This window comes from Eulemur rufifrons, chromosome 5 (genome assembly GCF_041146395.1).
Source record: "Eulemur rufifrons isolate Redbay chromosome 5, OSU_ERuf_1, whole genome shotgun sequence".
Taxonomy (NCBI): domain Eukaryota; kingdom Metazoa; phylum Chordata; class Mammalia; order Primates; family Lemuridae; genus Eulemur; species Eulemur rufifrons.
Genome location: NC_090987.1, coordinates 54,229,093 through 54,373,271, shown reverse-complemented (window position 1 = coordinate 54,373,271; position 144,179 = coordinate 54,229,093). Strand labels below are relative to the sequence as shown.

At 44.6% G+C, this 144,179-nt stretch overlaps 2 protein-coding genes and 1 pseudogene across 11 annotated transcripts; 1 reads left to right on the top strand and 2 right to left on the bottom strand.

The window, feature by feature from the left end:
* The first annotated feature begins 16,845 nt into the window (after positions 1-16,845).
* On the top strand, positions 16,846-26,063 carry HNRNPH1 (heterogeneous nuclear ribonucleoprotein H1). 10 transcript variants are annotated; one of them, XM_069468577.1, is made up of 14 exons: positions 16,846-16,893; positions 17,382-17,510; positions 18,835-18,990; positions 19,198-19,341; positions 20,814-20,952; positions 21,903-22,081; positions 22,170-22,241; positions 22,299-22,432; positions 22,579-22,714; positions 23,098-23,157; positions 23,249-23,308; positions 24,019-24,111; positions 24,566-24,615; positions 25,193-26,061. In XM_069468577.1, exons 2-13 carry the CDS (start codon positions 17,414-17,416, stop codon positions 24,613-24,615), a joined length of 1,320 nt encoding a protein of 439 aa, XP_069324678.1. In that variant the 5' UTR covers positions 16,846-16,893; positions 17,382-17,413; the 3' UTR covers positions 25,193-26,061. The 10 variants fall into 10 exon arrangements, with proteins under 10 accessions (XP_069324678.1, XP_069324679.1, XP_069324676.1 ...); XM_069468578.1 differs by lacking the exon at positions 23,249-23,308 and having other exon boundaries at positions 23,098-23,187; XM_069468575.1 differs by lacking the exon at positions 16,846-16,893 and having other exon boundaries at positions 16,914-17,510; positions 23,249-23,338; positions 25,193-26,060.
* A 4,515-nt stretch (positions 26,064-30,578) lies between these two features.
* On the bottom strand, positions 30,579-84,033 carry RUFY1 (RUN and FYVE domain containing 1). The gene is made up of 18 exons (XM_069468574.1): positions 83,727-84,033; positions 75,013-75,186; positions 73,189-73,306; positions 68,954-69,055; positions 67,836-67,959; positions 60,922-60,983; positions 56,968-57,033; positions 54,403-54,472; positions 51,145-51,246; positions 50,082-50,198; positions 48,813-48,980; positions 42,250-42,347; positions 40,167-40,286; positions 39,086-39,215; positions 37,022-37,116; positions 34,235-34,283; positions 32,455-32,532; positions 30,579-31,129 (listed from the first exon to the last, which is right to left on the bottom strand). Exons 1-18 carry the CDS (start codon positions 84,016-84,018, stop codon positions 30,986-30,988), a joined length of 2,109 nt encoding a protein of 702 aa, XP_069324675.1. The 5' UTR covers positions 84,019-84,033; the 3' UTR covers positions 30,579-30,985.
* On the bottom strand, positions 59,231-60,590 carry LOC138383520 (deubiquitinase DESI2 pseudogene; annotated as a pseudogene).
* Positions 84,034-144,179: the final 60,146 nt, after the last annotated feature.

Genomic DNA, 144,179 nt, shown 5'->3' with positions numbered 1-144,179 from the left:
GGAGAAGCCAGGCCGAGCCCCTTGCGGAACGGGCACTTGGTCGGGGGACGCAAGCGTGTAAGCGCGTCGGAAGGTCCCCTCAGCGTTCGAAGCGCGGAGCGGAACCCGGGCGGGGGCGCCCCCTGCTGGTCGCCAGGCTCTGCGCTCCGGAAGGGGTGACGCCTTCCTGGCCCGGCAGAGCTGGGCCTGGGTTCCCCGCCCCGCTGCTGAGGCTGCGCCGAGGTTCCGGGCGGCCCCGCTCCCCCAGGTGCCTCGCCTCCATCTGCAGCGCTGGAACGGGGCTCCCGCCTTCTATGCTGGCTTGCGACAACCCCAGTGCTCCTTCCAGCCAGAAGCCGTCGGCTCTCAGACGGGCTGGAGCGGTGGAAGGGGCAGTGGCCTGAAGTCCGCTTCTGCCCTCCCCTCTCGCCGGACCTGTGACTGTGCACATCTCTGAGCCTGTTTTCTTGGAGATTTGGGATTGCTGGGAGGCCCCATGAGACAGAGGTGGCGAAGCACCCAGCAATGGGGTCTGGCTCTGAAATAGCCCTTGACCCCAACTTGCACGACTGAACTCCCCCCACCCTCTGCTGCCACCAGCTGCGGCTGTCGGGAGGTACCCAGCCTACTCCCTCTCACACCACTCTGTGTGTCTTTGTCCAGCCCTTTATTTTTATACTTGCCCAGGGTCAAAGAGAAGTCTTACGTTACTCAAACTCATTTGCCTCAGTAAAACCCCACTCTAAAATAATTATTTGTCAAACACCAGGACAAAAAAGACTAGGTCTTGTCAGTTGACAGACTCAGCCCTGAATGGGGAAGAAGGTGAGGAACGCAAGGGCTTTGCGGTATTTGGGTGTCAGGGACCAGGCCCCGCTCTCACAGCACCGCCATCATCTCCTGACTGATTGATCCGGTGAGTATTGACTAAGGTGAACAGTTCAAAGGCTAAATGAAATTTAATTGTGCTACCAAGCAGGTGCCCTATTTTTATAGCAAGGGGCATTTTCTCTTCAATGTGTATATAGCAGAAACACAGACCTAGGGTGGTCGTTCCTACTATGCACTAATACTTCCTGCTCTCCTTCTAGATCCATGGGAAGGTTTCATTTCCTGACCTCTTAAGGAATAGTTTGGCCATGCAACTTATTTGATTAATGAACCTTTGGCAGAAGTAATGTGTGCCACTTCTGGGCAAAAGCCTTTAAGAGCCATATAGAAGCAGTGAGAAATAAACTTTGTCATATTAAGCCACTGAGATTTTGGTTTGTTATTGCAGCAAACTTAGCCCATCCTGACTAATGCATCCTAAATCCTTTCTGGAACAATCAAACTAGCAAACAAGCAGGCAAGCAGACAGATTATTTGCCTTGAGACTGTGAGCCCCAAGAATCCAGAGTTCATTTCTTAGATGATGGGTGGCAGGTGAAAGTATCCTCAACTCACGGCTGGCACGTCTCATGTTCCTACTGAGCTGAAGATTGTGCAGGTTCAGCCACTCCGGCCTGGAGGGCGGTGGTCACAGCACTTCAGTTAGGGCTGGCCTGATGCTGCTTACTATGCTCATCTGTGTGACAGCCCTGTGAGGCCACAGGATGGAATGAACTCTTTTTAGGGCTTTGGGCCATTCCACACTGCTCTAATAAGAGTCTCTTCATCCCTCCTGGAGGGCTCCTTGGCTCCAGCCCTGTAAGTCCAGCCTCTTTCTGATCTGTTTTGTTTTTTGTGTCATATATTCATGAATGGATTGTCATGATTGATTACAGCCTTTAGTGAATGTTATAATCTGTGCCATGTTAAATTAAATAAGCAGGCGGCCATTAGCGTGAGGCCGTCTATGTACTTTGAGTTCCTACCCAACAAATTACAACCTAACTCAGTACTTAAATAAATGGAAACCTAATATAGGAGTATATTTTTCAACAAACAGCCAAATTTCAGCCAATCGCAAGCAGCCAACTCATCAAACCGTGCCCAAGTAAGACCAATGCCTCGCTATAGCCAATCAGGCGATTTCTCTACTTTGCTTGTGTTCACCCTACAAAAGCTCACTGCCCACACTGCTGGGTAGAGCTCTCTGAAACTCTTCTGGTTCTGAGTTGTCCAATTCATGAGTCATGCTTTTAAATCTAGTTGCTCAAATAAACTCTGTTAAATCTAATCTGTCTAAAGTTTTTCCTTTAACAACCACTATGTGTGTGAGGGAAGGAGGTGGGCTGGAGTGGGGTATACACTACGGCTCAAATGGGAAAGAAGTAATTTTATTTTCTACTTGTGAGCATGTCTTGCACTGAGCCCTCATTCTTGATGAAGGTGGAAAAAGAGCAAACTGGCTCTTCAATGGTGACGATCCCACTGGATTTAATTTAGTCTCTTTTGGGTAATTCCTCAGTCTTCCGGATGTTCTTTCTTTCCCCCCTTTTCTCATGCTGTAGCAGCCACTGGGTCGCCAACATGATCCCTGTTACCCGCTTCTTTGCCAACAGAACTGTTACTTTGTTTGGGTTCCACTCTTGGTGAAGTTGTCCCTTGTTGTCCAAGGATAAACCCTGACTTATCTAAGCCAATCATTGTAAAGCCATTTCCCTCACCTTAGTTGGCTAGAGGTGAGCATGAGACCAAGTTCCAACCATGAAGACATAGGGATATACACTTTGGGGCTTGTTAAAAAGAAACTGGATTTGTTATCCAAACCTTCACAAGAAGAAAAATTCAGACCCAGATGGTTTCATTGGTTAATTTTTTAATCAAATATTCAATGCAAAATAAACACCAATCTTATACAAACCCTTTCAGAGAACAGAGGAAGAGCTCAGTTCTTTTTATGAGGCCAGCTTAACCTAAGACAAAGACATTACAAAAAGAAAATTACAGACCAATAGCCTTCATGAATATGGACTTAAATATCCTTAATAAAATGTTAGCAAATCAAGTTCAGATTACATAAAAAATAACACATCATGACCAAGTTGGATTTACCCTAGGAATCCAAAGTTACCTTAATATTTCAACTCAGCCACTGCTTCCTTCACTCTGCATCTTTGCCAGCCCTGCAGATTACAGATCTGTAAGCTCTTACTCAAAATCCTTGCATATGTTTTAGAATGCAGAATTTTCTGAATTTTAGGAAATTATATGACATCTCCAGTGGGCTCTGGGGGAGCACCTCCTATTCAAACACATTAACTAATGGCTCTGCAGCAAAATCTAGGGATATTCTCATCAAGCAAGATGAATTGAGTTTGCAAATAGCTTCGTATTAGTTCAGGTTAAGTCTTGCTGCTAAATGAATTGGCCCCGAACCTACCAAACTAAAACATCTTTCCAGTTTTCAGAACTTCATGAATTTTGAATTAGGGATAAGGGATTGTAAATATGAATCGTTCTTTAATCTTTGCTGTCTTATTGTTGCTTTAATTTGCATTTCTCTGACTACTTGTGAGATTGAATCCCTATTCATAAGCTTTAGGTCACTCACACATCTGCTTATTTTCTTATTGGCTTGTTGGTCTTTTTTGTTTGTTTGTTTGTTTCTTTTTTTTAATTAAAAAAATTTTTTGTTCTCCAACCCTGACCCATAGAGGTCTTTTTCTTGAAAATATATAAGTATCCTTACATATTAGGACTTCTGACTCTTTGTCTTTCACATATTTTATAAGTATTTTCTCAGCCTATCATTTGCTTATTTTTTATTATATCTTTTTCTAGGAAAATTTTTATTTTCTTTGTAGTCAAATACAGCTTTTTCTCCTTGACTTCTTGGTTTCCAAACTTGCTTAGGAAGTTTTTTCTACTCCAAAGTTATATGAATATTCTTCCATTTTTTCTTCTAATATCTCCATTTAAAACAATTATTTTATTTTTTCATATTTATTATGAAATCTTTAATATAGCAGAAAGGTATTTCAGTGTTTTGGGTTAATTTAGAGCAGGGTTTCTCAGACATAGCACTATTGACATTTGGGTCCAGATAATTCTTTGTGGCAAGGGCTGTCCTGTGCATTGCGGGACATTTACCAGCATCCTTCATCTCTGTGTACTAGATGCCAATGCACCCCCCGTTGTGATAACCAAAGATGTCACCAGACCTTATCTGATGTCCCCCACCAGCTGAGAATCGCTAGGTTAGAGTTCAGCTTTTGTTTTTTTCCCCTAAGGTTGACCAATAATGCCAGCACCACCCATCAAATAAATCATCTCAACAAAAATGCCATCTTGGACATATATTAGTTTCCCATACACATCTGTAGCTCTTTCTGAATTCTACTTACCTAGTTTTTGGCCAGCCACTCCCCACCCCCCACTCTTCTATTCACGATATTCTGGGATCTACATCTGTTGCTCCAATTAAACATTTTTGGAGTCTCACTCTGTCACCCAGGCTGGAGTTCAGTGGGCTACGAGAGAAATGAATCCTCATAGCTCTTTTCTCAGAGGGGAGGGTGTCTCACTATGTTGCCCAGGGTAGTCTTGAATTCCTGGCCTCAGCCTTCCAACTCACTGGGATTACAGGTGTGAGCCATTGCACCCAGCCCAACTGAACTTTAAAATCATTGAAACCAGTTCTAATTGCACTGTCTAGCCAGATTCTCCAATACAATGTTTTTGTTTGTTTATTTGTCTTCCATTTTTTTGAGACAGGGTCTTGCTCTGTTGTCCAGACTAGAGTGCAGTGGCATCCTGATAGCTCACTGCAACCTCAAACTCCTGGGCTCAAGCAATCCTCCTGCCTCTGCCTCCCAAGTAGCTGGGACTATAGGCACATGCCACCATGCCCAGCAGATTTTTCTATTTTTAGTAGAGGCGGGGTCTGGCTGTTGCTCAGCCTGGTCTCAAACTCCTGACCTCAAGCAGTCCTCCCACCTCGGCCTCGCAGAGTGCTAGGATTACAGGTACTGTGCCCCACCATCCAATATAATGTTAAACAGTAGTGCACATCCCTGTCTTGTTCTGGACTTTAGTGGAAACGACTTTGATATTTCCTCTTAGCTTTCTTTATACTTTTGGATTTTAGTAAATACTCACTATCACATTTGAAGTATTTTCCTTTTGTTTCGATTTAACTTACAATTTTATTAGGAATAGATATGGAATTCTACCAATTGCCTTTTTGAGTACCCATGGATATAGTCAGATGATTTTTCTTCTTAATTTGTGGGAAAATGAACTTTCCTTTTTATTTCATGGAATAAACCATGCATTAGATTCCTATTACCATAACAAATGACCAAAACAGATTTGTTACAGCACATTCTAGGAACAGTGCAGCAGTACAACATTTGCCCTACCTTAATCTTCCCAGCGCTTCGATCTGGTGGCCTCCACTCCTGCCAGTCCACCTAACCTGCTCTTGCTAAAGGCATCAGGGACCTCCACGTTGCCAAATTCCAGAGCCACAGAGCCTCTTTATCTTCTGAGTCGTCTCACCAGAATTTGATGCTGTTGGCCACACTCTTTGGGCTGAAACTCTGTCGTTTCATCTCCCAGTCACCCTAGTGCATCTTGGGCTTTCCCACCCCTCTGTCCACACCCTCTCAGCCACCTGTGCTGTTTTCTTCTTTTTCTTCCATTCATTTATTCATCCTGTCATTGATGCGAGCTCCCAGTCTGTAATGTGTGTAATGCCCGATGCTGGGATCCCCGAGGCCCTCTTCTCATAAATAAAGGGGCTGAGCCCCTTTAATCATCCCCATTCATCTATATCCAGTGACATCCTGTGAGGTTTACACAGCCAGGCTAGTCTACTGTTTTCAGCTTTAAACTCATAAAACTCCAGCTGCTTATATGATGACATCACCATTTGGGTATCTTGGAGGCATCTCAAATTTAACGTGTCTAGATGGGTCTACTGATACTGTTTCCCACTCGCCTGCCTTGAGGTCTCCCCATCCTAGTGAATGGTGCCTTCATCCAGCCCAGGGCGATGACCTTTACATGCCTTTCTCCCTTCGTCCCCTAATCCTTCTCTCATTCAACACTGGCTTGCTGGTGCCTGCTATGTGGCAGGTGCTCCTTCTGCCACTATTGATAAAGTCTACACTCCAGTGTGGGGAATAGGTAATAAACAAGTAATTGAATAAATAAACAAGATAATCACAGAGCATAGAAACCCTGAGAAGGAGTGAAGAGGGAAGTGTAATAGAGAGAGACCTGAAGAAGGAGCTGGTGGTGAGGACCTCTGGGGCACAGAGCACCAGGCAGAGGAAACATCAAGTGCAAGGGCTGTGGGTAGAAAAGAGCAGGAAGGAGATCAGTGTGGCTAGAGCTAGAGACGGGGGGTGGGGGGGGTGGGGGGCGGCGGGCAAGGAGTAATGAGGGGAGGACAGGCAGGTGCATGGGAGCCATGTCACACAGGATCTTACAGACCATGGCAAAGAAACTGGACTTAATTTGAGGTGCAATGAGAGCCACCGAGGATTTAAAGTAGGGGAGTTACATGATCTGATCTGCAGTTTTGAAAGATCACTCCAGATTGCTCTTTTAGTCCATGTGTGCTTTTGTGACAAAATACCTGAGACCGGGTAATTTATAAAGAACAGAAATTGATTTCTTTTAGTTCTGGAGGCTGGGGGGGGGGGAGTCCAAGATCAAGGCATCTGAACTTGTGTCCAGTGAGGGCTAATCTCTGCTTCCAGATGGTGCCTTGTCGCTGTGTCCTCACCTGGGGAAGGAGGAAGGGCAAGAAGAGTGAACTCTTTCTGAAGGTTCTTTCATAAGGGCATCAATTCATTCTTGTGGGTAGAGCCTTGATGACTTAATCACCTCCTAAAAGGCTCTACCTCTTAGTACCACCACAATGGGGATTAAGTGTCCACATACATTTTGTAGGAAACACCATGTTCAAACCATATCAACTGCTAATGGGTAAGGGGTTTCTTTTTAGGGCAATGAAAATGTTCTAAACTTAGATTGTGGTGATGGTTACACAACTCTGTGAGTATACTAGAAACCACAGAATTGTATACTATGTGAATTGTATCCTCAGGAAAGCTGTTAGCAAACAAACAAACCAAAACAATCACTCTGGCTACAGTGAGGGTAACCAAGCTAAGGACAAGAGTACAGCCAGGTAGATCAGCTGCATTCATCAGATGACCGAGGCCTGGTTCAGAGTGGGGCCTGAGGTGGGATGTGGGGAATATCAGATGGGGCAGGGAGGAGGACAAAGGACTCCTTGTTAAATCATGTTTGACAGCAGCCAGAATAATCTTTTAAGGGTATAAATTGGAACATGTGACTGTGCTGCTTGAGTCTTCAGTGTTGCCCCTCCAAGTGGAATCAACTGCTCCTGCCTGTCCAGCCTGGGTCTGCCGTTCCTGGTCCCTGGCCTCTTGGCCTCAAACCCTGGTTCCCTCTGCCCAACCAGGCCTTATCACCTGCCAAATCCCAGTTTAAGTGCCATTTTCTTAGCAACTTTTCTAAACTCCCAAATTACATAAGGGGCTCTCACTATACTGCACTGCACTTGCTAAAATCCATAGCGATGGACTGGATTGAATAATTACACATTCTTGTTCACTTCCCCTGCTAGAATGTAAGCTCCTCCAGGGCAGGGGTCTTTTCTCCTGTGGTCATCCCAGGGCATGGCACATGATATGCATTTGAACATTCATTGGATAGATGAACACATGCGCTAATAAGCAGTGGGTCAAGCATTCTTCCGAAAGGATAATAAAATTACAAAGACTCAAAAATGCAAGGAACAACCTTCCTAAAAAGAAAAGTCCTGGACCAGATGGTTTCACACCAGAATTTTACCAGACCTACAAAGAAGAACTGGTGCCTATCCTGCAGAAATTATTCCACAACATCAAGAAGGAAGGAATCCTCCCCAACATGTTTTATGAAGCCAACATCATCCTGATACCAAAACCAGCATAGGACACAACAAAAAAAGAAAACTACAGGGCAATATCTGTTATGAATATAGATGAAAAAAATCTCAATAAAATCTTAGCAAACTGAATTCAGGTACTTATCAAAATAAATAATCCATCATGACCAAATTGGCTTCATCCCAGAGATGCATGTATGTTTCAACATACGCAAATCTATAAATGTAATTCACCACATAAATAGAAGTAACAACAAAGTACATATGATCCTCTGAGTAGACGCAGAAAAAGCATTCGACAAAATTCAGCACCCTTTTATGATAAGAACACTTAACAAAATAGGCATAGACGGGACTTACCTAAAAATGATGCAAGCCATATATGACAAACCCACAGCCAATGGGGAAAAATTGAAAGCATTCCCACTTAAAACTGGAACTAGACAAGGTTGCCCTCTATCACCGCTTCTATTCAACATAGTGCTGGAAGTCCTAACCAGATCAATCAGACAAGACAATGGAATCAAGGGCATCCAAATAGGGGCAGAAGAGGTCAAACTATCACTCTGTGCTGATGATATGATCTTATATCTAGAAAACCCCAAAGATTCTGCCATGAGACTACTGGAATTGATAAACAAATTCAGCAAAGTCTCAGGTCACAAAATCAATGTACAGAAATCAGTAGTATTCCTATACTCCAACAACAAACTGAAAACCAAACCAAAGACTCAATACCATTCACAATAGCAACAAAGAAAATAAAACACCTAGGAATATATTTAACTAAGGAGGTAAAAGACCTCTACAGGGAGAACTATGAAACACTGAGGAAGAAACTAGCAGAGGACATAAACAGGTGGAAAACCATACCATGCTCATGGGACAGAAGAATCAACACTGTTAAAATGTCTATACTACCCAAAGTGATCTATAGATTCAATGCAATCCCTATTAAAATGCCAACATCCTTTTTTGCAGATCTAGGAAAAAATAATTCTACACTTTGTATGGAACCAGAGAAGACCCCGTATAGCAAAAGCAATGTTAAGGAAAAAGAACAAATTGGGAGGCATCAATTTACCAGACTTCAAGCTATACTACAAGGCTATAGTAACTAAAATAGCATGGTACTGGCCGAAGAACAGAGACATGGACCAATGGAACAGAACTGAGAACCCAGATATAAAACCATCCTCATATTGCCATCTAATCTTTGACAAAGCAGACAAAAACATACACTGGGGAAAAGAATCCTTATTCAATAAATGGTGCTGGGAAAATTGGAGAGTCACATGTAGAAGACTGAAATAGGATCTGCACCTCTCACCTCTCACAAAAATCAACTCACAGTGGATAACAGACTTAAACCTAAGGCATGAAACTGTAAGAATTCTAGAAGAAAATGTTGGAAAAACTCTTACAGCCATTGGCCTAGGCAAAGAATTTATGAGGAAGACCCCAAAGGCAATCACAACAACAACAAAAATAAATAAATGGGACCTGATCAAATTAAAAAGCTTCTGCACAGCCAAGGAAACTATCACAAGAACAGACAACCTACACAATGGGAGAAAATATTGCATGCTACACATACAGTAAAGGGCTGATAACTAGCATCTATATAGAACTCAGGAAAATCAGCAAGAAAAAAATCAACCCTATCAAAAAGTGCGCAAAGGACATGAACAAAAACTTTTCCAAAAAAGATAGACTAATGGCCAACAAACATAGAATGCTCAACATCTCTAATCATAAGTGAAATGCAAATCAAAACTACAATGGGATATCACTTAACTCCAGTGAGACTGGCTTTTATCAAAATGTCCCAAAACAATACATGTTGGCATGGATGCGGAGAGATAGGAACACTCATACACTGCTGGTGGGACTGAAAACTAGTACAACCTCAGTGGAAAGTAATATGGAGATACCTCAAAGAACTACAAGTAGAACTACCATTTGATCCAGCAATCCCATTACTTGGCATCTACTCAAAGGAAAAAAAGACATTTTATAAAAAAGACATCTGCACTAGACAGTTTATAGCAGCACAATTCACAATTGCAAAGATGTGGAAACAACCCAAGTGTCCATCAATCCATGAGTGGATTAATACAATGTGGTATATGTATACCATGAAGTTCTACTCAGCCACAAAAACAATGGCGATCTAGCACCTCTTGTATTAACCTGGATAGAGCTGGAGCCCATTCTACTAAGTGAAGTATCACAAGAATGGAAAAACAAGCACCACATGTACTCACCATCAAGTTGGTATTAACTGATCAACACTTAAGTGCATATATAGTAGTAATATTCATCAGCTGTCAGCCAGGAGGGAGCGGAGAGGAGGGGATGGGTATATACACACCTAATGGGTGCAGTGTGCACTATCTGGGGGAGGGACACGCTTGAAGCTCTGACTCAGGTGGGGCAAAGGCAATATATGTAACCTAAAAATTTGTAGCCCCGTAATATGCTGAAAAAAAATGCAAGGAACAACCCACAGAATGAGAGAAAATATTTGCCAATCATGTATCTGATAAGGGATTAATATCTAGAATATATAAAGAACTTCTACAACTCAACAACAACAACAAAAGCAAACAACTCAATTCAAAAATGCACAAAGAACTTTCACACACACATTTCTCCAAAGGAGGTATACAAATGGCTAATAACAAGCACATGTAAAGAAGCTCAACATCACTAACCATTAGGGAGATGCAAATCCAAATCACAGTGAGATACCACTTCATATTCAAGACGGCTACTATAAAAAAACACAGCAGCCCAGCATGGTGGCTCACACCTGTAATCCTAGCACTTTGGGAAGCCAGGAGGATCCTGGGAAGGCAGGGAAGGCAGGAAGATCCCTTGAGGTCAGGAGTTCGAGACCAGCCTCAGCAAAGTGAGAACCCCCCCCCCCCAGCTCTACTAAAAATAGAAAGAAATTACCCAGACAACTAACAATAGAAAAAAAAAAAAAAAAAAAGCCGGGCCTGGTGGCATGTGTCTGTAGTCCCAGCTACTAGGGAGACTGAGGGAGGAGGATCAGTTGAGTCCAGAAGTTTGAGGTTGCTGTGAGCAAGGCTGACGCCACGCCACTCTAGCCCAGGCAACAGAGTGAGACTCTGTCAAAAAAACAAAACAAAACAAAACAAAACACACACACAACAGAAAATAACAAGTATTGTCCAGGATGTGGAGAAATTGGAACCCTCGTGCATTGCTGGTGGAAATGTAAAATAGTGCAGCAACTGTGGAAAACAGTTTGGTTATTCCTCAAAAAGTTAAACATAGCTGTTTGGTGGGGCATAGTGGCTCATGCTTATAACCCCAACACTTTGGTAGGCTGAGGTGAGAGGATTGCTCGAGGCTGGGAGTTCGAGACCAGACTGGGCAATATATCAAGACCTCTTCTCTACAAAAAAAGAAGAAAAGTAACTGGACATTGTGGTATATGCCTGTCGTCCCAGCTACTTGGGACACTGAGGCAGGAAGATCGCTTGAGCCCAGGAGTTCCAGGCTGCAGTGAGCTATGGCCACTGGGTTGCAGCCTGGGTGACAGAGTGAGACCCTGTATCTAAAAAAAAAATAATAATAAATTAATTAAATAGAAGCCAGTGGTGCACCTGTAGTCCCAGCTATTCAGGAGGTTGAAGTGGAAGGACCATTTAAACCCATGAGTTTAGAACTCCAGTCTCTTAAAAAAAAAGTTAAATATAGAATTACCATATGATTCAGCAATTCTACTTCTGTGTACCCCAAAGTATGAAAAGCAGGGATTTAAACATACTTCCACATTCAAAGCAGTACTATTTACAACAGCTAAAAGGTGGAAACAACCCAAATGTCCATCAACACATGAATAAACAAAATGTCACATATTCATACAATGGAACATTATTCAGCTTTAAAAAAGAGGGACATTTTGACACATGGTCCAACAACACGGATGAACCTTGAGGCCATTATGCTAAGTGAAATAAGTTAGTCACAGAAGGACAAATATTGTATGATTCCATTTAATGCTGTACCTAGAATAGGCAGATTCATAGAGACAGAAAATAGAACAGTGGCTGGAGAAAGGAAGAATGAGGAGTTACTGTCTCAGGGGTACAGGGTTTCAGCACGAGAACATGAAAAAGTTCTGCAGACGGATGGGGGCGATGTTTCCACAACATTGTGGATGTATTTCATACCACGAAATTGTACACTTAAAAATGGTTAAAATGGTAACTTTTATGTTAAACATATTTTACAATTAAAAATTTTTAAACGTAAGGAACGATATTAGCCACTAATACATTTTGAACATAGGGCTGAAGAATTCAACCCAGTGCGCGACCCGGCTGAAGCCCTGGGAAGACGGGGCTGCTCCCTGGAAGGTTCAGAACGCAGCGGGGCCCGACGCGAGCGGGGACGCCTTTGTTCGCACCGCGCGCGTGTCTGAACTCACGTCGCAATGGCTGCGGAGAGCTGGCGGGGCTACCTTGTTTAACGCCACAGTGGGCACGTGGGGTGGCTGGGAGACGCGGAGACCACCCGCCGCGGGGCAGGGCCGCTGGGGTGCGCGGCGCAGCCCCCGCGCACCGTGCTGCCCGCCGGCTGGTCCCCGCTTCCCGGGTCTCTGCAGCGCTCCGGGGTGCTGCGAGGCAGCTGGTGCTGCGGACCAAGGAGCGCAGGAAAGGAAGCTCGACTGAGCCCTGACGTTCTGATCACCTTTTTCACTCAGAATTTTAAAGTTTTGTATTTACGAGTAATGAATGTTCAGCACTGAAGCAACTGAAAATACTGAGAAGCAAAAAGCTCCACCCATGCTCCCACCACCTGAAGTCTCTCTAAACATGTATCTTTTTCTATGTATGTGTGTACTAATACCTATTTCAGAAAACCGAGATGCGTGGTATAGATATACCACAATTTATTCCATACATACCCAACTTAATTAGACATTAAGTTGTTTTCTAAAACTTCTGTATTTCATACTGCGATGAACATTTTTGTAATTAAATCTGTGCAAAAGTGGAGGTGGAATGTATGGGTCCAAGGGGATATATATTTTTAAGATTTTCAATGTATATGAGACTGTACCAATTTACACTGTAAGCACAATGTGTGCGCATGACATCTCCTTGCATCCTTTCCAGCTCTATGAATTGCTCTTTTAAAGGGTCGTTAATTTGAAAATTAGTGGCTAAAGGCATTGCATTATTTTGTTTAATTTGCATTTGTTTGGTTACCACTCAAGGGGATACCTTTCAAGTGTATTAATCATTTGCATATCTCCTTTTTACAAACGTCAGTTTTCTGTTCCTTGCAGTCTGTACAGTGAGGGGCGATCTAGGGATCCAAGCAGACTGGGAGGGCAATCTCCATACCCTGTTTACCAGCTGTGTGCCTGGAGCAAATTAACTACCCTACTCTCTCTTTAAGCTACAGTTTGCCATTTGTAAATGGGGGCAGCAATAGTACATATCTCCCATTGGGTTGTTTTGGGAATTAGCTGAGATATTGTTTGTATATATTTCACACACCGTACTTGAACACACACACAACCCTTGTGTTTTACATACGTTGTAAAGTTTTTTCCCCCTCAGTTTATTGTTTGCCTTTCAATTCTCTCACTTTATTCCATGCAGAATTTTAAAAATTATTTTTATGTAATTCAAATTTATCAATCTTTTCCTTTGTGGTCATGTCTTTAATTTCATGCTAGAATCACCTTTCTTTTTTTTTTTTTTTTTTTTTTTGAGACAGAGTCTCACTCTGTTGCCCGGGCTAGAGTGAGTGCCGTGGCGTCAGCCTAGCTCACAGCAACCTCAAACTCCTGAGCTCAAGCGATCCTCCTGTCTCTGCCTCCCGAGTAGCTGGGACTACAGGCATGCACCACCATGCCCGGCTAATTTTTTTTTCTATATATATTTTTAGCTGTCCATATAATTTCTTTCTATTTTTTAGTAGAGATGGGGTCTCGCTCTTGCTCAGGCTGGTCTCGAACTCCTGAGCTCAAACGATCCGCCCACCTCGGCCTCCCAGAGTGCTAGGATTACAGGCGTGAGCCACCGCGCCCGGCCCATCCTTTCCATTCTGATATGAAATGTCACCTTAATGAATGCTGAATTCTCAAATACACCTGTTTCTAGATTTTGTTCCACTGAGCAGTCTCTTTCTGTGCTATGGTTGATAATGCCACTTGTTAATATTGTATTCTGCTTTTTCCCCACATACCATTGCATTTGTCTTTAAGCATAATCCTTAACCCTGCCTGTTCCCTCTGTGTTCTCCTCACACGAATGCAGATATATCTCAAAGAAATATATCGTTGGCTTTGACATGAGCAAATTTAAAAAACTCCTGTATGTTTAAACCTTGAAAAGCAATAGAAAAAGAATAGCAAGAATTAAAAGGTAAGCAATCTGAGAAAAATGTCTGGGGCACCTATACCAAAGGTCAATAGCCTTAATAAAGAGTTCTGTTTAAGAAGTACACCAAAACTGAAAGATCACTGAGGAAAGAAGTTGAACTTTTTCTGTAAGAAATTTTAAAAAATATAAGTTGGACAATTTATGTAAGAGGGAATTGGCTATAAAGGTATGTAATTTATCCTGCCTCACTAGTAATCAAACAGATGCAAATGAATTGGCTAGAAAAGCACAAAATTTATTCTACTTCACTAGTAATTAAATAGATGCAAATGAGAAATACAGTTTTTCTCAGTAGTAAACAAAGATTATAGGAAAGGAGATTCTCAGTGCCAGCAAATGGAGGTTATGGAACTCTTGCACGCCACGGAGAGGATTATCAAGTGCTATAACCTTTTAGTATTAGTAGCCCTAAAAATACTCAGATACTTTAATAATTTTGCTTCTAGAAATCTATCCTATGGAAATGATCTAATTTTTCTATGATGATTATATAGTACATTTACTGTTATTGTGGAAGAAAATCCCAGAAAGCTTTAGAAAAGAATGAGGAAAAATAAACATCTTAGGTGTGTGGCCATGTTGTTAAAAGGTAAAAGGAGGCTGGGCGCGGTGGCTCACGCCTGTAATCCTAGCACTCTGGGAGGCCGAGGCGGGAGGATCATTTGAGCTCAGGAGTTCGAGACCAGCCTGAGCAAGACAGAGACCCTGTCTCTACTAAAAAATAGAAAGAAATTAGTTGGACAATTAAAAATATATAGAAAAAATCAGCCTGGTGTGGTGGTGCATGCCTGCAGTCCCAGCTACTTGGGAGGCTGAGGCAGAAGGATCACTTGAGCCCAGGAGCCTGAGGTTGCTGTGAGCTAGGCTGACGCCACGGCACTCTAGCCCAGGCAACAGAGCGAGACTCTGTATCAAAAAAAAAAAAAAAAGTAAAAGGATATATATATATATACAGACACACGTTTTTTTTTTTTTAAGAGAAAAATTTTCACTCTGTCACCCAGCGTTCTTAGGTGATCTAATAAGACCAGAGCTCTCAAATGCTGTAACTTAGTAAGAAGGGGAGGAGGAAGGTGTCTGTGTGATGTCCCGGAAAGAGCATTCAAGAGCACCAAATGTTCCCTTTTGAATTACCCAGATACAGACCTGCTGGCTAGAAGACCTGAGAGTCCCATCTCTTGCCGACCTCAGCCAAAGAGCCTTCCCTTTCCTCCAGCTCTGTTTGCAGTTGAATGCATGCATAATCCTTAACCCTGCCTGTTCACACGCAGCAAGAGAGTTTTCCTTTACTGCAGCCTCTATTGCTCCCCCGCTGAAGAGCTGTTATCAATAATTTCTTCTCCTCTACTGGAGTTAAAACCCTTGCCAAAGGCTACATGGCCTTTCAAATCCTGCCCTGCCTATTCCTGGGCTCCTGTCTTTCTTTTGAGCCTCTCTCCAGTGTTCTCAAACCTATCAAAACCGGATTCAGTCTCCATTGTACTTCGCCGGCATCTTCCCATGGTGGCACTCAGAGAGGACTTCCCTGTGGCATTGTCCAACAGGGCCTTATTTTTATTTATTGCCTGTGTGCACCAAGGCTTGGGGGGTGGGAGCGAAAACAGCCAGATCAGACGTTGGGAGGCCACATGCATCGTCCCACTTTTTGGGCATGTTGCTAGAAATCATGAACATTACTCATCTCACGCCACATGTGCACACGGGATGACGCTGGGGCCTCCTCGAACTGCGTCTGGACGCACTGGTACCTATTCACCCTTCGGAGGATTAAGCGGGAACTCACTCCCGAGCAGTGGCCCGGCACGCACCAGCGGCTCATCCCAGGCTCACGAGAGGCGCGAGAGCCGCAGGGCGTTCAGGGCCGGCACACTCTGGGGCGGGCAGCGCGGAGGCGGGGTGCGAGTTCGTTAGGCAAAAGCGGGGTACGGGACTGAAACACCGGCACGGGGACCGCGCGGTCCGGGGCCCAGGCCCGACGGCGGAAGGTGAGAAGTGGAGGCACACACGCTTTGGGCCGCCCCAGGCGCCGTGGGGGGTGGTTTCAGGCACCAGAGGTCAGCACCCAGGGGAGGCTCGCTGGTCTGGGGCTGACCGCTCCGGCAGGCTCTAGGGATAGAGAGGAGGCAGCCGGCGAGGGACAGGGAGCGCCTGAAGGCCTCGCCTGTCCTTTCCGGTCGGCCAGGACAGCGCTGGGAAAAGACTAGGGGATAGGGGTAGGAAAACGTCTCCCTCACCACAACCCAGAGCTCGGGACTACTATACGGTCCCCACAAGGTGCAGACTACCGCCATTCCCCTCCCCCACTCAGGGCTAGAGAGCCGTTTGAAGGAAGACGCATGCGCATGAAACTAAATTGTAAACCGCTGAGGCTCGTAGTTCACTATTCGAGGGAAGACGCAGGCGCAAAAAGGCCAGGCGGGTTTATAGCTGTGGGGAATTGAGCCCAGGACGCATGCGCGCGATAATCTGATGGCGGGCGGGCGGCCGGTTGGTGAAATTACGCATGCGCTCGGCCTATTTGTGACGCAAAGGGGCGGTACGGGTCTCCGGCCGCGCGTGCGCAGAGCTTGCTCAAAGGGCCTTATTTAGGTTGCGCAGGCGCCTGCTGGCCATTTCTTCTCAGCCGCGCCGGAGCTTTGTGTTTAGGTAAGTTGTCGGCCGTCGTTGTTTGCAGCCCAGAGCCCCTACCCCTGGCCCCCCATAGATGCCGTTTTTTGCGAGGATTGCTGCCTCCGACCTCTCGTAGAGCTTGCGGGGCCTTGGCAAACGGAGGGCTGCCACTAACAGCCGCGAATGGTTCGCTGAATTCTCGCAGCGCCGCCGAGGCCTGCAGGCCGCACCGACTCTATTGTGTGAGATGTCGGAGGAGGCGGAGCGGAAGCGGCCGCCGCCATTTCCTTGCCTCCACGCTGGCTCCAGGCCGGGCTCCACGGTGCGAGCACCGACACCTGGGGTGCCTAGCGCGGCTTCGCGTGGGGTCGCTGGCCAAGGCGGCGCTGGCTGTTGGCGTCCCCGGAATTAAGGCGTCCGCATGGGTTCTGCTCCTGTCGGTGCGCCGTGGGCCGAGGAGCGTCCGGGGCGGAGGGCAGTTCAATTAGCATTTCTTAGGTCTGATCCTCGTCCCCGCCTTGCAGTCCGTTTCGACGACAGGACCCTTTGAGAGACGATGATGTTGGGCACCGAAGGCGGAGAGGGGTTCGTGGTGAAGGTCCGGGGCTTGCCCTGGTCTTGCTCGGCGGATGAAGTGCAGCGTTTTTTTTCTGGTGAGTTAGAAGGAGGCGGCGGGAGTTCGAGACCCGGGCCGCGGGGAGGGAGGGAGGGCGGGCGGCCGGCCGGCCTGGGCGGGGCGGGCCGGGTCCCGGGCGCCCCCTGGCGGGGCACGGGCGGCAGCCGTTCCCGCTGTGTTGCTCGCGCCCGCCCAGACGCTGTTACGCAATGGAAATTGCGAAAGCCCCGCCCGCCCTCTTTGCCCCCTTGGGAGAGTGCGGCTGATTGGAGGACTTTTTTTTCCTGTCTCTTTACCCACGTTTAAACATCAGCCCTTTCACGGGTGTCTTTTTTCCAAAGGATAAATTGGGAAAGACGAGATTGCTCTCTTAATTTTGGGAAAATTGCCGAGTAGTTGGGCAAATAATAGTACTATTTTGCAGTATTTTAAGGTGTAGCTAGTATTACCGATTTTGGTTATTTCCTTGAAAAGGGTCATTCTGCTTCGGAAGGTAAAATGTCACTTCTCAGTTTCAGACAATTTAATCAAGATTTGGTAATTGAAGAGTTCTTGCTTATCTAGTTCTTGACCTGGCTGACTTTACAATTGAGGACACGGAAGCCCAGGGAAGTTTTCTTGCCTATGTAACCCCCACCCCGTCCCCCCAGTATGTAGGTTTCCTGAATAACGTTATCAGAATGTTCTTGTTAACATTATTGACTTAAGATTAGACTCATAAAACCATATTAAGAAATTGAGAGGTTTTGTAAAGACATTTGTAGTATTGACTTACTATCTGAATTTAGCGTTGGTAACGGAAAACGACCTGTAAAACAAGAACCAAGTACACTGGAAGCCACCTTGCAGGGGGCAACACTGGGTTTGGCTTCAGCTGTGCAACTTGGAGCATTTTAGCTTGGTAACACTGACCCCTTTCACAGGTGAGTATTGGGCCTGCAGTTTGGAATTGAGTAAGAAATCTTAATGTGGCTACTGGTAATGTAAAACCAACAAATGCCCCAGACCAAAACTCCAATGCCATAAAATCACAAGGTCCAGACTTGGTAACTCTTTGAAACCCTATAAAAGATGTCTAATGGAGACATGGTTAGCAAGGACTTAGAAGTAACTTCATTAAGAAACTGCTTTGAGTATTGGATTTTCTTGATGGATTGGGAATATGTCACTTTGGGACTGAAATAGTTTGTGAGAGGATGACTGCTTAAATATCGGAGATACTCTAGGAGTTGGCAATCGTGTGATCATTTTAGGCTTCAGAAGTGATGTACTTTGCTGTGGGGACATGAATAGGCATTCCTCTATCACCCAGAGGTGGTTGTATGTTTTAAATTCTATATTAACGGTTGTTTTCTTTCCAGACTGCAAAATTCAAAATGGGGCTCAAGGTATTCGTTTCATCTACACGAGAGAAGGCAGACCGAGTGGCGAGGCTTTTGTTGAACTCGAATCAGAAGATGAAGTCAAATTGGCCCTGAAAAAAGACAGAGAAACTATGGGACACAGATATGTTGAAGGTTTGATATACATTGCCCTAGTAACAGTAAATAAAACATTAAACACATAGAGGTCTTACCCCTTCTGAATTTTAGGTATTTGACCGCATGGAAATGGTCATCTAAGGGAGTTTGTGGCAGCTCTTCCTAGCTTATCTAAAGACTCAGGAAGTCTGAACTTTGTTCTCTAACTTTCCAAAATTGACTAATTCTAAGCACCTCTTTCAGTATTCAAGTCAAACAACGTTGAAATGGATTGGGTGTTGAAGCATACTGGTCCAAATAGTCCTGACACGGCCAATGATGGCTTTGTACGGCTTAGAGGACTCCCCTTTGGATGTAGCAAGGAAGAAATTGTTCAGTTCTTCTCAGGTATGTAGTCCTGTTTGTTGCTGAGCAGTGAGTTTTGGCTAGCTTCTGCAAGGTGATTTAATAGACCTTACAGTTCAATAGCTTAGGTACTTAAATAGGTTGTAAGTATATGCCAATGAATTAATGTTTTCTTCCAAGAGACCTTCAAATAATTTAAGCCCATCTTAAAGGTGGAAATTAAGTACTTGCAAAATGTTAACTTTGCCTATATTTAGTATGATAGTTCAGAGTAGATCTTTTGAGGATTGTTTTCAACAACATTGCTGTTCAGCAAAGTACTTGAACTTAAGGTAAGGATCCCTTAATATTAGATTAGTATGAGTCAGGTTGTTGGTAATTTTTGGCAAGTGTCTGTTTTAAGAGACACTTATTTGGGTAATGGGACCAGAAACATCTCTAATGGTCTAACTTTTTATGCAAAAAACTGTAGAAGCAACTTGGCTTAGCCACCCTTATTATAGAAACTGTTAGTGAAAGTCAAAGGTAGTTTGCTTATAGTCTTAGTATCTGAAATAGAAAAAGCATTTTGAAATTGTTCTGGGCCTAAAGTATTTGAATGTTTTTATGCCAAAGAGCTGATAAGATTGCATGTTTAGCAGAATGTTAGATCGTATATTTTAAATGCTATTAATAGTTGTGATAAACTGGAATTAAGAGCAAGAAATCCTTTCATGGTTTAGTGTAGTATGTATTTAAGATTTTTGACTATTAGATATGTATCAAGTCCTAATATTTTGTCAGAAATTTAGAAATCAAGTCTGTTTTGTTTTTAATCTAAACTGGTGAGAATTGAATGCTGTCTGTCAACGTTAAATATGAACATAATTTCATATCTTCTAGGAAAGTGCTTTAAGTCCTTTTTGTAAGCTTGGGAATGTATCCACGGAAAGGATTTTTCATAGACGGAATTTCCAGAAGTGAATCATACTACTGTTAGAGCATAAGAGTGCATGATTTGTGCTGTGTAGATCAGTTTTGTTGAAAGTTTAGATTGTATGTTTGTCAATTATATGATTTAAGTAATGTTTGAATTTTATTTAAATGTTTAAATGTGTACATTTTAAAACTTGAAGTTCCAATAACTTAAAGCATTGAAATATAAAATGAGGTAAAAGGTGTGTCTTGAATTTAGTAAAATTGTTGCTGTTTAATGCTTAAAACTTACTGTGTAATTCTCAGCATAATTAAGTTGAATAGATAAGAATGTTCTTAAATTGTTGAATTCTTAATGCATCCTGTGCTCAGCAAGTTTTTTAAAATACACTGTACCATGGGGTGTGTTAAGAATTGTTATAATTTGTAATAATGGAACTTCATATTATTGCAATGCATATTTAAAGAGTACTTGTTGAAAGCATACCATTCACCTAAAGTTAAAATTCTGGTTTATTTAAAGCTATAAGAAGAATCATTTCTGGGCTTGTGATGTTAATATTGCCCCCCTACTGGGGTTATTTGTCCTTGGGTTGAAGGGTTGGAAATCGTGCCAAATGGGATAACATTGCCGGTGGACTTCCAGGGGAGGAGTACGGGGGAGGCCTTCGTGCAGTTTGCTTCACAGGAAATAGCTGAAAAGGCTCTAAAGAAACACAAGGAAAGAATAGGGCACAGGTGGGGATGGATGGTTGGTTGGATATGTCACTTTTCTTATGGTAAATAATTAAATCCATATTCTCTCTGCTTAAAAGGATGAAACTAATCTATTTCCTAGTCCTAGTTAATTGATGTTTTGCCACAATTTTCAGAATTTTCCTATGTCAGAGTCCCATGTTGCAATCAAACTAAATTTTAGGTGTTAAAATTGTCCCCAGTTAATTTGGTCTCCTTTACAATTTTGTAAGAGTCTTAATTTATTAACCCCAATCAATGGAGTTGAGAGACTATGGCTTTAAAAAATTAATGCAAACCTGGCTTTAGCTGTAATAACACCCACCTAGTAAATTAATATTACCATAAGAAAATGTGATACTTTCTGATCTTGTTTTTAAAGTTGAAATGCAACAAACTTTTTCTTGCTGTATAAATATTCTGCATATGTATTAATAAGCATAGCTTTCAAGAAATTGTCACAAAAGGTTTTATTCTCTTTGCTTGTGACTATTTTTCATTGAAGCATGCGCTTACCTATGCTGATTCCTACTAAAAGCATAGGCTGGGGTATTGATTGGCGAAAGGAAATGTGTAGTGTGGGCTAGACTGTTGGCGGAGGCTGGCTTTTTAGCCCACTTGCTATACATGCTGCCAATGGATTTACGACTTGAAATGTTGAAAGTTGAGTGGAATTCTTTCCCTCCTGAAACATTCACAGTACTCCTCTCTACCCCTAAGGTTGGGCTCTGCCTCAGAGGAGTAAGTTTTTTCTGTAAAAGTTTACATTAAGTCTTACTATTGAGTGAATTTCTGGTCATTGCCTATGCAAATATAAGAAATCTGGCTTTTAAATATTAGTCAGTTTCATGGCTATGACTAGATTGTTTTCTTGTATAACTAAATACCTGTACAAAATGAACTAATGTTTTCTCTCCCCTCCCCTTCCCCTCCCTTGTGAACAATGCTTATAGGTATATCGAAATCTTTAAGAGCAGTCGGGCTGAAGTTAGAACTCACTATGATCCACCACGAAAGCTTATGGCCATGCAGCGGCCAGGTCCCTATGACAGACCTGGGGCTGGCAGAGGGTATAACAGCATTGGCAGAGGAGCTGGCTTTGAGAGGATGAGGCGTGGCGCTTATGGTGGAGGTATGTGAGGCTCCAGAAGGCTTGGCAAGTCTGTTCCTTCCTTGTCTGGGTACTTGAATTTGATTGGCTGTACTTTTTTATCTTCTAGGCTATGGAGGCTACGATGATTATAATGGCTATAATGATGGCTATGGATTTGGGTCAGATAGATTTGGAAGAGGTAAGGTAAGAATTGAATTTTTCAGCTGCAGGATACTTAACACTCTTGTCCATCTAGACCTCAATTATTGTTTTTCAGGAATGTCTGATCACAGATACGGGGATGGTGGCTCTACTTTCCAGAGCACAACGGGGCACTGTGTACACATGCGTGGATTACCTTACAGAGCTACCGAGAATGACATTTATAATGTAAGTGTAAGGTGCATTCATAAATCATTTCAGTGTGGCTGTAAACACTTGAGCCTTGTTCTGTTTAACATGGACACCATGTTATAAATTTCCATTTTTCCTAATAGTAGAAAGTTCACTCGATTCTCTAAAATGCCTTGTTTTAGTTCTTCTCACCACTCAACCCTGTGCGAGTACACATTGAAATTGGTCCTGATGGCAGAGTAACTGGTGAGGCAGATGTTGAGTTTGCAACTCATGAAGATGCCGTGGCAGCTATGTCAAAAGACAAAGCAAATATGCGTGAGTGTGATTTAAGCATTTGAGGGCTTTTAACGGGTATTTGTATGACATTTGTGATTGAGTAGAGTATTAAAGGATGCATGAGAAATTTCCCCTCTATAAATAGATTAGTTGTTAGATGTGTTAAAAAGTTTGGGTTTTTTAAATTAGTATGCCTGAAAGGGATTTGTGATATATACATAACTTGGGAAGTGTATTCTTAATTGACAGTTGAGGTGAATGTTTAAAGGCTAGTGTAAAATTAGCTCAAGTAAATCACCTTAGAGAAGCTGCTAGAATTTTTTTGCCTAAGTATTTGAAGTTCACAAATCTACTTGTTTAAGTAAACGCTTACCTTTTCTTTCACCAACAAACATTTTCAAACTGTTTTTTTCTCATTTCAGAACACAGATATGTAGAACTCTTCTTGAATTCTACAGCAGGAGCAAGCGGTGGTGCTTACGGTAGCCAAATGCTAGGAGGCATGGGTTTGTGTAAATATCACTTTAGTGTCTTTTTTTAAGCTAACCTTGTATGCCTTTTCTCTCATTTCAGAACACAGATATGTAGAACTCTTCTTGAATTCTACAGCAGGAGCAAGCGGTGGTGCTTATGGTAGCCAAATGATGGGAGGCATGGGCTTGTGTAAATATCGTTAGTTTTTTTAAAAACCAAAACATTTATATCTGTATAAGTCAATTGTAAGTTAAGTTAATCTATTTAGTGAGTTTAGGATATGATAATTTAAGTTAGGCAAAGAAAGCAGTTTCTTGATTTGAATGAATTTTGTGTCTGGCTTTCTATTTAAACCATTGTGTGAGTTACATACAAGTTAAGATAATTTGTTATATTTAAGTGCTTTGGGGGGGAGGGGACTACAGAATGAAACTAGTTAAATTTTCTGAATATAAGCTTAAAATTACTTAGCAAAAACGTAGGATTAAAATTTAAATTTGGGCATGATTAGTTTGGCATAATTAGGTGTTCAGTGATGCCTGTATTGACATACATTGATATATTTAAGGGGAAAACGACACTAAATCCAGTCCAAGCAGTTTTATAAGATCTTCAAAATGCCTCTATTTACGGAGTCGTGGATTTAGTCCTGATGAGTATACTGTTAGCCATTTGGTTTATACATATTTACTAGCTCAAATGATGGGTAGAAGGGGAGTCTGTATCTAGATAACAGGCAGGAGGATACAGAGGGTTATAGTAATATAAGATCAAGTCTGGAAAATCATAGATATAGAATTACAAGCCCGGTACCACCAGGTACCACATTACATGTGGAGCAAGGTTCTAATGTTATCTTAACTTAACAGCAAACCAGTCCAGTTATGGTGGCCCAGCCAGCCAGCAGCTGAGTGGTGGTTATGGAGGCGGCTATGGTGGCCAGAGCAGCATGAGTGGATATGGTAAGTATTTTTTTTTGTATACTTAAAATAAGTTTTAGGCAGGTTTCTCTAGTCGGGAATATGCAGGGTCTTTTGGTGAAATTGGGTTATTAAAATGCTTTCAATCCAAATATAGCTGTTCTTAATAGCTTAATTTTCAGCAACAATCATTGGGAGGGGGAAGTGTTCTATGAATTAAAAACTAGTCATTGCAGCTTTGGAATACTGTCGAGCCAGAAGACATCTGCCTCCGTTTATTAAAACGTTAAATAAAGCAGTTCACTTTTTTGTCTTTTGGTTAGTATTAAATCAATTTTAGATGGAGGGAGAATTTTAAATAGTGGAATGGTGGTTGGGTTCAGGACCGTATTTACTAGTCAGTTAACCTAGGATTGGTTTTATTTATTAACTTTCAATTGGTCTAAAGAATGGTGATTTTGGTATTATAGTCTTACCCTACAAAATCCTTTTGCAGACCAAGTTTTACAGGAAAACTCCAGTGATTTTCAATCAAACATTGCATAGGTAAATATTTTCTCAAAAAATATAATTTAAATTCCCAATAGCAAACACTGATATGTTGTCATAACACGTTCTATAGCAGTCAATGGCTCTGACTGAACTCCATGGAGGCTGCCATTTTGGGCACAGTGAGTTGCCTTTAGTCCAACTCTGTCTCACTTCCTGCCCACCCTGCATAGGAAAAGCACGACTTCCTGTGCTCCCTATTCCTCTGTGCCATTTGAGGGACACATTGTGAATGTTTACATTTTTGAAAATGTCTTGTTTAGCTTAAAACACATGAAGTAATTTTGCAATTTTTGAAAAACACTAGTTTTCCTTTAAACTTAATTTTTCATGTTGATCCTGAAGAATCCATTTAAATGGTAGCACAAGAATCTGGCAAGTTGGTACTGCAGAGAAAAGGGGTTAATTGAGACTTGTTTGGAGTCGGGATTCCCCTTTGCCAAACATGCTTCTCGCCACTTGGACAGCAGCCATTTGTACTCGTATATTTTTTAAACTTTTTCTTGGAATGCTATATTTTATTTGACTGATAATCTGATGCTACTCCTAACTTGTCAAATTGATGTCTTTGCAGGTAGCCAAGGAGCAGTGAACAGCAGCTACTACAGTAGTGGAAGCCGTGCATCTGTGGGCGTGAACGGAATGGGAGGGATGTCTAGCATGTCCAGTATGAGTGGTGGATGGGGAATGTAATTGGTCCTGATCACTGACTCTTGGTCAACTTTTTTTAAGGAAAACAAAACCAGTTTAACAGTTTTTGCAATTCAAGCTTGTGATTGATTTATGCTTACTCTATAAGTGGAAATCAGGATTGTTTTAAAGACTTAAGGTTGGGTGTTTCTGAACACTCATCTAGGATGTAACAGCAAAGTTGAGTAGAGCATAAACTGTTAAACAAGTTCCAGCTTTTCTCAAGTTAGTTATATATTGTAGGATGTACTTAAGCAGTAAGTGTATTTAGGTTAAAGCAGTTGAATTACGTTAAATGTTGCTATTATACCACATGATATTGAACCTTGTTTGGATGCATGTTGAAAGACATGCTTTTTTGTAAAACTCAATATAGGAGCTGTGTCTACAATTAAAGTGAAACATTTTGGCATGTTTGTTAATTCTAGTTTCATTTAATAACCTGTAAGGCACGTAAGTTTAAGCTTTTTTTTTTTTTTAAGTTAATGGGGAAATTTGAGACGCAATACCAATACTTTAGGATTTTGGTCTTGGTGTTTGTACGAAATTCTGAGGCCTTGATTTAAATCTTTCATTGTATTGTGATTTCCTTTTAGGTATATTGCGCTAAGTGAAACTTGTCAAATAAATCTTCCTTTTAAAAACTGCACTTTGTCTTGTCTGTGCTTCAGTGTCATGGGGACTGTTTCTTGGTGCTCTCTTCCCGCCTGAGGCATAGGTCCACGTCTCTGGCTGTGGCAGAAAGGCTCCGCAGTTGCGGCTGTTGTGTAGATGTCTTCAGACTTCTCTTCCATCCACTGCAACTGAAGGTAAACTTGGCCTTGAGGCCCTCGTGGAAGGGCTGCGTGTCGTTTGGCTGCACGGAACCTCGTCTGAACTGCTTGTAGCTTGCCAAGCACTGCACAAAGCAGGGGGAGGCGCGCCGGTGCGTGTGCTGCATGTCCACGAGGCCTTCAGGCTGCGCAGTGCAGAGGCAGGGGGGCTGGAAGCGGTTTGAATTTTGTATATCTAGGGCGTGTTCTAGAAGGAGCTTGCTCATAGGTGGTTTTCAGGCTTTATGTTTTTGCCTTACTCTTAAAAATCCCACTTGGGATCAAAATTCCATTCCATGTAAACCACCTGAGGCAGAATACCAAATAATAGTTGGGAGCAGACATGATTAGCTTAAATCAATTCTTGAAATATGTATTCCTGTTCTGGTAGGTTGGAACTCCAGTGACATGCTAAGAAATAGTCTCTGTACCCAGACTGCCTTAAAGGTGCAGTCCCAGAATGCCTTCTGGTGGATGCTTATGGGCACTGCAGTTTGCAAACAGCCAGTGCTCATTACCCCTTTTAGTCTCAGTGGTATTGAAAGAACATAGAATTTGAGCTGGGATGTAACAGGTTTGTGTCCTTTAAAGCCAAGTGTGTGTAAGTTCTTAACTTCCTATGATGTGCTGAAGGTTCTCCCAGGTTTGTTCTTGGCGAAGAGTATTGCAGACAGACTGAAAATTGCTTGGAACTGGCCATTTCTAACTGCCCATAGCGGTGGTGCCTGCAGGGCTCTGCAGACCACGTGCCCTCCCCAGGGGACTGGGTGCCATCCACACCAGGTCTAGGGATAACCTCTGGGTCCTTTAGTTAACTTTTAAATTGAGATACAAGGAACATCTTTTTTGAAAAATCTTGGCCTATTAGAGGAAGAGAAAGGATTAGAACTAGCACCCTGGAGAACTACTTGGGTTTTTAAAAATGGAGTCTAAAACCATTATGGTTCTTTGGAACCTTGTGCTCTGTGGACCAACATCACCTGAGAGTAATGAGTCAACCTCCAGACCCTATTAAATCAGAATCTGCAGTTTAACCAAGACCCTGACCCCTCACTCCCGGCCCTGTTGGCCTGCACATTGAGAAGCATGTCCTTAGACCTTCTATCCTTTATTTGTCAGGCTGGGGAGGTACCAGACCTGAGGGTTCAAAAAGTTTAGGTGTGGCCAGGTGCACTGGCTCACGCCTGTAATCCTGACACTCCGGGAGGCCGAGGCAGGCGGATGGTTTGAGCTCAGGAGTTCGAGACCAGCCTGAGCAAGATTGAGACCCCGTCTCTACTAAAAATAGAAAGAAATTAGCTGGACAACTATAAAAATATATAGAAAAAATTAGCCAGGCATGGTGGTGCATGCTTGTAAGTCCCAGCAACTCTGGAGGCTGAGGCAGGAGGATCACTTAAGCCCAGGAGTTTGAGGTTGCTGTGAGCTAGGCTGACATCACCGCACTCTAGCCCCGGCCAAAAAAAAAAAAAAAAGTTTAAAAAAGTTTAGGTGTATGTTTGAATTCTCTAGAAGTTAGTGACTACTAAGGCAGCTTTTGGTAGCTTTGGTACGGGCATCTGCTGTGAATAATTCTTGCTTGAACATTTGTTCCTTGGCCATGGAGGTGTGAGATTGGGAGAAGAAAATGGGTGTGAAACTTTTATCTGAACAGATAAAAATGTCAGGCACAGTGGCGGGAACATGTATTTGTTTTTATTAACTATTGGAAAGTGGTCTTGAAGTAGGGAGGTAGTATTCTACTTTATTGTGTGTGCAGATGAGAGCTAAGGCTCAGAAGTGAAGTGAGCTAGTCCAAATTGGAAACAAGGTACAAATAACTAACACTAGAAGAGTTTGGGGGTAGTGAGTGGCATGTAGAGACATCTTTCTGAAAAAAATTTGGCTGTTTATTTTTGAGACAGTCTCCGCTCTGTTGCCTGGACTAGAGTGCCGTGGCGTCAGCCTAGCTCTCAGCAACCTCAGACTCCTGGGCTCAAGCGATCCTTCTGTCTCAGCCTCCCGAGTAGCTGGGACTACAGGCATGCGCCACCATGCCTGGCTAATTTTTTCTGTATATATTTTAGTTGGCCAGATAATTTCTTTCTATTTTTAGTAGAGACGGGGGTCTTGGTCTTGCTCTGGCTGGTCTCAAACTCCTGAGCTCAAATGATCCTCCCGCTTCGGCCTCCCAGAGTGCTAGGATTACAGGCGTGAGCCACCGCGCCCGGCCTCCGTTTATTTTTTATTTCAGAATATTACCAGGTACAAATGTTTAGGTTATGTATATTGCCTTTGCCCCCCCAGCCCCCAGTCTGAGCTTACAAGCATGTCCATCCCCCAGACAGTGCGCATCACACCCATTAGGTGTGAATATACCCCTCCCCTCCTCCCCCTTCCCTGACACCCAATGAATGTTACAACCATATGTGCACATTAGTGTTGATCAATTAATTCCAATTTGATGGTGAGTACATGTGGTGCATATTTTTCCATTCTTTTGATACTTCATTTAGAATGGGTTCCAGCTCCATCCAAGAAAATAAAAGAGGTGTTAGATCACCGTTGTTTTTTGTGGCTGAGTGTTGAGCCTAAGAATACTGAGTTATAGAAATGCCTCCTGTATTTCTGGAGACGGAATTTGATTTCAGAAGTCAAATAAGGCTTTGCCTTAAAGAAAAAATAAATATGTTAGTTTAAAAGCTGCCTTGTCTCAGGAGGGCTTCTCGTTGGTCAGTAAAAGCTGCACCTCAAAGAGACAACTGTAAACTGGGCCTTTGGTTCTCACCTGTTTTGAAAGACAAGGCAGGCCTCCCTTAGAACCAAAGGTTGTGGGAGCTGACAGGCGAAGACCCCGGAGATGAGAGCTGATCAGATAGATATGCTAATGCCCAAGCCGGGCCCAGACGGAACCACGCGGTTGAAGTGATTAACACAAAGCACAGCCCATGTTGACTTCTGGGATCATCTCTGTCTCCAAGAACACAATCACCGGAGCCAAGATGTCTCTGTTTGTTGCTAAAGTAATAGCCTTATCATAAGACTTAGAAGTTTGCCCCAAGACGATTTTATAACTCATCGTTCCCCTAGTTAGAGTTAAAGGATCTGTAGTAGCCTTTTAGGAGACTTTGACCCTAAAGCAAACTGCCTGTTAGTATGAAAATCCCGTTGCCCTTGGCAACCAGAGCCTGTATCTACCCTATATAATACCTGTGTGGAGTTTCAGTCAGGGATCTATTTTATGCGGGTAAAAATATATCCATCTGGATACCTTCCTTTATCTATTTTCATAAACCTTTACTTTATAAACTGTATCTTTGGCTCTGTGTATTATTATTGCCATTATATTATTTTTTATTTCTGTTTCCTACTATTTTTTTCATCTTTTGCGATGACCCCTGCCTGAGAGACCTGATCGGAAGAAAAAACCTCTTTGTGGGGAGCGTAGCTAACTCCCCGCAGCTGAGTAGAACTCCATGGTATACATATACCCCATTTTATTAATCCATGCACGTATTCATGGGCACTTGGGTTGTTTCCACATCTTTACAATTGCGAATTGTGCTGCTATAAACATTTGAGTGCAGACCCTGCTTGAGATTAACTGAACCTCTTTTGCTGCCATGTGCTTCCCTAACAGGCTTTGAAAACCTGCTAGAACATGGCTCTGGGGCTGAGCAGACTTAGTTTTGAAGTCTGGCTGCAGTTTTTAAGCTGTAGGATTCTGGGTAAATTCTGGGAACTAGCCCTGCTGAGCTTTCCATACTTCCCATCCTTAAGACATGCTCAGGGGAGAAACGTGGAATCCGGGCACAACAGCATGAAGCAGCAGTGGGAGAGCCCGAGAAGGCAGGAGAGCCAGGATTCACTCAGGCCGGGGCTCTGAGCAGGGCGTCAGTCTGGAGGGGCGGGGGGGCGAGGAAGGGTGGGGCCCGGAGACTCCTGTGGGGATATTAATATAATGCTGCTTGCTTCTCAGGCCACTGACTCCTCTGGGCGGCAGGGCTGCAAAGGAGGAAGACTTGGAGCCAGTCTCAGCACTGCTTTTGAAATTAGAAATGGCTGCCTGGCAAGTGCTTCTCCACAGGTGTTTCCATCTATAATCCACTAAACTCCCAACACACACAAGTGAACTTTCGAGCTCTGGTGACAGGCTTGAGGTTACTTCCTCTGTGTCCACTAATAGTAGGCTGACCCTTGGCGCATGTGGGTGGGGTACAGTCCAGCAATGCCAACAGCTTCACAGCAAACCTTCCCTGTGGGCCTTCAGTCTTGGGACTCCATGAGGGGTGCTCTGAGGCCCCTAAGAGCAGGCTGGGGGTGAGAGCCTGGCAGGTTCCTGGGAAGTTGACAAAAGCTCATTTTCTGCATGCAGAGTAAAAAATAAACGATTTTTATTGTAGGGCCAACAATAGGTATTCACAAGGACACGAAATGGCAAATCTCTGGACTGAAGCAGAGAAGGCACTGGCAGACCCTGCATGGTACGGAGCACTGCGCACAGACCACAGTTGGCTGGGGTGGGAGTGAGAAACATCACCAACAAGTAGCATTGCAGTAAAATAGGTTACTTCTTTGAAAAGGGAAAGATCAGTAGCAAAATCATGGGTTGCATCTGAACCAAAGCCAGTGACGTGGAAGCGTCTCGATCCCGAGGAGTTAATCCCACAGGAGGAACGGAAAGGCGTCCAGCTTCCAGTTCCTGAATGCTGTCTTCCGGGGCCAGCAGCTCTGGCGAGGACCACATTCCTCTTTTGATTCTCTCAGGAACCCAATTTCCCAAGCTCCTGGTGGTCCCGGGAGACCCAAGGAGCGGGACACCATTCCCGAGGCTGCCTGCTGCCCCAAGGTCAACAGGCTGCCGCCCCTGCAGGCAGCCTCTGCGCTTAGGAGGCCACGGAGGAGCAGCGCTGCAGGAGCAGAGTGTGGCAGCTGTCGCACACACGCACTGGCTTGGGGTAGGAGGGCAGGGCCAGCTCATTGCTGGAGCAGGTGTTGCAGAAGATGTGACCACAGTTGCGGCAGTGGTGCTAGAGGGCAGAAAGGCAGCGGTCACAGGACCCCAGGAAGAGGGATCTGCACAGCCTCCCTGTTCCCCTGACATTTACAAGCTCAGTAAATGCTTTAACAACCCTCCCCCAAAACACAGCACACCACTTACCTGAAGCGCTTTTTTTTAAGACAGTCTGGCTCTGTCCGCCCCAGCTAGAGTGCAGTGGTGTAATCGCTCACTGCAACCTTAAACTCTTGGGCTCAAGTGACCCTCCTGCCTCAGCCTCCCCAAGTAGCTAGGACAGCAGGCATGTGCCACCATGCCCCTTTAATTTTTACATTCTTTGAGAGACCAGGTCTCACTATGTTGCCCAGTCTGGTCTCAAACTCCACACTCCTGGGCTCAAGTGATCCTCCCACCTTGGCCTCCCAAGGTGCTGGGATTATAGGTGTGAGCTGGCAACAATGCAAGTTTTATTGTATTTCCTAACTCAATGAGTGGGTAATTTGAATTACATAAAGAGCCTGGTTCATGGCGGGGGTGAGGGGGGAACGGGGACGATGACGACGATGACAACTCTTTCACTATAATTTATAAACGGGGCTGCCTGGGGCCTTGTGCACTGGGTTCCTGGGCACCTGACCGGGCACCACAGATGAGCACAGGCACAGCCTCTGCTCCTGGCCCTGCAGCCCCGCCCTCAGGCCAGACCACGGGCTGTTCGTGCAGGTCCAGCCCAGCCTCGGAGACAGGTGCGCTCCCAGAGGCAGCCCTAGGAGGGTTTTTTCCTAGCTCTGAACCTATTTATTGCAAGGCACTCACTGACTACAATTTTGGCTTCCTCTTTCCCACAGAGAGGCTGCTCCTGGGAGCAGATGAGACCATGGATCACACGGTAGCAGGTGGGGTGGCACTGGCAGTGTGACAAGCATCCCCCTTCCCTTCAGTAATTCCTTTAGCTCCTGGTTTTGCTTGTGAGCTACACCCAACTCCTCCCTTGCCGGCTGGCTGTCTTGGTGGGATCCAAGGGCGGGCACAGGACCTGAACCGCAGGCCACATGGCCAGAGGCAGGTTCCCCAGGGGCAAATGCCCTGCCCCGGTCACCAGGGAGTTTATGGTGACCTGCTGTCTTATACAGGTTCCCCATAAATTCTCTTTTTGCCCCAGTTGGCCAGTTTTTGGTCCCACTGTGTACAGAGGACTTCCAGTGATACACTCACCTAGCGCAGTCCTGAAAGGGGCCGGCAGGGGCCCGCCAGAGCCAGAGAGCCCCACCCGGCCTGGCCAGGGCTCTGCAGCCGGAGGGGAGCCCGCAGGCAGCAGCCCAGGCGCTGGGGGGGGCAGGGGCGCGGCCTACGTACCTTCCTCCGGGAAATGGAGAACTCCTTTTCACACTGCTTGCAGTGTGTTGCTTCGTCATCTTTCAGCCAAGTATGGCCCTGAAAAGGAAAGAACACTCTAGAAATCCATTTTATTTCTCAGGCCCTGATGTTCGCAGGTGTTCTGGCTACAGCCATTGTCCCCATGGCCCCTGGTTTCCTTCTGACTTCCTTCTCACTAGCTGTGGCCTTGAGGGACAGTAATGAAGGGGCCCTTCCTCCTGGCTTGACCAGAGCTGGAATCCATGTGTTCTGGCTCCACCCTCTTGACTTCCTGGCCTCACACGTACCCACCAGGCGAGGCAGGTTCTCCAGCGTTCTGTTAGCCTGAGACGCACACCTACTCTTTCCATAAATTCCCCATGGTTGAGGTAACTGGAGGCAGGTTCTGGTTCCTGCCACTTCAAGCCCTGGCTGAGACACCATCCAAAGAGACTAGCTGCCCTGGCAGCAGGGAGAAGGCCCAAATCTGAGCACGACTAGAACAGCTGGTGACAAGAGATCCCTGCAGAGAGACAGTCCGTGTGCGGCAGGGCCCGAGGAAGCCCTTCACATGGGCCAAACCCTGAGCCTCACACAGCCCGGGAGGCAGGTGACCTGCATTCATGGAAGAGGCAACCGAGGTCTGGAAGGTGACTTTTGGGAGGCCTCTCTTAGGGGAAACCAAGACATGGGGTTGATTCAGCCTTAGGGACTGAGGCGTCCAGAGAGGTCACAGGCATGAAGTGCTTGTCTGGCTCCTCAGCATCTGCTGGACCTGATTCTCTCGATGACAGACCCTCACGACCGAGCTCCAGGGGCACGCCCTGGGATACTAGCACGTGCCCAGGGTGTCTTCCTCACTTCGAAGAGCTCCAGTGGCTCTGAAGTCCTGTTTTAGGATTCCTATCTTCCCCCTGGTGCTGTCTGCTGTGGTTCTGTGCAGACGCTTCCGTGCAGCGCCAGGGACGGGTGACGGGCAGAAGCTTTCGGTCTATAAGGGAGGATTAAGCCGATGTTGCCTAGAAGTCCAGGCTGTTGTCAGCTGCTGTGACAAATTTGCTGCCTCTACCCACTGTGCACTGGGGAAGACACCCAGAGGTGCCCGGCGTCTGCTCTGGAGCGCGTGGAGGCGCGGTGCGGACGGCTGCTCTCTTGCTCTCGGCGCCGCCGCACCGCAGCGGGGAAGCTCCTGCCAGCAGACAGCCCCGGGGCCAGTGGCCCTGACCACCCACCTCCTCGCCCACCCCCCTGCCTCCGCAGGCCTGCCCACGGGCCACCCGAATGCTCTTCCTCTTGGAGTGGAAGGCATCATTCTGCCCCCCGCCGAATGGTCCAGAGACTTGGCCCAGGACAGGGTTTGGCTGTGCCACAAATGGCACAGGACCCTAGAGTGGGGCTGGCTGCCCTGTGGCCCCTCACTTGGATGGGAGGGTCTGACTCTCACTGTTTTAAAAAGATCCCTAGATCTCGCTCTGCCGCCTCTGCTTCCTCCTTCAGGCTGCCTGTCACCGAGGCCCATGTTCGCACCACAGCCGATGGCAGAGGGACTGCCGGCGGAAGATGCAGGTTCCAGCTCCAGCCCTGCCACGTGTCAGCATCGCCATCCCAGCCCAGGGACGTGTTTCTGACCAGCATTTTGCTTGTCTGTAAACGTGGCGTCACCACACTGTGTCCACCGCCTGCGCCCACCCGGCTGCTGCGCGAGAATTAAGGGCACGCAAGGCATCGGCGCAAGCTGACGGTGATGAGCAATTCTCACGCTCGTGACCACCCCCAGTACCTTCAGTGCCTTGTTCACTTCTTTTATGTCTTCCATCTTCAGCTTGGACCTGAAAAAAGAAAAAAACAAGACCGTTTTATAGCAGCGAGAGAGGCTCTAAAACTCGAACAGCTAGTTCCAGTGGCCGTCTGCCTTTGTGAGAATAGGATTTGGGAGGACAGCCATACTTGAGTTATTCTAAAATGCTCCATCTGTTTACATCCCAGAGTCACCATCACACTGGCTCACGTGTCTGCTGGGCTCTGAGGCTGAGCCTGGGGACTGCATCTGGCCGGAGAACAGACTATTTAGCCCTGCAAAGGTTTAAAAAGATTTTGAAATGGTTGCATTCATTTAAAAATTGAGGCTGATCTCATAGAAGCCCAGGTCTCTGGCTTCTCTGAGCCTCCGCTCCCGCACACAGCAGGCACTCGCAGCGGGCCGCTCTCGCCTGCAGGAACCTGGACCCGCAGCATCCCCGGGCCTGTGCGCCTGCCGCCTGCTCAGTCTCGAGGGCCAGATTCCACACACACGTCATCTGTTCTTGCTCCTTCTCGCTAGTGTAAGAACAATTCCTCAGTTGTCCACATGAGACAGGACTGAACATGGTCTAAACTGGCAAAACTAAATCAAACAAAATGAAATACTATGTATTTGTAATTTAGGGGAACAGTCTGAACCTTTCTTCAAAGCTGAGATTAGTCTAACCTGTGTCATTAGACTAGACAAAGTGTCCAAATGGCATGCCTCTGGGGGACACAGAATAGACTTCTAAGGGACGGATTAGAAAACCGAGTGTCAGGGTGTTTAGGCAAAACCCTGCGGTCCTTACTAAAGATTGCAGGCAGCTCCCTCCCTCCCTGCCGGCTGCAGAACTAGGCTAGCAGGCTGCTAGGATCAGAGGCTGCCAGGGGACAGGCCCTGGGCAAGCAGGTCAAGATGGCAGCCTGAACATCTAAGAACTTCTCTGGGAAACACAACTTGGGAAGCATTCAGATGTTCTCAGGATAAAGAAACTGGAAAACTGTTTCTGTAGATAGTGGCAGGGTCTGAGAATAGACATTTGCCTTCGCCGTCATCACAGCGTGGGCTTGCAAGAGGAGGAGGGGAAGAGGGGACAGCACAACTCCACGGGTGGTCCTGTCTGGGAGCGTGTGCCGGACACTACAACACCCACACTCGACTGGGAGGGTCCCAGTCGGTGGCCAGCAGCTCAAGTTGGGATTCTGAAGCCAGACCAGGCAGCAGCACTGGGAGGCCACGAAGTGCAATGGTGCATTTTAAACGTCAGAGACTATCCACATTTTTGAGGTCTGTCATCCAGTAGGACTCTGCCTCACTGTCTGTCCAATGTGAAGAGGACAGGCAAGAGAGAAATGGTGCTGAACACGACTGCTGCAAACCCAAGAAGCCAGCCCACGGCGGCCTGTGGCTCCATGTCTCCCTGTGCTGAGCGTGGGGACAGACACCTGGCCTCGCCCTGCTCAAGGAGCTCCACCCAGAATGGTGGCGGGGCCAGAGAGTGGCCCAGGGCGGGAGGGGACTGAGCGGCGAGACCGAGCTGGTCTAGAAAGATCCGGGCAGTGGGAGAGGATGGCGCGTGGGCAGCACCTGCAATAGGCAATGGGAAGACCCTGGGCACCGTCTTGTTCCTGTGGGGCCAGACCCAGCTGGCAGGAGATACTGACAGGAGAGCAAAGGTGGCGATACAGGCCGATTCCTGATGGCTGCTTTTGCTTAAGCCAGTCTGAACTGGATTTCTTTCTTTCTTTTTTTTTTTTTTTGAGACAGAGTCTCGCTCTGTTGCCCAGGCTAGAGTGAGTGCTGTGGCATCAGCCTAGCTCACAGCAACCTCAAACTGCTGGGCTCAAGTGATCCTCCTGCCTCAGCCTCCCCAGTAGCTGGGACTACAGGCATGTGCCACCATGCCCGGCTAATTTTTTCTATATATTTTTAGTTGTCCAGCTAATTTCTTTCTATTTTTAGTAGAGATGGCGTCTCGCTCTTGCTTAGGCTGGTCTCGAACTCCTGAGCTCAAGCGATCCTCCCGCCTTGGCCTCCCAGAGTGCTAGGATTACAGGCGTGAGCCACCGTGCCCGGCCTGAACTGGGTTTCTATCACATGCAACCCAGAGCCCTGACTCAGGAGAAAAGCTGCCCGCCCGTGTTTGAAAATGCGGTAGCCACACGGGCGGACGAGTTCCACAGTGTGCAGTGCGACCCACTTCTAGGGCCAGGTATGCCGAGCAACCTGTCTGCACCGGGGCCCTGGGGATGGGAGCTGTCGCATCAAAGGGGAATACAACTACCAGCTCTACACTCCAGCCGCACGGGCTGCAGAGGCAACCTCTGGGGGACACAGGTGTGCCACCCGAGAAGGGAAGCGGCTGTGCTACAGTGGGGCTGGGACTGGGAGAGCGGTTCCTCCGTGGCAGGCCAAGTCCCAAACCACCCCGCCCCCCGGCCCGCTGCAGGCTGACCAAGCAACCCGCTCGCCACTCGTCCCCTTAGGGCCTAGCCAGTCAGTGAGCATGAGTGTTCTGGTCACTAGAAATGAATATGCTCAGTGAATTAACTAGTAGCTGACTGGCATCCTCATTTGGTCGGCAGAAGTCAGTGGGGGCCCGGCTTCCTGGGAGGCTGCCTTGACCAGTGGGCCCCCCCCCCCAATGGCCTGCTCTCCTCCTCCCCACAGGAGACCGGTCTGGGGCCTGAGCGATGAGGTAGGTGTGCAGACCAGCGTGACCTGCTCCGTGGCGGGGAGGCCAGAGCTGCCTGCAGGTGGCAAGCGAGGGCAGTGTGTCCTTACTGGCTGAGGTGCAGTCCCATTTCCTGGAGGGCTTGTTCCTGCTCGTCACAAACCTTCCGTAACTCTGCCTTCTCATCCTGGAGCTCCCGCAGTTCCTACAATGAATAAGCCAGACGCTTGACACAGAACCACAAGTCCTTTTGTTTTTTTTTTTAAGGTTTAGTAACCAGAGCAACGAGCAGATCTGAATGTTTTTCAAGAGCAGAAGGCATTCCAGGCAGGGTTCCTGCATGGATCACTTGTCCTTTGTTTCTCAAGAGCAGGCCGCCAGAAGGCGAGCACCACAGGAGTGGCTCTGCATCTGGGGACAGTAACGTGGGATGGGACAGCTGCATTCGTCAGCCACACTAAAAACACTTACCCTCACAGGGCAAATGAGGCTCTGCCTATTTGAGCTTCTAATAAAAGGTGGATTAAAAAAAAAACCAGATAGCTATCTCAAAAATCTGTAGGTGAACCTTACACAAAATCATAGAAAGTTTGCATCAGCAAAGGCTAGTTTGAAAGGTGGCTTTTTTGTGCAACAATGAAAAGGCTATGTTTTCGGAAAGGGCTGGTCAAGGGTGAGGAAGGCCAAGACTTGGGACCTCATTCACGGCCTGAGAGCGCCGAGAGCCTGTGTGGGCTCGCCAGACCACGTGAGGGGCCGTGCACAACAGCGCCGACCACAGTGCCGGCGGGCGGGGAGCAACAGTGGGGTTAGGCCCGGGTGGTGGGCAGCTCCCCCCCGCCGCCCCAGTGCCTCTGACCAGCCCTGCCAACACCAGGCACAAGGAGGCAGCGCACGCCTTACTGATGATGTCACACACTGTTCGGTTTCTTTTGGCGCGGGGCGGGGGTGTGCGTGTGTTTCACATCTTGGACCGACGCATTGTGAGGCAGAATAAAGGGGGTATGTTCCGTGCAGTGGCAGAACTGACAGCCCTCTGCCCTGTCCCCGCCCCTCCCCGGAACTCCAGGAGCTTTCCACGGAAATCGAGAGCCTTTCTTCAGGAGGGTCCCTGGAACCCAGGGGTTCGAGGCTGCAGTGAGCTACGACTGCGCCACTGCACTCCAGCCTGGGCCACAGAGCGAGACCCTGTCTCTTAAGGAAAAAAAAAAGCCCGAGGGAAGCCTCTTGTGGGCTAGGCAGCTGGAGTCAGCGCTGGGAGCCCGGGCAGAGGGCGCGTCGCCCCCCAGGGAGGAGCCAAGGAGGCCAAGGACACCCCTAACAGCAGACCGGGCGCAGGAGGTCCTGTGGGATTCTCGGAACCCTCCTGCCTTCTGGGAAGACAGCCGACGACTTTATATTAGAGGAGAAGTTTCGGGCTGCGTGAGCTTCCTGGGAGGCCCAGCTGCACAGTCACACGGTGCCAGGCTCACACCCACTTCGCCCCCCGAGCCCATGGCATTCAGGCCGCGCCTTCAAGAGAGATGGGGCCTTCAGAGGACTGAGGAGACGCTCGGGTTCAGTCTGCTTCCAGGGACGGCCTGACATTGGGCAGAGTGCGACCCACCTCCAGGGTGAAGGGGGCCTGGCATTTGGTCAAAAATGTTTACTGGTTACCCCCAATTTCCTCTCTTGCAGGCCTACCACCCGGCTCCACACAGTGCCAGGGACCCCCTGAAAGCGAAAGGATCCTGTCCCCCGACAGCTTCCTGTGGTGCTCAGAATAAATCCACATCCCTTCCCCAGCTTACAGGGCCCCGGAGGCTCCCTGCCCCAGGGCTCCTTCCTCTGCCCATCACAGTCCTGCCCGGCGTCCGCCCGAGAGGCGCTGTGGCCAGAGCCGCTGCACGGCTGTCCCCGGCTCCCCTGCTGCTGTCTCCCCAGGCCCCTGCCCACACTGTGAGGGCGCGCTCCTGTTTCAGTCTCTCGGTAGCACTCACCCTGAGTTCATCTTTTGGCTTATGGTTCATGGTGTGTCTTTGCCTTCTCATCCCAGAGCAGAAGCTCCCTGGGAGTGGACCAGCATGCCGTGCCCTGCACCGGGCTTGGTGCAGGGAGAGGGCCTGCTTGGGTATGGGCAGGGCTTTCTGGAAACTGCTAGATGCTCTTTTTCTCCCAAGGACAGGCCACCTTACCTTTTTTAGTCCTTCTACTTGTTGTAGCTCTGTTCGGAGCAGAGAGGAAGTGTCTTTCTCATGCTGTAATTCTCTCTGAAGAGCTTGTCTTTGCTCTTTTTCTGATTTCAACTCTTTCTCTAGACTTGAGCTGTTTTCCCAAAATGAACTTGTTAGTCTCAAAGGATGATTTTCATAAAAGATCCACAATCCACAACCCAATTCACTGCGCAGGACATGGGGACTCTCTCCATTGCCACCATCTCCCAGGGCCCCCCTCCCCCAGGCCCGCGGCACCGGCAACAGCGGGCGCAGGCGGGAGGGTGGGGTGCCGACGCCGAGGAGGCCAGAGGACCACTCAAGGACAATCCTCTGAGGTGCAGACTTGGGGGGAAAGAAAGTTCAAAATTTATTCTGCCTTTCACAGCCCTCGGCCAGCTGACAATGGAGGATACTGGAGGAAGATCAGGGGGGAGCTCGGCCAGAACCAGCTGCGGAGCCCGGGGATGCCGCGCCGGAACCTGCTCTCTCACAGCCAGACGGCGGGTTAGATAGGGTCTTGCTCTGTCGCCTGGGCTGCAGTGGCGTCACTGTAGCTCACCGCAGCCTTGGGCTCTGGGACTTGAGCGATCCTCCTGCCTCAGCCTCCTGAGTAGCTGGGACAGGCGTCAGCCACTGCACCCAGCTAAAGGTAGCTTTTTTGTTCGACACCGGAAAGGCTCCCCGCTACTCGGGAGGCTGAGGCAGGAGGATCGCTTGAGCCCAGGAGTTGGAGGTTGCTGTGAGCTAGGCTGATGCCACGGCACTCTAGCCCGGGTGACAGAGTGAGAGTCTGCCTCAAAAAACAAAAAAACACTGGGGAAAAAAGCTATTTTTCTGGAAAGGGCTGGTCAAGGATGAGGAAGGTCATGACCTGGGACCTCCTGCATGGCCCGAGAGTGGCAAGAGCCTGTAGGCTCGAGGAGGAAGCTCACTGGGGGATGACATACTGGCCTTGCAGGGTACACGATCTGCCCCCAGTTCTTTCTGGAGATGAGAGGAAAACTCCTTCCCCGCCCCTCCCAGGCCATGTCCCCCGCCAAGGCGCTGGCGGTGGCCGTACCATTGCTCGTGCAGCTGGGCGAGCTGCAGCTGCAGGGCGCCGACCTTCCTGCCCAGCTCCTGCTGCAGCCTGTGGCTCCTCTCCTCCGCCCCCTTCCTGGCGCCCTCCGAGTGCTGCAACCTGCACAGCGACACCAGCACACGCCCGTGAGCCAAGGCTCGGCGAGGAAAGGGTCCCTCCTCACAATTTAAGGAAGGACTTTTGCAAACCTTTGCTGGCGTGAATTTTTTATTTGAAAATTAGCACATAGCGAAATGGACGCTTTTGCGTGTATAGTTCTATGAGTTTGAGCACGTGTAGAGATTCGAATACACTACAATCAGGATGTAGAACAGGTCCATCACCCCAAAACTCTGTACACTGCCCTCTGTAGTCACACCCTCCCCGCTCCCAACCCCTGGCAATCTCTCGTCCGTTGTGTGACACTATGGCTTTGGCTTTTCGAGAAGGTCATATAAATGAAATTATATTTTATACAGCTTTTTGAGACTGACCTCTTTATGAGAATAATGTCTCGGAGAACAATCTCAGTTTTTGTGTGTATCAACGGTTCATTCCTTTTTGTGGCTGGGTTGTATTTCGTTGTACAGATGTGCCACTTGCTTATCCACTCGCCCAGTGAATTGGGGTCGCTTCTTGCTTGGGCAGCTATGAACAGAGCTGCTGCAAACATTTCTGTACTAGTTTTTGTGTGGCCGTAAGTTTAATTTCTCTTTGGGTCATATGGTAAGAGGATGTTTAGCTTTTTAGGCAGTTTTCCAAAGCGGTTGCACTATTCTGCATTCCCACCAGCAGTATCTGAGAGTTCCCACTGCTCTGTATTCTCATCAGCACTTGGTATTGTCATTTTAAAAAAACTTAGCTGTTCTAACAGATGTGCAGTGGAGTTGCATAGTGATTTTGATGTGCGTTTCTCTAATGGCTAATGAGGAACACCTTTTCATGTACTTATTTGCTGTCTGTATGTCCTCTTTGGTGAAGTGTCTGTTCAAATCTTTTGTTCATCTTTTTAAATTAGATTGTTTGTTTACTGTTGAGTTTTAAGAATTCTTTATATATTCAGGATACAAGTTCTTTGTCAGACATATGATTTGCAAACTTTCTACATATTTATAATTTGCCTTTTTATGCTCTTAACTATGACTTTCACAGAACAAAGTTTAAAATGTTGATAAAGCCCAATTTATAAAGTTTTTCTCTTATGGATCATGTTTTTATACTAAATCGAAGATTTCTTTGCCTAACCCAAAGTCATGAAGATTTTTTTCCTATGTTTTCTTCTAAAAGTTTTATAGATTTAAATTTTATATTTAAATTTATGATTTATTTATTTTTTTTAAGAAAGAGGGTCTTGCTGTGTCACCCAGGCTGAGGTGCAGTGGCATTATCACAGCTCGCTATAACCTAAAACTCCTGGGCTCAAGGGATTCTCTTGACTGACTCAGCCTCCTGAGTAGCTGGGACTACAGCAATGCACCACCACGTCCAGATAATTAAAAAAATTTTTTTTGTTAAGACTGGGTCTTGCTATGTTGCCCAGGCTGGTCTCAAACTCCTGACCTCACGTAATCTCCCTGCCTTGGCTTCCCAAAGTGCTGGGATTACAGGCATAAGCCACAGTGCCTGGCCTATGATTCATTTTGAGTTAATTTTTGTATAAGGTGTGAGGTGTAGATTGAGGTTCTTTTTTTTGAATATGGATGTCCAATTGTTGTAATATCATTTATTGAAAAGACCATCCTTTCTCCATTGAACTGCCTTGGCATCTTTGTAAAAAGCAGTTGGTCATACTTAAGTGGGTCTATTTTTGGGCTCTATTCTGATCCACTGCCGACCTGATATTTAAATGTGACAGTGACAAGGAGCTCACTGTGTAGTTCCAACCCCCAGACAGGACAACCCGAGGCAGCAGTCCAAAGGCGGAGTGCATGCTTAGGCAAGGCCGCCGATGCCTGTTCTCACTGGGCAAAACCGTGGACCTGAAGGACAGTCACCCCAACGCATCTGCACTTCTGAGAGGGAGCCTCCAGGCACAGAGAACGCTCAGCACCGTCTAGGGAATATCTGCAGGGGCAGTGATTACCTTTCTTCCATTTGTTTCATGCTGGACATAACTTGATTGGTTTTTCCTTCAAAAGATGTGATGGCTTCATCCTTCTGCTGCAAGCTGCTCTCCGCACTCTACAAAAGCGAGGGAGAAGGTTCACACTCCACCTGTCCCTCACCCCCCGCCTGCTGGATTACAAATGGGGTTTAACTCTTACCTTCGTGCTTTTCTTACTCTTTTCCAAGAGTATTTCATTAATTGCTGCTCTTTACTAGAGCCCTGGAAGACAAACTGGGTCAAGGCTCCTGGCTTTGTCCACAGAAAGAAAGGCAAAGAGGGAGGTACTGGGGTGTCCGCTCCTTTCTGACGAGGAATTCCAGAGGCAGGTCAGACCCGGCGCTCCTGAGCGGGCCCCATGTGCCAGGCACATCTGCTAGCTCACCCGACCTGAAGGGTCGGCGCGACGGAGATGTCGACCCCCCCCTCTCCCATTAAGAGAGGGAGGCCCAGAAAGAGCAAGCGGCCAGCTGAAGGTCAGAGAGCAAGTGGGGGCTGGGGCTGGGCTCACACCCACATCTGCGTGACTGCAGGTGTCCAGGCTTTTGGCCTTGACAGTCCCGGGGGGGGGGGGGGGGCCCGTGTGCTCCTGTGCGTTTACAACAGACTCCCTGAAACTAAAAGGATACAGAAAGGCCGACGAAAGAAGTCCTAATAAATGCCCAAGAAATGACAGACTGCATCCTCTGATCTTCATGTAACAAAATTACACATTAACAATAAAAGAATAGCCAAAAACAGCTCATGTCTGAAAACCAAATAGCTCATTACCACGAACTACTGAGCTAAAAAAACAAACCGGAAGGGAAATTATGAAATACTTAGAGCAAAAAGACAACGCAAATGCTAAGTGACATTTCACTGTATAGAAAACGCCATGAGAGTCGGATGCGCCACAATTCCACGCTCCACCGAAGGCAACGGCACTGCCAGCAACGTGCCACGCCCGACTGCAGGGTGCACCTCCATTTCGGAGATGCTCAAATGATAAAACCCGAGCAAAGCAGAAATTGAAGGGAACTTCTTTATCGTAGTAAAGATTATCCAGCAGACATCTAGTAAGCATTATACTTCAATGGAGGAACTTTTTAGACGCATTCCTTTTAAGATCAGAACTATAAATTTGCTCATTATTTCTACTAGTGTTTAATGTAGTCCTTGAGTCCCTTGTCTATGCTATAAGAAGTGAAAAAGAAATTAAGTACAGAAATTTAGAATGAAGAGATTAAACTTTATTTGTCAATGATCCGATCGATCACATGCAAAACCCACAGGACCAGCAGACAAGCTGTCAGAACAAGGTGCTGAGCAAGGCTGCCAAATACAAGGCGAACCCGCCAGGACGGCAGCGCGGCTTTGCACCAGCCAGACCCAGAGAAGGAAGCAAAAATAAAGCACCAGCCACACTAACAACGAGAACTACAAAGAATCTAGGAATTCACCTAGAGAAAATGCAAGACCGTTACGGGGTATAAAAGGACCAAAAAAAACAAAAACAAAAACAAAAAAAAAGGAGTATCAGAATAAACAGATAGCTAACCCATGCACTTGTATGGAATGACTTTGTAGAATAGAGAGGAAAATTTTTTTCCCAAATTAATCTATAAATTCAATGTAACCTCATTTAAGAAATTCAGTTGGCGCCTGTAATCTAGCACTCTGGGAGGCTGAGTGCGGGAGGATTGCTCGAGGTCAGGAGTTCCGAACAAGCCAGAGCAAGAGCGAGACCCCGTCTCAACTAAAAATAGAAAGAAATTATATGGACAACTAAAAATCTATAGAAAAAATTAGCTGGGCATAGTGGCGCATGCCTGTAGTCCCAGCTACTCGGGAGGCTGAGGCAGGAGGATCGCTTGAGCCCAGGAGTTTGAGGTTGCTGTGAGCTAGGCTGACGCCACGGCACTCACTCTAGCCTGGGCAACAGAGCAAGACTCTGTCTCAAAAAAAAAAAAAAAAAAGTCTACAAATAGGTAAGTCAAGAGGAGGGGGAAAAAAATGAAGAGCAAAGAGGGCAAGCTTGACCTCTGTTATGGGTTGAGCTGTGACCCCTCAAATTCATATGCTTAAGTTCTGACCCCCAGCACCTCACAACATGACCTTTTAGAAACAGGGTTGTTATAATGTAGTGAGTTAAGATGAGGTCACACTGGAATAGGGTAGGCCCTTAATGCAATAGGAGGGGAAATTTAGACACAGACACGCACACAGGCTGAATGCTGTGTGAAGATGATGCCGGCAGAGATGGGGGTGATGTTTCTCCAAGCCAAGGAATGCCAAAGATTGCCAGAACCATCAAAGGCTAGGAGAGAGGGATAGGAGACATTCTTTCTCACAGCTTTCAGAAGAAACCAACTCTGCTGACACCTTAATCTCAGACTTCTGGCCTCCAGAGCCATGAGATAGTACATTTCTATTAAGCCACCTAGTTTGTGGTACTTTGTTACAACAGCCCTAGCAAACTAATACAACCTGCTATCCATTAAAACATACTGTAAAGTTACAGTAATTAAAACATTAGACTAACGAACAGAATAGAGACCTCAGAGACAGTTTCATTTTTATATAGGACCATAAGATACAATGGAGGTGGCAATATACAAAGACAAATGCTAGATACATTCAAAACCGAAATGTGAAAGGTAAAACTAGGGTAGGATACCTTTGACACCCAGGCATGAGAAAGGGCTCTTAGACAACCCCCCCCAACTGCAAACCACAAGGTACATTTGACTACACCAAAAATAAAGACTTAAGGTTGCGAGGTAACAGACTAGGAGGAGATACTTACAATATGAAAACCAATAAGGGACTAAGACTACACAGTCCACGGAATTACTGCTAATCAGCAAGGAAAGACAGGAAATGCAAAAGATGACAAGAAAACATGAGCAGGCAAGCCACACCAAGGGAAACACGGACGGCTAACACACGTAGGAAGGGATGTTCAGACCCACTGGACGGAGAGGTAAATACTGAAACAAACGTACACTCCCACACAGGCGTCGCCAGCGCCAGCGAGAGTGTCCCCACGTGGGCACAGCCCTTCTGGAAAGCAGCGTGGCTGCGCTCGCCCACGCAGAGGGCACACGGGGGTGTCGGGTCCCGCACCCTGGGGAAACGCCCCCAGTTCCCAAAGGGTATGTGTCAATAGCGCCTGTGGGCCGTGTGTGTGGGGAGGGGGGGGACTGAGGGAGCCCGCCGTTGCTGGGTCACGCGCTGGGACGCCGAGCTGCATGTGGGAGCCGTGCTCGAGGGGCAAGGGAAAGGGTGAGATCCCCCGCACGGTACCACTCTGCAAGTCAACACCCGCGTGCTCGGAACGACACCACATGTCTTAGAAGGATAAACATGAATAAAAACAAAACGCTTTAGAATGCTGGCCCTTTAGAATGCTGGCCCTTTAGAATGCTGGCCCGTGGGAAAGAGGACAGGAGAAGGGAAGGAGGGGAAAAGGAAATACGAAAACAAGAGAAGTGTTTTTAGGACAGTGTGCCTCAAGACCAGGAATAAGACTGACCCAACCGGTAGCATCTGAAGCCCAAAGGGGAAAAAGGGGTTTGGAGAGAAAACAAGACGACGCAGCCAATCCTAGCAGTACCAGAGGGTCACCCGGAGGGCGGCACTGCCGCAGGGAGCCGCAGCCGCGTGGGGCTGGTGCTGTGCGGGACTCGACCCGCGGGGGCAGAGCGCCTGGTGCGGCTGGCGCCCAGCTGGGAGAAGCGCATGTGCCAGCCGGGCCAGCGCTCCGGGGGTGCGCCTGCCGTGAGGGAGGGACGGGCACAGCAAAGCTGGCTGGTCTGCACAGACAGGAGCAGGAATAGGGAGAGTCCAAACGTAGGGACCTCACAGGACTAGAAAAGCCAACTACTTCTGGACCCTAAAACAGCGGAGCTAAGACCCGGGACTGACCGGCGAAGGCCCTATCAAACGTCCCCGCGCGAAGAGCAGGTCAAGGGAGCTTGCCTCACACGTCAATCTGTTGTTTCAGGTGAGCGGCCATGCAGACAGCAGACAGAAGGACAGGGACAGACACACAGACACACACAGGAGCGAAGGAGCAAAGCACTGAGGCAGGTGCGAGAACGTGCGCAGTGGGGAAGCCGGTCACCGGCATGCGGAGGCCACCGGGATACACACGGAGCCAGGCCTGAGGCACGGTCGCCAAGGCAGCCGCCAGTCTGGTCTGCACGTGCCAGTGAGCGTCTTCCCCCTCTGACAGCTGCCAGGCTGGCACAGTGACACCAGCAAGAAACTGGTCATAAAAGCCGTGCAGCCTCCTTCAAATGTGGCCATGGACGATGGTGACCCTCTCAAGGCCCGTGGAGGTCAGCTGACCCAGTTCCTTCAAACAGCAGGAGCAGGGTGGCCCGGCAGGAGCAGGGTGGCCCGGCAGGAGCAGGGTGGCGCGCTGTGTGAGACGGAGCCCACCGGCAGGGCAGCATGCTTCGAGACTCCTGCACTGAGGGGGCTCTGGGGGCCAGTGACTGCTGTGTGTTTCCCTTTTCCAGAGGGTCATTGCCACTGTGTCTTGTTTCTGCTCTGCCATCTGATGCTAGTGTGACGGGCTAACGCGGGAGGTGGCGGGTCTCCCAGTTCGAAGGTCACGTGGGCTGCAGGGGCTGCACGTCAGCCAGGACGCCAACTTTGGGAAAGGACGTCCGGGCAGCCACCACGGGGTAGGCTATGGTAGAGACCATTGCCCGTCTACCCGTCTCTCTCTTCTCCGCTCATGTTGCTCGTAGCCCAGGAAAAATGATATTCCCAGGCCCCCTGACGCCAAGCATGGCCATAAAACTGAGGCAACGTGTGCGACTTCTGTCTCGCTGCCTCAGAGGAAGTCCCTGACTCTGGATGATGTTCTCCGCCTTCAGCGGCAGGAATGGTGACAAGCAGCGCAGCTTGGACAGCTGGAGCTGCATGAGCCGGGCCCCGGATAGCTGCGGGCAGCAAAGCTGTGCGTCCGAAACGCTCACCTCGGAACAATTACGTAACAGAAATGCAAATGCCCAGATTTCTCAGCTCCTCTATTTTAGGGTCTGCGAAATTATGACAGCAGTTCAGTTCCCATAACTAACACACACTGTATCTATGTAATACTGACCAAAACCAGAAGAAAATGTAAAAATATTTAAAAGACACAATTTGTGGGGGGGAGGGGGGGGTGAAACTATTTTCCTCCTTTCCTCTTTTGTTTTACTTCAATTTTCATTGTTGTTGTTATAATACTGATTATGTACTAATTAAAAAAGAGACAGGAAAAAATAACACAGTTTATTAGTAGTCTCTACTCTCACATTATCTTTGACAGAGATATTAGCGGAAGTGAGAGTGAAACCATATCCGCGGAAAATGAGGTGTGACTGTTTTGGCAATAAAATAGGAAACAGAAAGTAAAAAAAAGCAAAGTTTTCTTTTCTGGGTAGCTTCCGGGCAAAAAAGCTTCCCAACTTTTAGATGTTATTTTTCAAACTCTGGCATAATTGATTCTTTCTGGGCTAGTTCCCCTGGCACCACTCTGAAATGACATAGGAGAGGCAAGCAGCTATAGCTGTGTGGCCCGGAAGACTCAGCAAGACTTTTTTTTTAAAGACAGTCTCACTCTGTCACCCAGGATAGAGTACAGTGGCCCAATCATAGCTCACTGCAACTTCAACCTCCTGGGCTCAAGCAGTCCTCCCACCTCAGCCTCCCAAGTAGCTAGGACTATAGGCGTAAGCTACCTTGCCAGGCTAATTTTTAAATTTTTTATAAAGATGGGGGTCTCGCTATGTTGCCCAAGCTGATCTCAAACTCTGGGCCTCAAGAGATCCTCCTGCCTTGGCTTCCCAAAGTACTGGGATTACAGGTGTGAGCCACTGCACCTGGCAAGATTAAGTTAAAGGCAAGTTAAAATTAACTTAATGGCAAAGTTTGAAAAAATCATACTAAATGATATCCTTAATTCACTTCTCTGTTTGTTGGTGGAAATAGTTTTTTAGCTCTATTTATTAGCTGTGCCACCAGGGGCATGTGATTTTGCCACTTGGTTCTGCCTTGTCACTTACATTTCTCCCTATTTCTCAGAGATAGACTGCTGTGAGGATGAAATAAAATAAATGCAGGCGGGCAGATGGTTTGAGCTCAGGAGTTCAAGACCAGCCTGAGCAAGAGTGAGACCCCGTCTCTACTAAAAAAATAGAAAGATATTAGCTGAAGAATCTATATAGAAAAAATTAGCTGGGCATGGTGGTGCATGCCTGTAGTCCCAGCTACTCGGGAGGCTGAGGCAGGAGGATCGCTTGAGCCCAGGAGTTTGAGGTTGCTGCGAGCTAGGCTGACGCCACGGCACTCTAGCCCGGGCAACAGAGTAAGACTCTGTCTCAAAAAATATATATAAATAAATAAATAAAATAAAATAAAGACAATAACAAGTAGCAGTGCTAGGACCAGGCCTGACACACACCAGGGCTCACAGGTGTGTGTGCTCACTCTGTGGGACACAGCGTAGGGCTGGCAGGCAGCAGGAAACCAGGCTGTGACACGGACACAAAGGCGACTCCCACCTGAACTTTGTGAAACATCTGTAAATTAATCGCTTTGACTTCTTCCAGCTGCTGGCGGAGGGCAACGAGCGTGTCCTGCTTCTCGTGGGTGTCCTTTTCCAGTAGCTTCATTGCAATTTCCATTTCAGTTTTCATTCCAATTTGTAACTCCAGTTCTTTTTCTAGTTCCTTAAAAGGATATGTACAAGGAAAATGTTATTAAAGTAGATCACAGAAATGTATTTAACTGAGGTTGTATCTTGGGCAATGCCTAAAATGCAAAATCCTAAAGGTCCAAATAGGTTAGGGAGATTGAGCAAGTCGGGAGCAGAACCAGAGGACATTTTCCTCACTGTGCAATTAAAGCTGACTCTATGCCAAGCCAACAGAAGGCCGGGCGCGGTGGCTCACGCCTGTAATCCTAGCACTCTGGGAGGCCGAGGCGGGTGGATCGCTCGAGGTCAGGAGTTCGAGACCAGCCTGAGCAAGAGTGAGACCCCGTCTCTACTAAAAATAGAAAGAAATTATATGGACAACTAAAATACATATAGAAAAAATTAGCCGGGCATGGTGGCGCATGCCTGTAGTCCTAGCTACTCGGGAGGCTGAGGCAGTAGGATCGCTTAAGCCGAGGAGTCTGAGGTTGCTGTGAGCTAGGCTGACGCCACGGCACTCACTCTAGCCCGGGCAACAAAGTGAGACTCTGTCTCAAAAAAAAAAAAAAAAAAAAGAGATGGGCTTAGCTTTCCAGCAACCACGTTCCTCAAACCCACAGATCAGAATGCACAGTCTGAGCGAGCCTCTGTCTCGTATGTGAGCGCTGGAGGGATCTGATGGGGCAACGTTAGAATTTCTGGAATGGTTTGCTAGTTTATAGCAACGAAGGTGAAACCATTTTTAAATAGTTCTGTTCTAGATAAGTCAGTCACATGTTTCCCTGCATCCATGCAAAGAAGCAAAGAAATAAAGCAGGTGCAAGAAAAGTGTTTAATAGAGAACTTTGGTCACTGATACGCAGATTGAGTAGAAATAAACAGGCCAGAGGCCATCACTGAGAGAACTATATGGTCAGAGAAACCATGAGTCTAGTCTCAGAGCAATTCCTGAAAAAGGTTTAGAAAATGGGAAAAAATGTAAGTGACAATGTGGAACTGACTTGTAAACAAGTCACAACTTGTCACAAAACAACTTCTGACTTTCCATGAACATGTATGTGAAAAGCACTGACGGATTTAACTTAGAGGGCCAGCAGGGAGCTCTTCCCAAAGACATTCAGTCCCGCACACTCACCAATCGGACTTTCTTCTCCTCTTTTAGCTGCTTCCACACATCACTGTACATTTCATCCAGACCTTGCCGGGTTTGCTTGTAAGTCTCCAACTCAACTTTGGTATCCTGCTTTGTTATCTATATCAAACAAGAACACCAGAGGAATGGTTTGCTTATGGAAAGCAAGCTAATTACAAAGTATTTAAAAATATACCATAATTTTTTAAAATGTAGGATATTTATTTTTCTCTTTTCTTTTGAGACAGAGTCTCGTTCTGTTGCCCAGACTAGAGTGCCGTGGCGTCAGCCTCGCTCACAGCAACCTCAAACTCCTGGACTCAAGTGATCCTCCCACCTCGGCCTCCCAGAGTGCTAGGATTACAGGTGTGAGCCACCACACCTGGGTCTTTTTTCTTTTTGCCACAGAATGAAGTGTTCCCCAGTTTTTACTTTGTAAGCATGATAGAAAAAGGTTAAAATTTTAAAGGTATCAGAACTTGAAGATAAAGGACTAGAGCAAGCTAATAGATTTTTGAAAAGTTAGGTTCATAAAGCAACTTATATTTAATTTTCTTTAAAACAGACAATAGTGCTTTGCAGGAAAGGCCCTCATTCAATCCATTCAGTACTTATGAGCATGTTTTTAGCACTTAGTAGATTTAGTGGTGAATCAGTCTCTATCCTTAAGTCATTGGGTGAGACACAGCTACAAGCCAGCAAGTCTACAAAATAATAAATGGATTCTATAATGGACGGATGTACAAAAAGCTCCGGAAATACGGGAGGAGGGCCTAGGCCCACCCATGGGCCCCAGCGATGGCATTACAGAGGACTTAGCACGTGAGCAGAAGCTCAAGAAAGAACAGGGACTGTGGTATGCAAAGGCCCAGAGGTGAGGGAGTCCAAGCGGCCCAGTGCCCTGAGAGTGATGTGGGCAGTGACAGTGGCAAGAGGCCCTTTCTGACACCAGACAAGGTGCCTCTGCACATTCTGAGGACTGGGTTGTTCGCCTATGAGCTTGAGACTGACGACGGGTCGGCCAGAGTGGGAAACACGCCGCCCAACCGTAAGGTCAATTTCTCACCTCTACGCTCTTTTCACTTCTTTCTCGAATTAAATCATTTTGTTCTCTTAATTGTTGCTGTTCTTCTTGAAGTGAACAAATCCGGTCTGTTGCAGCTGAAAGCTGATTAAGAAAGATTTTGATATTTCTTAACATCATAATTAATCTTACTGTTCAAATCAAAAGCTAGAACTTATTTGGCATCTTCATAATTTACAATATATTTTCACATGCTTGATATTTTCTTTCCTTGTTTTGAATAGGTAATTCAAGGTTCTAAATTTCAACGACATAAAAATGTATGCAGTAATCTCTCTCCCACTTTGCCCCCAGCCGTCTCTGCCCTCCCTTTGCAAAAAGGGTAGTATAATACTTAATGTGGACAAAGATTTACAGACACAAAAAATTAAAAATAGCCTGAATGTCCACTATTGGAGAAATGGTTAAATAAATTATAGTGGAAACATCAAATAAAATATGTAGTTATTAAAATGTTTACAAAAGTATTTTTTCTTTCTTCTTTTTTTTTTTTTTTGAGACAGAGTCTCACTCTGTTGCCCGGGCTAGAGTGTCGTGGCGTCAGCCTAGCTCACAGCAACCTCAAACTCCTGGGCTCAAGCGATCCTCCTGCCTCAGCCTCCTGAGTAGCTGGGACTACAGGCATGTGCCACCATGCCCGGCTAATTTTTTCTATAGATTTTTAGTTGTCCAGATAATTTCTTTCTATTTTTTCAGTAGAGATGGGGTCTCACTCTTGCTCAGGCTGGTCTCGAACTCCTGACCTTGAGCGATCCTCCTGCCTAGGCCTCCCAGAGTGCTAGGATTACAGGCGTGAGCCACCGCGCCTGGCCTTACAAAAGTTTTTAATGACTTGAGAACATATTTAAGATATAATACTAACGGGAAAAAAAAAAAAAGCAGGCTTTATATGGTATGCTCTCACTTGTAACTAACAAAAAAAAAGAACTAAGTTAAAAATGCTTAAGATGAGGACAATAGATACTAAATGATAAAAACAGCTATCACTTAGCAAAGGGATTACAGACTTTTAATATTTTTTATAATTAAAGAAATTTTTTTATTTCTAAGAGACAGGGTGTCACTCTGTCACCCAGGCTGGAGTGCAGCGGCACGATCATAGCTCACTGGCAGCCTGGAATTCCTGGGCTCAAGTGATCTTTCCACCTCAGCCTCCTGAACAGCTGTAACTATAGGCGTGCGCCACCACATCCACCCAATTTTAAGTTTTTTTGTACAGACAAGGTCTTGCTACATTGCCCAGGCTGGTTTCAAACTCTGGACCTCAAGGGATCCTCCTGCCTCAGCCTCCTGAGTCGCTGAGACTGCAGGTGAGTAACACCACGCCCAGCTCATAGGTTTTTTCTAATTCTTCATTCTTTTAAGTCTTTCTATCGGATGAGCAGAAGTATATTTTATCACTAGAGAGAGAAATAAAGATTTTGGGGGGAGGGATCAAAAACAAATCCTTAAGGAACGTGGCCTAGAGGAGCTCTTCCTCTCTTGGAGGAGTTAGCGTGGGGAGGTTTAGGGAAAAGCTTATCGAAGTAGGATGCTTTCATGGCCCTGCCTAAGGAGAGGCTGTCCCAGGAGCCAAGGCAGATGCGCAAATACACCAACCACCCCTCCACACGCAGTCTCAGGGCCCAGCCGGCAGAGCGGGCGTGAAGCTGGAGGAGGAGAAGGCAGCAAGACCTTTGTCCTTGGCATGTGGCTGTGCTCTCAGCACCATTCACTCACAGAGGGACCCTAAAGCCCGGAACTCCTCACCTCTTCTTTGTCAACAGCATCGACAGTCCCTTAGAATTACTCTCGACTCAGACTCAGACCCCAGGCCTGGGGTTCCTAGACCCAACTGCTGTGCCCAAATCGGAAACTTTGAGGCTCTGAAGGAGGGGTGAGTTGCTAAGGGGAAGGAGCAGGCAAAAACTCTGTGAACTCATTGCCACCCCATGCTCGGAAGATGCAGAGAGCACACCCTGAAAAGAGGTAAACTTTTCTCCAAAGCACATTTTTCTATTACAGTCATTTGCCTTTAAAGAAAATGTAACCCAGTTTTCTGGTCTCAAAAGCTAAATTAGACCTTCATTCAAAGCTTGCCACCTTGCCGAGAGAACCAAGAGTAAATCTGCTTGTTCTAAAATCAAACAACTCCTGAGTGCCTCCCCATGCCAAGTGTTGTGTTAGGCGTATCTATGATATTAATCTTACTTAACCTTTACAACAATATTGTAACTTATGTATTATTACCTAATTTGGAGATGAAAAAGTGAGGCTCAAAGACCTACCTACCCAAATGAGGCTCACAGGCCTACGTACCAAGGTGAATGCAAATCCTCCAATGCTAAGTTCAGTGAAGTTTCTCCCATGATGACCTGTGAACACTACCTTTGAGTTTCCCTCTGCTCACACAAATCTGAGCTCCTCTCCTGATAGTCTTTCCGGGCTGGCCCCTCAGGAGAGAGCAGTCAGTTTAAAGGGAGCCTTAAATGGGGGTCCTTCATTACAGGAGATGTTCTAAGACTCTCCTTTGGCTGGAACCCGCCTCTACGCCATGGAGGTGTTTACTATCAAGCCCCCTCTCAAAGCCCTCTTCCTTCCCAATGAGACTAGGTGGGGAGGCTTGAGCAGCCAGGGACCGCTACCTGTGGAAAGCCTCAGACAGGCTGTGCAACCCCCCTCCTGCTAACAGGAGACAAGATGTGTCCACCAGGGAGACTGCCGGGCAGCTGGCAGCAAGCTCTCTTCCTCGGCCTCAGCCCTCCTTCTTCCTGTCCTTTCATTCTCTCTCTTCCTAGTGAGAAAGCAGAGAAAGACCACACTGTGGGGAGACTGGTTCCATGCTCTTGCGAGGCCGAAGCAGAATGGGTGGGCCAGGGTACTTATACCTCATACAGAGTCTGTGCTTTCTGGGGCAGCAGGGAGACATATGACATCACAGCAAAGGCAGGAAAAGAGGAAGAAATTGCACTTTGACAACAAAAGTTGGGCTTTTCCAATGAGGAATTTTTTTCTATTGGACTACTTTGGGGTGATAAAACCTAAGTCACTTAGAACTGGATTAGGATCAGCTGTGGTATCTCACTGGGAGCCCTAGACAGGGCAGAACACAGACATTCTCCTGTCCCACGCACAGTGCAACTCGAGCTTAGCAATTCCCCTTCCTACCAGCAAGAAGCTCTGGTTAGACAGACCAACTAAACCATTTCTCTTAACCTTAGGTCATTCTGTTTTGTTTAAGAGTTTCAGTAAGTTACAAACCTCTTCTTGAAGCTTTGAATTAGTCTTTTCCAAGGCATCTATCTTGGTTTGAAGATCCCCAACTGTGCAGCTATAGAAAATAAAAGTATTAGGCAAACATGAACTTATATAAGCTGACTGTTCTCCTAACCTCTAAACAATAAGAAAGATTCCTCGATTTCCTGTATTAAATGGAAAGGCAAAGGGTCTCCAATTAACTCAGAGGAGAAGAGAATTCTAAGTGTGTATGTGTGAGTGTATACGTGTATGTATAGACACACATACACTCATTTTTCACTAAGTTTTATCTCTCAAATATGCTATTCATTTTTTAGTTAATTGAAAAGGAAATATTTTTTGCCCCTAACACAACAGATGATGGGAATGAAAACGTGTTGGCAGTCATGTACCTAAAGTAATATTCATGGCCGGGCATAGTGGCTCATGCCTATAATCCCAGCACTCTGGGAGGCCAAGGCAGGAGGATTGCTTGAGGCCAGGAATTCCAGACCAGCCTGGGCAACATAGTGAGACCCTGTCTCCATAAAAAATAAAATTAAAAAAATTAACCAGGCGTGGTGGTGCATGCCTGTAGTCCTAGTTACTTGGGAGGCTGAGGCAGGAGGAATTGCTTGAGCTCAGGAGTTTGAGGCTGCAGTGAGCTATGATCATGCCATTGAACTCCAGCCTGGGTGACAGAGTGAGAACTCGTCTCAAAAAAAAAAAAAAAAAAGTAATATTCATATCAAGGTATTAGTACTTTTGGATAGTAGGATCAAAGGTGATTTTCAAATCTTTTTTATATTTCCCCCCATTTTCAAAATATTCTTTAAGTAATATATACTATTTTTATACTAAAAAATATGTAAAAAGCTAATGTACTGAATCAGCAAATAGGAAAAGAGTAGATTTGATAAACAATAATCATCACCACAATAATGGTAATTTATTTTTTAGAATATGTGCCAGGCCTTGGTTTGTTCTAAGCACTTTAAATGCATCAACTCATTTAATCCTCCCCACAGTTCGAGGAGGTAGATCCTATTATTAACCTACTTTACAGATGAGGCCCTAAAACTTATATTAAGGAACTCAAGTTCACACATCTAAAAAAAGGGGTGCCAGCATCTGAACCTGGGGGATCTGGCTCCAGAGCCTGTACTTTTAGGCAACAGGCCACAGTGCCAAAAATGGGTTCCTTTTGCCAGTGAGAGGGACAAACAAATAAACCTGGTAAGGCCAATGGAATCAAGGTTCAGGAATTGGGCAGGAGAAAAATAAAAATACAAAGATATAAAATGAAAAAGTAAAAAAAAAAAAAAAGACATGGAGCCAATGAAAAGTTTTCATAGTACACAATATTTAATTCTATACCAAATTTATAACTAAAAAATACCCATAAAATTTACATTATTCTTAGAAAATACAAATTACCAAAAAAAGACATATCCTTACCTAGATGAACTAACTACTGAGGAAAAACTGAAAAGCTGGCAAAGTATTGCCTCATAAAGGCGCTGAGCTTCCCATTTTCAAGGAGCAAATACCCACGACCTAGAAGCTGTTCCCAGGCATGGCAATAAGGTAAAGCTTACTAATTCATTTTGTGAGGCTGCATAACCCTGATGTGACACCAGAGAAAGAAAACTATAAAACAATTAAGTCAGCTTACATGTTAAAAGGGTGGCTAAATTATTAAAACTATCACCAAGGAGAGTTTGTCCCTGTAATACAGGAATGGTCTGACATAAAGAAGTCCATTAACAGAATGCATCACACCAGGAGATTAAGGGATAAAAACCATGATTGCTTTAATGAATGCTAAAGGCATCTGATAAAATTCAACATCCATTCTTTATAAAAAGTCTCAACAAACTAGGAATCAATCAAGGATCACTCTCAAAAATAGCCAACATCAGGCAAGGAGAGCCTGAGAGCAGCGTCTCCCCAGCGCGTCTGGAGGGCACGCCAGCTTCCTTGCCTGGCTTTGGGGCCAGCGTGGCTGCCCCTGCGGAGCATGGCAAACGTGCACTGTACTCTCTAGAGGGAGCCCAGAGGGAGATAACGTGTAAACGTGTTTCCAAACACGTCAGGCTGAGAGTCGTCCCTGGACTCACCACCACTACCTCTAAGGACTGGTGTTTCATGAAACACATCAGCAATTTTCCAGCTAAAATAAAAAGTCAAGATAAACATGCCTGCACTCATGATCACATTGCTCTGGAAGCCTAGCCCAGTGGTTTTCAATCCTTTTTTCCTGCCCCAGTGCACCCCAGGGCTGTGTGCTAACTCCCAGCAGCAACTTGCATGGCAGGGATTTCCAACCTAGTGGCCCTGGGCCAAGGAGTGGACAGTGTCTGTTTACCTCTCTACACTGCATACTACATGAGACAAAGAACCAGAGACTTCCCAAGAAGAAATCTTACTTCTCCAGTCTGTACACATGAATGTCACCTGAATGATGACCTTTTTTCTTGGTTTGGAAAAGTTAGTTATAAATATATGGCAACTCAGAAAAGTTCCATGAAACAATGAGAGGATACCAAGTGTTTAACTGTAACACCGAAAAAAAGGAGTGAGTCCTACCTCAAGTGCCGGTTAAGTTCTTCCACATAGTTTTTTTGATCAAGGACATCAGTAATTCTTTCATGCCTTTTAAAAAGAGCATAAAAAGGGAGAAATTTTTTAATTCATGGTTAATACTTTGTAACTGTCTCCAACCTTCCGATCAAGGTTTTAGAAATACCAATGTCTTTAGGAAACCAAGAGACAGAGCTTAGTAACATCTACATGGTCCCAGAGTAAACAGAGAGCATGTCTGGCCTGGGAACAGGCCACAAGGGAGGAGGCTCCCTGCAGACGCCCTCCCCCTTCTGCAGCGGGGTTTCTGGGGTGAGGAGAGAAAGCCACAGGCTCGCAGTGTGGAAATACCACCCGCCACGTGCAAACGGCTCCTGTTGTACTGAAGGAAAGGACTCCACTGAGACTTTGTAAAACACAAAGCTGATCAGTCTAAAGGCCAGGGAAATTTGGGTTTAAAAAATGTCTTTGATATTTTAAAGTCAGGCTCTCCCCTTAATTTCCTTTTTTTTAATGGAAAAGTTAAAAATGTAGTTTACTGAAAGATATTTATCTTCTCACAGAGCAATAGCAAACAATCAAAACTAAAAGTTTAAATAAACATAAATAACTTTAAAACTAACAATATAAACATGAAACTGAAGTCACTGCCTTCCACTACTTTACATGAGACATTCACTCTTAAGGCAGAAAAACTGAATGACATGTGATGACTTGGTTCTCACATCCGAGGGTCAAGCTGAAAGTAGACTAGAGTAGACAGATTCCTTGCCAACGAGGATTCATCTGTGGGGACAACTTCATTCTTAGAGTATGTCATGTAAGAGATACATTTGAGAGAACAAAAAAGGATGAATTTTAAGACAAATACGATTTTTCAACAAGATGTCACTAAGACTAGGCATTCTCTTATGAGGGGAAATGACACCCATAACAAACTGATAAACTCAGACATACTCCTTCTGATGTGGTACATAAAAAGTATGAAAAATCAAAGAATTACCTTTTGGGGGTGTGTTACTTTAGACTTTGGTTTTCAAGGTCTAGTATAAACAGGTAGCCTGAACAGTTAAAAATAGGTAAATGTCAACTCATACTGCTACTCAGAAGGCTACCACTTAGGATATTCCTACACCACCAACAAAGTGCTGTGCGGGGAGGAATCAATGTGTATTATTAATAAAATAAAAATGAAGCCCCTTCCCCAAAACATGTGCAAAAACATTTGGCAGTTACTAACAAGAATTTCTTTTTTTTTTTTTTTTTTTTTTGAGACAGGGTCTCACTCTGTTGCCGGGGCTAGAGTGAGTGCCGTGGCGTCAGCCTAGCTCACAGCAACCTCAAACTCCTGGGCTTAAGCGATCCTACTGCCTCAGCCTCCCGAGTAGCTGGGACTACAGGCATGCGCCACCATGCCCGGCTAATTTTTTCTATAGAGATTTTAGTTGGCCAGATAATTTCTTTCTATTTTTTTTTAGTAGAGATGGGGTCTCTCTCTTGCTCAGGCTGGTCTGGAACTCCTGACCTTGAGCGATCCACCCGCCTCAGCCTCCCAGAGTGCTAGGATTACAGGCGTGAGCCACCGCGCCCGGCCAACAAGAATTTCTTTAACAAAAAACATCGTAATTGTAGAATGAGAGACAGCAAAGCCAGAAAGACATAATATACCACCCTGCCTAGGAGGATGGATATTTGGGGTAAAATTAACTGTTCCCTGGGCTCCTTGGGACATGTACTACTCAGAGTGGGAGGGAGCACAAAGAGGAACTGGACGCAAGGTCCCCAGCCGGAGGGCTGTGTGTCCTCCTTCACCTCAGGCCATTGTGGTTCTCACATCCCAGTGCCAACAACATTAACGAAACAAACACAAATTTACAAGACAATTCTTAAGCAGGTAACGAAGAGTATAACCTGTAAGACCTTTTTGGGTGCATAGCTCTGGCCAGTGTACAAAGGTTATCTCCCTGATTTTTGAAGACATGAAGTTTGCTTCTTTCACAGTGGCAGGAGTCCATGCAAGATTTGTAAACAGCGATACAAAAGGCTGTAACTTAGAGTTCGTATAAAACAGAAGAAGTAAATCCAAATTTACAAGTGGGTAAAAAAAACAGAGGGCGGCTTCATACAAAGTTCTTCCTCCAGTGCCAAGTGATTTTTTTTTATTACAAACATAATCCTGAGCTAAAAAACTTGAGATTTAGGGGAGAGCCATCTTTACATACAAAATATCCAAAGTATGCTTACTCTATTTACTTTTCTCTAGTGATACTCAACTGCCAGAGACAGTTCTGAAAGTTTGACTAGGGAGACGTTTATAGTTCAGCGTGGCCGGTCTGGAGCCGGCTGCAGTGCTCGCCGTGGAAGTGGACGAGGCGCATCCTCTGCTTCCTGCAGCTCATCCCGGAGCTCCCGGCTGACAGCAGCCCGCAGGCTGCGGGAGTGAGCCCTGCTTCGGAAGGCAGCCTGGTGGAAAGGGTTTGCAGGAGCCCAGGCAGGCGCGTCAGTTCGTCCAGCGAGGAGCCTCTTTCCCACTCAGAATCTCTGATAAAGCCGAAGAAAACTGATTGCAGTTTTTAGGCATCAAATGATAGGCACTGCCTTTGCATTCTTTGCCCAGTTCTTCTACAATTTTTTCTATATCATCTTTTAGGAAGTCAGTGCTCGCTAAAGCAGTAGCTTCTTTAAATTTAAATGTTACTCCTAGTTCAGAAGCATCTCCTGGGAAATTTCAAATATTCCAGAAAAGGGATAAGGATGGCCAACATGAGTAAATTCTCTGCCATATACTTCAATTCCTGAATGAAAAACTCCATTTCCAGTGGGTCAGGTGTATTCGTCCATCCAGTACCCGTTGTACGCGTTGAGCACCACTAACTGTTAGCCCCCACGCCCTCCCCATGGCCGCCGCCTGTCCTCAAGCAGCTCTGTCTTTGCGGGCCGGTCGCCGCCCTCACCCACGTGGGTGCTTCAGGGAGCCTGTGCCAGGCAGTAGGCGTATAGCCTGGCGCGCAGCAGCAAAGGCGGAAGCACTGGGCAGCCTGGCAACTCCGGGGCACCACCCACAGAAGCCTCTGTGCAGGCCAGGCTGGAGTGGTGACAGGCTCCCCCAACTTCTTCTTTTTTTTTTGAGACAGAGTCTCGCTCTGTTGCCCTGGCTACAGTGCCGCGGCGTCAGCCTAGCTCACAGCAACCTCAAACTCCCGGGCTCAAGCGATCCTCCTGCCTCAGCCTCCCGAGTAGCTGGGACTTCAGGCATGCGCCACCATGCCCGGCTAATTTTTTCTATATATTTTTAGTTGTCCAGATAGTTTCTTTCTATTTTTAGTAGAGACGGGGTCTCGCTCTTGCTCAGGCTGGTCAAACGATCCACCCGCCTCGGCCTCCCAGAGTGCCGGGATTACAGGCGTGAGCCACCGTGCCCGGCCTAGCCCAGGATTTTGAGATGGCAGTGAGCTGTGATCGTGCCACTGCACTCCAGCCTGGGTGAGAGTCTGTCTCTCTCTCCAAAAAAAAAGAAAGAATGCCCTTGTGAACAAGGGTGAGGTGGTGAGGGAGGGGCATGAAAAGACATCCAAAACACACTATGATCAAAGAACAAGTCCAAGGGAACTTACATAGTACCGTCCCATTTATATTCAAACAAACTATACTGTAAAGCAAAGTACACTACAAACAAACATACACATGCAAGGCATTACACAAAGGCTTGGAAGGAGACCCAAGAGTAGCTTCCTCTTGCGGGGAGGAGTGGGACTGACTGAGGGGAGGGGCGGTGTGAGCAGGGAAATTCCACGGGTCCTCCCTGTTCTTCTGCACAGCTTATTTCCCTAAACACTGAGAATGGCAATGTATTGACTCTGTAATTAAAAATAACTAAAATCTCAAAGCAAAAACAAGAGAAGTGTTCTTTGCCAGAGTTTAGTTAAAAATGTGAAGAACAACATACAACGCAGTACTTACTCCTTGCCACTGTCAATATCCTGCACATCCTTAAGGTAGAGGGAAAAATCAATCACTCCAACCTGATCAAAATAAAACGCACAAGTTTAAATTAAAAAATGACATTCCTTATTTTTCACAAACCTTACAACCTTTGAAATTCAGGGTATTTACATTCTCATCTCTTTCCTATGGACAGTTAGGCTAACCAGTTCTATAAAGTTGCAATCAATTGAACAAACCAAAAGAAAAATAGCCCTAACCCTTCTAGAAGAAAAACTTACAAGATGTCAGATTTAAGAGAATATTCTGAAATTTCATCACCTAGTTAAGATTAGTTTTGTGTTTTTAGTCAATAATCACATTTTTTTTTTGGAGACAGAGTCTCACTGTGTTGCCTGGGCTAGAGTGAGTGCTGTGGCATCAGCCTAGCTCACAGCAACCTCAAACTCCTGGGCTCAAGCGATCCTCCTACCTCAGCCTTCTGAGTAGCTGGGACTACAGACATGTGCCACCATGCTCGGCTAATTTTTTCTATATATACTTTTAGTTGTCCAGATAATTTCTTTCTATTTTTAGTAGAGACGGGGGTCTCACTCTTGCGCAGGCTGGTCTCAAACTCCTGAGCTCAAATAATCCACCTGCCTCGGCCTCCCAGAGTGCCAGGATTACAGGCGTGAGCCACTGCGCCCGGCCAATCACATTGTTTATAAAGATCAACAAAGTTCTTTGGATACAAAGAAGTTCAAAAAAGGAGAGGGAGGGAGAGGGTGAGAGAGGGAGAGGGGGAAGAGAGCGGGGGAAGGGGGGGGAAGAGAGAGAGAGAGAGAGAGAGAGAGCGCGCGCGCTCTTACTCTCTGGATCTCTAGACTAAAGTGGTGACCTTAACTGACACTGAGTCTTCCCTCAAATTTTGGTAAAATAGTCTAGTCAGTTATTTCAGGAAAATTCTCTACCCCTCCTGGGAACTGGGGAGGAGCAAGTATAAGGAGGACCTTACACATCTAAACATCAAGGGCTTTGCTAAGAAATAAAGCACTTGAGAGTGAGTAAGGGGAGCCATTCCTATTTGAAATACAAGAAAACTGGGTGCAACCTAAATGTCCATCAATAGAGCAAAGTTTACATCAATTGTGTTAGAGCCATGTCATGGAACTGCAGTCCTCAACCCCCAGGGACCAGTCTGTGGCCTGGGCCACACAGAAGGAGGTGAGCTGCAGGCAAGCTGAAGCTTCAACTATATTTATAGCTGCTCCCCATTGCTCGCATCACCGCATAAGCTCCGCCTCCTGTCAGATCAGCATGGGTGGCATCAGATTCTCATAGGAGCATGAACCCTACTGCGTATGCAAGGGATCTAGGTTGCGGCTCCTTATCAGAATCTAAGGCCTGATGAGCTGAGGTGGGGCTCAGGCAGTGATGCTAGTGCTGGGAAGTGGCTGCAAATACAGATTATCATTAATTAGCAGAGATAAATAAATATAAATAAATAAAACAATAAATATAATGTGCTTAAATCATCCCCAAACCACCCTCCACCCCTGTCCGTGGAAAAATTGTCTTCTCTGAAACCAGTCCCTGGTGCCAAAAAGGTTAGAGACCACTGTCATAGAATCTCCATGACCATAACAAAGAATGCAACTGATAGATGTGTAATGATATAAAAAAGCTCCAGGATACAATTTTAAGTCAAAGAATAATATGTACAGCATTAACCCCATTATAGTAATTGCACTTGAAGCTTAATGACACTTTAGGTCTGATAATTAAAAAAAGAAAAAAAAGCCCAAAGCTATGTGTGATGGTTTTAAGACATACCTCCAACTTCTCTGATATGCCTCCCACCACGGGGAACCTATATTCCCAATCCTTGAACCTGGGAGGCCTTAGTGGCTGTCTTGATGAGTAAAATGCAGTACAAATGATGCTGTGTGACTTCCGCAGCTAGGTGTAAAGAGGCACTACAGCTTCCACCTGGCTCCTTCTCTCGAGGCACATACCTTTAAAGTTCTGAGCTTCCATGTAAGAAGTCTAGGCTCCCCTGAAGCCACGCTGGTGGGGACCACATGAAGACCACATGCAAAAAGAGATGCCCTAGAGGCCTGCTGTTCCAGCCCCCAGCTCTTTCGGTCTTCTCAGACCAGAAGACAGACACGGGAGAGAGCAGGCCTTCAGGCGATTCCGACCCCAGCCACCATCTGACTGTGATCACATGAGTTCTTGAGCAAGAACCACCTCGCCGAACCCAGTCAACCCCGACTGTGAGAGATACCGTGATTGTTGTCGCTTGACTGTTATTGACTTGTTACACAATAATAGAAAACCAGAAAAGATTTAATTTACAACAAAACCTATGTATACATAAATGCATAGAAAAAGAGAAAAGCGTCTAGAAAGATTTTCCCCAAAATTGTTACCATTACCTGTGGGGAACAGAGAGGAACTCAGGGGGGATGGGAGAAAGGGAGATTGAATTTCTCTTTGAACATTATAGACTTCTGTAATGCCCAATTTTCCCCAACAAGCATGCATTTCTTTTGTAATAAAAAATTAAGTCATAAAAAACATATTCAACTGGAAAAAAACAACAGAATACCCAAAGCAGAAATGATAAATGAGAGTTGGTTTTTCAAAGTCTAACAAAGTAGATAAATCTCTACCATTGATGTGATATATAAATATGATCAATATTTAGCAAATGCGAAGTATTACAAACGAGAACAATGAGATTTTAAAAAGCTGTAAGAGAATACTTTCATATAACTCTGGCTTAATAGATCTGAAGGAAATGATTTCTAGAAAACTATAAATGACTAAAAAATTGTCCTAAAACTTAGGAAACCAACAAACTGATCAAAAACTATGCCAAAATTAAAGTAGTCAAAAAACTAAGACCAAAAAAGGCATAAGAGTGAAGTGGTCATACCAATTAATTCTAGTAAACCTTCAAAGGAAAAATAATTCCTCCTCTGATAAACTGTGTTGGAAAACAAGAAAAACAACATTTTCCAGTTTATTTTATGAGATTACTATAATCTTGACATCAAAAAGTGGCAAAGGTAGTATAGAAAAGAAAATTCAGAACAGTTTCACCTATGCGCAGACACACGAAAATTCCAAATAAACCATAAACATGAAATCCAGGGGTAAACAATGACCAAGCAGGACTAACTTTAGAAATACAGGCATAACCTTACAATGGGAAACCTAAGAATTAATTGAATTATATTTATGGGTTAAAAACAGATAAACATGTCAACACATGCCAAAAATGGTATTTGACAGCATTCAATGGTCATTTCTAATAAAAACACAAAGTAAACTGGTGCAGAACAGTAACACGAGAAATCGGATGTCAAGAGCAAACATTCACACTTCATGGTGACATGCTAGAGGCACTGCCATTCAGGACAGGACTAGACCAGAATGCTCACTAACGTTATCTATTATTTAATAAAAATCTCAAAGGAGTTTTTATTTTGCAATTTACGAAAAAGATGTTGAAGTTCATCTGGCAGAATGGACAGCCCAGAACTATTGAAAACAGAAGTGCGACACAGTAGACAGCAGGCTACTGCCAGAGTGTGGGACACACCACGTGGCGCCAGTGCTTGAAAGCAGGTGCTACTGGCACAGGGATGAAGAGGGCCAGGGACCAAACAGGAGAGTTCAAAAATAAACTAAACATAGTATGGATATTTCACATATGATAAAGCTAGAATTTCAAATTATCAGAAAAAGAATATATTTAATAAGTGATATTGAGAACATTGGCATACTATTTATAAATAAAATCTAGATTCCCATTTCACACCATTGTCAAAACAAATGATAAATTTTTTTTTTTTTTTTTTTTTTGAGACAGAGTCTCAGTCTGTTGCCCAGGCTAGAGTGAGTGCCGTGGCGTCAGTCTAGCTCACAGCAACCTCAAACTCCTGGACTCAAGCGATCCTACTGCCTCAGCCTCCCGAGTAGCTGGGACTACAGGCATGCGCCACCATGCCCGGCTAATTTTTTTTGTATATATATATTTTAGTTGTCCATATAATTTCTTTCTATTTTTAGTAGAGACGGGGTCTCGCTCTTGCTCAGGCTGGTCTTGAACTCCTGACCTCGAGCGATCCACCCGCCCCGGCCTCCCAGAGTGCTAGGATTACAGGCGTGAGCCACCGTGCCTGGCCTAAATTATTGAAATGTAAAAAATAGATATCTGTTTTTAAAAATTAGGTTAATTTTTAGGTGGAAAAGGACTTTCAAAGGACAGTACCTTGGAAGGTATAAACTAAACATCTGCTAAATTTGACTGCAAAATAATAAAAAATTCTATAGGGCAAACCACCCCTAAGAAATCAGAAAAAAAAATTTATCACAAAAAATTCTGATAAAGGGTCAATATCTTTAGTCTGTAACAAAGAAGTGGAAAAAGATAGAAAACTAAGAAAAATGGGCAAAGGATATGAAAAGATAGTCACAAATGCTGAACCACCAATGGCAAATAAAACATGAAGAAAATACTTATAAATTGAAATGAGTTGTTTTATCAGATTGAAAAAAACCAAGAGTGCTCATCATATCCCACGTCAGCAAGAGGAAACGGGTTCTCTCACATGTTGCCAATGGAGTGTACAATGGAAGACTTTTCTGGAGGTCAATTTTACAGGATCTATCAAAATGTAGAATGTGTGTACTTTGACATAGTAATCTAAAATTTATCTTAAGGAAATACATGGACAAGAATAAAAGAGCTTTAAGGATGTTAATATTGCTGTTACAATATGGAAACAACCAAAATTAATAAGGTATTAGGTTAAATTATAGTAATTAAAAAATGGAATACTGGCCAGACTCGGTGGCTCACACCTGTAATCCAAGCACTATGGGAGCCCAAGGAAGGAGGATCACTTGAGGCCTGGAGTTTGAGACCAGCCTGGGCAACATAGTGAGACCCCTGTCTCTACAAAAAATTAAAAAATTAGCTGAGCATGGTGGCAAACACCTGTACTCCAAGCTACTGAGGAGGATGAGGCAGGAGAATCACTTGAGCCCAGGAGTTCGAGGCTGCAGTGAGCTATGATTGCACCATTGCACTCCAGCCTGTGAAACTCTGTCTCAAAAAAAAAAAAAGAATACAGGCCAGCTGTGGTGGCCTGTAATCCTAGCACTCTGAGAGGCCCAGGCAGGAGTAACACTTGATTGAGGTCAGGAGTTTGAGACCAGCCTGAGCAAGAGTGAGACCCCATCTCTACTAAAAATAGAAAAATTAGCCAGGCATGGTGATGTGTGCCTGTAGTCCCAGCTACTTGGGAGGCTGAGGCAGGAGGATCGCTTGAGCCCAGGCATTTGAGGTTGCAGTAAGCTATGAAGACACCACTGCACTCTAGCCCAGGTGATGTAGCAAGACCCTGTTTCAAAAAAAAAAAAGAATATCATTTACAATGGTTTTACATCTCTATTGTCACTGAGAGCTGTGTGGAACGTTTTGTTAAAGTTTTAAAAATTACAAAATGGAGTACTTAGAATAATCATAGTTTGGCTTAGTAAACAAAGAAAATGCCAAAACATCTCACTCTAAAATACACAAATACACACATGGACACCTTTGTTCATGTGCTAGAAGCATATATACCAACATGTAACACTGGATTAACTGTCTCTATGTAATGGGAGTTGTGTGTGATATTTAGTTTCTTGTTTCTTTTCTTTTTTTTTTTTGAGACAGTCTTACTCTGTCACCCTGAGTAGAGTGCAGTGGCAGTGGCGTCATCATAGCTCACTGTGACTTCAAACTCCTGGGCTCAAGCGATCCTCCTGCCTCAGTCTCCTGAGTAGCTGGGGACTACAGGTGCATGCCACGATGCCCAGCTAATTTTTCTATTTTTAGTAGAGACAGTGTCTCGCTCTTGCTCAGGCTGGCCTTGAACTCTTGAGCTCAAGCAATCCTCCCACCTCAGCCTCCCAGAGTGATAGGATTACAGGTGTGAGCCACTGCACCTGGCCGATGTTCAGTTTCTTTTCAAAAACGTATGTTTGAAAAAGTTTCAACATGCAAAAAAAACCCAAAAAACTGTTTTTTAAAAAAAGGAAGGAGAGGCTACAAAAAAAGTTACCTGGGTGTGGAGGGATGAGGGAAGCTTTAGCTTTTTCAGGTCCAAACGAGTGGCAGGAAGAAAGCTGGGCAGTAGCCCAGCCACAGCTACAAGAGGGTGCAGGTGGAGGATGGGTCAGGCAGACATTTGCAGTCCCTGCCACTGGGAGCTCAGGCCTCAGTCCTGGTCCCCAACTCCCATGCAGGAAGAAAGCCCATCCTGAGGGGGCTGTGCCTCCCCACAGGAGCTCCACACCTTACGACTTACTCTCCTTTGGGCCCCATTTATTGACTTGGATTCACAGATCTCTCCTGACTCTATCTTACCACTTTCCATCCAACCTTTTGGAACTTCTAGACTAGTCTTCTCAATGTTTTTGCTGTCTCTATTCTGGGCTACTTCTAACTCATGACCTGAATGGCTGCTAGACTGAGCTTTCTCAAACCCAGGCCTGATCATTTCAGTGTACAGCTTAAAAACTTCCAGCAACTTCCCAAAGCTCAAGGGATACAAGCTAACCCCGTTAGCATGGCACTGATGGCCTAACAACTGGGCCCAGCCCCACCTTCACTGCGCCCACTGAGCATCCTAAGTTCCAGCCACAGAGAACTGCCTGCCGGTTCCCAAACAAGCCGAGCTCTGTGTGTGCCTCTGCCATGCCACTTCCTCAGCCTTCCCTGAGACCTTCCCTAGCCGCTCCCCTCCTCCTCAGCACAGTACCTCACCCAGTCCCCTACCAGAGGGCTGTCTGCCAGCTGCCCCTTTTTTTGGGAGCGCATAGCTGTAGATGCTACGTAACATCCCTGGCCTACTGAAGATATTCTATCTAGAGCCGAAATTCCATTTTACCTGAGAATCCAAGTCCTCTCCTTTTAAGCAGAGATTGGCATCAAGAACATTGAGTCCCACCAGCAGGCCGACAATCACCATCCCTTCTTCCTCCATCATTAATGCCTCAGGCTCATAGAACTCACTGCAAGAGATGGACAAGACAAGGACAAGGCAGAGAAACACCTTTACTCCTCCTTCACCCCCACCAGCCAGAAGCTACCTGGTGTGAATTTTCTTCCTTCCTTTCTATTTCCCTCCGTCACCTTGTCACCTCGAGTGCTGTTTCCTCTCCTCTCTTCCTATGGCTTAGAACGGGCTCTTCCCTCCTCCTGTCTAACTAAGGTTAACTCCTCTGTTTAGGCCCAGGACAGGCCTTCTCATCTCCTCTCGGCCACCGCATTCTTGACGTCACTCTGCCCCTCCTATGTCTCAAGTGGTTCCTCTTCCATGGTGATATGAACTACTTCTACAATTACGCTCACGAAAACAATAACGGGATTCCAAAGATTCCTCACATCCAGGAATAAAACTCTTCCCTCTTCCCTGTGTCCTACAGAGCAACGCTTGCTGCCTTTATGTCCTTAAATGCCAGTCATCTCAGCCGATTGCTGTGGGGCTCCATCCCCTATTACTGCTTTAGTCACCAAGGATTTACTAGGTTACCAAATCCAGTGGCACCCAGGCCACTGCGTGTATGTGTTCATGAGAACTTACTGTCTTAAGAATCAGTTCATTAGCAAAGTGACAGATACGGCAATTACCCTGATTTCATCATTATACAATGTATGCATGCATTGAAACACCACACTGTACCCCATAAATATGTATAATTATGTGTCAATTATAAATAAAACACTAAAAAACTTAGGTTTTAGGCCATGCTATAAAAGTTACTTTATCTCAATTAGACAAGAGATTTAACTCTAGAGAGATTCTTCCCTTGTATTAATAAATTATCAGAGTCTACAGAAAAGTTCTTTTATAATGATTGTTTACTCATATAGTTATAAATATAAAAAATGAACCAGTCATAAATTTTTGTGAACATTATACTCTCATTTTAATTAAAAATTATCTATAGAGCTATGTTCTAATTATTTACAAAGCAAAAGATAAGAAGAGAGGTGACATAATACCTTAAGAGATGTTTATTGTCTATAAGCACTTTCAGATAATCTGCCAGTTTCTTTTGCATGAGTGCAAGATAAAGCCAAGCTCTGCCTCTTCCCATAGCTGTCCTAGAATTCAGAGAGTCAAACTGTTGTGGTATAACAACAACAAGCACAGAACAAACCCTCAATTTAGCCAGACAGATACACATGTTCATACATATTCATGCTTATGAATGCAGAGAATACTCTAAGAATAGCTGCTTTGGGGGGGGTGGGGGCAGAAACGCGCACCATGTGGGCAGGCAGAGAGAACGGCTCACTGCACACCTTTGGCCACCACTTGAATTTTGTACCAGGGCATGTATTTTTTTTTCAACACAAAAGGAAAAAATTTTAAGCCACAAAAATCTGATTTATAGAACAAATACAATTAGACAATGCTTTGCATATATTTATAAAATTTCATAGGGAGCCAGGAAATAATAGGTTAGATTTGTATAATGGATAAACATTCTTTTAAAAGACTAACACAGGCCGGGCGCAGTGGCTCACGCCTGTAATCCTAGCACTCTGGGAGGCCGAGGCGGGTGGATTGCTCGAGGTCAGGAGTTCGAGACCAGCCTGAGCAAGAGCGAGACCCTGTCTCTACTAAAAATAGAAAGAAATTATATGGACAACTAAAAATCTATATGGAAAAAATTAACCGGGCATGGTGGCGCATGCCTGTAGTCCCAGCTACCCGGGAGGCTGAGGCAGCAGGATCGCTTAAGCCCAGGAGTTTGAGGTTGCTGTGAGCTAAGCTGATGCCAAGGCACTCACCCTAGCCAGGGCAACAGAGTGAGACTCTGTTTCAAGGAAAAAAAAAAAAAAAAAAAGACTAACACAGAACATAGTGCTTGTTAAAGTGTTTACGTCTCATAAGATTTCTAAGGCATTAGCTCAAAGGTGCAATTCTATGTTTTATTTTTAATCGTGGTAAATTACACACAACATAAATTTATGATCGTAACCATTTTTAAGCATATAATTCAGTAGTGTTAAGTACACTCACACTGTTGTACAACCAATCTCTACACTCACACTGTTGTACGACCAATCTCAAAGGTACAATTGTGAAAAGGCCTATATTAAACATTAAGAGAAAGAAAAGAGCCGGGTTCAGTGGCACTCGCCTGTAGTCCCAGCTGTCAGGAGACTAAGGCAGGAGGATCACTTGAGCCCAGGTGTGCAAGGCTGTAGTGTGACTGCACCTGTGAACAGCCACTGCACTCCAGCCTGGGCAACATAGTGAGACCCCCACCTCTTAAAAAAAAAAAAGGGGGGGGCCTCCCAATTATAGACTTAAAACTGTTTAATGAAGAAAAAGATTCTGTTCTAAGAGAGTAGCTGCATTTGTAACATCCAAGAAAGTAGCAAGGTAAGGCTGTAATCAATAACCTGCATAAAAGGAGCTCTCAGAGACAAAGACCATGCTACGAGGGTCAGAATCACCCTCGGTAATTTCAGAAGTCAGGCTCAGAAGGGTTAATCTAATTTCATCAATAAAAAAGCCTTTGAAACACACATGCAGACACATAATAAATGTTAAAGCAGAGTAAAAGGGAGAGGAAATAGAATAAAAAAGATATTTACTGTTGGCATGGTGTGAAAAGCAGAGGCTGACGTGTGTAGTCCAGGGGGCAGGGGGAGTGTACAACTTTCTATTGGCAATGTGACAACAGGTTATTAAAATTCTACATCTAGTAATATATCCTCAGGAAATAACTTACGAGGGACACAAAGTGGTACACTTGGGAATGGTCACCCCAGCACTGTTTGTGATAATGAGAATCTGAAGGCAACCACAAAGCACAAAGGGGGATGAACAAATTAGCTATACAACAGAATACTCTTTGGCCATTTAAGAAATGATGCTTATCGGGAGGTCGAGGTGAGAGGATCGCTTGAGCCCAAGAGTTTGAGACCAGCCTGAGCAACAAAGCAAGACCTCGTCTGAAACAAAAAATGATGCTGTGGATGAATATTTGATATAGAAAGGTTTAAACTCTAATATTAAATGTAAAAAAAACTACAAAACAGTATATGCAGTTTAAAACTGAATTTTTTTGGAATAGCAATACCTACACTTAGTTTAGAAACCAGAAAGTATTAAAAAGTATACAGCTGCAGCCCTCTCAGACCTGTCCTCCACTTCCCCATTCCCCTAGTGTTCTTGGTTTAGGTTCATTTCTAAACCATTTTTATGAATCTGAAAACAAGTACAAGTATAAATTCTTTTCTCCACTTTTTACAAAAAAAAATTAACATGTGTCACATACTCTTCTCAACTGGCTTATTTCACTTAACATCATCTTGAAAATCTTTCCATATCAGTACACTAAGGACGGAGTTCATTCTTTCATAGATTTAGTGTTTCATTATTGGACCACACTGTAATTTATCTAGCTGGTTTTCTTTTTTAAATCTAGGCTGGTTCTAACCTTCTGCTGCTACAAATAATGCTGCAATAGAGAATTCTGCACCTGTCACCTTCATGTGTGATATCTGTAGGATAGAACACCTGTAAGTGGCATTGCTGGGTCAAAGGGCAAATGCATTTGTAGTTTTGGTGGATAGTGCTAAGCTGTCCTCTATGAGAATGCGTGCTATACAGTGCCATGGTGTGTGTGTGTCGGGGGCTAGGGGGTAAAATAAAAATAGAATCTTATCTATTTGTCTGACTACACGCTGAAAGGATCTGGAAGAATACTGACAACAATTTTTGTTTTTTTAAAAGACAGGATCTTGCCCAGGCTGCTCTTGAACTCCTGGCCTCAAGTGATACTCCTGCCTTGGCCTCCCCCAAGTGCTGAGAACCATTGTGCCTAGCAGATATCAGCAGTAGTTGTTTTCTGGGTAGCGAAATAATATTAAGTTTGACAATTTCTTTCTTTCTTTTTTTTTTTTTTTTGAGACAGAGTCTCGCTTTGTTGCCCGGGTTAGAGTGAGTGCCGTGGCGTCAGCCTAGCTCACAGCAACCTCAAACTCCTGGGCTTAAACGATCCTACTGCCTCAGCCTCCCGAGTAGCTGGGACTACAGCCATGCGCCACTATGCCCGGCTAATTTTTTCCTATATATATATTTTAGTTGTCCATATAATTTCTTTCTATTTTTAGTAGAGACAGGGTCTCGCTCTTGCTCAGGCTGGTCTCGATCTCCTGACCTTGAGTGATCCACCCGCCTCAGTCTCCCAGAGTGCTAGGATTACAGGCATGAGCCACCACGCCCGGCCAAGTTTGACAATTTCATTGTAAAAAAAAATTACCTTTTTGGCTTGCTTTTGTTTCCTAATTATTTACTCAGAAAAGGTATGGGAAATTGTACCATATACAGAACAACAGGTCTGGGCATGGTGGCTCATGCCTCTGATCCAATCCTGAGAAGAATGCACAGGGCCTGACAGCAATGGAGTTTTGTGGGATTCAGAGGGTTTTAGGGTCAAAAGGACCTGTGTTCTCTTCTGGGCTCCACCACTCACTTGGCAAGGGTCCTTGGACAAATTACTTAAACACTCTAAGTCTCAGTTTCCACTCTTGTAAATAAGGATACCAACACCTATCCTAGAGGGCTGTTGTGGAGAATTAAATGAGATGAAAAGAAATGTCCTCAGCATACGCCTGGCATAGAGCAAACCCCTGTGTGAGACTCTGTAAGAGGGTTCTGTTATATTGGCCCAAGGGTCCATAAGGTGCCTTCTAAATGCCAGGTTCCATGATGATGCCTTATTGGTGTTCTGCTGACTTTGAGCCTATGCATAGAGGTCCCAAGAGCAAATCCAGACATGGCAAGTAATTACTCACAGCCTATTCACACATGCCCCTTGTCATGGAGACTAAAATCTGGCCCAAAATGTATTATTCAGAAAACTGCCCATATGTATCTGAAGCAGTTGATTCCAGGAGTATAATCATTAACTCCTTTTCCCTCTGTGAGTGCTCTTTGGTTGACAACACCTTTTCAATCTATTTAACCTGTGTGGCAAGCAGGAATCACTGTTCCCATTTTAAAGAAAAGGAAAATGAGGCCCAGAGGGGCAAAGCTTGCTCAGGATCATGTGCATAACGAGCAGCAGAGCTGGGACTAAAGTCTAAGTAGAGTGTGGTTCATGCTACAGTTTGTTCCAAATTTAGAAAAGTGTGATCAGCAAAGAATTGAGAAATGGGTAAATGAGAGGGAGTTTTTTAAAAAAATCAAATAAATGTAACTACTTCTCACTCACTTTAATTCTGGCAGATTTCTGACACTAGTAGCTATATCTGATGCTTCTGGACAAAGTTTCTCCACCAGCTCCAAAGGACCAAAGAAAGATTTATTTTGGCCAATAAAACTCTTCTTAACTAAAAGAGAAAACAGAAGTGCTATTTATAATAACAGGTTGCAAAATTTCTTCAGGGACCCACAGTCTCTTTCCCAAAAGCCAAATGAAAGTTGCAAAGCTCCAGTACTTAATTCTTTTCATTTAGCCTTGGAGACTGGGAGAGGCCAAGTAACAAATTAGCTCTCCCTCTGACTACTAATAGAGTTTCTCTGATATACCTACTATGCTCTTTCTCCAAGGAGTTACTGCCCATGCAATAAAATAGGTCCCTCATATGATCATCTGTGAAATTCTTCCCTTTTATTCCTTCTGACGGCAAGATCAATGCTTGATTTTTTTCAAATGATCGCTATCATTTGTCACCTGAACTGCTGTAATAACTTAACTGGTCTCACTGCTCCTAGTATTGTCACCTCCCCACCCTTGCAATCTGCTCTACACATAGCTAGAAGTTCTTTTTTTTTTTGAGACAGAGTCTCGCTTTGTTGCCCGGGCTAGAGTGAGTGCCGTGGCATCAGCCTAGCTCACAGCAACCTCAAACTCCTGGGCTTAAGCGATCCTACTGCCTCAGCCTCCCGAGTAGCTGGGACTACAGGCATGCGCCACCATGCCCGGCTAATTTTTTCTATATATATTTTAGTTGGCCAGATAATTTCTTTCTATTTTTAGTAGAGACGGGGTCTCACTCTTGCTCAGGCTGGTCTCGAACTCCTGACCTTGAGCGATCCACCCGCCTCGGCCTCCCAGAGTGCTAGGATTACAGGCGTGAGCCACCGCGCCCGGCCTAGAAGTTCTTTTAAAAATGCAAGGTAGGTTACATTTCTCTTTTATTTAAAATCCTGCAAATACACTTAACATAAAATCCAACTCCTCATCTTTAAGGGTTTACATAATCCAGCCCCACCTACTCCCCTGACCTCATCTCTTCCCATTCTCTCTCTCAGCACACTTCAGTTACTTGGTCTTCCTCAAGCCAAGGCTGGTCTCACTCAGGGCCTCTGCCTTTTGCATCTGTTTGTTTCTTGCCCCAAAACTCTGCATAGCCGGCTTCTTCTTCTCCTTTGGGTCTTGGCTCACATTTCACCTTCTCAGAAAGATCATCCCCTCCCACCCTGGCTGAAAGTTTCCTTCCTTGATTCTTTGTCATTTAACTCATTTTGCCTCCGTGAATTTGCAGCATTTCGTAATGTTTGTTTCTGCCTTTATTGTCCGTTTTGTCCTCTAGAACTGCACTGTCCAAGGCAGTCACTAGCCACATGTGCTACTGAGCACTTGAACCGTGGCTCGTGCAACTGAGGAACTGAATTGAGATGTGCTGTAAATGTAAAACGCACAGCGGATTTTTAAGCCTTAGATGAAAAAGAATGTAAAATATCTCAATAAGGCTTTTAAATATGGATTATGTGTCAAATGATTATATTTTGGATACACTGAGTTCAATAAAATATATTTAAATTAATCTTTAAATTTTAAAGTAGATTAGTGCTTTTATCCTTTTTTTTTTTTTAACGTGGCTACTAAAAATTAAAAATTGCCTATGTATCTTGCGTGACATTTCTTTTGGACAGCACTGCTCTAGAATGTCGCTTTTTGAGGGCAGGGACCTGTCTGTTCTGTACACTGCTGTTAACCCAGCACCCAGAACAAAGGTTGGCACTGATGTATAAATGCTGAGCCAACACCTAGCCCAAATTCCCACTCTCCCGAACGCCCCCGCAGGCTCACCTTTCAGCCCGTGTTTGAGGCAGTGCTCCATCACTACAAAGAACTGCTGCAAGGGAGCGTGGTCTGCATCCAGGCTGCGGCCCAGGCTCAGGGCCGACTGGAGCAAGACCTTGATGCTGAGTTTCATCATGTGCGTCAGGTTGGTACGCTCCTCCATCATCTGGCACTTGGAAGCTGTGGGGCAAAGTAGGGACAGCTTCGTTAGTGGACTGAGTGCGGTCCGGGGTGGAGAGGTCGGACGTCGGGCGGTGGAGGGAAGACGGGCCAGGCAGGGGACCAAACGGTCCGTTCAGGGCGCGGACGTGCTGGCGGGCGAGTAACTGGGACTCGCAGTCAACCGGTCCTTGATGCCTGGAGGCCACAGTCCCACCTGGATGGCTTGGGCCTTGGGTCAGAAGAGAGCCCCTCGACTCCCTACTCGAGGCATCTCCCAGGCGGCTCCGCGCGTTGCTACGGCGACGGCTCTACCAAGACTCACCACGATTGGTCTCTCCCACAACCCTATTCCACTTTCGACCAATGGAAGGGCGCAAATATCAGGAAGCCCCGCTCCAAGCTGGAAGGCGCGCAGGGAGAGCTTTCCTCCCCCCGAAGATTCCTATTGGACAAGTCCAGCTCAAGGTCACGCCCACGGAGCTGGTGGACGCCATTTTGCGTTCTCTGTCTCCGAGAGGGCGGGCCCTACTGCCAGCTTTCGCTGGTCTGTTCTTTTTGTCCCACGCTGGCAGCCGAGTGCCAGCGGGAAAGCGTCTTCCCCTCGGTTCCAGATTCTAATTCTTGTTGTTGCCGATCTTTCGTCCACGGCTAGTGGGCAATTCCTAGTTTTACACACTTTTTTTGCAGGTGAAACCCTTAGAATCACGTGAACTCAGCTACAACTCCATCAATCTTGTTGCTATGTTTTGAGAATTAAAAAAAGCCTGTCTATAGTCAGTATTGGATATCTGTGATAAGTGCTTGGCAAGTGTTCTCTCAAACTCAGTAAGCTGGCATCCTAGAAATTAAAAAAAAAAAATTTAGACCCCAAACTAAGAGAGTCCTGGCAGGAAAATTAACCCCGGTGCAAAGCCGGGCCTTCCCCGGCGGTGCGCCCCTTTCTCCCGCGCCTACGTTCTGTCTTTCAAAGATATGTCGGTCGGATTGGGGCAGGGAGGTCGTATTGTTTTACTTTGCAGCTCTCTCCTAGTATTTATTCTGTGAAGATGCCTGCTCCATCTTTTGACTTTGATGTTGAATTGCTTGCCTTTGTCTTACTGATCTGTATATTCTGGATATTAAGCCTTTGTTTTATTTCATGGGCATCAATATGGATATATAGTTAAAAGAGCTTATGTATACATATATACATAGTTTTTTTAAACTATAGTTAAATCTGAAAGAATGGTAACATGACTAAATTTGTAATAAAGGTCTTAAGTAAATATCGAGACACCCTGGGACTAAAAATTCTAAACTCAGCAAAATCCAAGAAGGTAGGGGGAGAGCTGATGGGAAAGAAAAGAACAGTCCAAGTATTCTAAACAGAAAAGAAGCCAAACTCTGTAAAATAATTTAAGGAGATTTATTCTGAGCCAAATTTGACGGCCATGACCTGCAGCCACACCCAAGAAGCCTTGAACAAGTGGACTTGCTGTGAGTGGGTTATAGTTTTGTTTTATACATTTCAAGGAGGCAAGGCTTACGAGTAAAGCCATAAATCAATACATGGAAGGCATACGTTGGTTTGGCCCAAAACGTGGGCCTTCTCAAAGGAGGGGGGGTAGTTTTACAGGTTACAGGTAGGTTTAAATATTCTTTGACTTGTAATTGGTTAAAGACATGAAGATTTGTCTAAAGGCTTGGAATGTTTTAAGATAAGGAGGTCTGTTAATCAGAGATAAGCCACCAGACATATATTCGTTGTGTAAATTGAGGACCTGCAGATTTGTCTTGCATAGCCTTAGGCCTGTTAGTGAGTTACAAAGGATATCTCCGAGAAGGGAGGGGGCATGTGTGGCATGTCTGACCTCCCTCCTCATGGCAGGCAATTTAGTTTTAGGATATCCCCTTGGCCAGGAGGGGGTCCATTCAGTCAGCTGGTCAGGGGGAAGCCTTAAGATTTCATTTTAGTTCACAGTATTTTGGTTGTGGACAGGGAAAAGTGGGTTAAGAAAAGCATTTGGATGGGAGTGGTATAAATACCTTTAAATTTCAAGAGAATCCTATGTATTACCTTTATAAATATTAAAACTTTAATGAAGGCTGGTCGCGGTGGCTCAAGCCTGTAATCCTAGCACTCTGGAAGGCCGAGGAAGGTGGATTGTTTGAGCTCAGGAGTTCGAGACCAGCCTGAGCAAAAAACGAGACCCCCGTCTCTACTAAAAAATAGAAAGAAATTAACCGGACAACTAAAGATATATAGAAAAAAAAGTAGCAGAGCATGGTGGCACATGCCTGTAGTCCCAGCTATTCAGGAGGCTGAGGCAGGAGGATTGCTTGAGCCCAGGAGTTTGAGGTTGCTGTGAGCTAGGCTGATGCCACGGCACTCTAGCCCGGGCAACAGAGTGAGACTCTGTCTCAAAAAAAAAAAAAAAAAAAAAAAAACTTTAATGAAATGTATAATTGGCAAAGGAAATAAAAATTGTAAAACCTCATCAAGGGGGGAGAAACCCTGAAGAGATCAATAACCATGGAAACAATTTGTAAAGATTTATCCTTAAAGAAGTCACCATGCCCAGTTCTATAATCTAGTGGTTCTCAAATTAGAATAAATATATATACACTTAAGTCTTGACAAGGGCTAGGCATGCCCAGGTATTTTAAGGAACTCAATTTCCAGATCCTCCAGTTTCACTGGCCTGTTTCTCCTCCTACTCTACAGAAGGGCCGGTCACTGCTTATACCCTGTATTCTTGATGCAGTGCCCAGGGGTGCAGAAAGCCCCACACAAATGGAGGCAAAGCAATTAATCAAGTAACCAAAACCAGGAAGAGTTTCCAGTTTCTCGTTCTTTATTTTACTTAGTTAAACCTGGTCTTGGGGGAGAGAGGTGGTGTGTAGCCCTCTGCTGAGCAGAAAGTTAAACATCCCCCACAAATATAAATATATGCAATTGTTTTCAGCCAGTTCCAATTTGCATCCCTAGGATGTGCCATTAACTTGGACATTGTCCATGAATCAAATGAGCCAAAACTGCGTGACTTCAGGTTTTTGATGAAAATGGATTTGAGCCTGATAAAAGTTTTTGTCAAAAAATACTGTATTGGCAAAGGTGTAATAAAATAAGCACTATTTAGATGTCCCCAACCATTTTGAGTTTTCTGTGTTAAGCAAGGTGTCTAAGTGAAAGAATAACAAGTATAATTATCATTTGATAAGTCTTGGTAAAACCTTTTTTTGGTAACTTCCCAGAAGTTGAGAAATTTCTTTAATATGATTAGGTTGCAAGTCAGATGATGTTCAATTATTTGCTTTGAACAGAAATAAAAGAACAAAAAGTGATTTTTGATATTAGATCCATGTGATTTGGGGCATATAACCTGGAAGGATTTCAAAGATGAGCAACACTGCTATAATGAAACTGTCCATTTCTATTATTTATATGAACCAGGTTTCTCAGGAATATCTATAAAAAACAAAAAATAGGACTAAAATTGATGCTGAATTCTATCACATTTTAGCTATAAATCATAATATTTATTCATCTACAGATACATGCTAATGATAAAAACCAACACCATTTACCTCGTTAAGAGATGCAGTATTTATTTATGTATAATAATTCTTTTTTTTTTTTCTTTCTTTTTTTTTTTTTTTGAGACAGAGTCTCACTCTGTTGCCCAGGCTAGAGTGAGTGCCGTGGCGTCAGCCTAGCTCACAGCAACCTCAAACTCCTGAGCTCAAGCAATCCTCCTGTCTCAGCCTCCCGAGTAGCTGGGACTACAGGCATGCACCACCATGCCCGGCTAATTTTTTCTATATATATTTTTTAGCTGTCCATATAATTTCTTTCTATTTTTAGTAGAGATGGGGTCTCGCTCTTGCTCAGGCTGGTCTCGAACTCCTGAGCTCAAACAATCCGCCCACCTTGGCCTCCCAGAGTGCTAGGATTACAGGCGTGAGCCACCGCGCCCGGCCTATAATAATTCTTTATAAAAATGATGTTTGTGTTCCTGTTATCAATGTAGCATTATTAATAAACTTAATGGCAAAATTCATTCCAGAAGAAAATTTTTTCATACATCTAGAGCTTTAGTCACAAGAAAAATTTAATAAATTTTAACTTATTTACATATTTTTTGCTGAGATATAGGATGAACTATAACATTTTAAAAAATATATAAATCTATTACATTAAGATAAGAATCTATACCAGCAGTGGAATGGAAATTAGAGTTCAAAGACTAAAAGGGAAAATGTAAACTTTTCAATATTAAATAACTAGCTATTTATTTTTAAGATGGATGGTGGTGATTATCAGTTCATTAAGGTATTTACAGACCATTTGATACACTTCAAACAACGATGTAAAAGTTTTATTTTAAAATGTCAATATGTACACTAAACCGAATTCTTAGTAACTTTAAAGTTATGATGAACATTTTTATATGTCGTCTTTAAAAGTTGGAGATTTTTTTAGGGGGTTATGTGAGCAGAAAATGTCAAGACCAGTGTACCAGGCAATCAGCACTGGGTGGCAGTGGCTCTGACCACTGTTTCTGGGAGTGTGGCAGCGTTCTGTGGCCATCTCATGAGTCCCTTGCTATCTGTCACCTGTGCCCATTTGTACTCAGTCATGGAACATTAGAGCTGGAATGATCTTTGAGCAGTTCCATCTCTCAATTTTACTACCTTTGTGACGGTGAAGCTATTCACATCTCTAAGCTTCATTAATAATTGTTCAACACAACACACAGAATATCACAAAGTTTTACACTTTCTGAATTGCCAAATAAACAGTCTGATCAGGGATCTCAACCTTGACTATCTTACAGGACAGGGCCCGTAACATACATGTTGAGAGGATGGGCTGGAGAGAACATGCCCAGTCTCAAAGGGGTTCTGCAGATGTTTCTGTTGGGTTCTGAATTATAGAAGTGTGACTGATTTTTTTCTGAGACAGAATCTAACTGTCACGCCAGCTAGAATGCAGTGGTATCATTGTAGCTCAATGCAACCTCAAACTCCTGGGCTCAAGTGATCTTCCTGCCTCAGCCTCCCAAGTAGCTGAGACTAGAGATACACACCACAATGGCTGGTTAATTTTTTTCTATTGTTTGTAGAGACAGGGTCTTGCTCTTGCTCAGGCTGGTCTCGAACTCCTGACCTCAAGCGATCCTCCCACCTCAGCCTCCCAGAGTACTGGGATTATAAGCATGAGCCACTGCACCCAGCCTGACTGATTCTTTATAAATTTGATTTTTAGTTTTGGTATCTTGAAAGATCTTATAATATAGTGTTAACCTGTATTGATAGGAAGAAAAACATTTTAAACTTTCCTAATTTTTAAGAATCTTCACTTATCTCAATGACTTAAGTAGTTTGGCAATGCAAAGGGGAAAAAATGTTGAGGAGCTGCACCAGTTACACTTGGAAAATAAAATCTGCCATGGAAGAGAATAGAAAGGCATAATACATACCTCTGACCTAATGACAAATATATCTACATAATTTTAAAATGAAAGGATGCCTTCTATGAGCATCCATGTCTAAGACATTGTACTTGGCACGTTAATTCTTATAGCATGGTTTTGTTACTTCAATTTTAGTAGGCATCACTCTAATAAGCAACATGTAGCCCTATGTGCACATCCTTGGAAAGATACAATAAATAGTACTGGGGACAGCTTCTGGGAAGGAGGACTTATTAGTTGTTGAATGTTCTTTTGTATGGTTTGATTTCTTTAAAATCATATTCATTTATTGCCTTTAAAAAAAAAATCCCAAAAAACCAACAGGACACCTATGGATAACACAATCACTGTGGTACCAGACCCCACATGGGTAACTTTTTTTTTTTTTTTTTTTTTTGAGACAGAGTCTCGCTCTGTTGCCCAGGCTAGAGTGAGTGCCGTGGCATCAGCCTAGCTCACAGCAACCTCAAACTCCTGGGCTTGAGTGATCCTACTGCCTCAGCCTCCTGAGTAGCTGGGACTATAGATATGTGCCACCATGCCCGGCTATTTTTTTCTATGTATATTTTAGTTGGCCAGATAATTTCTTTCTATTTTTAGTAGAGACGGGGGTCTCACTCTTGCTCAGGCTGGTCTCGAACTCCTGATATCGAGCGATCCACCCGCCTCAGCCTCCCAGAGTACTAGGATTACAGGCATGAGCCACCGTGCCCAGCCGGGATAACATTTTAAAACAAGTATTGAAAGCATTCTTCAACATTCCACAGCGTTTTCCTTTAACCTGTAATCAGGGAAAAATGTTATCCGGCAAGAGTGCTGCTCACATCGCATCTCTGCTCCTAAACTGCTCCCTCTGAAAACTGTCACTGTCCTTACTGCTGTGTAGGCAGATTAGTGGGAAAAGAGATGGATGAGCCGTCCTTGGCCCTGGCCCTGGTTGCAGTGGTGGCCCGTTTTTCTCCTACCCAGCTCTTCTGAAGCCTCTGCAGAGCTGCTGCCTGTGGCCCATTTCCTTCCCCCACCTCCACTTCCTACTCGATGGCTTCAAATCCTGGTGACCTTTGAGCCCAGCCATTTAACTCATCCAGCAGTTCCCCAAATTTCAGTCCTTTGTAACCCATGGTCACCATTTTTTGCCAGATTGGCAGTTATTTATTCAGTACTTTCTTTAAATTGATTAATAAAAAAATCTATGTGTTATATATCCTGACATTTTACAGTTATTATTATTTTTTTAGAGATGGGGTCTCCCTCTGTTGCCCAGGCTGGAATGCACTAGTGTGATCATAGCCCACTGCAGCTTCAAATTCCTGGATGAAAGCAATCCTCTCACCTCAGCCTCCCTACTACAGGTGTGTGCCACCATGCTCAGCTAATTTTTAAAATTGTTTGTAGAGACGGGGTCTTGCTATATTGCCCAGGCTGGTCTCGAACTGCTGGCCTCAAGCAATCCTTCTGCATTGGCCTCCCAAAGTGCTGGGATTATGGGTGTGAGTGGCCATGCCCAGCTCTGAAATTCTTAATAATTTTATCTTTGAATTTGTTTTGTAAGTGAAGTCAATTGGGACAAAGGACTGTGTGTGTGGGGGGGGAGGTTGGGCCTTGGAGCAGGGCTCATGTGTGGGCCCACCTTCCACTGCCTCCCTGGGACAGATCTTCAGCTGCCCTGGCCCACTCAGGCTGCCCTGGGGCTTCTCCCTACCCGTCCTGATCCCCCCTTTGCAACTACACCTGGCCCAGGAAGGGGTCAGCTGACATTCTGAGGAGTTGTGCCCTCAGAATGTCAGGGCAGGCTGGGTACCACAGCACATTAGGCAAGCAAGTGGGCAGGGACCTCTCACCCACCCCCTCCCTGCAGGGAAGTTATAATCCATTATGGTGGTAGTAAGGGAAGGATGACTTCATTTTGCTCCAAGCCCCGAATTTTGCACTAGGCCTCCCAAATTATTTAGCTGGCCCCATGTAATAGATACCATTATCATCCCTGTTTTATAAAGAGGGAAACTGGATTAAAAAGTTAAGTGACTTCACCAAGTTATTCAGAACTGGTAGAGCCAGGACTTGAACCAAGACAGTCTGCTTTTCGAGCCCATGCCCTTAGTCACAACTTCACTGCCTCTTTCTTTTTTTTTTTTTTTTTTTTTGCTGAAGTGCCATAGCGTCAGCCTAGCTCACAGCAACCTCAAACTCCTGGCCTTAAGCGATCCTCCTGCCTCAGCCTTTCGAGTAGCTGGGACTACAGGCATGCGCCACCATGCCCAGCTAATTTTTTTTTTCTATATATATTTTTAGCTGTTCAGATCATTTCTTTCTATTTTTAGTAGAGACGGGTCTCGCTCTTGCTCAGACTGGTCTCGAACTCCTGACCTCCAGCGATCCTCCCGCCTCGGCCTCCCAGAGTGCTAGATTACAGGCATGAGCAACCACACCCCGCCGGAATTCAATTTTTAATTGAAGTTTAATTTTACATTTAAACGTCACACGTGGCTAGGGGCTACTGCATGGGATAGCATAGCTCTGAATGTCTGGCTTTAGAGGTCTTTCTAAGTCAAAATTTTACTATCATAATCATTTAATGTTTTCATTCTTTTCACTGATATGCTGAAACTCCATTCTAGATTGCAGGGGCTGAAAAGGATTTTAAGAGATCATTGGGTGACCTCACGGGCCGGGAGAGGATGGGAGGGCTGGTGGCCCGTCCCCGTCACAGCGCGTGAGAGCGCTCCGGGGAGCCCACCCTCCCAACAGGCGACCCGGGCATCGCGGATTTAAAAGCAAGAGAACAGTACTGGTTTCATCTTAAGTATTTCAAAAACTAATACAGATTACTTATGCCTAAATCCGCCATTTCCTTCATCTAAAGTGACCGGTGAGCGGCGTGCCGCGGTTCCGGGCGCGCACCCAGGAACGCCGCTCGCGGGTGCCGGCGGCCGGGCGGCCTGTCGGAGCGCCCGCCCTCACAGGGCAGGCGGACGGGCGGCGGCGCGTCGGCAGGCTCCTCACGGCTTGTCTAACCAGCGCAGCAGGTCCCGCGCCCTCGCCGGCCGGCTCCCGCCGAGACCAGGCCCGCCACACGTGGGGCGGCGGCCCCGCCGAGCCTACCTGCGCGCGCCGCGCCGTCCCCGCCGTCGCCGCCGCCGCCCAGCACCGCGGCCGCGCGCAGCGCACTCCCGCAGCTGGCCGACAGGTTCTCCGTGGCCTTTCGCGCCAGGGTCAGGATGGGTGTCGACCAGCCTTCGGCTGCCGCCCGCGGCCTCCCCACACTCCGCAGCTCGCCCGGGGTCGGCAGCTGGCTCCGATCCACGATCTCGAACTCTTCTCCAGCCTCGGGCGCCGGCTCCGGCCCACGCGCAGACTCCCGCCCCGCCGCGCAGCTGTCTTCCCGGGCGGCCATCTTGGCTGGTCACGTGGGCGCGGCGGGTACAGTTTTCGCGAGACTCTTTTCCCTCTTCATCGCCCGCCTTGCTTTCTTTCACTTAAAAAAGTTTTGGGAAAGTACAAATTATGACATAAGATACACATCCCTAGCAGCCGGGAGGACTTGTTTGCATGAAAGTTCCTCTTCAACGTTCTTGCAGGACCCCTGTGCACCCTGCCGGGCACTTAACAGGCCCTCCCCAAGCCCCCCAACGTCCCCCCAGCTCCCCCCGACCCCCACCGCGCGCCTTGTTTGTCTGTAACACTATTTCCTCTTTTTAGTTTTTATCTCATATTTTATATTTTCCACTTCGTCAGTTTTCTGCGGCACTCTTTATCACAAGCCCTAAAAGGGCGATGGAGGAAACTCTGGGACAGGTGAGGCAGGAAAGTAGGATTTTTTTTTTTTTTTTTTTTTTTGAGACAGTCTCACTGTGTTGCCCGGGCTAGAGTGCCATGGCGTCAGCCTAGCTCACAGCAACCTCAGACTCCTGGGCTCAAGCAATCCTTCCGCCTCAGCCCCCCAGAGTGCTAGGATTAGGGGCATGAGACACCACGCCCAGCTGGATTTTTTTCTTTTTTAATGGAATCACTTATGACAGCTTGGCAGGAGAGAGTACAAAGTGGTGGCCTGGTGGCCTGGGAATCAGAAGATCTGGATTCTACTATTAATTAGTTTAGTGGAATAACAATAGAACTGACCTGATTATTAAATAAGATTTTGCAGTAAGGACTGCATGGCAGATGTTAGCAATTGTGATTGCTGATACCCAACTATGCAGCTTGGGTAAGTCACTATATACTTTGACAACCCAAAATAAGTGACTGAGGCAAAAGTCTCAATCAATGGAGGTTTATTAAGTGAAAGTTGAGGATGTGCCAGGAAAAACACAAACCACGGACAAATCCGTGGTTGTTTTTCCAAAGGGGAATTTGGGGCCGGGCGTGGTGGCTCACGCCTGTAATCCTAGCACTCTGGGAGGCCGAGGCGGGTGGATCCCTTGAGGTCAGGAGTTCGAGACCAGCCTGAGCAAGAGCGAGACCCCGTCTCTACTAAAAATAAAAAGAAATTATCTGGACAACTAAAATATATATAGAAAAAAATTAGCCGGGCCTGGTGGCACATGCCTGTAGTCCCAGCTACTCGGGAGGCTGAAGCAGGAGGATCGATTAAGCCCAGGAGTTTGAGGTTGCTGTGAGCTAGGCTGACGCCACAGCACTCACTCTAGCCCAGGCAACAAAGCAAGACTCTGTCTCAAAAAAACAAAAAAAAAAAACAAAAAAAAAAAACCAAAGGGGAATTTGGGAGTTTCAGTATTTAAAGGGGGATAGGGAATGCAGAAAGGAAAAAAAAAAAAAAAAGCAGAGGTGGGTGGGCAGTGGTCTTACAGTGGTCTTACATTCTTGTGAGACCCAGGAAAATCTACATTTTACATGAGACAAAGCCAGTGTTAGAATAGAAAAAGGGAGTGAAAGAAGCATCAATTATGTAGCTGTCCCTGGGCAGGTGGAAGAATGTGTGATCCTCTCTTGTGTGTTCTGCACCTGGGAAGATAAACTTGTAATTCATTATTAGCGTGGAATTGAACAGGCTTTAGTTTTAGGAGCTAGACTTAGCCTACAGTCCTAATGTCCTTGCTTATGGGAGGCCAGCAAGGAGTTCCCTTAATGAATGGTTTGTGGGGCCAGCTCTTCACAGGTGCCTGAGGCCCTTACCTTCCCTTTTATGTAAGGATTTGCCGGGGTGGTCCTGAGATTTTTATTTTCTTTTACAACTTGGACAGCGTTTAGTCTATTTCCTCACTTGGAAATGCAATTATTATTATTTTTTTTAGAGACAGGATCTTGTTCTGTCATGTAGGCTAGAGTACAGTGGTGTGATCTTAGCTCACTGCTGCCTTCAATTCCTGGACAAGTAGGGCAGGCAGACCTGATCAAATTAAGCCCAGCTGCTTCCTGGATCTCAGTTTTGGTCCAGCTTACTTCACTAGTTTCATGATCTACCTGGTCCCTGAAGGTCAGATGTTCTTGGTGGGGCAGTGCTACTTCCTAAGGGAGTGTTTTGGAAATTTGTGGGGTTGGTGTTTGAGTTGCCATAATAGTTAAGGGCATGCTACCAGTCTTGCTGGGCTGCAGCAGACAGGGATGAAGATAGGCTAGAGTAACAAAGAATTGCCCCACATCCTTCATGACTTTCCAGTGGTCCTGGACATTTACACAGGCAAAAAGTTTGTTTATAATGATCAGAGCCTGGGACTTAATTCCATTTTGCATAAAAACATAAACTCTATTTTGGGAATACTTAATAGTGTATCAGGCAGGGTTATGCTTCAGTAACAAATAACCCCCAAATCTCAGTGGCTTAGCATAAAAGTTTGTTTCTCATAATGCTACATGTCAATGAAGACAGAGGGAGTACTCTGCTCAACTCATCATGGTCTCTCGTGACCTAGGCTGTTGGAGGCTCCATTACTTGAAGCAGAGTTTTTCATCAACATTAAATGCTCCAGCCCTATGGTGACAAACTTGACTTATACACGTTTCATTGGTGAAAGCAAGTCACATGGCCATGTCTAACTTCTAGGGAGTTGGGGAAGTTCAGTCCTATTAGAGTCTGGGAAAAGGAGAACTGGGAATATTGGTGAACAGTACAACAACTACCACAAATGTACCCTGGATTTTCCCAGAATGCAGCTAAATTGATTTGTCCAGACTCTAAGCATTATTAACCATTTCAGAAAATTACATTGCCCATAACAATGCTGCTTTTGGTATTTGAGTTGTCAGAGCAATACCTAAATCAGTCAATATTTGTGCTATGGCAGTCATGGGGATTTTACGTACAGGTGCAAATATCTGGCTACATCATTTCTTTCAGTGGTAAGTAGTGCCTCATTTACATATTGGAAGACAGGCATACCCTGTTTTATTGTGCTTCAATTTATTGTGTCTTTTACAAATTGAAGGTTTGTGGCAAACCTGCATCCAGCAAGTCTATTGGTGCCATTTTTTCCAACAGCACATGCTTACTTTGTATCTATGTGTCACATTTTGGTGATTCTCATAATATTTCAAACTTTTTCATTATTATTATGTCTGTCATGCTGATCTGTGATCAGCGATCTTTGATGTTACTAGTATAATTGTTTTGGGGAGCCACAAACTGCACCCATATAAGGTGGTGAATTTAATAAATGTGTGTGTTCTGACTGCTCCATCAACCAGCCATTGCTAACCATTTGGGTAGGTTCATCTGTGTGGATGTTTCCTGGTGCCCTGATTCCCAGTGTCAAGAATGAGTACTGGTACTGAGTTGAGCCAATGACAGAGTGATCACAGACACAGAGCAATTTCATACAGTTTACTGTATAAAAGAAAGAATGAAAACACAGAAGGAAGCTACACAAAATGAAAATAGGTTCCAGAGAGAGTGGAATGGGTCAGTCTCCACAAGTCTGAGCACACGCTGCCTTCTATGAGCTCCTTTCTCCTGACAGGATTGGTTGCTGTTTTCTGCCTTTGGGGGTGATTGACAGGTTAGTGTTGTATTACTATAACAGGTTGGTTATGTAACAGTTTCCCTTTCTGCGCATGCGTATTCCCCAGAATTCTTCCCTTGGGGCCACCCATGTTATGCTAATTAGATGGTAATAAGCTCTAGGTCAGTTAAAGGTTACTAGGAACTTTTTCGTATGTATGTTCCCACCAGGGAACAGTTCCTAGCCACAGTTCAGTTCCTGCTCTCTGCTTTTAGCCACTTTTTTGCCACCTGTGTACCCTCCATCAGACCTAACAATCTCTCTCCCTCTCCCTGGGGCTCTACTCTCTGAGAAACAGCAATATTGAAATTAGGCCAATTAATAACCCTACGATATCCTCTAAGTGTTCAAGTAAAAGGAAGACTTGCACATCTCTCACTTTAAATCAAAAGCTGGAAATGATTACGCTTAGAGAGGAAGGTATGTTGAAAGTCAAAGAAAGCTAGGCCTCGTACGCTAAGTGTTAGCCAAGTTGTGAATGCAAAGGAAGAGTTTTTCGAGGAAATTAAAAGTGCTACTCCAGGGGGGAAAGGCGGTACATGGGCAACGTATGTAACCTGCAATTCTGTATCCCCCATAATAATAAGATGAAATAAAAAAAAAAGAAAGTGCTACTCCAGTGAACATAAGAATGATAAGAAAGTGAAACAACCTTATTGCTGAGATGGAGAAAGGTTTAGTGGCTTGAATAGAAGAGCAACCCAGCCACAACATTCCCATAAGCCAAAGCTTGATCTAGAGCAAGGCCTCAACACTGAGGCAAGACTCTCCACCAGCAAAGGACTGGGACTCACTAAAAGTTCAGATGAACATTAGCATTTTTTATCAATAATGTGTTTTTAATTTAAGGTATACACATTTTTTTTTAGACATAATGCTATTGCACACTTAATAAACTACAGTATAGTGTAAACTTAACTTTTATGTGCTCTGGGAAACCAAAAAATGTGTGTGACTTGCTTTATTGCAGTGGTATGGAATCAAACCCACAATATATCTGATGTGTGCCTGTACATATTATATATTTATTTCTTTTCTTATATCACAGCTAGGCCATCTTATATACATATTTATTTCTTTTATTCTTATTTTTTTTTTTTTTTTTTTTTGAGACAGAGTCTCACTCTGTTGCCCAGGCTAGAGTGAGTGCCGTGGCGTCAGCCTAGCTCACAGCAACCTCAAACTCCTGAGCTCAAGGGATCCTCCTGTCTCAGCCTCCCGAGTAGCTGGGACTACAGGCATGCGCCACCATGCCCGGCTAATTTTTTTTTTTTTTATATATATTTTTAGCTGTCCATATAATTTCTTTCTATTTTTGGTAGAGGTGGGGTCTCGCTCTTGCTCAGGCTGGTCTCGAACTCCTGAGCTCAAACGATCCGCCCACCTCGGCCTCCCAGAGTGCTAGGATTACAGGCGTGAGCCACCGCGCCCTGCCTATTATTTTTTTTTAGAGACGGGGTCTCACCACATGCCCAGGTTGGAGTACAGTGGCTATTCACAGGCGTGATGATAGCACGCTCCAGTCTTTTTTTTTTTTTTTTTTTTTTTGAGACAGAGTCTCGCTTTGTTGCCCGGGCTAGAGTGAGTGCTGTGGCGTCAGCCTAGCTCACAGCAACCTCAAACTCCTGGACTTAAGGGATCCTACTGCCTCAGCCTCCCGAGTAGCTGGGACTACAGGCATGCGCCACCATGCCCAGCTAATTTTTTGTATATACATATTTTAGTTGGCCAGATAATTTCTTTCTACTTTTAGTAGAGATGGGGTCTCACTTTTGCTCAGGCTGGTCTCGAACTCCTGACCTCGAGGGATCCACCCGCCTCGGCCTCCCAGAGTGCTAGGATTACAGGCGTGAGCCACCTCGCCCAGCCTCCAGTCTTAAACTCCTGGGTTCAAGTGATCCTCCTACCTCAGCCTCCAGAGTAGCAGGAGTAGCTGGGACTATAGGTGTGAACTACTGCGCTCAGCTATGGACATTATATTATATTAATTATTTTGAAGTTTGAGTGCTGACAGGTTTATTATTTATGCATTTCATTTCAAATTTTTATTTATAGGAGACCATCTTTGGAGAATACTTGGTAAGAGGGGTTTTGGTGAGTAGGATGTGTGCGATTATTTTAGGTGCAAAGAGTAAAATTTAAAAGGCACCCAAGGCTGGGCATGGTGGCTCACGCCTGTAATCCTAGCACTCTGGGAGGCCGAGGTGGGCGGATCGTTTGAGCTCAGGAGTTCGAGACCAGCCTGAGCAAGAGCGAGACCCCATCTCTACTAAAAATAGAAAGAAATTATATGGACAGCTAAAAATATATATAGAAAAAATTAGCCGGGCATGGTGGTGCATGCCTGTAGTCCCAGCTACCCGGGAGGCTGAGGCAGTAGGATCGCTTGAGCTCAGGAGTTTGAGGTTGCTGTGAGCTAGGCTGACGCCACGGCACTCACTCTAGCCTGGGCAACAGAGTGAGACTCTGTCTCAAAAAAAAAAAATAAATAAAAAAAAATAAAAAATAAAAGGCACCCAAATATGTCATGTTATTCTCTACAATTTTCCATATATTCAAAATGTTCTGTAATAATTAAAACATCCCTCCCTGGAACTATGTGTTCTCCGCCTCCCCTCGCCCTGTTATGGATGCCCCTGTGTGCTTCCTCCCCAGTCCTTCAGGCCTTGGGCTTCACTTTGCTGCCTCACCGCGGTGGGATTCTGCCCTCTGCCCATTGCCCATTACTCTCACTTTCCTTTTTAATCTTTGGGAGGATTTCATCAAATTTCTTAGGCCGTGTCCTGCTTTTTTATTCTCAGTGCTGCCCCTCCAGGGCTTCTCACCCGGTCTTTGCTGTCACTATCGGGATGTCCCCTTGCATCTTGGGGCTTTACTTCCTCTGTTGTGCATTCTGCTCTGGACACGAGTCTGAGGCCTTTCTGAGACTCAGCTCTGCTCCTTTCACCTTCCTACTTACCTCCCATTGCTTTCCCCATCGCAGTCGGCTTTGTCTTGTCCAGGGGCTGCAGTTGCCAATTGCTCATTTTCTACTTGGTGTGGACTAAAAATTTAGTTATGCGGCATCAGTTTGGGTGACTTGCCTGAGCGCAAAGGGGTATCCAAAGAGATGGAGCCTCACAGCTTCATTGGCATTGTGAGTTAGTTGGCCACTTGGGCTGAGAGTAGCCTGGGCTTTACTAATTTTATCTCACATGTACCAATTTTACACTTTGGTTATAAAACTCTAGGAGATTCTCACTGTGTGGACATGGTTCACACACTAGTGCCAGGAACAGGCGATTAAAGTGAGATCACTTTTCTGAACTATGCGATAGAAAGTACGTATCATTGGTTATGAAGTCTCGCCAAAACTGTTTACCTAAAAACAAGTGTTTGAAGCGGCGCTGTCCAACAGAACCTTCTGAGATGGTGGCAGAACTCTCGATCCGTGCTGTCTCAGTGGCCAGTAGCCACAAGTGCCTACTGAGTATTCAACATCTGGTTCACATGACTGAGGAACTGAATTTTCCCTTCAGTTACATTAATTTAAATTTGTGGCCGGGCGCGGTGGCTCACGCCTGTAATCCTAGCACTCTGGGAGGCCGAGGTGGGCGGATCGTTTGAGCTCAGGAGTTCGAGACCAGCCTGAGCAAGAGCGAGACCCCACCTCTACTAAAAATAGAAAGAAATTATATGGACAGCTAAAAATATATATAGAAAAAATTAGCCGGGCATGGTGGCGCATGCCTGTAGTCCCAGCTACTCGGGAGGCTGAGACAGGAGGATCGCTTGAGCTCAGGAGTTTGAGGTTGCTGTGAGCTAGGCTGACGCCACGGCACTCACTCTAGCCTGGGCAACAGAGTGAAATTCTGTCTCAAAAAAAAAAATAAATAAATAAATAAATAAATAAATTTGTATGTTGCTAGCATCTACTTTATTGGACAGCACAGCTTGAGATCTCACCTGCAACAGACAGGAAACGTAAGAAGCAGCACCCAGTGAGCCGGAGAGGTCTGAGATGACTCTGGTCAGCTCCAAACTACCTGCTGGGAAAGAGCTTTTTTTTTTTTTAATTGAGGAAATTTTAATATGGACTGGATATTAGATGATATTATGGAATAATTATAATTTTGTAAAATGTGATAATGGATTGTGGTTATATAGGAAAATGCCCTTATTTTTTAGAGCTGCATTAGAGTATTAAGTGGCAACATGTCATGATGTCTGGGATTACCCTTAAAGACTTCCAGAAAATAAAACAGATAGTGCAAATATGGCAAGTGGTTGACATTTTTAAATTTAGGTAATAATGAGTATAAGAGAGTCTTGCATATTCTCTCTGTTTCTTTGAATGCCTCTGAATGTCTGAATTTTCAGAGTAGAAAGTAAAAAGATGTATAAAGAAATGAATCCACATGAAACAGGAACCAGTGTTTCATAAACAGTGAAAAGCCCTTACAAGAGGCTTGATTGAGACTTTATTTTGGGTGATAAAAACAAACATTATGAAAGTAAGTTTATTTTATCTTACTTTTAACAAAATTTAGAACGTGTTTGCAACCATGTGCTAGTTTTTAGAATGACTCAGGAATGAAAGAGTGTCGACTTTTTTGCATAATTTTCTGGAAAATTATATGATTTGAGATACAGCATCATTCATTTTACATCTGAGTCACAGTTGAGTCAGAAAGAGGGTCTAAAAATATTTAGGGTACGTCCTTTCTTCTCAAAGGCCTATTTAATCCATCGATAGTCAAATCATACTCTTTTTTTTTGGTGTCTATATTTTCATTTTTATGTGTATCTTTTTTTTTTAATTAATTAATTAATTAATTTTTTTTTTGAAGCAGAGTCTCGCTCTGTTGCCCGAGTTAGAGTGAGTGCCGTGGCGTCAGCCTAGCTCACAGCAACCTCAAACTCCTGGGCTTAAGCGATCCTACCGCCTCAGCCTCCCGAGTAGCTGGGACTACAGGCATGCACCACCATGCCCGGCTAATTTTTTGTATATATATATTTTAGTTGGCCTATGTGTATCTTTTTAGATGTAGCTGTTCTCAAGCTAATTGGCCAAAGGAGGTACAGTAATTATCCCATTCATCATTTATTCCTCATTCTGGGTATTTTTGTGGGGCATCTCACAGAAAAAAATAAGCCATTTTTATGATTTTGTTACTCTACATTTTGGGCTGAAGTGCACTCTTCACTTTTAATATTAGTACAAGTTGGCTTTTTTTTTTTGAGACAGAGCCTCACTGTGTTGCGCAGGCTAGAGTGCTGTGGTGTCAGCCGAGCTCACAGCAACCTCAGACTCCCAGGTGTGCACCACCATGCCCAGCTCATTTTTCTGTCTTTAGTAGAGACGGGGTCTCGCTCTTGCTCAGGCTGGTCTCGAACTCCTGACCTCGAGCGATCCTCCTGCCTCAGCTTCCCAGAGTGCTAGGATTACAGGTGTGAGCCACCGCGTCCGGCCTCAAGTTTTAAATTTATTGCTGTTTTCAAACCATTCTATTTTGAAGTGCCTATTGAGTCATCAGCACTGATATTTTTTTTCTTCCATTGTGGACTGGTTCATAACTCTGTGACCTCGTGTGCCAGTGGCTTTGGGTGGGAATTGAATGGGGCATGAACATCACTTTTGGTTTTTTTGGGTTTTTTTGTGAAATCCTGCATCGTGTGCAAGACTCACAATTTCACTGTCCAAATAATTGGCATTGAGAGACTGGCTCTTAGAAGAAAAACTGAGCTAAAAGAGAGAGAGAGAGAGAGAGAGAGAGAGACTGGCCATTGGTACAGTATGTGGGAAATGATGCTTTGGGGTTCAGCAGGGAGTAAACTTTGAGTAGGGACCAATTTTAAATGGTTCATTCATTAGGGAATATTTTATCATTACAAAGAGTTTTGCTTCTTTAAATGGCCTTGTAACTGCAGGGACTTGAGGAAAATATCCTGAGATATTGAAGACCTTCTCTATTTTGAGTTTAGAACATCAGAGCTTTTTGTAGTGGTTATAACTAAATGGAATGATGGTGCTGTTGCTGGGATGGCGTCAAAATATGGTAGTTATTTTATGAAAATAATCTTGTATTCATTCAAAAATATTATAGATAGCTCATTTGCAAAAAGTTAACCTGAGAATTTGTATACTGTAACCCTAATAGAAAGAGTTGTCATCATGTCAGCTACGTGACCTCTCCTTTGCCTGCTTGGCACCTTGCAGGACTAAGGGGCAGTGGAGAGAATCTCGAGGTCAGCTGAACTCATGCTTTTGGAGGAAATATGAGCAGACTGCAGGCCCAGGAAGGGGCATAAAGCCCTGGCCAGCAGTTTTCTGATTTGGTAACATTTTGCCTTGACAGGCCGCATAAATTTATCTAGTTCTACCCTCTGCCCTACAACATTTTATTATGAAAAATTTCAAACAAGTATAACATTTTATCGTATCCATCCATTTATCATTCCTGAATTCATCCATTAATCTATCTTATTTTTTTATGTATTTCAATGGAAATTCCAGACCCTAATACTTCATTATTTTTTTTCTTTTTTTGGTTGGTTTATTTGTTTATTTAGTTTTTTGAGACAGAGTCTCACTCTGTTGCCTGGGCTAGAGTGCTGTGGCGTCAGCCTAGCTCACAGCAACCTCAGACTCCTGGGCTCAAGCGATCCTTCTGCCTCAGCCTCCCAAGTAGCTGGGACTACAGGCATGCACCACCATGCCCGGCTAATTCTTTCTATATATATTTTTTTAGTTGTCCATATAATTTCTTTCTATTTTTAGTAGAGACGGGGTCTCGCTCTTGCTCAGGCTGGTTTCGAACTCCTAAGCTCAAACATTCCGGCTGCCTCAGCCTCCCAGAGTGCTAGGATTACAGGTGTAAGCCACCGTGCCCGGCCCAGACCCTAATACTTTAAAAAACTTTTTATTTGGAAATTATTTCAATCTTACAGAAAAGTAACAAAGATAAAGATAGTAAAAAGTATGACTGTATATCCTTACATGGATTCACCTATAGTTAACATTTCCCTCCATTTGTTTCATCATCTGCAAATGTTCTCTCTCGGGATCCATGTTTATATATGCACATTTTTCCTTGGAGTTTTTGAGAGTAAATTATGTATATCATGACCCTTTACCCTTAAGTCCTTCAGGATACAGTTATTTAAAAAATTGTATTCAGATTTCATTGTATTAAAATGATGTATGATCTCGACATGTGACTTTTGAGGGGAAAAACAGAAAAAATGATGCATGAACTATGTAGCCCCTCAGGACTTGCAAATTTTTGTTTTATAGACATTATTGTCTTTTTTGTTACTTTTTAGCTTTATAGGTTTAATAGACAAAAATTGTGTATATTTATGGTGTACAATGCAAAATTTTGAGATATGTGAAATGGTTAAATCAAGCTAATTAACATATCCATAACTTCACATACTTATTTTTTTGTGGTGAGAACATTCACAATCTAGTATCTTAGCAATTTTTAAGTATACAATGAATTATTAAGTATAGTTACCATGCTGTACAATACATCTCCAGAACTTATTCCTCCTGTCTCACTGAAACTGTACCTTTGACCAGCATCTCCCCACTTCCCCACACCCCACCCCGGCCCCTGGTAACCATTATTCCACTCTCTGCTTCTGTGAATTCCACATATCAGAGAGATTATGCGGTGCTTGTCTTTTTGTGCCTGGCTTCTTAACTTAGCGTACTGTCTTCCAGGTTCATCCATGCTGTCACAGTGACAGGATTTCCTTCATTTTAAAGACTGGCTAGTATTCCATTGTGTGTGTGTGTGTGTGTGTGTGTGTGTACACAAAATTTCTCTATCCATTCAGTTGTCAATGGACACTTAGGCTGATTCCATATCTGGGCTGCTGTGAATAGTGCTGCAGTGAGCGTGGGAATGCAGGTGCCGCTTCAAAATACCAATTTCTTTTCCTTTGGATGTCTACCCAGAAGTGGGATTGCCGAACCATATGGTAGCTCTATTTTTAATTTCTTGAGGAACCTCCATATTGTTTTCCATACTGGCTGTACTAATTTACATTCCTACCAACAGCAGGATATAGTTTTTTTTTTTGAGACAGAGTCTCACTCTGTTGCCCGGGCTAGAGTGAGTGCCGTGGCGTCAGCCTAGCTCACAGCAACCTCAAACTCCTGGGCTCAAGCGATCCTACTGCCTCAGCCTCCCGAGTAGCTGGGACTACGGGCACGCGCCACCATGCCCGGCTAATTTTTTGTATATATATATTTTAGTTGGCCAGATAATTTCTTTCTATTTTTAGTAGAGACGGGGTCTCACTCTTGCTCAGGCTGGTCTTGAACTCCTGACCTCGAGCGATCCACCCGCCTCGGCCTCCCAGAGTGCTAGGATTACAGGCGTGAGCCACCGCGCCCGGCCTAGGATATAGTTTTTGAGAATTGGGACATTCTCTTATATAACCATGGTAAAGTTGTCGCCTTCAGTACATTTAACATTGATACACACTTTTAATCTAATCTTGCATTTGTATATAATTCCTAACCTCCCAAAAATGGTTATATTGTATTGCATTCTGTGGAGCTATCTTCATTTATTTTACTGATTCCCTATTGTGAAATATGTGGGTAGTTTCCTAATTTAACAACACTTTATCTTTGTGCACTTATATCCTTAGAGTAACTTTCTAGAAGTGGAATTGCTGAGTTAAAGTGTATTAACATTAAAAAAAATCTTGATTTGCATTATATTGTCAAGTGAGGGTTGTACACTTCTACCAACAAATTATGAAAACATTCACTTTCCTCCTTCTTCCCAACACTAGGTATTATCCACCTTTTAAAATCTGGGCCAGTCTGATAAGCAAGAATCACCTCTCATTTTCATTTACTCAATATCTAACCCCCTTTTTGCTAATGGAGTTCTGACTTTGTTGGTAGGCTCAGCCTCAGGTGAGATACCCACGCTCACAACCTCCCCCGCTTTGGCTGTGCCATGGGACATAGTTCTGACCAATGAGCTGTCATATGGTTTGGACATTTGGCCCCTCCAAATCTCATGCTGAGATTTGATCCCCAATGTTGGATGTGGGGCCTGGTGGGAGACATTTGAGTCATGGGGGCAAATCCCTCACGACTGGCTTGGTGCCCTCCCCGCAGTAATCAGTAAATTCCCTCTGTTAGCTCACAGGAGAGCTGACTGTTCAGAAGAGCCTGGCGCCGCCTCCTGCCTCTCTTGCTCTTGCTTCTGCTCTCACCGTGGGGTCCGCCTGCTCCCCCTTCACCTTCCTCCTTAATTGGAAGCTCCTTAAAGCCCTCACTAGAAGTAGATGCTGGCATGATGCTTCTTGTACAGACTTCAGAACAGTGAGCCAAATAGACCTCTTTTCTTTACAAATTACCTAGCCTCAGGTTTTTGCTTTATAGCAACGCAAAATGTACTAACACAAGCTGTAACCAGAATGCATTGGGACTTCTGGGAAGTCTTTTATTTTTCCCAACAGGTGGGGAAATTTTAGTTGATGATCCATGTCCTTTTTCCTTCCTGCTTTCAATGTAAATGTGATGCCTGGAGCCAGGGCAGCCTTTATGCCGTCAAACTGACAAGCATGAGGGAATGGCCAAGGTAAGTAACCCAGATTATTTAAGCCACAGTAAATCTCTTACTTGGAGCTGAAAGTATTCTTGAATGATATACCTAGTGAGGCTGAACTTTGTTCTGTGTGCTAGTTGATGTGTGACATGTCTCCAGCTATATGATAGCCGTTGGTTTGCCTGTCTGGCTCCTGTCTATAGGGTGAGCTCCTTGAGACAAGGGACCACTGGACAATGAAACCTACTTGTGCTGCAGAGTGGACAGAGAGAGTGCTCATTGTCTTTGTTCGTTTTCTGTTGCCTATAATAGAATATTTGAAACTGGATAATTGATAAAGAAAAGGAATTTATTTCTTGCAGTTCTAGAAGTTGAGAAGTCCACGGTTGAGGGGTGGCATCTGATGAGGGCCTTCTTGCTGGTGGGGACTCTCTGCAGAGACCAAGGCAGAGCAGGGCATCACATGGCCAGGGGGCCAAGTGTGCTCACGTGCCAGCTCAGGTCTCTCTCCCTATTCTTTTTTTTTTTTGAGACAGAGTCTCACTCTGTTGCCCAGGCTAGAGTGAGTGCCGTGGCGTCAGCCTAGCTGACAGCAACCTCAAACTCCTGAGCTCAAGCGATCCTCCTGTCTCAGCCTCCCGAGTAGCTGGGACTACAGGCATGCACCACCATGCCCAGCTAATTTTTTCTATATATATTTTTAGCTGTCCATATAATTTCTTTCTATTTTTAGTAGAGATGGGGTCTTGCTCTTGCTCAGGCTGGTCTCGAACTCCTGAGCTCAAACGATCCGCCCACCTCGGCCTCCCAGAGTGCTAGGATTACAGGCGTGAGCCACCGGCCCGGCCTCTCCCTATTCTTACAAAGCCACCAGTCCCCCTCCCACAATGACCCATTATTCATTAATCCATTAGTCCATGAATGGATAATCCATGAGTGGAGGGCTTTGCTCTCGTTGGGGATTGGGTTCCAACGTGAGTTTTTTTGTCTTTTGACTCCTTTATTGGAATCAGAGATTCTCACTCTCCAGGGCTGTGCCTGCTAGTCTTCCTCCCGTCACAACCGGGTGGCAATCCTGAGGTGCAGCACAGCCTTGCAAGTGGAGGCAGACCCGGCTGCAGAGGCAACACTTGAAGAGTCCGGCTCCCCAGATTTCACCTGCCCGCCCCCTGGCCCGGGCGGTGCCCCATTAATGTCGCGGCACAGCTAATAGCCCAGTAGCCACACTAGTCAGGAAGCTCCGCTCTGGGCAGAGTTGAAGGCTTGTCAGCTTCCCACTGAAGAATATCATGAATGGTTTTAAATTTATGCCAAAGTAAAGGCAGGGCCAACGGTTTAACAGCTATAAGTGTTTTGCTGCCATCTAGTGGTCTACAGTGGATTTTGGTTTCTAAACGTCCAGGATTTGGCAGTTTCTATCCTACTGTCCACTCATTCTCTTTATTACCTGTTTTAATTTTTAAACTTTATTATCTATTAAAAATTTTTAAACCTGGAAGGACAGATCCAAGTAGCCCTGACTATACATTCCCATCCCCCATCCTCCATCTGTCCTCCTCTCCACCCACCCACCCGTCCATCCTCCCTTCTCCCATCCTCTCTCCATCCACATGTGCACCCCCCGTCCATCCATCCTCCCTTCTCCCATCCATTTATCCTTATCTGTCCTTCCATCCATCCGTATCCATTCTCCCATCTTTCCATCCATCCTGGCCTACAAGGCCCTAAGCGATCTGGCCCCTGCCAATCTTTCTGGCTCTATGGTGTCGTTGTATGTGGACTTGTTAAGTCCCAGTGACTTCTCTCTGCTCCTGGAGCACGCCAACTTCTAGTTTGCCTGTGCTTTCTCCTCCGTTAGGACTGACTTTCTCCCAGTCTTAGCTTGTCTCCTTCCTATCCAAGCCTCAGTGGACTTTTCAGAGAGGTTTTCATGGCCATTCTAAAGCATGCGCCCTGCCAACCACACGTGCCTCTTCGTCACTTCGCCTGGCTCTGTCTCCCTCACAGGGCTTGCCTCTTGCTCACGTCTCTGTGCTGAAGTGCCACTGGTCCTGGCTGCCCCCCCGCCAGGACGCAGCTCGGAGGGAAGCTCATCTCTTGCTCCCGCTGCGTCCGCCGTACTCAGGACAGGTGACCTCAAACATCGGTTCTGTGCTTATGCTGCCCAGCCTCCTGGGGCTGGCCGAGCTGCCCTGTGTCTTTCCCCCTTGCAGACCCTGCTGGCCAGGCCTCACCTTCTACAGGTGGAAGGGAACCGGGAATAGTGACCTGCTCCTGAAGGCTTCCTCATAAAGTGACCAGTGCCCCTTCTGCTCACGTTTCACTGGCCAGAGTGGACACATGGCCATGCCTAACTTCAGAGCGTGGGGAATGCAATCCCACCGGGTACCTAGAAGAGGATCCAGGACCAAGGGTGGCTCGTGACTTCCCCCTGGTGAAGCAGACACAAACAAGGAGTGCCACCAGGGGACTGGGAGGGGCAGCTGAGGACAGACTCTTCTGATACACGAGGGAGCCGGTGGTCAGTCCTCAAGTGGAGGTGGGCAGTGTGGCGCAGCACTTGTGGGGAGGTGACCAGGGCCTGAGCAGTTGTCACATGCGCGGCGGAGCTGGGGCGGCAGCAGGTGGAGCCAGGCCCCTTGGGGTTTTAGGACCCGGCATTTTTCACTGACTGAAGTCACGTAGATGGGACCGGGCCCTGGGCTGTGTGCACATGGTCAGTGCTTGCTCCCTGCCCAGCGCCCTGTTCTCGCGCGGTTACTGACCGGGACGCACTGCTCCTTCGTCAGGTAGGAGGAGACCACTCCAGGGTCATAGGAGAATCTGTGAGTTTGTTTTGCAGATGGAATGAACGTCCCTGAAAAAGTTGTGACTAGCTGCTGATGCCCAGAAGTCTGGTTACTCAAGGTGTCGTCTGAGACTAATAGCAGCACAGATTTTCCTCTTTGGTTTCCTAAAACCCCCTGCCTTGTCTCCCTGGAATGAAACCTCGTTGCTTCATCTCTTTGCGAAGATGGATTTGAGAGATCTTGCTCTCCTGTCTCCTTACTTTGGCCAAATTGAATAAACCTCTGTCTCCAAGCACTGGTGTCATGGTGTCTGGCTTTAGCTGCACACTGGCTACACAAGCCTGAATTTGGGGTTCTGCAACACAGGCCCAGCAGGCAGAGGGAACGGCCGGGGCAAAGGCGCAGACATCTGCCTCAGCGCCCAGGCTTGTGCCCCGTGCGTGGTGGGCAATGAGCCTGGAAGAGGGTGTGGGTGCAGGTCTTGGACCGTGCCACCTAGGACCCTAGGAAGTCTGTACTTCAGCCTGTAACAACCGGCATAAGTAATGAAGCTTGCAAAGTTCAGAACTGTGCTTCACAAGTGACAGTACAGTGGCAAGCGAGATCACAGGCAGGCAGAAACATTCACAGGTGAGGCATGAGGAGCGCTGAGCTGAGGCTGAAGCAGTGAGGTTTCAAACATGAGTCTAATGCCATAGATGCCTGAGAAGGGGGACATGAGGGAGGTGCGCAGCTTTCTGACCTGGGGGCCCGGGGAGTGGTGGGAGGGGGCGGGGGAAATGTTCAGTGTGGACCCCCAGGCCCAGGGGGTGGTGGGGTGTGTGGACCCAGCGCTCAGCAGAGTGTGTCTCCTGCCCCACGGCAACTGTGAAAGAATGGTGGCGTTCAGGGCTCACGCAAGGTTCCTGTGAGGAGCTGGCTGGAAGAGAGATGGGTCTTCACTGGGAGAGCGGGCTCTCGTGCTGACCTCCCAGTTGTTCCTGCCTCTGGGTGACCCTGAGCGGGCCTGCATCCCTCTGGCCTAGGTTTTCTCTTCTGCACAAGAGCGATGCTGCCTCATGAGCTTGTGGAGAGACTCACGTGAGATTTTCTCTTAAAAGAAATTGCGTGATTGCACAAGTATATTCTCATCGTGAAAACTGAGAACACAGAAAAGCAAAAGTCCCAGCTTTTGTCCTCCGCGCCCCTCTTCCCCAGATTCTTCTCTTCCCTTTCCGGGTCTCCCTACAGGCTGCTGCCTTGGCATTCACGGACAGACAAACGGACTTAGACAATGCACATATGGTTTTGTTTGCGTGTTTCCCTCTAACATTCATTATGAAAATCATACATAAAAGTTGACAGAATTGCAGCATGAACAGCCGTGTAACCACCCGGGTTCTAGCGTTAACGTTTTGCTGCCTTGCACTGTCGCCGGCCTCCCATGTACCCGCTTCCCTCCCTCTCATGGACTCACCCTTTCAAAGCGGTGGATGTTACAGTATGTTGTCGACACCTTTCCCCCGACACTTTGGCACACAGTGGACTGCGGCAGTCTGGAGTGCCCAGCGTGCAGGCTTTGACAGGCGGGGGTGCTCGTGGCACCCACCTCCGTCACGACACTGTCATCGTGTCACGCTCCTTCTCAGCCCACCCTGTCCCAATGCACCGGTGGTGCCCCCCTGGCCTTTCCTCCTCCGTCTTCTTGGCACAGATTGGCTTTTCCTGTTCTAGAATTTTATATGCATGGAATCATACGGCCCTACTGTTTCATGTCTGGCTTCTTTCATTCGCCATGAGACTCCCGATACTCATCCATGCTGTGGCACGTAACAATAGTTTCTTCTCTAGAAATCATTGAGGTACGATTGACATACAACTAACCGCACATATTTAAATTATGCAATGTAAGTTTGGACGCATGTACATACCCATGAAACCATCACCACGATTGAGATAGTGAACATACCCTCACGTCCCAAAGTTTCCCAGCCTCGTTACGATCCCTCCCCCGCCCCCCTTGCCTCTTTCACCCCCAGGTGAGGCCTGATTTTTCTGTCACCCGGGTTTGCGTTTTCTTGACTTTTATATAAATAGAATCACAGAGTACGCACTCTTTTATGCCTGGCTTTTCTCAATAGGCATACTTGTTCATCCATGTCATTGCATGTCTCAATAGTTCCTTTTTGTAACAGTACAAATACTATTTCTTTATTTGAAAACTTCAGAAGATAACTTATCTCAAGTTAAAAATTACTAAAATGAAGGATTTTAAATTGGCTGTTTCTTTCTTTTTTTTAATTTGTGGTAAGAACATTTCACAGGGGATTTACCCTCCTCACAAATTGTTAAGTGCACAACACAGTATTGTTAACTATCGTCACAGCAAGTACAGCAGCTCTAGAACATACTCACTTTGCAAAACCGAAACTTTACACCCCCTGAGTAGCAGCTCCCCATTTCCACCTCCCCTCGGATCCCGGACACCTCCATTCTACTCTCTGCTTCTGTGAGTGTGACCGTGTTAGGTAAGTGGCATTATGCAGTATTCATCCTTCGATGGCTGGCACAATGTCCTCAAGGTCCATCCATGTTGTCACATAGGGTAGGATATTCCTCTTTTTAAAGGCAGACGAGGGCTGGGCCTGATCGCTCATGTCTGTAATCTCAGCACATTGGAGGATGAGGTGGGAGGATCACTTGAGCCCAGGAGTTTGAGACCAGTCTGGACAACATAATGAGACCCCATATCCACACACACACACACACACACACACACACAAAAAGTAGCCAAGTATGGTGGCACCTGTAGTCCCAGCTACTAGCAAGGCTGAGGCAGTACGATCGCTTGAGCCCAGGAGTTCGAGGCTGCAGTGAGATATGATTGTGCCACTGCACTCCAGCCTGGGTGACAGAGAGAGGCCCTGCCTTTTTTTTTTTTTTTTTTTTGAGACAGAGTCTCACTCTGTTGCCCAGGCTAGAGTGAGTGCTGTGGCGTCAGCCTAGCTCACAGCAACCTCAAACTCCTGGGCTCAAGCGATCCTCCTGCCTCAGCCTCCCGAGTAGCTGGGACTACAGGCATGCGCCACCATGCCCGGCTAATTTTTTCTATATATATTTTTAGCTGTCCATATAATTTCTTTCTATTTTTAGTAGAGATGGGGTCTCGCTCTTGCTCAGGCCGGTCTCGAACTCCTGAGCTCAAACGATCCGCCCACCTCGGCCTCCCAGAGTGCTAGGATTACAGGCGTGAGCCACCATGCCCAAGGCCCTGCCTTAAAAAAAGAAAAAGAAAAAGAAAAAGAAAAAAAGGCTGAATAATATTCCATCGTAAGTATATACCACATTGAAAACATCTGTCCATCTGTTGATGGACAATTTAGGTTGTGTTTAAGGCTGGGTTATTGTGAATAATGGGGCGATGAACTTGGGAGTGCAGACATTCTTGGAGATCCTATCGTCAATTCTTTTCGATAAATACCCAGAGGTAGAACTGCTGGATCCTATGGTAGTTCTGGTTTTAAGTTTTTGGGGAACGTCCATACTGTTTTGCACAGTGGCTGTACCATTTTACGTTCTCCTTGGCAGTATGCCAGGGTTCTCTTCTGTCCACATCCTGGCCGACAGCTGTTGTCTTTTGTTTTTTTGATAATAGCCATCCTAACAGGTGTGAGGTGATATCTCATTGTGGTTTTCATTTGTATTTCCCTGTGATTAGTGATGTTGAGCATCTTTTCATATAACTATTGGCCATTTATATGTCTTCTTTGTGGAAATGTCTATTCAAGTCTTTTGCCCATTTTTAATTGGGTTATTTTGGGTATTTTTTGCTATTGAGTTGTAATAGCAAACAACAATTTCTTTCTTTTTATTGCTGAGTATTTTCCATGGTATGGAGATACCAAAACTTGTTTATCCATTCATCCTGTTGATGGACACTTGGGTTCTTTTCAGTTTTTGTCTATTGCAAATAAACCTGGTATGAGAAATTCTAGTCATTTGAATAATTGTTTCCCTTTATGTAATGTGTCTTTTTTTTTTTGTGGCTGCTTTAAAACATTTGCTTTGGTTTTGATTTTCAGCAATTTGATCATGACATTTATGGGGATGGATCTCTTTGGGTTTATCCTACATGGGGTTCACTAAGAGTCTTAAATCTATACATTTATGTCTTTTTCCAAATTTGGGACGTTTTCAATTATTATTTCTTCAAAGACTTTAAGCAGCGTACTCTTTCTTTTTTCCTTCTGTAGTCTCGATGACATGAACGTCAGACCCTTAGGCATTGTCTCACAGGTCTCTCGGGCCTGTTTGTCTCCAATAGTCTTTTTTAGTTTCTGTTCTTCAGATGGGATAACATCTATTTGTCCATCTTCAAGTTCACTGACGCTTTTCTCTTCCGTCTGGAGTCTGCTCTTGAGCTCCTTCAGTGAGTTTTCATTTCTGTGATTATATTCTTTCAATTTTAAAATTTTCACTTAGGTTCTTTTTTCAAGCTACTATTTATCTGCTGTGATATTCAATCTTCCATTTGTTTCAAGCATGCTTGCTCTTCCTTCTTGGAACATGATTATCGTAATTGATTTAAAGTCTGATAATCCCAATACCTGGTCATCATAAAGTTGGTGTCTTTTGATTATCTTTTCTTTTGAAAATTAACATAGTTTATTGATTCTTTGAATGTTAAATAGTTTTGTAATGTATCCTGGCATTTTGAATTTTATATGACAAGACTGTGGGTGTTGTTTAAACTTGTGTAGTTTTTATTTTTTCTTAGCAGGCAATTCACTTGGTTAGGTTTAGGCTACAAGTTCCAACTTGCCCTCAGCAGCCTCTGATTCCAACATCAGTTCAGTTTTCAAAGCAGTCTTGAGTCCTGGTCACTGGCCTAACATGTAAGTCAGTTCTCAAAGCCTTTGTTTCCTATTTAGGGTTAGATCTACTCATGTGCCACTTGGGGGTGAGCCCAGGGCTTCATACACAACTTTGCGGGATCCCTTTCTTAGCTCCTTCCTCTTCACAATTTTCTCCACACTCTCTCGCTCCCAGACGCCCCCTCCCATGTCCTCTGGCTGGAAAGCCAGGATGTTCATCTCCTCTCCTCCGTGCCTGTCTGTGAGAAGGTCTGCCTTTGTGCCCCAGCTGTGGGAGGAGAGAGAGGAATAAAAAGTACAGGCTTTAGGCCCAGGGCCAGAGCCTGAGAGGAAAGATCAAACCAAACCCAACCCAGGGGGTAGTTCCTATTCTCTCTGTCCCTAGGGGTTCTCACCCTCAAACAAGAAAGGGAGGGCTCGGCTTGGAGCTCCTTTTGTTCATCCCTGTGTTCAGTTCCAGGATTCCTGCTGCCTCTGGACCCAGACCAGGAGGCCAGGGAGGAAAAGACTCCCGGGAAACTCCCCTCGGGGTCATCTCCACCTTGTGTTCTGTCCGCTGCCGCTTCTTTCAGAGCCCGTGGAGAGCTGCTCCATGAATTGTGTCCAGAGTTTTTATTTGCTTTTTGGTTTTTCTCTTTTAATTTATCTTGCTTCTGAACAGCTATGATGTCCAGAGTTTTTAGGTGCATTCAGGGAGAGACGGAGAGCACCGTGCTTACTCCATCTTGCTTGGAACCAGAATCTCCTCATTGTTTCTAAGAAGATTTAAAAGACATTTTGAGTTACATTTAATTTTTTTCCAGTGGGAAGCTTTGTTTGAATAAACTAGTCTGCCATTACTAGAATCAGGATATTTCAGAGTAAGTTTATCAAGTTCCCTAATAAAGCCAATTGAAATTATAATGGAATTGTATAACCTTATAGGTTAACTTGAAGGAAACCTTGACGTGTTTCTCCATTTATTCAGATAATCATCTATGTCCTTTAAAAGAGTGTTTAAATTTTCTCTATAGTGGTCTTGTACATATTGATTAAATTAATTGATAAAGAATTTGTATATATACATATAAATTTGCCATTTTGTATGGTATCTTATTTAAATTAATTTTGTGTTGGTTTATGCTAGTGTGAAAAAGTGCAATTAATTTGCATATATTGTACCTGGGAAAGTAGCTGAATTCTTTTATTAATTCTCATTGCTTGTTCTTTTGGCTGTTTCTTTCTAGGTAACTGGCGATATGATAGTTTTGCCTCTTATCTTCCAATCCTTACACGTTTTATTTCTTTTTCTTTACGTAGGGCATTGGCCAGGACAACACAGCTCTATGTTAAACCATCGGAGATAGTGTTTCTGTGTTAATTAATCCTGATCTTAAAGGGAATGTTTTTAAATCTTCTCTATCAAATAAAATCTTTTTTTTTTTTTTTTTTTTTTTTGAGACAGAGTCTCACTCTGTTGCCCAGGCTAGAGTGAGTGCCGTGGCGTCAGCCTAGCTCACAGCAACCTCAAACTCCTGAGCTCAAGCGATCCTCCTGTCTCAGCCTCCCGAGTAGCTGGGACTACAGGCATGCGCCACCATGCCCGGCTAATTTTTTCTATATATATTTTTAGCTGTCCATATAATTTCTTTCTATTTTTTTTTTTTTAGTAGAGGTGGGGTCTCGCTCTTGCTCAGGCTGGTCTCGAACTCCTGAGCTCAAACGATCCGCCCACCTCGGCCTCCCAGAGTGCTAGGATTACAGGCGTGAGCCACCGCGCCCGGCCTCAAATAAAATCTTGATGTAGGGTTTGGTATATGAAATTTACTAGTTAAGAAAGTTTTCTTCTGGTCTTACTTAGCTAAGAGTGAAAAAAATTGTAAGTAGGTTTTGGCACACTGATCTGTCTGGAATTTATTTTTGTGTATAATATGAAATGGGAATTTAACTTCATTTCTCCTCAAAACATTAGCTATTTATTCAAAAGTCCATCTTTCCTCCACTGATTTGAAATGCAGAGTATTGATTTTTGCATGTTGAGCTTATATCTATCTAGTTTATTGATTCTAGTCACTAATCAATTTATTCTTATGGATTTTCTAGGCAGACAATCACATCTTTTGCAAAATATTTTCAGTTTTTTTTCTTATTTCCCAACATTTATATCTGTTTTTTCCTCATCTTGTTACTGATTCACTACTTCTGGCTATAGTACTTGTTTCTTGTTATGGGTTTATGGGGAGACACTTTTTAATTTTACCAAGTTAAGCAAACTTTCTTCTATTCTTCAACTTCAAAATAAAATCAGAAGGGATCAAATGTTATGAAATGCTTTATAGATATTTATCAAGATAACATTTTTTTCCCCTCACTGGTCTGTTAATGTAGTGAACTTCACTGAGAGATTTTTTTACTCTCAGATTTTCTTTTTCTTTTCTTTTCTTTTTTTTTTTGGTCAAGATGGGGTCTCGCTGTGTTGCCGGGCTGGTTTTGAATTCCTGGCTTCAAGCGATCCTCTCCCCTCAGCCTCCCAAGTTGCTGAGATTACAGGCAAGAGCCACCGTCCCCAGCTGTCTGCTCTTGAATCATCCTTATAGTCTGGAAATAAACTCTACTTGGTTATGATTATTATTCTTTTAATAGAATGCTAGGTTCTATTTACTAATATTTTATTTAGAAATTTTGCATTTGTGTTTATAAGGAGACTGTTTTCTCCTTCCTCCCTGCTTTCTTCTTTCTTTTTTCCTTTTTGAAAACGTGTCCTTGTTTTTCTAGTTTTGGTATGGTGATTATGGTAGCCTCCAGGAATACTGCGTTCAGGGGAGGCAAAGTCAGACCGCAGGTGTGCGTGTACCTCTGGGAGGACAATCACGGCCCTCTCTGTGCCAGAACCCAGCGCTCCGCCCACGCGGTCACTGCGTCTTGCTTTGGCAGGCTGGGCGCTCAGCAGCGGCTGTGGCCGGAGCAACCTCAGCCAGGAAGGGGCCACACGGGCCTCCATCCTTGCTTCCACGGCCACGTTGTCCCTAGACGTGATGACGGAGTGCTGGGTGGCTGGGGAGGGGGCTGGCTGGCACCCACAGCGTGGCTTGTCTTGTCTGGGCAGTTGCGTGCCTTCTCTGCAGGGCAAGGGTGCTGTCTGGCGGTATTTTGTTTCTTTCCAAGTCCCTGGCCGACCGGCCAGCCTGCCAGCCACCGCCCGCGACTGCTAGGGACCCACGTCACAGGCCCGTTTCCTCCCGGGCGCTGTCGGGCACCAGCCGCGCGCTGAGGGTCTGCCCCGGGGGGCTTGCACGCCCCGTCTCCCGGGCCTTCCCCAGAGGGCTGTCCGCTTGGCCCTGCGCCCACAGTGCTGCCTTATCCTCCCAGCTGGGCTGCAGGACCCGCTGCAAAACCGGAGGGCAGGCGCGGGGGACCCCAGCACGGGCGGTTGGTGCCCCTGGACCTGCCCAGGCCCGTCACGTACACACGGTTCCGTGTTTTCATAGGACGCTTCCAGGCACGCCCAGTTCCATGATTTGGTGGTCAGGTAGCACCCGGCTTCTCATGGGCACTTTGGGATAATTTTTTCATAAAGCAGATTATATTTTTATTAGATTTGTCTCTTACTAGTATTTCTTGTATATTTTGTCTTCTCTTATCTTGAGGTCATTGTTTTGATTTCATTTTCATATTGTTGAGAATTTCCTCGAATAATTTCCTTAGAAAGGGTATATTTGTGGTGGACTTACAACACAAATGTTGGAATTCTGATTTTCTTTTGCTGAAAACTCATAAGATTATCTTTTGATCATGGTAGTAAAAACATTTCACAAGATAAGTCTATATTTACGATTTTAAAAACTAAAGCCAAGGTTAAGCCCAGTGGCTCACGCCTGTAATCCCAGCACTCTGGGAGGCTGAGGCAGGAGGATCACTTAAGGCCAGGGGTTCAAGATCAGCCTGGACAACATTTTGAGACCCCATCTCTACAAAAAATTTTTAAAAAAAGTAGCTGGGTGTGGTGGTGCTCGCCTGTGGTCCCAGCTGCTTGGGAGCTGAGGCAGGAGGATGGCTTGAGCCCAGATTTGAGGCTGTAGTGAGCTATGATTGTGCCACTGCACCCTAGTCTGGGCAACAGAGTGGGACCCTGAGAAAGAAAAGAAAAAAATGAAAGAAAGGAAAAAAGAAAGAAAGACCCAAGTCTTTTTTCAGATGAGGGAAGGTTTCATGTATGGTATCTTGTGTTACTCCTTTTCCACGCCTACCCCTTTCTTTCACTTTAGAGCTCCTAGTTTTCATTGTCTGTTCCCTATGTTGCTTTTCTTTTCATGAATGGTTTCTTTGTTTCTTTCTTTCTTTTTTGCGTGTGTTTGTGGAGTTACTTTATGAGTTTTTCCAACAATCATTAATGAGAACCGCCTCTGTGCTCAAATTTAGGCGCTGGAGGGAGATCAGTGAAAGCACGAAGGCTGCCTCCATGGAACTTAGGTTTTAGTGGGAAGAGACAGGTGATAAACACACGAGAGGATGATAGGTACTGCTGAACACAGAAGCACGTAGAATCCAGTAGGGAGGCTTGGGAGTCACAAGGCAGGGAGGATTGAAGTTTTAAATGGGGTGTTCAGGCTAGGCCTTGTTAAGAAGAGGAGATGTGAGAAAAACGCTAACAAGGTAACTGGAGTGAGCCACAGGAGAAATGGAGAGGAACATTTTAGAAAGCAGCTCGTGCAACGGCCCTAAGACAGGAGTGTGCTTGGAGTGTTGGATGACAAGCAGGGAGGCTGGTGTGACCGGTGGGGAGGAGGGGCGTTTGGATGGGCAACAGGGGTCAAGTCCTGTGGGGCCTTACAGACCGCAGCAGAGACTGTTTCACTGTGTTTGAAACAGAAGCTGCTATGCTCTGAGTGTTTGTGTCTCCCACAAATTCACACGTTGAAATCCTAAGCCCCAAGGTACAAGGAGGTGGGGCCTTTGGGAGGTGATTAGGTCATGAGAGCAGAGTCACCATGAGTGGGATTAGTGCCCATATAAAAAGCTGAAGAGAGTTCTCCCCTTCTACCATGTGAGGACACGGCGGGAAGGTGCCACCAATGAACCAGAGAGTGGGCCCTCACTAGACGCTGAATCTGCTGGCACCTGGATCTTGGACTTCCAGCCTCCAGAACCATGCGTAGTAAATTTCCGTTGTGTATAAGCCACCCAGTCCATGGTATTTTGTCATAATAGCTTGAACAGACTAAGACGGAAACCGTTGTACAGTTTTGAGACATAGGAATGACTTGATTTGGTGTAGGGTGTAGAAGGATCTCTCTGACTGACCCGCTGAGACCAGACTGTACAGGGACCAAGGTGCAAGCAGGAAGGACTGCAGCAATCAGGGGACACACGAGGGTGGCTTGAGCAGGGGGCAGCAGTGAGGGCTGGTGAGGAATGGTGACCACCTGGAATGGAGTGGCCATCAGCTGCAACAGGAAACGCTATGGGAGTAAAACCAAGAATTCGGTTGGTCACGTTGAGTTTGAAACATCTAAGTGGAGCTGTCAAGTAGGCAACTGGGTACGTGCGTCTGGAGTCTGGAAGGATCTATAAACTTGGAAGTTATTGGCAGACAGTGGCATTGAAAGCCGCAAGACTGGATGAGATCGCTGTGTTAGGACAGGCTGGGCTCCTGGCTCGGTAGCAACAGCTCCCAAAGCCCAGTGGCTGGACACAACAGAAATCTGGTTTCCCCATCACGGGAACCCGTTGCAGGTCTGGGTTCCTTTCCCGGACTCCTGCCTCTCATGGAGTGACTCCGTGATCCTGCTGCTTTGGGTTTTGGTCTCACATCTCAACACAAGGATTTCCGCAAAAAGCCGCTGCAGGAGAGGAGACGGCTGGACAGTCCTGTTCCGGCTTGTTGGGAAGCGACCCGTCTCCTGCTCACAGCCACTGGTCAGAATCTGTCGCAGACGGTCTCCCACTTGCTGGGAAGTCGGGGAGATGTGGGTGAGTCCGGTCGCCCAGGAGGGAGGGCAGAAGGAGGTGAAAAGAAAGTTGTGGAGAAGTGACGCTGGCACAGGAGACAGAGGGAAGGTCCCGGGAGGCAGAGGAGGACCGGGAGATGGCATTGTGGGACTGAAGGAGGAGACGTCACCAGGAGGAGGGAGTGACTGTGACGGGCAGAGAGACCAGGACCGAGGACTGGCCGTCAGATCTAGCAGGCTGGGAATGATCTGTGAGCAAATTTCTCGGAGCCACGTGCAAGAAAAAAAAAAAAGAAAAAAAGCCTGTTTAGAGTGGGCTTAACAGAGGCGGGAGCAAGTGGGGAGGAATTAGGGAGAGAACAGCCGGGAGCAGGGGTAGCCGCCGGCAGGGGGAGTAGGTTGAAGACAGGGTGTTTTCCTTTGTTCTTTTCAGCCGGGGGAGGTAACGGCAGCACATTTATGTGCTCTTGAGAAGGTCCGGGACAGTGAAACCGGAGGACGGAGGACAGTGTGGTGGGACAGTGGGTGGAGCGTGGCAGGAGCAGGCGAGGTGGGCAGCCGTGCTGGAGGGGCTGGCGTGGGGGGCTGGGGAGGCAGGGACTGTGGAGGTGCAGGTCGTGGTGGGTGGGGAGCTGGCGGGGCCACGCTGCTGGGGTTTGAGGACAGAGGGGCAGGGGGAAGTAGCCTTCTGGAAATGGCAGCCGGGACAGACCAGGGAGGCTCAGTGTGGCCTGGGCGGGACCAAGAGCCTCTGAGGTTCACAGTCATGAATTGAAGTGTGACCCGTAACGTCGATGTGGCTTGTGACTCTCCCAACCTCGTTCTGCCGGGGAGTTGGATTTCACTGGGTTGAGGTTTTGTCAAGAGCTCGAGGAGGTGAGGGGAGCAGGGAGTTGGGGATGATGGTAGCTATGACAGTATTAGCTCTCCCAGTCGCTCCTTTGGATCGGGAGCTATGCGGCAGCAGCGTCCGCTGTATTTTTCACGGCCGCTGCCGAATGTGTGATCTGCATGTGTGTCTATGTGTTATCAGTGCCTATGAATGTGTATAAAATAAAAACTATGATAAAATCTAATATAAATATAGATATACACATATAAAATAGATATCAAAGAAGGAATAAAAATTGTAATAAAAAATAAAAACGACTGTAGTGAGGACTTGTAAGGAGAGTCAAGATGATATTGCAAAGAAACAATAAGAAAAACCAGAAAAGATTTGGGGATATTTTTATATGTAATTGAGATGTATATGGAGCCACGCACTCTGACGGGTAAGTCCCTTCCCTCAAGCCACCAGGTCCTTGCTGCCAGTGCCATCCAGTGTGGTCTTGGACCAGGGGCATGTTGGGGTCACCTGGGGGCCTGTTGGAAAGGAAGGTTCTTAGGCTCCTCTTCAGACCCCGAATCTCAAATCCCTGGAGTGGGGCCCAGGATGTGCGCATTCACTAGCGCCCCAAGGATTCTGCTGAGAAGCAAATTCCTCACGGCCTGTCCTCCCCTGCTCCCGCCAGGGACGTGGACGCTCCAGACCTGGGCTGGCCAGGACCTGCATGGGCATCGGGCACAGAAGCAAGTCCTTCTCCAGTGGAAGGCAGGGGCAGTGCCAGGTGAGCTGATCAACGAGGACCTTGCAACTGAGCCATCAAGGACTGAGCCGTCAAGGGATCCCCGCCCCCATGCCTGTTTCTCGGGGTTCTCCTCGGATATGCCTTGGGCTGGACTGGGCCCCACAGGCTCTGTGCGTGTGGGTTACTGTTCTTGTTTTGCTGTGGTCCCTGTGGCTTTCTCAGTGCTCTGCCCTGGCCCAGGGGACGGAGGACATTGAGATCTCAGACGCAGAGAGAACAAAAAAGCCAGCTGAGTTTCCAAATGGATTTGAAGAGCTCACAGCAGAGGAAATACAAGTTGGAAAATCAAGATGCGTTTGATTTGCTTTGGCCATCAAGAGATAAATCCTGAAGGGTTCTGTCTAAACGTTTTCCCACATAAAGCACTGAGCGGGGAAGAACGCAGGTTGCTGTGGGAGCCCGAGAGCCCTGGGCTGGCCGTGTGTGGGAGCACCCCTGAGGAGGACAGCCTGCAGGCTGCAGGGCCCAGCACCCGGGAACTGGGGGTGGGAGGGGGAGGGAGAGGACTGGCCACCTCAGGGGTGCTCCCAGCTGTCCTGAGAGCACGTGGAGTGCTCCGCCTCCCAGCCAGCGGCCACAGCTTGCAGGCGGCTGCAAAGGATGCTGGTGCGCACAGACGCCAGCCCTTCCTGAGCTGCCCGGGAAGGTGCTAGGGAACTGGGGACCAGGCGTCACTCTGCCTCATGCTGGGACACCACCCTGAGGAAAACGAGAGGACAGGGTGGTGTGAATCTGCCTGAAGGGTCTGGGTGACCATAAATGGGGCTGAGTTTTCCTGGGAGGGACTAGATTACATTTTCAGAAGTTGGAATCAGAAGTTAAAATTGAGTTATGAAAAATGGAGTTACATTTTGCACATGTGACATTTGATGCTGAGAATTTGTACTTGTTATGCTTATGCTTGAACGTGAAGGTACAGACGGTCCCTGTTACAGATGGATACGTTCCCGAGGACGTCTTTAGGTCAGATTTGTGTGTAACTCGGTCCCCGATGAACAGTACTATATAGGCTATGATAACAGCAACAATACTATAATGCCTCATATGTGGCGATAATAATAATACTATCCCTGTACTGTAATAAGTTACAGAAACTATTGTGCTCTTTCCTTTAATTCAAACAAACAGAACATAAACTCATACAAAAGGTTTAGATAGGAGATAGGAGAGATCAAAAAAGAATATTAAAAGTTAACATTCACCTAATGTTGCGTCAATGTTGCTAATAGGAAAGTTACACTTATTTTGGCCTTCTAACCAAGTCAATAGCAAGCTTTCCATTTCAGTAATTAATCCACTACGCTGCTTAGTAATAACTGATGCTTTCATTGGAGCACTGCCTGTCACATGTTCCATTATTCTCACTTTATCCTTATAATTGCTCTGATAGTCCAGTGGCTGAAGCCTAGTGCTTTCCCAGTTGAATGATGGTGTCTGGCCTTTCTGTGAACACTTAATTATTACATTTCTACTTTCGTTTCCATTGTAATCGCCTTTATCTTTGCTGCAGCCTCACCTGGACTTGCAGTGGACTTTTGCTTTGGAGACCTGGTCACGAGGGTAAGCACAGACTCATAAGACCTGATAAAAAGGAATAGAACAGTCAAGATGAGAGGGACACTGGACATAAGTGGCTGTATAAACAATGAGACTAGCCACTGTGCGGGTGTGCTTACATGCGTGGAAGAAACTAATTTGTGAATTATTAATTTAATTATTTAATTATAGCTTGCCCTTACGGGGAGCCTTAGCAGCCCGCTGGGAAGTACGCAACGCCGTAAGTCAGGCGGCCTGTAACAGGGGCCGCCTGTGTCTTGCACAGTGCCTGCCACGTGATCCGGGCCCAGCAATGGCTGGTTAATGCCTTTCTAATCACGCACACAGCACAGGCCCCGTGCAAAGGGTCACTGAGCAGGGAAAATGCCGCAGGTGCTGCTGTCGTATTGCTTTTATTCAGAAATTTATCTTTTTATACATTTTTGATCATACTTGATAAATAATTTTTATAACTTGGGGGATTTTTATAACATTTAAATGTTTATAACATTGATGTTATACTTTTATATTTACATTTAATGTCACATTTAATGTTAATGTTACAACTAACAACAACATTGAATGTTAATTTTTGCAACATTAGTACAAGATGATTAAATTCCTTGGTGGTCAGAAGACCCAGATTGAGTCCTGGATCCACCACTTCTCAGGTGAAGCAAAGCGCGTCACCTCTGAGAGTCTTTGTAGAATGGAGGCAATGCCCAATTCACGAAGCGGGTGGGATGAAACTGCTGGAGCAGAATGAATGTCTCTTGAGGACTTACACCTGCCTGATACTCCCTGGGCAGTTTTTTTTTTTTTGAGACAGAGTCTCACTTTGTTGCCCAGGCTAGAGTGAGTGCCGTGGCGTCAGCCTCGCTCACAGCAACCTCAAACTCCTGAGCTCAAGGGATCCTCCTGCCTCAGCCTCTGAGTAGCTGGGACTACAGGCATGCGCCACCATGCCCAGCTAATTTATATATATATATTTTTTTAGTTGTCCAGATAATTTCTTTCTATTTTTAGTAGAGACAGGGGTCTCGGTCTTGCTCAGGCTGGTCTCGAACTCCTGATCTTGAGCGATCCTCCTGCCTTGGCCTCCCAGAGTGCTAGGATTACAGGCGTGAGCCACCGCACCCAGCCTCCCTGAGCAGTTTAATGCATGTTTTCTGAATATTAAAGGAACAGCACAGAGCAGGCACATATGCAGAAGGTGGTGAAATCTTATTAATAACAACATTTTTCCATGTATGAGTCCTAAACACACATCACACACACATACACACACTCCCCCAAGCCAGACACACAACACATGCCAACACATCCCACACACAGTACACACACAACACATGCACACACATGCACTGCACAACATACACTGCACACACACACTACACAATGCAACCCATCCGCACACGACATGCAATCAACACATGCACATATACACCCCATACCAGCACCAAACACATGCATCACGTGTACTTACAATATTTCATGTGCACACATGACCCATGTGAATACACACATACCCCACGCTGCCTGCATACACATATATTCCACATAAAATACATGCACCTACAAGCCATAGTACATGCTGCATGCACACACATTTTATACCATGCTACATGCATACCCCCATGTTCATGCATACACACACCACCTTATATGCACATATGTACACACATATACACACCCCTCATGCACACACACCGTGTTATGCTCACATCCCTACAACGAAGTTTGGTAACCAGGAACTGCAATAACGAGAGGTACCACTAAGTGGCATCATGACACTTTTACTCAGAAACTTTTATTTGCCTATTTTTATACAGCTGTGCTAACAGTTATTAATACTCTATATTAGTAGTTCTCGAAGTGTAGCTAAAACTATTTTCACAATAATCCTAAGATGTCAGTTGCCTTTTTTCATTCTCATTCTTCTGTGAGTGTACAGTGGAATTTTCCAGAGACTACATGATGTGTGTCATTGCAGCAGCCGGAAGGCCAAAGGAGATCGGAGAATCCGCTCTCTTCCGCTGAGCCAGGCGTCTCTTTAGAGATTTGCAACTGTGAAACAGGCCATTCTTCTCACAAATATTTTTAGAAGATATAGTTATTTTTCATAAAAATATTATTTATGTTAATATGCAGTGGGTTTATTTTTATTCTTAAAATTAATTTTTTTATTTTGAGCAGTTTGAATTCTTTTATTTAAACTTATTTTTTAATTGAGAAAAATTGTATGTATTTATGATGTACAACATGATGTTTTGAAATATGTGTAGATCGTGGAGTGGCTGAATCAGGCTCCGTCTGAGCCATGTGGCTGTCCCTCTCCGCTGCCCCACGGTGTCCACTTCCTCAGCCCCGGTGGCCAAGTGTGCCAGGCTCTCCCCATGCGAGAGACTCCGGCCTTGCTCACGGTCAGCTCTTCACAGCAAATGGGTCAGTGGACCTGCAGTTCCGTAAGACCCTCGGGGAGCTAAGGCGGAAGCAGGGTCCGCGAGCAGAGCGGCCAGTGAAGGGGACTCAGCCTCCCCCAGGCTCCTAGGGGTCCGCCCAGCCTCCAGCTGCTTCTGCTCTGCAGCTCGAGCCCTCTGACCGCCTGCTGGCTGCCTTCCTCGCTCGCTCCTCACCACGGGCAGACAGGTCAAATGTGACCGTGCACACGGTTGAAGTTCTTTCCCTCGGTGCATCTGGGCCCTCAGAAAATCTAGAGATGTGGCCAGCCCCCGAGCCCCCTGAAAAGTGGTCTCAGATCTTCAGCGAGAGGGAAGGGCTTTGTCTGCCAGGGGCCCACTGTGTCTTGGAGAGCTGTGCAGCTCCGCAGCTGGGCCTGCCGCACTTTAGCCCGGACGTAGTATCCAACTCCATACATAAGTTTTTAAACATTTGCATTTTCTTTTTCTGGCTTTGAAGTTCATAAATCTGTGTTATCAATTATGTGCTCCTTTCTATGGCTCCTTTAGTTAAAACATTTTTTGTTTTGTTTTGTTTTTTGTTTTTTTGAGATGAAGTCTTGCTATGTTGCCTAAGCTGTACTTAAAACTCCTGGGCTCTATCGCTCCTCCTGCCTCAGCCCTGGGTAGCCGGGACTGCAGGTGCTGCCACCACGCCTGGCCGGAGTGGAATTCTGTCTCTAGGGAGAGCGACCCTTGTAATGTACTGTAATGTACAGGCTCAGGAACTGCTCCTCACGTCTGCTGTGCTGGTACCTGCACCCCAAGCATCCGTTAACTGTTGCCACAGTTATGCTGCATGACAAGCTACCCCTGGATCTCAGTGGGAGACAGTACAGACACTTACTTCTTCCCCCTGCGTTTGCGGGGTGGCTGGGTGGCTCTGCTGCCCATGTCTCTCGTCCTGGTCCCTGGACCAGCAGGGCCTGGGCGGGCGCGTCCCCCTCCTCCCCACAAACACACGGCAGGTCCTTGCTTACGTCACGTCTGCCAAGCCTGTTTCCTGCCATCGTAAGTTAAGAGAAAGTTCTTTTGTGGACTTGGAAGGATAACGGAGAGATTTCTGTTAAACTTAACATGTTGCTATACCAGGAAGTCCAGTTTTTCCTATCTCGGCAGCTCTGTACTCTCTTTAGGAGAAGCTGCCTGTGTCCAGCTTTTGCCGCACAGCTCCTGGCCGTGCACGGCCGTCTCCCACGCAGGCCGCTCTCCGGCCAGTGTGGCCTGAGTTAGTGTCGCTTAAGGGGAGCAGAAAAGGATACGTGATCATTTAAATGAATTCTTTAGATGTGTTTCCTCTCTTCCCCCCTGCCTTTGAGTGAGTTGAAGGACAAAAAATTTATAAACACTTTCGTTAACTTAAAGCAATACTGGTTTGCTAGTCCGATTACTTAGTGAATCAGTCTAGTTTATTAAAAATCCCAAATTAACCTATTTCCCGAAGTGTAGCAGTTCTAACTGGCTAATTTGCAAACAGACCCGCTCTGGCATTTGGACGCTGACGTCTGTGCTGGGAGTGTGGTTCTGCTGCTGTCCCCCCGCCCCTGTCACTCCCACTCCGCCTGCGACCAGTTCCCACCACATTCAACTCATTTGCGATTTTAATTTCAGATTGAAATTTAATATTTTTAATATTTTTAAAACCAACTCTAACTTTTTACCTTTTTACCTTATTATATTCCATATCTTTTACTTTCTTGGATTCTTTGGGGGAGTTTATAGGTGGTATGAACCTATGTGTGGGCGAAAATGTCTTTATTTTGCATCCCCACTTGAGTGCTAGTTTAACTAGGTATTGGATTCTAGGTTGAGAATAATTTTTCCTTCAGACTGTTAGGGAAATTATTTTACTATCTTCTGGCATCTAGGATTGATGGTAAGTCTGATGTCAAGCTGGTTTTCATTCTATTGTGATAACGCATTTTCTCTCTCTCTCTCTGAAAGCTGTTAGGATTTCCTTTTATGCTTGGTATTCCAAAATTTCACTGCAATGTACCTAGATTTCTAAAATTCCATTTTGCTTTTCATTTGATCTGCTTGATATTGAATGGAGCTAATCCACTTGAAGACCAGTGTCTTTCTCCAGCTCTGGAAGATCATAGCTCCATGAAGCCTTGAACTCCAGGTCTCAAGTGACCACCTGCCTCAGCCACCCGCACTGCTGGGATTACAGGCATGAGCCACCGCACCTGGCACCTGTCGTTATTTCTTTGAGTGTTTATTCACCCATTTTATCTGTTCTCTCCTTCTGGACCTCCTCTTATACTGACATTGGAATTTGTATCCTCCATGTCTCATGGTATTATTTGTTTCTTTGCCTGTTACACTAAGCTTTAGGAAGATCTTGGTTTGATCTTCCATGTCACTAATTTTCCTTAGCCATATTTTATTTTGCTGTACATCCCATCTATTGACTTTTTTTCCCCTTAAAAGCTGGGATCTCACTATATTACCTGGCTTATTGAGTTTTGAAGTTAATCTTCAGTTTCTACTATTTATAATTAATTTTTTTGTGGATGAAATATCCTTTATTATCTCTCAGGAGATAGAAATTTTATCTATTATCATGTTTTCTTTATTTTTTGTATTATTTCTTTTGGTTATAATTTTTCAATATTATGTTTGATGTCATATTATCAGAGTTGGTTTTTCTCAAATGCTTGTAGATTCTTGCCCACCTGCCCATCTTTATATCTAAGAATTCCCACTACTCTGCTTGTTTTATCGATCACATCTGCCTGTGATGATTATTGGGGTGGGACAGGCTGTATTCCCCAGGATAGTGTAGGAGTCCCCTGTCCTTCCTGGGGACAGAGAGCCAGCAGTCACTGGGTAGACTGTCTTGCCTCTCTGGACCAAGTGTTCACACTGTCAGATTAGATTGGGGCAAATGCTGTGGTCCAAAGATGGTGACCTTTCCTATTTTCCCACAACATTATGCATTTTCTTTTCCTTTCCTGTTCTTTCCCTTTTGTGCTTCTTCTAATTAAAGATGACTTTTCTGTCATTTATGGGATTGTGGTTAGGAGGGAGGTCAAATGGGGTGCTCGGTCCTCCATCTGGCTCTGATCTGCATTTTTAGCAAAACAACTTGGGAAGTTTGAAACTAGCAACATTAGGCTGAGAGATTTCTTAATGTAAATATATTTTAGCAGAGTTAATGAAAACTTGGAGTGCTTACAAAGTTGGATCTATTACATGTGTGACAAATTATATATAAACCAGATTTCACTTCCTGTTTTTTTCTTTCTTTCTTTCTTTTTTTTTTTCATAAGCAGAGGAAAAATGGCAAGAAAAGCAAGCCTCCTATATTATAGCTCCACATTTTAGGGGAGAATGCATATTTAAACATTTTCAACATTTGCTGTTAAAATGAATAAAACTTTACCAAAAAAAAAAAAAAAATCCCCCCAAAGCATCAAGTTGCAGGCAGTGATGAGCCCTTAGTTCAGATACGGTCCAGGCTCTGCCTCCGGGCCCGGCAGCCCCAGGCTGCTGCTGTTAGCAACTGCGATGCCATTTCTCTCGCTCGTCTCCCATCACTATGGTGATTCTTGTTAAATAAAGTGAGCAGTCCGACCATGTGCACTAGTGCCTTATTTGGCTTTTTGTCTATGGCTGTCAGTTTCCACAAAACAACACCCATCTATCCCAGAAATACTTGTTGAATACCTACTGCCTGCTTGGTCCTAGTCACACAGAGGTGAATAGGACAAGACGGTTTTCCCCACAGAAGCTTTCTGTAGGGAACAAGAGGCAGAAGATTCCATGGATCATCCAGCAATTGGAGCCCAACTTTTCCTTCTTTTTGTGTAGTTACTCAATTGAAAAATGTTTTATGCTTGTATAGATAAAACCTCCTTAAAATTATGTTTAACTTTCAGACGGAAGATACATGACATGTTTGAAAAAATCAAAATGATACAAACATATTCCCATCTGCTTGTTCCTCTCCCTCACCTCCCCCTCTAGGTAACTGTTTTTATTAGAGTCTTATTTACATTCTGGTGTTTCCTTATGCAATTACATATGAATGTGTGTTCTTACTTTCCTTCCCTAAAAGGGTGGCATGCCGTGTACTCAGCCATGGACCCTGGAGACCTTTTCCTGCAGGTCCACAGCGATCTCTCTCACCGTCTTTACAGTGCTAAGCGTCCCACATGTGGGTAGGCCACAGCACTTTAACCAGTCCCTTGCTGATGCCCACGTGGGGTGTTTCTAGTCTTCTACCATTGCAAGGAATGCCCCAGTCAGTAATCGCGTACACCTGCCATTTGCATGCGTGCAGGGGCATTTGCAGAACTGATTTCTAGAAGTGGACTTGCAGGGCCAAAGGGTACTTGCAACTGTAATTCTGACAGATTTTGCCAGCTGTTCCTTTGCATGGGTTACACCACCTCACCCTCTCCCAACAATGTCTGAGAGAGCCCTTTCTTGTCATCTAGTGCCAAATATTACAATACTTGTACCTGTTCACTGCAGTGCTGTACGTGTTCTTGGGTTCTATCAGAGTTTCTGTCAGCGCAAGGAAAGCCACTCAGGAGTAGACAATGTGCTATGCTGGCTTCGTGGTGCTTCAGATGAGAACTCGCTGATGGGGACACTGCCAGATTCGGGGACGATGTGAAGGGCAGGCTGGCCGGGGTCCAGGTTCAAGCTGTCAAGCAGCGGGAGGGTGATCAGAGCAGATTGCAGGGAATGTGAGCTGTTACACACTCAGAGCCCTGGGCTTTTCCTGCAGGCACTGGGCAGCCATGGAGGGTTTGTAGAGGAGGAAAGAGATGGCTAGAACTCCATCAGGGCAGATTTTCATTCCAGTGGCCTGTGTAGGATGGGCCAGAGACTGCAGAGGGACTAACTTTTAATTCTGACAGTGACCTGCTGTGGCTTGCTGTGGTAATACAGGTGTGACACTGCTACTTAGCAGTCGCCAGTTACATCGCCCGGAGCCGGGTGGGGGTGGGGGTGGAAATCCTTAGCTAGGAGGGGTAATCGCTCTATGATCCTTTCTGACTGCAAGCGTTGAGGGGCCACTGTCCCACTTGGTTCCTCAAGAGCTGTCCTTATCTTTGTCATTCAACACAGAGTACCCAAAACACCAAGTGACTCACTTCAAGCTCACAGAGCAGCTGGTGCCTTTGAACCAGGATTTCTCACCCTGCATCGAAGTGCAGCATTATTCCCCACTTTCGAGGGACAGGCAGTCACTAATGGGGCAACTCCTCGTCCCAGACACCGTGGAGCAGGGGTGTCAGACCTCGGAAGAGAAGGCCAGCTTCCCGAGGCTTGGCGCAGCTGCCTTCTACCGCCGGTGGCCTCGCCCGGCGCGGCAGCTTGGCTGCTGCTGCGTGCGGTTTCCATGGCAGTGGCCGCAGGACCGGGGACAGCAGCCAGGTGGCCTGCGCCGGTTCACCTGCCTCGCTGTCGGCAGCCTGGGTAGCTCGGAGAGCTTTTAGAATGTGTTAGGTTACTCCCTTCGTGAGTCTGATCTCTGCGGGAGAGAAGCTTAAAGTTCTGGGCTTATAAAAAGTCTGGCTTTATCTCCAAGTAGATGGCAGTCGTTCAGCAGGCGGGGGTGGAGACGTACCGGGGAGCGTGTGTCTCTGCAAGTGAGGCTGGAGCGCAGGGCCAAGGCCCAGCCTCCCGCAACCGAGGGAGGGGCTCCTCCGGCGGGCCGCAGGGGCCTCTCCTCGGGGCCATCGGCACCTGGCCCTGAACTCAGGGTCTGCCGCCTATGTTTGATCTGATCTTTACATTCAATGAACTCAAGGAGCCCGTGCGTGGGGGGCTGACGTGCCGCAGCCCGCAAGTGCTGGCTGAGTCACGATGCCGCGGGTTTCCTGCGAGCGCACCGGGCCACAGGGTGCTGGCGACTCCGACTCCAGCGGGGGAAACACAGGCGCCCGGACCGAGAAGGACGCAAAGCCAGGCCCAGGCTCACAACGTGCATTTCAGCAAGTGCCTCCTGCTTTAGGGCAGCAGCTGGCGGCACTGGGGACACCAGGCTGGGGTTCTGGCAAACCACAGGCTTTCTGTGGTTTGCCAGAAGCTAATGCTGAGCAGAATTCCATGGCAGGGATGGAAGGAAAGGGTTGGGGTCAGACTCAGACTTCGGCTCTGGAAATGAAGATGTACCTCGGGGACTCCGGCCGGCACAGTCCTGAAGTCACGAGTGGCAGGGCCGGGGACCATGGGGTGGAACAAGGCTCTTGCTAACTGCCTAAGACCCTGAAGAAGCGTCCCTGAAGCCAAATGTTCTTCTTGGACATATTGAAGAATCAACAAACAGAGTGGAACATATTTTCCACTCTGGGAAACAAGCACCACTGGGAAACAAAAAATAAAGCTCAATTTAAGACTGCGTATGAGTCAAAAGCAGATTTAGTTTTCTTAAGCGGCAAAATATTCTTGGCCTTAATCATCTGCTGTTAGGTCATGAACAGAAACAGTGAAATTCCCCTGTAATCTCTCAGACTAATTCAGCACATTCCTTTGGTTCTGGATTATGACCAGTCAGAGGAGAAGGAGAGAGGAGTAGGTCCATTCAGTCACTCCTCCGGCAAATATTTCTTAGTACGTACTATGTTTTAGGCTCCAAAGCAGGAACTGAGTGACCAGCCCTCACCCTGCCGAGGCCGAGTGTTCTGGGCATTCGGAGAAGCCAGTGGCCAGCCTGGGAGGAGGGAGGCCGGCCACCTGGGGGAGCAGTGGCTGAAGTAGGAGACCCTGCCAGGCCGGGGGCGCGGACTCCGTGCTGCTCCCTGTATACAGGGAGATGGTGTCTCAGTGGGGTGGACGAGGCTGTCACAGGGACAGAGAATCCCGTGAGACGCCCACAGTGAACAGCCAGCAGGAGAGCAGGTGGGGCCCAGGTGGAGGGGCCGGGCCCACGGACTGGACGCAGGAGCGAGGGGGAGTCCGTGCAGAGCCCTGTGCTTCCAGCCTGGGCTGTGGCGAGGCAGGTCACACTGTCCACGGGGAAGAGGACAGTGGGAGGTTGCCTGGTGGGTGCGGTGGTGCGGGCAGAGGGAGGGAGAATGATGAGTTTGGGTTTAATTAATTTTATTAGGTGGTGTATTGGTCAGGGCTCTGCCAGAGAAACAGAACCTGTGCGTGTGCGCATGTGTGTACACACAGAGAGCAAGAGAATGAGATTTATCGCAATCGTGGGCTGGCTGGGTGGGGCTGGAGTCCACAGGCCAGGCCACTTGGAAGGGCAGGCTGGAGCGCTCAGGCGGGAGCCCACACCGCTGTCCACAGGCGGAATTTCTGCTTCCTCAGGGAAGCCCCAGTTCGGCTCCTGAGGCCTTTCGTTCAGTCAGGGAGGCCCAGCCAGGTCAGCGAGGGAAATCTCCTTTACTTAAAGTCACCTGACTGTAGCTGTGAATCACATCTACAAAATACCTTCACAGAAACACCTAGATTAATGTTGAATTTGTTAAAGTAAATGAAAATGGAGTCTTGGCCTGAAGAATCTCTGAGCAGACAAAGCCATAAGGCTTCATATGTGACCTCAACCTTGTTTGATTTGCATGCATAAGTGAAACTTAATTTGAGCTATTTCTTATAAATGTCTGTATTAAAGAAAACAGAACTTAAGCTCAACTAATCAGAAGTAGCCAACAAACTTCTAATAATGCAACTAGGGACTTTTCAGCAGGCTAGACCAAGTAAGGTAACTTTGTAACTGTAACCAATCAAAGATTTCCTTTGCATGACTTCTACATTGGCCATCTAAAAGCCTGTTCTCTATGCTACTTCAGTGGAGCCCCCAAACTACTTCTGGTTTGGAGCTGTCCAAGTCATGAATCACTGATTCTTCAAATAAACTCTTTAAAATTTCATTGTGCCTCAGTTTACTTTTTTAACAGATTAAATAACTGAGTACTAGAATCTAGCCAAGTTAACATGTAAAATAACAAACCATCACAGGTGGTAAACCATGCCCATAGTGAAATATACAAGTAGCAGAAGATGATTTAAGTAAGAAATGTTTTTCTGCCATCTCAAACTCCCAGTAGTTTTCCCCCAAGAAAACCAGTTAAGAGTTTCTGTGTCTCCAGCCACAGAGAGGAGGGATTTAGACAGGAAATAGGAACCGGGGGTCTTCAGCTTTTGGGCAGGATGGGAAGCCACGGGACCTGGTGAGGGCAACATGGAGAGAATGAAAGTCATGAGACACAGAAGAGGGGAAGAGCAGAACTCTGGGGACACCGGGTAGGGAACCTGGAGGGGGCACGTGGAAATTCAGTCCGTGGCATCCCAGTGAGCTTGCGCGTGGTAGCCCAGAGCAAGTGCCTGTGAAACCGGCCTAGATGTGCGTTAGGGGACAGAGAGCAGAGGTACAGGCAGGACGGCGACCTTCACACCCAGTTCTGGCTGATAAAGTAGGAAGAGACACCTTACCCCCCTCACCTTGCTAATAGCAGGTCCAGGGAATGTTGAAGAAGAACTCAAAGCTTCCGTGCTGTGTGCTGAGAGCAGAGGGCAAGGGCAGTGGTGCTCTGTTTAGGGTTCACTGTGGTGAGTTTCTGGCGAGCAGAGGTTTTCCTGGAGCCTCATTTGGGACAGTGAACAAGAATTTGAGGATGATGGGTTGACGCGGTGAGAGAACAGAGGAGCAGACCCAGCCCATGACAAGAGGAGGTGTGAGAAGGAAAGATGGTCAGTGAGGTTCTCCCAGAGGGGGTTGCAGTGGAGGGTCTTCTGCAGACATTGTCTGCTATTCAGTTTTACACTGTGCCCTGTTGTAACCCCACCCCCCTCTTTCTCCCAAAAGTCGAGGGACAGTCAGAACAGCACAACAAAAAATGTTTGCTGAGTGCAGGTTGAGGTCTGGGCACTGTGGTGAGCCTCTGCGAGTTGTGGCGCCCCCTCAGACGTCACCCGGTCCCTGCCCTGGGGCAGGTCTTTCAGAGCCCCACACCGGATGAGAGGCGGGCACTTGCGGAGACGGTGGTCACCGGCTGACATGTTAGTCTCATTCCCTCAGAGCCGTCAACTAGGACGGAGCCTTTCTGTCTAATAAATGGCCTGTTTCCTGGACCCAGAGCTGCTTGTTTGCAGTCCATGTTCTGAGGCCCAGAGGAGTAAGTCCCATGACAGCCTTTCACGTAGCTCTCTAGAGAGACAGCTCTCCTTCCTCCCATCCTTTCTTTCCCAAGCTTTCTTTCTTGGTCCCCTTGGCTGTTCTGATAAATTCCAGCCTTTCACTGTCTTGGGCATATTTATCAGAAATTTCCTGAATTTCATAGTAAAGAATTTGCTTGTTTTTTGTCTAGCGTTCCTAGGATGAAGCTTCTAAAATCCTTGGAATTTCCCAAGTGACAAGAGTGTCCTTGTTATTCATGGTGGCCCTTGGGCCACATCTGAGTTTATGCTGTCAAGACTCAGGATAGGAGTTGATCATGCCAGGAAGACCAAACGTGATTTAGGGGGCTGGGGCTTTGAGCCATTGACATTGGCCTGACCTCCCGGCCTCTGGGGAGGAGAAAGGAGCTGGGGATTGAGTTCACTCCGGTGGACAATGACGCAGCCGATCCTGCCCTGCAGTGCAGCCGCAATGACAACTCTGGGCACTGAGGCTCAGGTGAGCTTCGTGGTTGGTAAACTCCTCTAGGTGCTGAGAGGGTGATATGTCCTGATTCCAGGGGAAAGGACATGGAAGCTTTGTGTCAAGTGCCTCCCAGACCTTGCCCTAAGTATCTCATTTAGCTGGTTTTGATTTGTATTCTTTATGATAAAACGGTAACTAGAGTATTTGCCTGAGTTCCACAAGTCATTCAAGTGAATTACTGATCCTGAGAGTATCATGAGAATCACCAGATTTGAAGCCAGCTGGTCATCCGTGCAGGTGACCTGCGGATCACTACACTTGGAACTGGTGTCTAAAGGAAGGGAAGTATTTTTTTTTTGAAGTAAGAGAAGTTTTGTTGGGGACTGTGCCTTTGACATGTGGAGGCTGATACTAACTCTCAGTGGTTGGCATCAGAATTGAACTGCCGTATGTACCCTGGCTCAATAACCCCAGCAAAAACGTGGTGCTGAGTATGCAAGGGCTGGTGTCCTCTGTTCCTCGGTGAGAAAGTTGCCACGAGTGAAACCTAGAAGCAGGTTTCTGCCCAATTTCAAGGACAGAAACAGCCCCTCTGTGTACTTCTTACACAAGCTGTGGTCAAGACTGAGTTGCTTGGAAATAAAAGTCCAGGAGCATTTGGAAGGGCACTTGGGTTCTGGCAGGAGCTTGGCAACAGCTTAGTTCCAGATCTTCTCTTTACTGTTCTAAAAGCCATACAGAGCAATGAGGATCCTGCTACCCCCCAAGTAACAAAAAACCCTGCATCTTCAGTGATTCTAGAATACAAAGAAAAACTCAAAATTACATTAACTGGGGCCAAAAGTCTCTCAAATCCAGTGGAATCTTCACAGGCAGTCACAGTGGGGCAGCAGGTATGGCAGAGAAGAACGGGGAGCAAGGAGGAGTCCCGTGAGCAGGTCAGAGAAGGAGAGGTCTCCACTCTAAGGAGGAAATGCTGTGAGCAAGATTGCAAATCAGCTGGGGAGGTTAAGAGAAGGTGTGGGTAGGGCCCACTTAGGCAGAGCCACTTTGCGGAGAGGGTGGATTCCTTTGGAAGGCAGGAGATGCAGTATCCATTGGGGCAGCAGCTGCCCGTGAGGGAAGAAGCCCTCCTTTGGGCTTAGTTTGCTATTTTATTCCCCTAGTATCTTAAGGTAGAATGTTAGGATATTGATTTGAGATCTTTCTTCTTTCTTAATACAGGTTTTTACAGCTACAAATTTCCCTCTAAGCACTGCATTAGCTGCATAACTTAAGTTTTGATATGTCATGCCTTCATTTTCATTCATCTCAAAGTACATTTTGATTTCCCTCAAGACACATGTTTTGAGCCATTGGTTATTGAGGAGTGTGTTGTTTGATTTCCACATATTTGTGAGTTAGGGAGGAACCCTTCCAGACAGGTGGCCTGGCTCTGCAGAGCCATAGATAAAAGAAACTGTCAGCCAGGCATAGTGACATGTGCCTGTAGTCCCAGCTACTTGGGAAGCTGAGGTGGGAGGATTGCTTGAGTCTGGGAGTTTGAGGCCAGCCTGGGCAACATAGTAGATCTGTCTCAAAAAAAAAAAAAAAAAAAAAAAAGAAAGGAAGAAAGAAAAAAGAAAAGAAACTGTTCTTCACAGCTATAGAGGAGGATGCCTTGAAGGCATGTTTCTCAACACCACCAACATGCAGGATTCTCCTAATAGCTGGTCCAGGAAAGTAAAACTCACCCCAATATCAGTAATCTAGTAAGTATAACTTCAGATTTATACAGCATACTACAAGGGAGGAAGCAACAGAATTTCCCTGCAGATGAAGAAAATGGACATCAGAAAAATGCCACCAAAGTAGAGGAAAATTGCATCCAACTTTCCAACATATATTAAGAAAAAAACCTCAAGGAAGTAGTTGCAACTATAAAGAAAGACCGCAAATCAGAAATTAAAAAACTCAGAATAGAAATAGACAGACAGAGAAAGAGATGATCAGAAAGCAGGTGGACATTATCGTCTAGTAGAGGTTAGGACAGAAACGGAAAAGACAAACCCATTTCAGAAATGAACATGAAATCGAAAAGAGTTCGAGAAAGAGTAGACAGCAGAAAACACAGTAAGGCACATGAGGTTAGAAAAAACATGACATAGAAATAAAGGGAAAAAACAGTTAGAGATTTCAGGAAAAGCTGTAGAAGACTTTCAAATGGACCAAAAGGATTATCGGGCATCCTCAATGGAAAACCATGCTTTGGAGCACAGTGGAAAAGTAAGTGTCCCCTTCTGGATTACCCGCTTCTGGGTTTGTATCTTTCATTGTCTTTGTGCTATTTTATACCTTTGTAAGTTGGAGATAACCAATAGCAATGGAAATGACTTTTATCTGTAGCTGTGCAAATTAATTCTTTCCGGTGGAAGGAACACTTGATCCCCCTCAGACTGATGGACCCCCAAAGTAGTCCACGTCCTCATCCCTGTAACCTTTTACATGGCAAAAGGGACTTTGCATATGAACTTAGTTAAAGATCTTGAGAGGAGATTATCCCGAATTATCCAGGAGGGCCCAGGGTAATCACAAGGGTCCTGTTAATATAAGAGGGACGTAGGAGGGCTGGGGTCAGAGAAGATGTGACAGTGGACGCAGAGGTTGGAGAGATCTGGGTCATGAGCTGGAGAATGAGGACAGCCTGGTTCTGGAATAAGGAAGCTGGAAAAGACACAGAAACAGATTCCTTTAGTTTCTAGGAGGAACTCAGCCCTGCCAACCCATTTCAGACTTCTGACTTCCAGAACTGCAAGATAATAAATTTTCTGTTTTAAGCTGCTAAATTTGTGATAATTTGTTACAACAGGAATAGGAAACTAATATGTAGTCCACCAAAAAAAGAGCCAATTTCGTGTACATATATATGTGTAAATTAATTTCATGGTCCATATATATTTCTGTTCTTCAAATTTTCCTTTAAATTGATTGTAATATCTTATTGATTTTTATCATTCATTAATGAGTTAAATAAAATATTTTATCATTCATTAATGAGTTAAATAAAATAAAATAAAATATTTTAAATGTATTTATTTTGTTTTTTATGAAGTCGTAATTTTACTCTTTGAAAAAAAGTTATTTCAACAAGGGTGCCGAGATCATTTAATAGGGAAAGGACAGTCTTTTCAACAAATGGTACTGGGAAAACTGGATACACATGCAAAAGAATGGAGTTGGGCTCTTATCTAACATCATATACAAAAATTAAGGCAAAATGGATAAAAAATCTAAAGGTAAGACCCAAAATGATAAAACTCTTAGATGAAAATGAAGGCGAGAATCTTCATGGCACTGGATTTGGCAATGATTTCTTGGATATGACACCAAAGGCAAAAGTAACAAAAGAAAAAATGGATAAATTAGATTTCATCAAAATTAAAAACTTTTATGCATCAAAGGACACTGTCAACAAAGTAAAAGGTAACCCATGGAATGGGAGAAAATATTTGCAAATCACATACCTGGTAAGGGATTAATATCCAGAACATACACAGAACTCCTAAAATTCAATAACAGAGAAACAAACAACCCCATTATAAATGGGCAAAGGTCTTACATAGATATTTCTCTAAAGAAGATATATATTAAATAAATGCCAACAAACATATGAAAAGATGCTCACAATCACTAATCATTAGGGAAATGCAAATAAAAGCCACAATGAATGGTTTCCATCCATTAGAATGGTTATTATAAAAAAAGGAGAAAACAACTGTTGGTGAGGATGTGGAGAAATTGAGACCCTTGTGCATTGCGGGTGGGAATGTAAAATGGCGCAACCACTGTGGGAAATAGTATGGAGGCACCTCAAAAAATTAAACATAGAATTGCCAGTTGATCCAGCAATTCCACTTCTGAGTACATACAGGCAAAAAATTGAAATCAGGGCCCTAAACAGGTATTTGTACACCTGTGTTCATAGGAGCACTGTCCGCAGTAGCCAAAAGGTGGAAGCAGCCCAAATGTTCATCAGTGGATGAAAGGGTGAACCAAATGTGGTATATCCATACAATGGCATATTAGTCAGTCTAAAAAATGAGTGAAATTCTGACACTTGGTACAACATGGATGTCCTCAAACACGTTATGCTAAGTGAAATAAGCCCGTCACGAAAAGACAAATATTGTCTGGCTCCACTTACATGAGGTAGCTAGAATAGTCAAATTCACAGAGAGAGAAATTAGAACAGTGGTTCCCAGGGGCTGGGGGCAGGAGAAAATGGGGAATTAGTGTTTACTGGGTCCAGAGTTTCAGTTTGGGATGATAAAAAAGTTCTGGAGATGGATAGTTCTGGTGATGGTTGCATAATGCTCTGAATGTATTTAATGCTACTGAACTTTACATTTAAAAATGGTTAAAATGGTAAATGTTATGTTATGTATATTTTATCACAATAAAAATAAAAAATTATCTTTTAAGAGAGAAAGTGATAAGTGCAGAAAACAGGCCAGGGAGATTATGTATATTGATGTACATAATTGGAATCTGCAAAGAAGAAAACTGAGTGAGTCAGCATAAATATTTGAAAATATAATTTAAGAAATCCTTCCTGAAACAAATATTTTTTAATCCACATATTGAGAGAGCACACTGGATTTCAGAGAAAATTGCCACGCCATGTCAGCACTGAAACATGGCCTAGAAAATGACTAGACTTTGAAGATGAAGAAAGAATCTTTCACAGTCAGACAAAAATATTACTTGAGGAAAATAAAATCAGGTTGGCCTCACACGTCTTCACATTAACATTCAAAGTCAGAAGGCAGTCGAATAACATCCACAAGAAATTCAATAAAAGAAAACGCGAGCCAAGGCTTATCTAGCTAAGCTAAACTTCAAGTACAAAGTCTACAGACAAATTTTAAGTATTCGAGAACCTTGACAGTATTGTTCCTGTGAGCACTCACCGAGGAATCTACCCAGGGATGAGATTTAACCAGAGAAGAGGTGCCAGGAAACCGCAGGGAGAGATCAGATGGTGGACACTGAATGCCGGTGACTGCAGAGCTGACACCACAAGGCAAGCAGGAGGGGACAGCAGAGGACGATGCGGATGTCGCATATTCTGACAACGCAGATATAATCAACTCACAAAAATCATGGGAGGAAAAGAAAGTAGAATAAATTTGCTGATTGCCTCAAATGCAACAGAGATAAAGGACATTTTAAAAATCAACAAATCAAGTAGAATTTTAAGCATGTCTAAGGTAAACAAAGGTAAAAAAAGATAACACTCATGTCTAAAGTTGAGAGGTAGAGGAGAGGAAGGGGAATGAGAAGAAAGAGGCTAGAAGCTAAAAAAAAATTTTTTTTGCTGTTTTTAGTAGGGAAACAACGGATACTGTCTATAAAAAGGGGAAAAATTGTTATAAAAGACTTAACATACAATCTAACACATAATCTAGGAACCACTAAAATAAAAATACAAACCTTTCTAAAATTTAGAACAATGATGAAATGAGCAAAGAAAATAGACTACATACTGAAATGCTTAAAATATATATAGAAAGCAAGCACAACATTATATGGCAAAACTAACAACAAATTTATTTCACATCAATAAACATAAATGTACTTAACTCACCTTTTAAAAGAGATTTTCAGATTAGTTCATAAAGTAAAATCCAGCTCTATGCTATATACTAGAGTTTCAGAAAAGTTAAAAATAAAAGGATAGGTAAAGACACATCAGTCAAATGCAAATAAATAAGTAAATGAATAAATTAGGGGTTATGTTCTTAATATTAGAGGAAAGCTAGAATTTGTATAAAAGTGTTAACTGAGCCAAAGAAGGACAATTTATGATGGTAGAAGCTATAATTCACAGCAAAGATAGAATAATTATGAATTTCTGCATATTAGATAGCAGCAACTGCTGAAATAACTGGGTAGCCATTTGGAAAAATATAAGGTTGGATTCCTACCTCATACTGCTCATGAGTATAAGTTTTAAATAAGCCAAAGATTTAAATTCTAAAAATAAAATCATAAAATTACTGGAAGAAAACATGGCAAATTTCTTTACAACCTTGAAATGGAGACATCTTTTCTATCACTCAAAATTAAAAGTTATAGAATAAGACCAATACGTTTGATTATATTAAAAAGTATCTTCCATTCTGCTTCTGGAAAGCTTTAGTAGATGTACTTTTCCCTATTCTTTCTGCTAAGTACAACTAAAACTCCTAGAAATTATATATAAAACAAGCATAAGAAGGCTGGGCACGGTGGCTCACATCTCTAATCCCAACACTTTGGGATGCTGAGATGCTATGATCACTTGAGGCCAGGAGTTCGAGACCAGCCTAAGCAAGAGTGAGATTCTATATCTACAAAAAAAATTAAAAAATTATCCAGGTATGGTGGTGCACACCTGTAGTCCCAGCCACTTGGGAGCCTGAGGCAGGAGGTTCACCTGAGCCCAAGAGCTGGAGGTTACAGTGAGCTATGATCGTGCCAGTGCACTTCAGCCTGGGTGACAGAGTGAGACCCTGTCTTAAAAAACAAAACAAGGCCGGGCGCGGTGGCTCACGCCTGTAATCCTAGCACTCTGGGAGGCCGAGGTGGGCGGATCATTTGATCTCAGGAGTTCGAGACCAGCCTGAGCAAGAGCGAGAGCCCGTCTCTACTCAAAATAGAAAGAAATTATATGGACAGCTAAAAATATATATAGAAAAAATTAGCCGGGCATGGTGGCTCATGCCTATAGTCCCAGCTACTCGGGAGGCTGAGGCAGGAGGATTGCTTGAGCCCAGGAGTTTTGAGGTTGCTGTGAGCTAGGCTGACGCCACAGCACTCTAGCCCAGGCAACAGAGTGACACTCTGTCTCAAAAAAAAAAAAAACAAAAAACCCACAAACCACAAAACAAACAAACAAACAAACACACAAACAAAAAACAAGCATAAGAAGACCCTGAAAGGCATAGAGAAAAAGGCAAAATGATGAAAGGCCTCATCAAAGCCTTCTCTTTGCAGCCAAAGACCCAGGAAAGAAGCAGTCTTGCAAGACAGAAAACTGTTAGATAATAGCTGCTCTACTCCAGCCAAACACCACAGAAAAGATTATGCCCCCACCATGAGCAAAGGCTGTGTGGAGAGCCTAGACTTCTGTTCTTGCCAGGCTGCAATGAGCTACTCCAATCTATGCCCCCATCACTGGGGTCATGTCAGAGAAAGCCAAGTTAGGAGCCAGGACTTTTATCCCTGCTGGGTGATGAAAACAAAGCATAGCCCTCCAACCCTGACACCCTACCGTGCCAGTGGAGACTGTGTGGAGAGCCTGGACTTTAACTCCCCCTCAGTAGCAACAAGGCGCCCTTTGACTCCTTGATGGGGTGGTGTCAGGGGAGAGGAATCAACCACTGCTCAGCAGTAATGAGGCCACCTTCTCCAGCAATCATGTAGGGAGCAATAATGAGGCACTCCTCCCCCTCCAAGGAGGGTAGTATCAGTGGAGGTTTAGTGAGATGCCTGAATTCCCACCCCTACACAGCAGTAAAAAGGAACGCTTTCCCCTCACCTGGGTGTCAGTGGAGGCTGTTGGAGAAACTGGACTTCTGGATTTCTGCTCCCATCTGGCAGTAATGAGGCAGCTTCTCTCTTCCCCTGCTGGAGTGATGTCAGAGGAGGTCTGCTGCAACACAAGATTTAAATAAGATCTGGAGTCTTATAGCATAATCGCCAAAATATCCAGATTTCAATTTAAAAAATCACTCATTATACCAAGAAACAGGAAGATCTCAAGAAGAGTGAGAAAAGACAATCAATAGACACCAACATCAAGATGACACAGATATTATAATTATCTGATAAGAACTTTAAAGCAGCCATCATAAAAATGCTGCATTATACAAATTATGAACATGCTAGAAGCAAATTAAAAAAGAAAGTCTCAGCAAAGAAATAGAAAATATAAAAAACTAAATAGAAAATTTGGGATAAAATATACAATACCAAAATAGCTCAATGGATGGGCTTAACAGCAGAATGGAGAGAATAGAGGAAAGAATCAGTGAAGTTAAAGATAGAATGATAGGCATTATCCAATCTAAATAACAGAAAGAAAATAGATTGAAAAAATCCAATGACAACAGAGCTTCGAAACATGTGGGACTGTAACAAAAAATCTAACACTTATGTCAACAGAATTCCAGAAGAGGAGGAGAAAGAGGGTGGGACTGAAAAGTATTCGAAAAAGTAATGGCTGATAAATCTACCAGTTTGGCGAAAGACATAAACATAGATTCAAGAAGCTAAATGAACCCTAAATAGGGTGAACCCAAAGAAATCCATGCCAAGACACATTATAGTCAAATTTCTGAAAACCGAAGACAAAGAAAAAATTTTGAAAGCACCCAGAGAGAATTTAAGTATTATTTATAGGGGAAAAACAATTCAAATTACAGCAAATGTCTTATCAGAAACCATGGAGGCTAGAACATTTTTCAAGTGCTGAAAGAAAAGAACTGTCAGCCCAGCATTCTATATCCAGTGAAAATATGCTTCAGGAATAAAGGGAAAATTAAGACCTTCTCAGACAAAGGAAAACTAAGAGAATTTGTTGCCAGCAGATCTAACCTAAAATAATTGCTAGAGGGAGTCCCCTCAACAGAAAGGAAATGACAAAAGATGAAATCTTAGAACATCAGGAAAGAAGAACAATAGAAAGAACAAAAATATAGATTAATACAATAGACTTTCCTTCTCTTCTTGAGTTTTCCAAATTATGTTTGATGGTGTAAGCAAAAATTATAACACTGTCTAATGTGGCTCTCAATGTATGTAGAGGTAATATTTATGACCATTATATTATAAATGGCTGAGGGTAAGGGGACATAAAGAGAGCTAATGTTTTTTTTTTTTTTTTTTTGAGACAGAGTCTCACTTTGTTGCCCAGGCTAGAGTGAGTGCCGTGGCGTCAGCCTAGCTCACAGCAACCTCAAACTCCTGGGCTCAAGCGATCCTCCTGCCTCAGCCTCCCGAGTAGCTGGGACTACAGGCATGCGCCACCATGCCCGGCTAATTTTTCTATATATATATATTTTTAGTTGTCCATATAATTTCTTTCTATTTTTGGTAGAGACGGGGTCTCGCTCTTGCTCAGGCTGGTCTCGAACTCCTGACCTTGAGCGATCCACCCACCTCGGCCTCCCAGAGTGCTAGGATTACAGGCGTGAGCCACCGCGCCCGGCCTTGAGAGCTAATGTTTTTATATGTAGCTCAAACTGGTAAAATGACAGCATTAGACTGTGATAAATTGTGTAAAATATAATACCCATAGCAACTATTAAAAAGGCTATACAGATAGATATATTCATACCTTTGAGAGTTGTAGGCATTGTTCTCAGAAAAATGTAAGCACATGCCAGAACTTACAATACAAGGAAAGTTCAAGACATCTTTTCAAGAATAAAGTAATTTACATGTGAGCCAATTCCTTCATAAATCCCCTCTCATCTGTCTGTTTATCTATCTATCTATCTATCTCCTATTGGTTATGTCTCTCTGGAGAACTCTGACTAATATGCTAATCAAGCGTTCACCCTGCAACATTCTAACAAAACTTCTACTCAAGGTCACTGATGACCTCCACAATGTAAGTCCAAAGGTCTGTTTTCATTCCTCGAGTTACCTCATTTGACTTCTAGGACACTACACTGATTTTCTGCCTACCTCACCTGCCTGTTAAGTCTCCTTTGCTATTTTCTCATTACATCCTCAGAATGCAAAAGTTTAAGTGCTCCAGGCCTAACCTTCTAATCTTTTCTTTTTTTATCTATACTGGCTTCCCAGGTGATCTCAAACAAGTTAATGGCTTTATATATTATCTATATGTGGATGATTCCCAAACCTATATTGCCAGCCCAGATCATTCTCCTGCAATCAAGACTCAAACTGCTTATTTAACATCTTCACTTGGATGTCTAATAGAAATTTCAAACTTGACAGGACCAAAACTGAGCTCCTGATCTTACCCTCACACCCAAATGTGTTCCTCCCACAGTCTTCCTTATTTCAGTTAATGACTCTTCCACCCTTCCTGTTATTTAGGCCAAATATCTAAAAGATATCTTTAATTTCTCCCTTCCTCTCTCACCTCACATACAATCCCACTAACTTTACTTTTAAAACAGAATCAGAATTCAACAACCCCAAAACCAAAAGAGACACGTTTAAAAAAACTAGATATATATCAAGATAAGATTCTAAAAAAAGTTTAAGTGACCCATGAGAAAGTAGGAATAAGAAAACAGAGAAATTAAAAACAGAGAGAATAAGCAGGAATAAAAAGAGCAGACATAAGCCCTAATATGTCAATGATTACATTATTGCAAATAGTCTAAATACATCAATTAAAGGCAAAGATTGGCAAAATGGATTAAAGAACATGACCCAAGAATATGCTGTTTACAACAAACTCACTTCAGTTATAATGATATAAATAGGTTAAAAGTAAAAGGATAGAAAAAGATATACCATGCAAAGATTAATTAAAAGAAAGTAGGACTGGCCATATTAATATTAGATAAAGCAAATTTCAGAGCAAAGAAATTACCAGGTACACAAAGGGAAATTACATAACAATAATAGGACCAATCCACCAAATGAAAAAACCAGTCTGTCAAAAAGACATATCAATCCCACATGTGTATGCATCAAACAACAGATCTGCAAAATATGCATAGAAAAAATAGAAAAACATGAAAAAAGAAATAGACAACTACACAACCTTAACAACTAATAGAACAATTAGAAGAGCATCAGAGATAAAGAACTCAAAAACACCATCAACCAACAAAATCTAATTAACATTCATGCAACAGTCCACCCAACAGTAGAATATATATTCTTTTCAAGCACCCACAGTTAGTATTCCAAGATAGACCATATCTTGTGTCATAAAACAAACCTCGACAAATACAAAGTAACTGAAATCACACAGAGTGTGTTCTTTAACTATAATAGGGTCAAACTATAAATCAGTGACAGAAAAATAACAGGAAAATGTCTAAACACTTGGAAACTAAACAGCACACTTCTAAATAATCCATGCATTCCAAGAAGAAACCTCAAGGGAAATTTAAAATATATTGAAAATGAAAATATAACATCAAAATTTGTGGGATGCCTCTAAAGTAGTGCTGAAAAGGAAATTTACAGCACTAAATGCTCACATTAGAAAAGAGGAAAAGTCTCAAACCGATAATATAAATTCTCAGTCAAGAACCTATAAAAAGAAGAGAAAAATAAATCTGCTCTTGATTTTAGCCAAAAAGCCAAGAATGGATGAGAAAAATATATCTAAAACAAGTAGGAAGAAGGAAATAATGACAAGATTTGAAATTAATGAAATCAAAACCAGAAAAGCAATAGAGAAAATCAATGAGACAAAAAGCTGGTTCTTTGAAATGATCTATAAAGTTGACAAAGAATTGGAAAGGCTAACAAAGGAAGAGAGAAGACACAGATTACTAATATCAGGAATAAAATAGGGGATATCATTACAGACCCTGAAGAGGAAGGAAATACCGTGAACAACTCTACATGTGTATATTTAGATTAAATGGACTAATTCTTTAGAAATATAAATTCCACAACTCACCCAATATGAAATAGCTAATTTAAATAGTTCTATCACTATTAAGGTAATTGAATGCGTAATTAAAACTTCTCCAAAAGGAATCTCCAAGGCCAGATGACTTCACTGGTAAATTCTACCAGACATTTAAAGAAGAGTTAACACCAATTTTATACAATCACTTCCAGAAAATAGAAGAGGAGGAACACTTCTAAACTCATTTAATGAAGTTAGTATTACCCTTATACCAAAACCAGACAAAGACAGTGAAAAACAGGCCGGGCGCAGTGGCTCACGCCTGTAATCCTAGCACTCTGGGAGGCCGAGGTGGGCGGATCGTTTGAGCTCAGGAGTTCGAGACCAGCCTGAGCAAGAGCGAGACCCCATCTCTACTAAAAATAGAAAGAAATTATATGGACAGCTAAAAATATATATAGAAAAAATTAGCCGGGCATGGTGGCACATGCCTGTAATCCCAGCTACTCGGGAGGCTGAGACAGGAGGATCCCTTGAGCTCAGGAGTTTGAGGTTGCTGTGAGCTAGGCTGACGCCACGGCACTCACTCTAGCCTGGGCAACAAAGTGAGACTCTGTCTCAAAAAAAAAAAAAAAAAAAAAAAAAAAAGACAGTGAAAAACAGACAACAAAAACAAAACAAAAAAACACTCCTACAGACTAATTAGAATATTCTTCACATATATATTAATATAATAGATACAATGTATATATCCCTCATGTATATAGGTGTAAGAATTCTTTTAAAAATTAGTAAATAGAATTCGATAATATATAAAAACAATTATACATCATGACAATGTGGAATTTGTTCCAGGGGTGCAAGGCTGGTTCCACATTCAATCAATGTAATTTATAGGCTAAACAAGGAAAATGACATGGTCTTATCAATTGATGTAGAAAAAGCATTTTATAAATTTCAACATCTAGTCTGATAAAAACTCTAAGATAACTAGTAATAGATGGGAACTTCTTCAACTTGACAAAAAACATCTACAAAAAATCTATAGCTAACATCATACTTAAGTGGCAAAAGATTGAATGCTCTTCCCCTGAGATCTGGAAGAAGGCAAGGATGTTGTTTTCTTTCACCACTCCTTTTCAACATCCTATTCAAAGTTCCAGCCAGTGTGATAAGTCAAGAAAAGGAAATACAAGGTATACCACTGGAAAGGAAGAAATAAAACTGTTCCTGTATGTAGATGACATATAGGGTCTACCTAGAAAATCCCAGGTAATCTACAAAAAACTGCTATAATTAATAGGTAAATTCAGTAAGTTTGCAGGATACAAAATTAATTATATTTCTATAGACTAGCAATGACACTGAAATGAAAATTCAATAACATTTATAATAGCTTAAAAATACTTAGGTGTAAATCTATTAATAACAAAACATGTACACGTTTTATATGCTGAAAATTACAAAATTCGCATGAAAGACATCAAAGAGGAATAAATATATCAATTGTCCCCAAATTTATATATGGGTTTACAACAATTTGCTATCAAAATCTCAGCCAGATTGGTTTTTTTGTAGATATAGACTAGATTATTCTTAAATTTAAATGGAAAGGAAAAGGAACTAAAATAGCTAAAACAATTCTGAGTAAGAAGAACAAGCTGGGTGCAGTAGCTTGTACCTGTAATCCCAGCACTTTGAGAGGCTGAGGCAGGAACATTGCTCAAGCCCGGGAGTTCCAGGTTACTGTGAGCTATGATTGTGCCACTGAATTCCAGCCCCGGGTGACAGAGTGAGATACTGTACAAAATAAACAAATAAATAGAATAAAATAGGAGGAATCATTCTACTTGATTCCAAGACATTATATAACTATAATAATCAAGATAGTGCTGTATTGGTGGAAGAATCAACGGAACAGAAAAGAGAATCCAGAAATAGCCCCAAATAGGTATGGCTAACTAATTTTGACAAAGATCAAAAGCAGTTCAACAGAGGAAGGATAGTCTTTTCCACAAATGACACTGGAACAATTGGATATCCGTAGGCAAAAAAAAAATGGACCTTGACCTAACCTCATACTTTATACAAAAATTAACTCAAAATGGATTATAGATTTACATGTAAAATGTAAAACTATAAAACTTTCAGGGTATATGAGAGAAAATCTTCAGGGGCTAGACCTTGGTAAGGATTTCTTAGACATGACACTGAAAGCACAATTCATAAAAGAAAAAATTAATAAATGAGACTTCATCAAAATTAAAATTTAAAAATTTTGCTCTGCGAAAGACCCTGTTGAGAAGATGAAAGGACAAGCTACAGGTTGGAAGAAAATATTTATAGATCATATGGTTGACAAAGGATTCATATTTAGAATATATAAAGTACTCTCAAAATTCAACAGTGAAAAATTCAATTAGAAATTGGGCAAAAGACAAAGAGACATTTCACCAAAGAAGATACACAGATGGCAAATAAACACTGAGAAGATGTTCAACATCACTAGACAATAGGGAAATGCAAATGAGGACCATGATGTTACACCACTTCACACCTATGAGAACAGCTAAAATAGAAAAATAGTACAATACCAAATGTTAGTGAGGATGCAGAGAAACTTGATCACTTATACATTACTGCTGGAAATGTGAAATGGTTTAGCCACTCTGGGAAATAGTTTGGTAGTTCCCTACAAAACTGAACATGCCTTTACCATATGATCTAATAATCTCACTCCTGCGCATTTATCCCAGAGAAACGAAGACTTATGTTTGCACAGAAACTTGTAACGTGATTGTTCATATCAGTTTTATTTGTAATAGCCAAATACTGGAAACAACCAAGATGTTCCTCAGTAGGTGAGTGGATAAATAAACTATGGTATTTTGTACAATGAAATGGACTATTTTACACGCAACAAATTGGGTGGATCTCCAGGGAAATGTGCTGAGTAAAAAAGGTCATATACTGTATGATTCTACTTATATAGCGTGCTCAAAATGTCAAAATTACAGAGACTGTATTAGTTTCCTAGGGCTTCCGTAACAAATTACCACAAACTTGACAACTTAAAACAATAGAAATTTATTCTCTCACAGTTCTGGGGGCCACAGTCTGAAATCAAGATGTTGGCAGGATTGATTTGTTCTGAAGGCTCTGAGAGAATTCGTTTCATGCCTCTCTCCTGGCTTCTGGTGGCTGCTAGCAATCCTTGGCATTGTTGGGCTTCTAGACACATCACTCCAATCTCTGCCTCCATCTTTACATTGCCTTGTCCTCTCTGTGTCTTTGTGTCTCAAGTGTCCTTTTGCCTTTCTCTCATAAGCATTTCTGTCATTGGATCCAGGGTTCACCTTAACTCCAGGGCAGCCTTATCTTGAGGTCCTTCATAGCAGCTGCAAAGACCCTTTCTGCAAAGGAGGTTACGTTCCCAGGTTCTGGGGGTGAGGAGTTAAACATATCTTTTTAGAGGCCCCTACTCAACTCTCTACAGAGATAAAAAACAGATGAGGGTTGCCAGGAGCTAGAGATGGTGGGGAGAGGGCAGTGTGTGTGTGACTCTAATGGGGTGGCTCTAGAGGGAGATCTCTGTGGTGATGAACAGTTTTGTATTTTGACTGTGGGAGTTACATGAATCTACAAATGTGATAAGATTATATTCATTGTACTAATGTCAATTCTCCTGGTTTTGATATTGTACTATGGTTATATAAGATGTTATCATTAGAAGAAACTGTGAATTGTACACCGGGACTTTTCTGTACTGTCCTTGCAACTTCTGTGAAACTATAATTGTTTCAAAATAAAATGTTAAAAAACCCTACATGGCACACACACACACACAGACATACACAAATGTAATCAAGGTCAAAAAACAATTGTCAAACTGGCAGAAAATATTTATTTATTTATTTTGAGATAGGTTCTTGCTCTGTCACCCAGGCTGGAGTGCAATGGTGTGATCACAGCTCACTGCAACCTTGAACTTCTGGGCTTAAGCGATCCTCCTGCCTTAGCCTCCCAAGTAGCAAGAATTACAGTTGTGTGCCACCACACCTGGGTAATTTTTTTAAAAATATATTTTATAGAGACAGTGTCTTGCTATGATGCCCAGCTGGTCTCAAACTCCTGGCCTCAAGTGATCCTCACCTGGATGAACTGGCATAAAATATTTCTAACTAATTTCACAGAGGAGTAATCTACCTATTGTAGATGAAGATGGGAGATGGTCTCAGAGAATGGCTGCACCAGTTCTTTCCTTCCTTGTACCCCATACTACATTTCCCTCTCCCATCCAGAGGTGGAGTCTATTCTCTATTCTTTGAATCTTGGCTGGCCTTTTGACTTGCTACAACCAATAGAATGCAGAAGTGATGTTCAATGACTTTGGAATACAAGTCTTAAGAGGACTGGCACTTCTGTTTCCTCCCTCTTGAAAGCCAGTTACCATGTTAGAAGGCTGACTTCTCTGAGACCACCATTCTGGTAAGAAGCCCAAGCTACCCACGTGAGGAGGAGCACTAAGGCATTGGACAAGTGTGCGACATCTTCTTGGACTCTCCAACTCAACCCAGCTGCCGGCTGAATGCAGTCACTGCGCAAATCCAGCTGGTGGCAAGTGGAGCAGAAGAACCAGTCAGCTGAGCCCATTCAACTCACAGAATCCTGAGGAATAATAAAGCATTTTGCTTTAAGTCACAAGTTTTGAGGTAGTCAGTCACACAGAAATGGATAATTTAAAGAGAGCTTTTACTTTCCTAAGAAAGAGACCAAGAACTCAGTAGAAAAACAGACAAAGGAAAGAAATAGTTCATAGAGAAAGAAATGCAAATGGTCCTTAAACATCAAGAGATGCTCGACCTAGCTGTAATAAGAGAAACGCAAATTATATTTCCCTTAGACACCATTTCTTGCAAAATTGGCAGATTGGCAAAAATCCAAAATTTGAAAATACATGGTCGGTGTGGCTATGAGGAAATAGGTTTGGTTGTGGAGAATGCAAAATTTTACAAGCCTTATGGAGAGCAGTTTGGCATTTCTTATAAAAAGTACAAATGTAGAAATTGGGGAGGGGGTTGCTAAAAGGAAAAAAAAAAGTACAAATGTAGTTATCCTTTGACCCAGCAATCCCACCTCTGGGAATCTATTCTACAGATAGATATTCACAAGTATAAAATGGCCATGAATGAGGTTATACACTACAGAATTGTTTGTAATTGGCAAAAGCTTGGAAACAAGCCAAGGGCCTGCCTGTGGGGGACTGATTGAATAAACATGAAGCACAACTGTAAGAAGGAATGAGGATGTATTGTAGGGCATATTAAGTAAAAAAGGAAGGTGCAAAATAGTGTATAAATTATGTTGCCTTTCTGTAAAAAAAAGGTGGAAAATAGGAATAACTACATTTGCATTTCCTTGAATTTGCATAAAGATATACAGAAAAAATAAACAGAAAACTAACAAATGGTTATGTGTGTGTGTGGAAGGTGGGATGAGGTGGGAGTTAGAATTCTCTGTGTATGTTTTTATACCTATTTTGTACCTCCTGATGCCATCTTGACTTTTGAACCATGTACATATACAGCATATTAGGAGCCAATCTCAAACGGTAAGGGAGAACAGAAATGGCTGTTGATGTGGATGGGATTTCTTTTAAGGATGCTGAAAATGTTCTAAAATTAGATGCTGGTGACAGTTGTACCACTCTGTGAATATTCTAAAGGCCACTAAATTGTATACTTTAAATGGGTGAATTTTATGGTGTGTGAAGTATATCTCAATAAAGCTGTAAAAAAAGAAACAAGGCATTCATATACACCAAAACTTTCAGGAATGCAAGAGAAGATATGCTTCAGATACGGTAGAGATTAAAATGATAGTGAAAAAAAAGGGTAACATGATGCCCATACATTTAAACCTTTTCGAAACACCTAGAAAATACAATTAAGCAAAATTGGCTCAAGGAGAAATAGAAAACCTGAATGAACAGTTAGATAATACTTAAAGAAATTAAATCATTCGTAAACAATGTTTCACAAAGAAAACAGACTGAGGTAAGTTTAAGAAATCTTTAAAGGAGAAGATTGTTTTGGTTTTATATAGAAAGTCTTCTGTAAAAAAAGAGGAAACACTGTCCAACTCATTTTATAATACCAAAATCTAGACGCTAAAACTAGATGAGAGAATGAGGAAAAAAGTAAATTACAAGCCAATCTACTCATGAACATGAATACATAAAGCTTCTAAGTAAAATAATGGCAAACTCAAGCAACACACACAACAATGTAACAGTTCATATCAAGCTTGGCGAGTTCCAGTAACCAAAGGTTGATTTAACATTAGAAAGTCTACCTGCGAGATCATCACATTATGGGCATAAGGAGAAAATAGCAGATGACATTCTTGATAGATGCAGAAAAATAATTTGATAAAATTCAAAAGCTGCTCATGATTAAGAAAAAATCAAACTCTTAGCAAACTAGAAATAAGAGAGGGTGTATACTAACAATCTATGCAAACGTTACATTTGAGGATGACATGCTAGGAGTAGTTCTTAGCCAGTCAGGAATAAGGTTGGACGCTCAGTGGCTATTTCCATCCGACATCGTCCCTGAGGTCCCAGACAGTGCAAAGGAGAAAAAGAAACTCTATGTATAAGAATCAGAAAAGGGAAACCAAACTGCAATTTT

Coding starts and splice junctions, on each gene's coding strand:
- RUFY1 (XM_069468574.1), bottom strand. CDS start 84,018: ATGGCCGCCCGGGAAGACAGCTGCGCGGCGGGGCGGGAGTCTGCGCGT. Junction 54,473..56,967: donor GAACTTAACCGGCACTTGAG/GTAGGACTCACT, acceptor TATTTTCTATAG/CTGCACAGTTGGGGATCTTC. Junction 32,533..34,234: donor AAGTGAACAAGGCACTGAAG/GTACTGGGGGTG, acceptor TTTCCTTTTCAG/GGCCATACTTGGCTGAAAGA.
- HNRNPH1 (XM_069468575.1), top strand. CDS start 17,414: ATGATGTTGGGCACCGAAGGCGGAGAGGGGTTCGTGGTGAAGGTCCGG. Junction 18,991..19,197: donor GGGACACAGATATGTTGAAG/GTTTGATATACA, acceptor CACCTCTTTCAG/TATTCAAGTCAAACAACGTT. Junction 19,342..20,813: donor AATTGTTCAGTTCTTCTCAG/GTATGTAGTCCT, acceptor CTTGGGTTGAAG/GGTTGGAAATCGTGCCAAAT.